At 40.3% G+C, this 144,179-nt stretch overlaps 1 protein-coding gene across 2 annotated transcripts; it reads right to left on the bottom strand.

The window, feature by feature from the left end:
* Positions 1–43,527: 43,527 nt before the first annotated feature.
* Positions 43,528–106,897, bottom strand: LOC126352829 (E3 ubiquitin-protein ligase COP1-like). Of its 2 annotated transcripts, XM_050002717.1 has the most exons (3): positions 106,408–106,873; positions 82,888–83,012; positions 43,528–58,496 (listed from the first exon to the last, which is right to left on the bottom strand). In XM_050002717.1, exon 3 carries the CDS (start codon positions 58,419–58,421, stop codon positions 56,364–56,366), a length of 2,058 nt encoding a protein of 685 aa, XP_049858674.1. In that variant the 5' UTR covers positions 58,422–58,496; positions 82,888–83,012; positions 106,408–106,873; the 3' UTR covers positions 43,528–56,363. The 2 variants fall into 2 exon arrangements, with proteins under 2 accessions (XP_049858674.1, XP_049858673.1); XM_050002716.1 differs by lacking the exon at positions 82,888–83,012 and having other exon boundaries at positions 106,408–106,897.
* Between the last annotated feature and the right edge of the window lie 37,282 nt (positions 106,898–144,179).

Genomic DNA, 144,179 nt, shown 5'->3' with positions numbered 1-144,179 from the left:
TTTTTGTACGAGAGCGATGAAACAAATATACAGATACTCACACCTGATACACAATGTGATGATTTGAAAACACTGATTAGCCATAAATTTAGTGAAACCACTGCTATTACTGGTGATGAACGCAATGTGCTTTATCAAGTACTATCTAAGTCTATACAGGTCTTTACTAAACGACCAGATGTCATTAAAACATGTGTTTATAAAATTGAAGTTAAACCTCACCAAATTTATCACAAAACCTATAATGTACCATTATCTCAAGGGCTGCAGTGTGGCAAGATCTTAAACAGATGTTACAGTGGTAGATCATCGAACCTTCCACATCTCCCCACTGCATTCCATCACTTGTTTCAAGAAAGCTCATGGAAATATTAGAGTGATGTTGGATGCACATGTCATAAATGAAATTATGCTACCTGTACGCACTAAACCAGAAAATTTAGAGGAACAATTACAGAAATTTTTAGATCCTAAGTACTTTTCCACGGTCGACTTGGCAATGGAAATCACTCCTGATTCCAGAAAATATACTGCTTTCATGTTCAGGGGCGAACATATCAATTCAGTGGTCTTCCTTTCGGATTGAACATCAGTTCAGACATATTTATTTCTGCTTTGGATGCTGTGATTGATGACGAGTTAGTTGAGATGGTCATGCATTATGTCGATGATCTTTTGATAGCTACTAAGACTTGGAATGAACATCGTGACATCCTTGAAAATCGTCTGGAGAAATTTGCACAAGCTGGTGTAACAGCTAACCCAAATAAGTGAAAATTTACAAACGTAGACTTTTGCGGACATTGTCACATTCAATACAATTTCTCTGGGTTTCTGACCGCATTGCCAATATATATAAAACTACCGACGTTTTGGTCCCTGTTGCAAGCGACCTTCTTCAAGGTGTTTTTGCTTACTGTTTAGTATATATTGAAAATGCGGTCATAAAACCAGAAACTTTTTATTGAAAGTCAAAATTTGCTTGTAGTGAAATTAAGTATCTTAGACACGTAATTAAGGCAAAGGTATACGCCCTGATCCAGGTAAGGTGGACGCTATTATGGATTTTCCTAGATCTCGCACTAAAAAACAACTCAAGTCATTTCAGGGACTCTGTTCTTTCTTTCGATGTTACCTGTCATAACAAGTATTGAACAGTAAGCATCTCCTAGATCTACTTAAGAAGAATTACGTAAGGGTCTGGTCTGAGCAGTGCCAGCAAGATTTCGATAAATAAAGCTCGCTTTGGCGAACGCAAACATTTCAGATCATTCAGAATTTAGTTTACATTTTTGTATGATGTGTGACCCGTCATGCAGTGGCTTGGGTTGTTGCCTATGTCGAGTAATTAAGAACAGAGAAGAGAAACAGGTAAAAATCATTGGATTTGCATGCCATACTTTAAGTGAATGTGAACATACTTATTCAACCACTGAACTTGAAACTCTTTCTATTGTCTGGCCTGTCAAAAAGTTTAACTATTGTTTGTGTGGTAAACACGCGAAAATTTATACAGATCACCAAGCTCTGACATTTTTGTTACCCTGTAATTTAGTTTATCCTAGATTATCATGCTGGGCTTTATCTCTGCAGAATTACTCATTTGAGACTGTATACATTAAAGGTAAAGACAACATCATTGCTGATGCTTTGTCCTGTCTTCCACAAATTATGGATGATTGTAACACTGATCTTAATAATGTGAACGACTACAGAATACTCCTAATGCAGGATAAATAATAGTACCAAAATTACATTGATTTATGTAGAAATATGGCAGCTTTACAAAAATCTTATCCACACTGGAACAAAGTAAGAACTTTAGTCACAGATCAACCTGACCATCCACTGTTTAGCCGTTATCTTATGTATAATGACATGTTATTCTGTCATCGTCTTGCTGATGGCTCTAACTGGTGTGTATGTATTTCCAAGGACTCGGAACACAACTTAACTTGGCACACACAATTAGTTTGGGGATATTATGGAACGAAGAAGTGCCTTGCAAAACTTAGCACATATTGTTATTTTGCTAATATGAGACGAAAAATTCATACTGTACTTAAAAAATGCATATCTTGTCAGAAATCTAAACCTCAGAACCTGTCTTTAAAGACAGATCTACATTCCATACTACCCAGCAAACCTCTGGAGACTGTAAGTACGGACATAAATGGTCCACATCCAGCAAGTAGAGATGGTGTGAAGTATATTTTAGCATTTTATGACATATTTTCTAAACATCTTAAGCTGTACGCCATAAAATCTGCAACTGCTGACGCAATCATCAGGTGATTCTCACATGACTACATTTCTCACGTAGGAAAACCCAAGAAAATTTTATCTGACCACGCCATGTACTACACAAGGTAGAAGTACCATAAATTCTTAAAGGACAATAGCATTAAGAGCCTCTTTGTCTCAAAGTTTAGTCCACAATCTAATACTCCTGGACGAATTTTCAGAGAACTGAAAAGATTAATGAGGATATATATACCAACACAGCATTCTAATTGGGTAAATTAGATGTCACTATTTGAAGAAGTTCACAACAAGCTGAATATATTTGACAAAACCTATACACCTAATTAGCTTATGTTCAACCGCAAAGAATCAAATGAGTGGAGCGATCCACTGCCAAAGATTTCTCCTCAGCAGCTGTCACATGATGAAAAGATGTGAGAAATACTAATATCACTGATGCAGCATGCTAATGCAAGAAACAGATACTACTCTAGTACTATTAAGTGAAAGCAGGAATTCAAGGTAGGCATGCAAATGCTATTGCCTACTCGCCACAAATCTTATGCACTAAAACGGCGCATCCCAGAGTGACGTCTGCTATACCAAGGTCCATATGATAGTAGTGGGACAAACTTCATTGTGGTGCAGTTTGTTAGTGCAGGTTGCCTACATCAGGGGCAGGTATGTACACAGGGGTAAACCTATTGTTTTCCTTTGTTTGACAGGTACTTCACCTATTGTTCTCCCCTCCCCATCCCCCCATCCTCCAGGAAACCTCGAACCCGCCCCCATGCTACAAGTACACTTAAAGTTCTGGGTTACTGGAATAGCTCCTCTCACTCTAATCAATTTCATTGACTACTTAATTAAATTTATCAATTAATTAACTTCTCACACACTGGTAAATCGCCTCCCTCCCCTTCCCCCACCCAGAAAAAGGCAGGAACTTCAAGTTCCACCAAAAATGGTTCAAATGGCTCTGAGCACTATGGGACTTAACTGCTGAGGTCATCAGCCCCCTAGAACTTAGAACTACTTAAACCTAACTAACCTAAGGACATCACACATATCCCTGCCTGAGGCAGGATTCGAACCTGTGACCGTAGCAGTCACGCGGTTCCAGACTGTAGTGCCTAGAACCGCTCAGCCACACCGGTCAGTCAAGTTCCATCAGGACAATGCAACATACCATGGCTACCTCCACTAACCTAAGTAAATGGGGGGGGGAAGTCCACTTGGGCTACCTCCACTAACCTAAGTCATCTGACCGCCAGCTCTTCCTAGGAATTAGTGCCGCCCGGAATTAGTCGAGCGGTCTAAGGCGCTGCAGTCCTGGACTGTGCGGCTGGTCCCGGCGGAGATTTGAGTCCTCCCTCAGGCATCGGTATGTGTGATTGTCCTTTGGATAGTTTCAGTAAAGTAGTGTGCAAGCTTAGGGACTGATCACCTTAGCAGTTAAGTCCCATAAGCTTTCACACACATTTGAACATAGGAATTGGCTGGGAAAGTACTCAGCCTGTGCTGGATAGGATGAACGTAAGTCTTACTTAACCTATCGTTCTGTTAACTAGTTTTCCATCTCACCCCAGTTCCTTAAACTATTGTACTGCCTTTGATACCAAATTAAGTTATTAGTTATGTCCTCCCACCATTTTCTGGTTCACTTTTCGAATTTCACACGCTTTTGAACGCCGTTTTTACGGCATTCTTCTTTGTCACCCAACCCCTTCACTATTGTACTGTATTTTACATAAAAATTATGCAGATTAACCTAGTATCCTGCACTTAACCTGCTGTTCTGCTCCATGTCACCCACTCATGCACACCCTCCCATTAACCACTATACTGCTAACACCACGTTGATATAAAAAAACCTTGCATACATGTCATAAGCTAGGCTATATACATTTTGAGTCCACGGCAGATGTAAATTGTCATAAGGGTAAAATTCTGAATTGAGGTAGACTTTGGCATTAGTTAACTTGCAGTTGTCAAACATGGTGGAATCATTTGCTTATTGGCTCTTCTATCAGTCTGAAACTCAAGTATGATGGATCCAGGTGTCTCTATCAGCCAAGAGGTTTTAATAGCTCATCTTTATCTGCTTGCAGTTGGTAACACTGGGTACTCGAAAACCTCCCATCAGCAAAATGTCAGTGACAGAAATGTACTGGAGCTCAGGAATTTTAAAAGCTTCAAATGCACCTCGTCAGATACACTGATGTGAGACATTTTCCACATTATCTTGCCGATTGTGATCAAATTCTCCTCTTGAGCTCATTGAATGTGTGATTTATTGTCCATTGCACTCTGCACCAGAATGAGCTCCTGTTTACTGTTCATAATAATCTGTGTCATGACCTCAAAGTACCCCATAAGCATTTTAGAGGTATGCATGTAGTAAATCGCTTGTACTCTGAAACTGTTCTATCCTCTGGATCGTCTATCAACCATCCCAACATCGCTCTGGATATAACGCACAGCGGATCCATCCTCAAACACTATCTTGGGTCTACTATATGTCCTGGGAGCCTTCCACGACACATGGATATACACAGACATACAGAAACAGAGCAAACGCTCTTCAAATGTGTGGGTGACTGCATACAACATGTTTAGTGCTATACTACACCTCCCGATCAGTACATTTGGACTGAACTATATTGGCTACACATACTATTGTTGCCCCTTCAAGTGCATCTTTCTATATATGCCAGCTACTTGTCAGTACCTGGTGTAGTTAGTATTATGGCGGGGTGGGTGAAACATCCTCATCACAAGGACTTTGTTGTTGGTGACTGGTCCTGTGAAGATGCAAAAGAAGACCTGGAGAAGAAGAAGAACAGAATGCTTCTTCCTGACAAAATACGAGCAATTATTTTAGGTCCATCCAATTGCGAGAAGACTAATGTCCTCATGATGCTGGTAACACATGTAGATGGAGTCCGATTTGAACATGTTTGTGTATTCTCAAAAACACTGTTTCAATCCAAGTATCAGCTATTACAGGAGGTACTGTGTAGTGAAGATGGTGTTAAATACACGACATTCGGTGAAAGCAGTGATATCCCTCCACCTGAAAAAGCAAAGACGAACACTGTATTCATATCTGACGATGTTGCTGTGGAAAAGCAAGACCAAATTCGATAATATTTCTGTTTCAGTCGTCGTATAATTGCTGATGTATTTTATCTAAGAATGTATTTTATCTCAGAATCGTGAAATAGTTTGTTAGGGATAATGCAGACCTCATTATAGCCTTAAAACAAGACAATCTGACTTTAAAATACATTTACCAGGCACATGTCGGACACTGAAATATCTTTAAAAGATTTTGTAAAGATATGTGCTGATTGCTGGAATCATTCACAGTGTTGGTTTCTCGTTATTGATAAAACAAGAAAACTGAGTGATGGTAGGTACAGGCGAAACTTTCAAGAGTTTCTGGATATATAGCATGGTAAGACAGGATAGTACATCAGTATACGCTGCACTGTGGGCTAATTCGCCCATATGTCTAGCTCTTGACCAGAGAGAATGAGTGTACACAGACAAAACATTCTCTTGTACATAGATACGAAAATTCAGGCAGTTGTGCATAGAGTTGGTGGTCTGTGCAGGGAACTAGAGATGTATTACCACACTCTTCTGTGAAAGGTGAATGCATTAAATGAGTTAGTTAATGAAGCCGGTAAGAAAGTAGCCAACTTATCTGAAAAGATCGAGGCTATTGAGGGGAAAATAGATGTAGAGTTCCTTGTTGTTGACAAAGGAGAGCCAGCACATAGTAAGAGGAACAAGAAAATGAGTGGATATATAAAGCCTAACGCTGCAGAGATGTTTGATTAGTATACACCGAGATGTCAACAAAGCAGAAAGTGAGTCAAGTGCGGAAAGTAGTTCATGAGAAATTACGGTTGCTGTGGTTAGGGCATATGGATCTACAGTAAACACTAAGAGAGACCTCCAAACAGGGCACTGAATCTCTCCAACAGCTCTCAGCAAATACTTTACCATACAATAACGATCGTGTTGCCATTAATGGATTCATTATCTGTCACACTCCTGGTCAGATAGATAGAACATTCAGCGTTAGCAGGGGAAGACCACACATGTTAGGCATGCACCTATAGCTGTAACCGATGACACAATACAGATTGGTGATAGGTGGTTTGAGAGAACACCTGGCTTAATGAATCTTATTTTTGCTAAGACCTAACAAAAAACCAATAAATTATTCATTTAATGATAGGGAAACGTGCAGTGAAATACTGCACATGACTGATGTACATAAGATCGCGAAAACCCTGAGCAACAATATAAAACCATTGATGGTGGAAACAACAACAGCAGAAGCGGCGATGGTATTGACTTTGAGCATAAAGCAGTGAACAATCGAATTCTTCAATATAGATATTATGATGACACCAACGAGCTAATAGATCGATATGGCTGCTCATGGCATCAGCTGCTACAGGTAATACAGCTCATTCAAATGAGGTTGTTTCAATAATTTCTGAGCTGAGAGAAAGAGGTATCATGAAATAAGTATGGAGACAGTAGTTTGAGAACTGCACAAACCAGCACGCAAAAAATACCCTCATAGGCATGTTAAAGTTTTGGATGACTTATGGCAAGCTGAAATGTATATATGAGGGAATATTCACATGAGAATAATGGATTCAGATATATTTTAATGGTTATTGATACATACTACAAATTTTCTTGGGCATTACCTGTTAAAACAAAAACAGGTAGAAATGTCGCAGATGTTGTTGAGCGTTTGTTATCGACAGTGATGAATCAATGCCCAGACAACCTCCAAACCGATCACAGTGGAGAGTTTTACAATGGTACTTCAACACCGTGATGCAGTGGTGTGGAATATATCACTACTCAACATTGACATGCCTGAAGGCAAGTATTGTGGAGTTTCTGAACAGAACAATAAAAGGTCGAATGTGGATGCGTTTTAACCTTCGCGACTCACACAGATGGAGAGATATCCTCCCGGAAATAATTGCTCATTATAATCAAACCAAACATAGCACAATAAAAATGAGACCAATCGATGTTTGTGATATTGGACTCATGGGTACGGTGTACTATCACATTAAAATGCTGGATCCATGCAGACAGAAATTTAATGTAGGTGATTTGATACGTATCTGAAAACACAAAATGGCATTTGAGAAATCATACCCACTGAACTGATCAACAGAGATAATTACAATTTCAAGGGTGCAAAGAACGAATCCTAGAACTTATAAATTGCAGGCACCTTCTACACCAAGGAGTTGCAGAAAACCTTGGAACCAGGTGTTTTTCTCGTGGAGAGAGTCATAGGATGTTATGGAAATAAAGTACTAGTGAAATGACCTGGTTTTCCTGCTACACAAAACAGTTGGATTGATGGCGAAGATTTGCTATATAAAGTGGGCACACAGTTCACAAGCGCTGCAGTAGCATAACATGCATGCTAGGAGATGCATTAGAGGATGTGGAGGTATTCTAGACAAACGGCCAGTGGAATTACACATCCCTGGGTGTAACTACTGTGGACCTAGGACCAAGCTTCAGAAACACTTGGCACAAGGTGATAAGGGGGTTAATCTGCTCGACGAAGCATGTGTGGAACATGAGACTGCATACGCTGCAAATAAAGATCTATCAAGTCGTCACATTGCAGATAGGATTTTAGCTGATAAGGCTAAGGCGATAAGGGGAAGAAAGGATAATGGTATAGGTGAACGCACTGCAGGATTTGCAGTTGATAAAACCATGTAGGGAAAAATTAAGTTGGGTTTAGGAGTGATGAATTTCAAACGAGTTATGAATGGTGCACGTCGTGCACTAAACAAGAAGGACAAGGGCAGGAAGCAGAGCTGTTTGAAGAACTGTGTCCTGACAGCGATGTATGCACCTAAAAATGCACTGAACCAGAAATATGTGGGAAGAAGAAGAAGAAAAAGAAAAGGATTGGTTAAAGCACATTCAGTTCTACCAATACTCAAAACATTTGGCAGGTTTCTTCCATTTCTCATCCCAGCCCTCAACGCACTCTCGGCGGTAGGTTCCCTCGCTGGTGATGCTGGTGGAAAGGGCTTGGTCTATTCATAAATAAAGAAAAAGCCCATTAGAGGTCCTACCAGATCGACCACTCACAAAACCTGACCTTCTTAAGTTTGTTAGAAACAAATTCAACATACCAAGATTCCGTGAGTGTTTATGCGGGATACATTACTGAAGACTATGTGAAAAACTGGTGGCATTGTGAATTTAAATGTTGCTGGAGGCCCCAGCACCCACTAGGTATCATATGTTATGAAAAATGCTGATACCGTCTACTATTTCGACTCATTTGGTGACCTACAACCACGAGAAGAATTACAACGATACCTCACTCACAAAAGACGTGTGTTCTACAATTATCAGCGCTATCAGGACTTTAATACATATCTCTGTGGACATCTATACATCATGATTCTCTTGACGTTTGCAAAGAAGGAGAAGCATGCTATATAAGGCAGAGCTTTAAGCATTCCTTCATCATTTGAGCTTCAGATGCAATGCCGTACACTTTGATGTTAAAAGAACGATTATCTGTATTGCATGCAAATTATTTCCTGCCAATTGATTTGAGTGTTGGTGAATGAAGTATTGCATTGATTGGACTGGAGACATACAACAGCATCCCAAATATCACTGAGACTGGTAACAAACTGCATCTGAATATTAATGATGAAAAAGATATTGTGGAAATAGAACCTGGTACATACTATATAGACGATTTAAATGAAGTCTTAAAACAATCTGGAAAATGTATTGAACTACGTGCAAACATCAATATACTTAAATCTGAAGTAAGGACTGTAAATGTAACGATTGGTTTTAACCAGAAAGGTTCAATAGCGCGCCTGCTGGGTTTCACAAAAGGGCAGGTTTTGAAGAAGGATCTAAGTAAATTTTACAAGTCAGATCAGACTGTAGACATACTTCCCATCAGCACAATCCGAGTCGAGTGTAACATTGAAACGAACTCCTGTCTCAATGATAGTCTGATTTATACTATTTACTGATTCTTCACATCAGTTGCAGTGGGGTACAAGATTGTTGAGACCCCTGCCAATGCAATATAGCTTCGCCGGCCGTGAATGATGAAATTATGATTTTCACCCATCACCAAGATGCACTCACGCTTCCATACAAGATTTACATATTTCTAGAGCAGTCATTCAAGAAAACAGATGGCAGCTATACAGTCGGATCCAAACTTACACATAACGCTGTAGCATTCCTGTTCCAAGAGATACGCTATGAACTCAATGGGTCTGAGATCGACCGTACATGCACTGTCGGCGTAACATCAACCCTTAAAACATGCATCTCTCAAACTTCCTGCCAAATTAAAACTGTGTGCCGGACTGACACTCGAACTAAGGACTGTTTTGCAACAGGTTTACAGAAGAGCTTCTGTAAAGTTTGGAAGGTAGGAGACGAGGTACTGGCAGAATTGAAGCTGTGAGGACGGGTCGTGAGTCGTCCTTAGGTAGCTCAGATGGTAGAGCACTTGCCCACAAAAGGCAATGGTCCTGAGTTCGAGTCTCAGTCTGGCACACAGTTTTAATTTGCCAGGAAGTTTCATATCAGCGCACACTCCACTGGATAGTGAAAATCTCATCTTGCATATGTCTCTGCATCACCCACAGATTTGCATAGTTTAGAAAATGTGGGATGGCTCATAGACGATCCAGAGGATAGAACAGTTGCAGAGTACAAGCGATTTACTACATGCACACCTCTAATATGCTTATGGGGTACTTTGAAGACATGACACAGATTATTATGAACAGTAAACAGGAGCACAATCTGGTGCGGAGTGCAATGGACAATAAATCATACATTCAATGAGCTCAAGAAGAAATTTGATCACAATCGACAGGTAATATGGAAAATGCCTCACATCAGTGTATCTGACGAGGTGCATTTGAAGCTTTTAAAAGTCCTGAGCTCCAGTACATTTCTGTCACTGACATTTTGCTGATGGGAGGTTTTCGAGTACCCAGTGTTCCCAACTGCAAGCAGACAAACATGGGCTATTAAAACCTCTTGGCTGATAGAGACACCTGGATCCATCATACTTGAGTTTTAGACTGATAGAACAGGTAATGTAGCAAATGATTCCACTGTGTTTGACAACTACAAGTTAACTAATGCCAAAGTCTACCTCAATTCAGAATTCTACCCTTATGGCAATTTACATCTGCAGCGGGAACAAAATGTATATAGTCTAGCTTATGACATGTATGCAAGGTTTTGTGCTTCTTACTATGAAATTGCTGAAGGAGATGGAGGAGAGTATGTATTCAGCCCACGTAAGTTCAAGGAGCTTTCACTGATCATTGTAATAGACTACTCAAAACAGAATGAGATAATTAAGTGTGGACCAACACATGTGCAAATTTAATTTAAATCATCGACAAATTTCCCAGAACACAGCGCCCCTTATGCTCTAGTTCTACATGACCATGTGATCAACTAGTGCCCGCTCACTGGTGTTGTGCAACGAGCTGTATAAAATGAATTGGTGCTGCACCATACCTAGAGCATTTCACAAAGGCGTCTCAAGATGTAAACATCATTGCAGACGCTCAGGGTTTCTATGATGGTGAGCATAGACAGTTCATATTTAAAGATGTTGCGTTTGTAGCATACACACAAGATGCTGGAATAATAGAGACAATCTCAGCAAACATTGCATCACTGAGGTCTTTCAAGTACGTGAAGTGTGCTAAGGCACGGAAGAGTGCAAAGTGCTTAACACATTTCTACCAAGGAATTCACTGGGATGATCCTGGCATACCCTATATAGATATGATGACAGTGCTTAAATTATTCGATCACAAGGATACCATCGTCTACATGAAGAGAAAGGAGAAGATCTCAAGGATGCGTTGAATCTTTATGCTTGCTCCTGTTCAAGACCTGGAATTCTACAGGTTTCATTCTCTCTGTCGACTCAAGAACATGTATGGAAAAAGTGTTGCTGTGTCTGCTTATGAAAATGTAAAATTACTTTTAAGTTAGATCAGAAATATATGAATTTTTACCTCACAATGTCTGTGTTCTTTTTTCTCAACCCTGCTCCTGCTGTGACAGTGTACAGTTTTTTTAACTAAATGCTACATCTGTGATTTTCTTCAAGTACAGGAGATGTAATTTTAGACATCTGCTATATATCTTTGGAGGCGGACATGGTCATGTGCCTCCTGCTCCCATAACGCAATTTCTGCATGATAGGCGTAATTCCATGCAACCATTATATGTATTTTGTTATCTCCCATCTCAAACTTCACCTCCTAATAGCACTCATCTTCAGCAAAAACTAATGTCATTTGAGACAGTGCTCTCACACCGGCAGCAGCAGCAGTCTGATGGGTAAATTCAGTGATGATCGCTAGGAAGAATGCACGCTGTGCTATTTTGGGAAGCACTGTAACGTCTCTTGGCACTGGACGCACACCTCAGCTAAGTGTCATTGCGCCAAAAGTGGCGCCTAGGTGAACACGTATTTCAACAGGAATTTCTTGGGTGTCAAGTACAAATGGGATGCCGCCACCTCATGATTGCGGGTCCCGAAAGGACACCTGTGCATCGCTGGGCAGCTGGCGGCCGCGTCGCCACTTTACAGGGCTGCCGATGGACCTAGACTCCGGCGTCGGAGTCGGGCGTCGAGTTGAGGGATATGTTTTTTTTACTATCAATCTTTTGTTTAAACCATATTCCATCAATTTCACTGACCAATAAGATGCTGAGAATTAAAAAAAAACTAGCCCATATACATGAAGAATATCGATTTAATTAATTTGGATAAATTTTTTATATCAATGTGGTGTTAGTGGTAGAATAGTTAAGGGGAGGGTGTGTGTGAGTGGGTGACGTAGAGCAGAACAGCAGGTTAAGTGCAGAACACTAGGTTAATTTGCACAATTTTATATGTAAAATGCAGTACAATAATTTAAAGGGGTGGGCGACAAAAAAGAATGCAGCAGAAATGGTGTTCAAAAGTATGTGAAATTCGACGAATGTACCAGAAAATGGTGGGAGGATGTAACTAGTTACTTAATTTGATTCAAAGGTGCTACAATTGTTTAAGGAAATGGGGGTGACATGGAAAAGCACTTAACAGAACAATAGGTTAAGTACCTGTCAGTCAAAGAATACCAAAATGTTAAGAACCTGTCAATCAAAAAAGAACAACAGGTTTGCCCCTGAGTGCATTCCTGCCCCTTATGTAGGCAAACTGCACTAACAAAATGCACTGGCGCCCCTGTAGCTCCACTACTGATGTAGAAGCATGTACCACCAGGGAAAAGAAAAGACAGGTATTGCCTACAGAAAAATTAAAGAAACCTTTACAGAAAAGAGAACCATCGTTATGAATATCAAGAGCTCAATTGGAAAATCAGTCCTAAGCAAAAAAGGGAAAGCAGAAAGGTGGAAGGAGTATTAGAAGGTCTATACAAGGGCGATGTAATTGAGGACAATATTATTGAAATAGAAGGGGATGAAATGTAAGATATGACACTGAGAATTTGATGGAGCACTGAAAGACCTAAGTCGAAACAACGCCTCAAGAGTAGACAACATTCCATTAGAACTACTGATAGCCTTGGGAGAGCCAGCCACAACAAAACTCTTCCATCTGGTGAGCAAGATATATGAGATAGGAGAAGACCCTCAGACTTCAAGAAGAATATGATAATTCCAATCCCAAAGAAAGCGAGTGTTGACAGGTGTGAAAATTTCCAAGCTATCAGTTTAATAAGTCATGATTGCAAAATACTAACACGAATTCTTTACAAACAGATGGAAAAATTGATAGAAGCCGACCTTGGGGAAGATCAGTTTGGAATTCGTAGTATGTTGGAACACACAAGGCAATACTGACCCTATAACTTATCTTAGAAGATAGGATAAGGAAAGGCAAACCTACGCATTTGTAGAGTTAGAGAAAGCTTTTGACAATGTTGACTGGAATACTCTCTTTCAAATTCTGAAGGTGGCAGGGGTAAAACGCAGGGAGCGGAGGCTATTTACAATTTGTACAGAAACAAGATGGCAGTTATAAGAGTTGAGGTGCATCAAAGGGAAGCAGTGGTTGAGATGGGAATGAGACAGGATTGTAGCCAATCTCCAATGTTATTCAATCTGTATACTGAGCAAGCAGTAAGGAAAGCAAAAGAAAAATTTGGAGTACTAATTAAAATCCATGGAGAATAAATAAAACTTTGAGGTTTGCCGATGACATTGTAATTCTGTCAGAGACGGTAAAGGTCCTGGAAGAGCAGCTGAACAGAATGGACAGTGTCTAGAAAGGAGGATGTAAGATGTGCATCAACAAAAGCAAAACGAGGATAATGGAATTTTGTAGAGTTAAATCAGGTGATGCTGAGGGAATTAGATTAGGAAATGAGACAGTTAAGGTAGCAAATGAGTTATGATATTTGGGAAGCAAAATAACTGATGATGGTCGAAGTAGAGAGGGTATAAAATGTAGACTGGCTATGGCAAGGAAAGCGTTTCTGAAGAAGAAAATTTTTTTAACATCGTGTATAGATTTAAGTATGAAGCAGTCTTTTTTAAAAGTATTTTTATGGTGTGTAGCCATGTATGGATGTGAAACATGGATGATAATCAGTTAAGACAAGAAGAGAATAGTAGCTTTCGAAATGCAGTGCTACATAAGAATGAAGATAAAATGGATAGATCACTTAACTAATGAGGTGGTACTGAATAGAATCGGGGAGAGGAGGAATTCGTGGCACAAGTTGACTAGAAGAAGGAATCGTTTGGTAGAACACGTTCTGAGGTGTTAAGTGATCACCTGTTTAGTATTGGAGGAAAGCGTGGAGGGTAAAAATGGTAGAGGGAGACCAAGAGGTGAATACACTAAGCAAATTCAGTACATATGTAGCTTGCAGTAGTTACTCGGAGTTGAAGAGGTTTGCACAGGATAGAGTAGCATGGAGAGCTGCATCAAACAAGTCGCTGAACTGAAGACCACAACAATAACATTTCATCATACAAATAAGTTACATTTTACATCATGACAAATAATTTCTGTTATGGAATATGAGGCACGAATCGGTGACTGAGCTCAGAGTACCTGCCTGTCGGGGAAATTTCATCAGTGAGGCAACAGATTTCTTTTCTGAGTACTATGTTTCGCTCCCAGTAAGCGGCGGCTACATTCGCCTGAGACAGGGTAGCCAGGGGTTGCATGAGTGTAGCGAGTTGGGATCTGCATGGAAGGAAGTGCAACCAAGACATGAAAGTGGCGAAGGGCCATACAGTCACAGCCCATCTTTAAGTTGCCTTCACATTGCCCCACCTCAGTGCTGGTTAAATCGCTTTACAGCTTGCTCTGCATTTTGTTAGAAGCCTTGTTTCCATACGGCAGGTGCTATGCTGCGGTGCCCATACTACTTAGTGCGTTAGATGTTTGGGCATCACACCTAAAGCTTGAGTTGTCCAGTGTGCAGTGAGGTCTGTGATTGATGGGTGGACAGTCACTTTTTCCCTTTTTCAAAGCCACCTTTTTGTTTTAGCAGGATGCCTTCATATTCGTACAGCCTGTTTTTCTGTCTTTGTAGTAAAGCAGAGAACGGATCGTCTGTTTTGGGGTCATGTTTGGCGCCAGTTTTGTTGCCATGCCAGGATTGACAATTTTCGAGAGCAATAGGATGGGTGCCTGTGAGGTCGTGGGAAGGATACAAAACTAACTCGATTCTGACAGTCGTAGTGTAAAGTAGTTTTATCTCTTCCATATACATGAAATTATTTGTGCAGAGCTGTGCTCATCCGGACCCCTGGTCAAAAATTATCTTTTACGTGGCTGCGAATTAATGGTGTTCCAGTGTGAAGTACAGCAGATGGAACACTGGGCAGCTGACGACTCTTCGGCTTCTACATCGTCACCATACATCCACTGGCTTCACATCATACACCTACGGTTTTGACAAATGTGACAGTACTGGCAGATTGGGAATTCTGCGCTACATTGCCACCATTTGGTGCCTTGTCGTCATCTGCAGTAGCCGCAGTCAGCGTCTCTCTGCATGCAAAGCCACATATTTTCTATGTGTGGCCAGTCGTCATTTTGAGTTAGGCACGTTCTATGTTAGTATTAATGGCCCTCCACTCACAGTACAGTCGATAGTACGATTGCTGTCGATTATGTCGTGCATTATTAGCAAACCAGCAGCAGTTCTAGCTCATGTTAGTGATTTTTGCACAACCTGTCAAGATCCAAGTCTTACTTTTGTGCTGACGCAAGTAAATCTATTTGTTATAGCTTAGCACATTGTCTTCTTGATTCGTGATCATAACTTCCTTTCCCAGCTCATATATTCTGGAGGAGTTCTGTAGCAGCTCTGTTTATTAGAAATTAGCCACCTTATTATCATATGTACGAAGGCCAAAGTGGATTAGTATTCGGTAATCCTTGGACCACCGTATCAGTGTGCATCCTCTTTAGGATGGTGGAGTCCGCAGCTCGTGGTCTTGCGGTAGCGTTCTCGCTTACCGCGCACGGGGTCCCGGGTTCGATTCCCGCCTCGAGATGACTGGGTGTTGTGCGTCTTTCATCATTACTTCATCCTCATTCACTCGCAAGTCGCCGTAGTGGCGTTAAAGAACTTGTGGAGCGGCGGCCGAACTGCCCCGCGAGGGGTCTCCCGGCCACCAATGCCATACGCTCATTATTATTATTAGGGTGGTGGATATCAAAGCTGTTTCCTTTTTGATAATGACGAATCTAAATCAGTCAGCCCCAAATATGACCCATCACAGGTTAATTTCCAGCTATCACAGCTAGTTTACATTTTCCAATATCTATAACTCATGTGTAGTGTACCATGTAAATCGCTTGCGTCACCTGTAGCTGCGAGTTACCCCTGAAATGTGCTGTAATCATTTATACCATGATGAGGTACTGTACATGTTCTGTACGAACAGGATTGATCGTTACTGAGCTTTCAGAAGTACGATGGAGACCAAATCAGCATGTTGTACATTGAATGTCATACTGTGTGTGACGGGAGTCTTAGGCAGAGAAAGTGAGTTTGTAGGCTCTGCAACATAGTTTAGGCAAGTGTGGACGTATTTGTTGCCATATAACGTCCTAAATGCTATAAAGCCTAATGCTTGGACCTCCGCTTGTTTTCTGCCACTCACATTGTCGCCTAGCAGCTTGGTATTTTCTGTTACAAGTTCAACGCTCTTTAGCGTCACCAGATGATGTTTCCAGACATGAGTTCCTAGCCTACATTTGTTCCCAAAACACTCTGTACAATCCCTTGAAGATTTTTGCACTGTTTTTTTTTTTTCGCCCTGTGTATCATCCAAAATCCAGTTCTGAATTACGGAATTCTCAATGAAAAATCTTATGTACTTTTGAAGCTGATTCTGGAACATACTGTTTCCTTACAATCAACATTTTTCGAAACATGGCTGCAGTGCTGTACTGAGAGGGCTGCGAAATAGACCCTCACCAAAGGCAAAGGCACAGAGGGGATGCTGAAAATGAGAGAAAGAAAAACAAGAAATAAGGCAATTTAAGAAATAACTGGACAATGAACTCGAGTTCTCCTACCACTCATTTCCTATCTTCTGCCTACAGGAAGTCTGTATCTATAAATGGACACTATTGTCACAACGTCACTACATCGAAGGTGGCAAGAAATAATTGCAACATAGCAGGGTGTCTCATGAAATACGCCTGGGAGGGATGCGCGGGCCGCGTGGCGCGTTTACCGGCTGTCGCCTCTGTTTCTGTCGGTTGTCGCTATGCATAGTTCCCGGACACCAATATCTTGCCCGAGTCCCCTGCACTGTGCGACCTAGTGTACTATTGTTGCTAGACGTCATTATTGCAACTGCACCGAGTCCGGGGCTTTCCCTGCTCGTATGTCGCTGGACCCTGTCCTCAGACAGAAACACCGTGCTCGTGTCTTCTATACTGTGCAACTGAGGGTTCAGGTATTTTGTTTTGAGTTTCCTGTCGAGTTTCCATTCGGCATGGTATACACGAAGGATCAATAAGTGCTTCTTGTCTTGAACTACGCATAAACAGAATCGTATCTGGAATGTAGGCTTGAGTTCATACGAAAATTTACCAATGTGCATGTTCCCAGCTTTTCGACGATAAGCAGATTAGTGAAGAAATCTCAAGGGATTGGATCCATGTTGCACAAACGAAGGCTTTGAGATCCTAGTATTATAACCGAAAGTAAATCAGACGAGATAGCAGAGGTCCCGGAAAGAAGTCCGAGAAATTCTCTGCACCATTTGGCATTTTAGTGTGTCAAGAACATCTGCTCACAGAGCTGTGCACAGACTGAAACTGAAACCAAATAAAATAACGATAATGCATCAACTGTGACATTCAGATACTGTTGCTCGACGTCGTTACTGCAAATGGCTGTTATAATCTGTGCACGTTGAGGTAATTGATCCTGAGATGCATTATTTCTGATGAAGCATGCCTTCATTTGTCAGTGCACGTAAATTCTTAGAACAATCGACGCTGGAGCTTCGAAAATTCTCGTGAAATATGCCAACAACCTCTGCATGAAGTTAAAGCAGGAATATCGTGTGCAAGTAGTTCAAGTCGAATTACTGTATCAATCTTTTTCCTTGAAACGATTCGTTCTGACCGGTATGTGAACAATATACTGCATATTTTTGAGAACTAACACCTAAAGAAAAGATGAACGGCTATTTCACGCAGGATAATGCAAGACCATACGTCACCAGTGCTACTATACTTCAATACGAAGTGTTTTTGATGATAGGAAAGTTGACTGGCCTCCTCGTTCTCCATATATAAATATGTGTGGTTTTTGTCATTTGGGAAATTTTAAAAGACAAGGTGTACGCATCCAATCCCCATACGCTTGAAGAGTTGGAAGACAACGTTCGGCTAGTAACTTCCCATATTTCGGCAGCCAAAATTCGTCGAGTGTTTGCTAATGTGTTCAGGAGATGGCAGGTTGCTCTTATCACAAAGGGACATCATTTTGTGCACCTGCTGTAAATGTAGGTAAGGATAAGTTAATCAGATGGCAAGGTTGTTTATGTGTAATTGGGGGAAGCGCGCACGCAGGCGACTACTGGCAGATTATTGTCCGAGATCCGGCGGGTGCGGCTGGTGGCCTCCCGCTCCAGCGCTGGGCGGCTTTCATGAGAGTCCTTGTATTTTATGTGGCAACAGTGTGTTGGTTCATACGACATCTGTGGGTGACAGAGCTCGCTCATGTTAAAAATGGATTTCTAGCTGATACTTCAATGCAGAACTTCGAAGATTGGTGGGTGAATGCTGAAGCAAATAAACTATTTGACTGAAGGCTTCCGATTTTTGTCTATTCCTGGAGACTGAGGACTGGAGCAAGAGGTAATGGCCAAAGAAGCTAACTATAATTTGAGAGGAATAAGTAATTTTGGTCCTCCCAAGTTTTGATTGGAAGTGTAAGATGTATAAATTAAAAACGAATTCAGGAAAGAGCTTTCTGTGGCACATTAATAATATTATAGGAACAATTATGATTCATTTTTTGAATTTACATAACAAAATTATAAAATTTGGAAATATGAATAGAAAAAATACAGAAAGTAGTTTTAGAGGAGGAGGGGAGTGGGGATGGTGGCAAAGACACAATTTTGGCATTTCAGCCAGGGGTGTGGGATCTCACCATAAGGATCTGCATGGTTGCAAGCTGCTCAGATACTGTCACTGCAAGTGGTCACAATTCATATTATGCTGTTGTTACCCACATCCTTCCCCATTCTGTAATATTTGCAACTTCACGTATTATCACGAAAGTAAGTCCAGACCACAGCCCCTTAGCACTTTAAGTGCTGCACACTTAAGTGATGGATGTTTCACCACACAACACAATGTGTTAAGCACGAAGCTCTGCTGTGGGCGCTGGCGCCCATATGGCGTGAGGCACGCGATGGAGCAGGCAACATGTTAAACCAGAACTCTCCGTCCAACACATTCAGCGAAGTCTCTCTCTGGTGCCCCCACCCACTTCCTAACCCTCACTACCTCCACCAAAAATTTCATTTTTCATCATACATCCACATCACACACACTTTCACTCAGCCCATTTTCTGTTCAATCTCTCTTTATGATTTCTTCTCTCATCTTCAACTGCCTCTCTGGTCTTGTTCCAACCATTAGTTTACTACTAGCTCATGCCAATATCTTACTTTCACACTTCCGAATTACTTGCACACCAGTAAATGTTCTCTCATTTTACTCCAGTGTGAGTTACTAGTACCCCTGCTGCCATTAAAAGCATTAGCTGCTTAGTTCTATGACACGGTGCCAGAGCCATTTCGTTATGTCAGTGCTGAAAGCTTATAAAGTGCAGAAGAGCACAGTGACTGTATTTATCCAATACATTCCATTTTTGTTTGTGTGAAAGGGTCTTATTATATCCATGTTTTACACCATGTTTTTTTTCGTACTGTATAGTTCACAATTTGAATAGTTTGTCCCACTTGCAGTACTTTAGTTGTGTAGTTTGATCTGTTGTTGCAATGGTCTCAGTGAAGTCTTCACTGAGTCTGTGTTTGCTTGGGTTAGTTCCTTTTTTCATGTTATATATTTCTTCATAGTAGCAATCGGATAGAGTCTCTGATTGTTGTATGTGGGTGCAAGGGGAACTAACTGTTGATCAGAAACCGTTAGAAACTACACAGTCTTCGAATTACTGCTGTGGACTGCACTGACAATGGGCCACCTGTGGCAAAGAAAGGTTGTCACACATTTGATGCTTCAGGAATCCCTTAGAAGTCCTGATGATACTGAGTGCCAATGGCAGGTTCAGGAATAACAGAGCAAAAGACTAATGTAGACATTGGCCACAAACTATAACCTTACATGCTAGCGACAGATCCACTGCTGAGAGCATACATGAGTCAATATGGAATACTTCATCTGCAGGGCCTGTGACCATTCATCCTTGAAAGTCCAGAGGAGCACAGAGAATGAGGCTGTTTGGGAGATACAACATTAGATGGTAATTCAGCAAAAAAACTGGCATGCCAGGAGAAAAAAAATGGATTCAAACTATTTGATTTAGTTTGCCTAGAGGAGGGAATTAGTGACCACGAGATTGGTAAAAGTTGGAGGTCATTCCCATTTTCAAGCAAGGTTGTGGAACTGATGCAAATAACTACATGCTGATATGGTTGAAGTCAAACTGAAGAATTATTGAACATGTTTCGTCATTACATATATGACCTGTCTGTTGTTGTGTTTGGTCTATCCCTGTAATTGATACCAGTACTGGGGAAACCTATATTCTGGTGCACTCTGCATTTTTGCCAGATGTATCCAATATGGCGATGATGACGTCATGCAAGATGGCGGCCGTGACGTCATTCAAGATGGCGAATTTTGGCGGGAAGATAGGTCAATTGGGCAACCTCCACTAGCCTAAACCCCTCCCCCAGAAAAATGGCAGGAAGTTCAAATTCCAACAGGATAATGCATCACACCACCAGCAATGATGCTAAAATCGTTTTAGGCACTGAAAGCTGGCTAATGCCGCATATAAGCTCAGCTGAAATTTTTGCAAAGAACCTAACGGTGTTCCGAAAGGATAGGGTTAACACGGGTGGTGGTGGCATGTTTGTTGCTGTCAGAAGTAGTTCAACTTCTCACAAAATTGAAGTAGATACTTCCTGTGAATTAGTATGGTTAGAGGTCATTGTTGGCAACCTGAATAAAATAATAATTGGATCCTTTTACCGACCCCCCAATTCAGATGATACAATTGCTGAAAGGTTCAATGAAAATAGAGTTTGATTTCAAACACGTACCCAACTCATATGATAATAGTTGGTGGTGACTTTAATTTACTCTCAATATGTTGGCGAAAATCATGTTTAATTCTGGAGGTACGCATAAAATATCATCCGAAATTGTGCTAAAGATATTCTCTGAAAATTATTTCGAGCAGTTAGTTCTTGAGCCCATGCGAATAGTAAATGGTTGTGAAAACATGCTTGATCTCTTAGCAACAAATAATCCTGAGTTAATAATGAGCATCAAAACCGATTCAGGGATTAGTGAACACAGGGTTGTCGCAGCGAGATAGAATATTATAATCCCCAAATCCTCGAAAAGTAAACAAAAAATATACCTATTTCAAAAAAGCAGATAAAAATTCACTTTACGCCTTCCTGAAAGACAATCTCCACTCATTCCAAATTAATAATAGAAGTGTAGACCAGATGTGACTTAAATTCAAAGAAATAGTATGAGAAGCAATTAAGAGATTTATACCAAATAAATTAAGAAACGATGGAACTGATCCTCCTTCGTACACGAAATGGGTTAGAAAACGGTTGCAGAAACAACGAAACAAACATGACAAACTTAAACAGACGCAAAATCCCCAAGGTTGACGATGTTTTACAGACGCTCGAAATTTGGCGCGGACTCCAATGCGAGATGCCTATAACAGTTTCCACAACCAAACTTTGTCTCGAAACCTGGTAGAAAATCCAAAGAGATTCTGGTCGTATGTGAAGTATGTTAGCAGCAAGAAACAATCAATGCCTTCTCTGTGTGATAGCAATAGAGATACTATGGAAGACAGTGCTGCCATAACAGAGTTACTAAACACAGCCTTCCGAAATGCCTTCACAAAAGAAGACGAAGTAAATATTCCAGAACTCGAATCGAGAACAGTTGTCTACATGAGTAATGTAGAAGGAAATATCCTCGGAGTAGTGAAGAAACTTAAATCACTTTCTAAAAACAAGTCTTCTAGTCCAGACTGTATGACAATTAGGTTCCTTTCGGAGTATGCTGATGTAGTAGCTCCATGCTTAACAATCATATACAACCATTCGCTCGACTAAAGATCTGGACCCAAAGACTGGAAAGTTGCACAGGTCACAAGTAGTAGGAGTAATCAACTAAATTACAGGCCCATATCGTTAACGTCGGTATGCTGCAGGATTTTAGAACATATATTGTGTTAGAACATTATGAATTACCGCGACGAAAACGGTCTATTGACAAACAGTCAACATGGGTTCAGAAAACATCGTTCCTGTGATACATAACTAGCTCTGTATTCACATGAAGTGTTGAGTGCTATTGCCAAGCGATTTCAGATCGATTCCGTATTTCTGGATTTCCGTAAGGTTTTTGACACTGTACCACACATGCAGCTCGTAATGAAATTATCATGCTTATGGAATATCATCTCAGTTATGTGATTAGATTTGTGATTCCCTGTCAGAGAGGTCACAGTTCGTAGTAATTGATGGACAGTCATAGAGTAAAACAGAAGTGATTTCTGGCGTTCCCCAAGGTAGTGTTATAGGCCCTTTATTGTTTCTTATCTATACAGACGATTTGGGAGACAATCTAAGCAGCCATCTTCGGTTGTTTGCAGATGACGCTGTCGTTTATCGACTAATAAAGTCATCAGAAGATCAAAACAAACTGCAAAACGATTTAGAAAAAATATCTGAATGGGGCGAAAAGTAGCAGTTTACCCTAAATAACGAAAAGTGTGAGGTCATCCACATGAGTGCTAAAAGGAACTCGTTAAACTTCGGTTATTCGATAAATCAGTCTAATCTAAAAGCTGTAAATTCAACTAAATACCTAGGTATTACAATTACGAACAACTTAAATTGGAAGAAACACACAGAAAATGTTGTGGAGAAGGCTAACCAAAGACTGCGTTTTATTGGCACGAGCCTTAGAAAATGTAACAGACCTACTAAGGAGACTGCCTACACTACGCTTGTCCTTCCTCTTTTAGAATACTGTGGTGCGGTGTGGGATTCTTACTAGATAGGACTGACGGAATACATCAAAAAGTTCAAAGAAAAGCGGTACGTTTTGTATTATCGCGAAATATGGGAGAGAGTGTCACAAAAATGATACAGGATTTGGGCTAGAAATTATTAAAAGAAAGGCGTTTTTCGTTCCAACAGAATCTCCTCACGAAATTCCAGTCACCAATTTCCTTCTCTGAATGCGAAAATATTCTGTTGACGCCGACCTACATAGAGGTGTTTGTTCTTTCCGTGCGCTATATGAGATTAGAATAACAGAGAATTGTGAAGGTGGTTCGATGAACCCTCTGCCAAGCACTTAAATATGATTTACAGAGTATCCATGTAGATGTAGATGTAGATATCTCTACTGACCTAAGAAAATTGCGTGAAGAACTGTCACTTCTGCTACCTATACTAACTTAAGTCATCCAACCGCCACCTCTTACTAGGAACTGGAGCCAAGTATGAATTTTGGTTGTAAAGAAAGGTCAATTGGGCTATCTCTACTAACCTAAGAAATTGGCGGGAAACAAAGGGTATTTGGACTAACCTAAGTCACCCAACCGCCAGCTCTTACTAGAGAGTGGTGATTAAAGTAATCAGCCTGCACTGGGCTGCTGGAGAGAGGAAGCAGTGTACTTTATTATTTTGGAACAATTTACTTAGGGATGGACTATATTTATCACAGTGATACAGGATACACTCTCTGATATGCCACACAGCATACAGACCTGCAAACTACTTCTAAATAACTCATGTGTAATGCTCTACAGAAGTGCTTGCTAATTGTAAACTGTCAAAATAACGCATTGCACAGCCTACAGACCTGCAAAACACTTGTAAATAATGCAATACATTTATGTCCAGAGAGCCAAACAACTCGTAAATTGTCAGAATAATAATCCATCTAAAAGACTCTGCAAACATGCTTGCTAATTGTCAACTTTCAAAATCATGCACCAGTCTTTATTTAAACAATTAGAGGCCGCACCACCATCCAGTGTGTTTGCCACGAGGTCCAGAGTCCAACTGACCTAGTACAGAGTACCACCACCAGAAGGCGCTGTCGTCCATTCTGTGACATAATCCAAGATGGCAGCCATGATGTCAGCTGATGACGCAAGTACCGTTATCCAAGATGGCGGCAACCAGTGTGTTCACCACAAGGTCTAGACCTAGTACACAGTACCACCACCAGAGAGTGCTATTGTCCGTTCAGTGAGGTAATCCAAGATGGTGGGGGGGGGGGGGAGGATGGTGGGAAATCGACTCTGCCTGTGCTAGACATAAGTTGTTATTCTGCAGGCAGTTCTCTACCACGAGATCTACACTCCAGCTGTCCTACCACCAGAGGATGCTGTCATCCCTCCTGTGATGTAATCCCTGATGGTGCTCTGGAGGGGGGGGGGGGGGAAATTTCGCGAAAATGACTCAGCCAGCACTGGGCTGCAGGAGAGAGTAAGGAAGAAGTGTACTTTATTTATTTTGGAACAATTTAGTTTAGGGAACGATTTGGAGAGATATTATATTTATCACACAAAACACATGCTCTGACATGCTTGGATTCATGCTAATGGCCCACAGATCTGTAAACTACCCCTAAATAACGCTCTGCAGACACGCAAACAACTCCTAACTAACCCAAATAATTTCAGCACAGACATGCAGACTCCTCCTAAATAATGCAGTACACAGATGTGCAGACACGAAATCAACTCATAAACTGTCGAAATAGCCCAAAGCACAGCCTACAGACCTGCTCGCAAAATAATCCAACAGACATGCAATCAGCACACGCAAGCACCGTCCATCACTCCCTGTCCACTAGACCGCACAGGAGGCTACCTGCAGCCCCACAAAGTGATGTGGTCATCAGCTGTCATATGCACTGGTGCCTTCAAACATGAGGTGGCGACATCCCTTTCATACTTGATACCTGAGAAATTCCTCTCGAAATACGTGTTCACCTAGGCAATGTTGATGATGCGACCAGGTGGGAGTACAGGTGCTGTGTGCCATCACAGCTGCAAGCCACTGCTGGAAACAGGTGAAAGTTGCCTCTAGTTTTGGATATACAGTCAGTGCTATACTAATGTCACAGAACTCCGAGGCGCGCTCACGCAGCTCCCGTATGCGGGATACCTCTGGGCATCACATGTCTTTACCATTGATGACAGAGTAGCACAGGGCGCATTGTTCCTAGCACGACATGAGAGACACGTCTAACCAAGCTTAACTGCCCAGCATGACTGACGCAACGCCGTGAAGTGCGCGCATGTAGCTACAAACCTTCACAAGCGCATCTAACAAGGTTCTCCATGTTATAGTGATGTCACAAAACTATGTAAAAAATAAGAACCAAGTCGACTTCGCGGAAATCGTTTAGTATCCCAGAAATAGTTAACACGCGCTTTCTTGATGTCCCAGATTGTATGCACGGATATTCTTGCTCTAAGAGAACCTGTTTACGAAAATAGTGCAGAATAACGTCGAATGCAGTCTTCCTCATGGACCTAATGTGGTACTCCATCCATCACATGTTACCCTTCTTGGTTTCAACACATATGTTGAGGCTTCTATATCCCAGCACAAAGGATGTGAGTGAATCGAGCATTATGATTGGCTCTTATCGAACTTACCCGCTGAATTACTGATGCCACTGGTACCGAAGCACCTTCTGCCTATTTTCCTTCTGCATACGAGACTTTCAGCGCTTGTTTTACGCAGATCGCCATTTTGCACTGGCAATTAAATCTTAAAAACTACCATACATATCATCAAATATGGAAAGACGCTTACTCATTTACATTGCTCTCCCACCGAAGATAGGAGCTCGAAGATTAGAACGTGAAACTGACCTGCAACCCATCCATATATAACTGCGTACCCTACATAATGTCAAATACGGAAAGACTCCTACTCAATTACACTGCTCTTCTACCAAGGACAGGAGCTTGAATATTACTGTATGAAACCGATCACCAACCCAGCAATATATCGCCTCGTACCATGCCGATGTAGTAAACATACAATTCGTATCCTGTGCCAAACAAAATCATCCCTTTTACATCATTTGTACATATACCATAAAGACAGACAGTACCGCATATACTCCTCACAGCACTAGATGTTTTCCTGCAGCTGATGATCACAAGTCATCAACCGCCAATGCACGATCAGAGCACCCTCAGAGAACCAAAGTAGCTCTTAGAGCTGTTCTACAAATTTGGGCTCGTTTGCCCTTGGCCCAAACATGTTATTGTTTCTGCTCTGAACCTGATTCCTTGCTTGCTCACTTTTTTACACACACCTCCAGACTTGAGGATTACAAGGAAACATGTATTTTCTTCGAATGGTTCGCCATAATATTAGGAGGGTAATCCCAAAAGTAAGGTCTCCTATTTTTTTATAAGTACAGAAATCTGTTTATGTGGCAGTTGGTCACACTGTCATGAAGAGTGCTTCACATGCCTTGTGTAAACATGTGCACGCCACACTGAGACGCTCAGTCTTGGCTTGTCAGCCGTTGAGAATGAAGCTCCCAATGGATGTTACCGCCAAGTGCGAATTGCGAGCAGTTATTTGGTTTTTGAACACAAAGGGTACTGCGTCGATTGAAATCCATTGCCAACTGACAGAAGTGTATGGTGAGTCATGCATGGATGTAAAAATGTTTGTAAGTGGTGTAGAGAATTTGCAGCTGGTTGATGATGAACAAAGGAACGGGAGACCATCAATTTATGAGGAGATAGTGTTGAAGGTTGAGCAAAGCATGGGTGGAGATCGGCAGATCACCCTGGATGATCTCTGCACTTTAGTTCCTGAGGTTTCCTGAAGCACCAATCACAGAATTTTAATGGAAACATTGAGCTACGTGAAGGTGTGTGCAAGATGGGTGCCATGCATGCTGACTGCGGACCACATGCGGCAGCGAGTTGATGCTTCCTGCACATTTCTTCACCGCCTTGCAGCCGAACAGGACAACTATCTGAACTCAATTGTCACGAGTGATGTAACCTGGGCGTACCACTTTACACCTGAGACCAAGCAACAGTCACACCAATGGCGGCACCCTTCTTTGCCAAATCAGCGGAATTTCAAACAAACACAGTCTGCTGGTAAAGTCATGACAACTGTTTTTTGGAATCGGAAAGGGGTATTGTTGGTCAACTTTATGTCCACTGGGACCACAATTAACGCTGACATGCATTGTGAGACTCTGAAAAAACTCTAACGGGCAATTCATAACCGGAGAAGAGGAATGTTGAGCAAGGATGTACACATTCTCCATGACAACGCTCGCCCACACATCGCTCGGCAAACCGTTGCTCTCCTGCAATAGTTTCAATGGAATATAATCACCCACCCACCATATAGTCCTGACTTGGCGCCCAGTGACTATTACCTGTTCACTAGGTTAAGAACATTTGGCCGGAAAGCAATTCAGCTCTGATGATGAGGTGAAAGAAAAGGTTCATAATTTCTAAACACTATGATGGCGAGCTGGTATGACATGAGCATACAAAAACTGCCACAGCATCTACAAAAATGCATCGACAGAATTAGTAATTATGTCGAAAAATAGCTAGATGTTCAAGCTGTAAACTGACGTAAACCATTGTAGAAATAAACAGGTCTACGCACTTATAAAAAAAAAAGGAGACTTTACTTTTGGGATTACCCTCGTATACCATTTTCGCTGCACTTCTCGATATCAAGCACTTGGCAGCATCCTACCGATCGCTAGCGCAACATTGTGGCGGCAGCACCGTCCAACGCACGAAGGGCTCAACTACGACACTGCCGGCACAAGTGGGGGCAGCTGTACCGTTACGCAGAATTTCGGCAACGGTGCGTCGCACACCGGACCGCACGGGAACAAAGCAGACGGCCAGTGCGATCTAGTCGACGCGACGCGACAGACGTCTCCCAGTTCTTCCGCCGCGGACCACGTGCGTCGAGTCAACGTCACTCCGCCGTAAATGCGTACACGCGGTCGCCGTTAAAGTGTCTTTCGCTTCTTCGCGGTCGTTACGGCGCCGCCGGTCGCGCCAGAAGCAGAACATTCTGTGACGCGGCCTTTTGTCTCGCTCGGTCCACGCGGTCCCGCCACGGCTCGTCACTGGAGTGTATACCCTCCGGGATTGGTGATCGAGTCGTGCCGCCAGTGCAACGCACCTGTGTGGACGGACATTAGCGAATAATGTTATTTGTCACTTATTGTAACGGTAGGAAAAATAAATGTGTCCTGTCCCGAAACCGCTTTAGTCGTTTATTGCCACAAAGCCTCTGCCTTGAGCATAGTGCGTGGGCGCGGCGATAAAGCCGGTTCACTGCACATGAGTGACTGTAAGCGGAGATACAACACGCTCCCGCTTCAACATAATTCCCAAGATATAGACTGGAAATTATTTCTCTACAAACCCGAAACTTTAGCTAGGTGGGGCGTGCTGTAAACCACTGAGTAACTAGAAACTTGTCATATCTGCAAAGACATTTACTCGGCAACTCGAAACAAATAGAGGAAACTGTTATTTTCACTCTTGAATACCAATGTCGGTGATGTAGTAGATTCCAAATCATCCTTATAATTTACAAGGTCAACTAAAGTGTTTCTCATGTCTAGAGAACCGGCAAATGTGTCTTCCATACACCACAATCGATCTTCTCTCAACTAAATAAAGCCGCGAAATATGCAGAAGCAGTCAACTGAACAAATTACATGGGAGGGAATAACGATCCAGTGCAAACGCACCTCCATATTCAATCTTCATAAATTTCCACGCAATCACGAAAGCTATCCAACACATACTAAGTATTAGTTCGCTATTCGGTCGTCTAGAGAACAACACAGTTAATTCATCTACATTCCTACACTCCCCCAGGCATCTCCAGTCTGACAGCTCCTACCGTTAATGGGAAACGTGTATCACCCACAAACAGGTCACCGGCAATGCAGGCTGAGCACGCACAGGTAGAATGTTTATCCTAAGAAATCGGTCACATATATATTTTACCCCTGGACTTACAACTAAATGTTACGATCACAGTCTCAATTGAATGACGTTCGACAATCAACAAAGTATCGGAAATACACTCTGTTGAGGGCTGTGGCTCTGGGAATAGAAATATCAGTGCCACTCTTATGAATTGACATATTCTTCCCATGCTATTACAGTATTCCACGTCAAATCCATACCTTCCTTACAACTGGGCATAGTCATTTCCTTTGCACATGTCGGAACACACACACATACTTTATAAACCTGATGCTCAAATGCGAACACATCACACACAACCTACTACTAAGTATAACACTTCATCAATAACTGATTGCTGGCGATACGAAATAATACTGAAAGAAAATCAAATGTGGGTGGACATGTCTCATAAGTTTTTCTTGCAAGTGCCACCACCGTGTCTTAGAAAGAGAGACGTAATCAGACAGATGTTAAAAAAAAACTCGATCCCAACAAGTATTGTATGTTACTGTCACAAGCAGTCACGGTTCTACAGGTGCACACAAGTTTGCATGTTAAAAGCTATACTGACTTTATAAATTGAGGTACGACATTACCTCTGAATGAGGTGGTTTTTCTATCCGGACAGATACCGAGACAGTGACCAGCACATGTTACATGTAGCCCATGATGCAACCTTGATATAAAATTGCTGAATCTGCATGTCTGTACTGAAATTATTTGGGTAAGTTAGGAGTTGTTTGTGTGTCTGAAGAGCATTATTTAGGGGTAGTTTACAGCTCTGTGGGCCGTGTAGTGTGACTCCAAGCGTGTCAGAGTGTGTGTTTTGTATCAGTGTGATAATCATTCCCTAAACAAAATTGTTACAATATAAATAAAGTACACTCCTTCCTTACTCTCTCCAGCAGCCCAGTGCCGGCTGAGTCATTTTCGCGCCATTTTCCCCCTCCAGATCACCATCTGGGATTACATCACAGGATGGATGACAGCACCCTCTGGTGGGCAAAATAAAAACTTATGTCTAGAACAGGCAGAGTCGATTTCCCACCATTCCCCCCCCCAAGCCTTACTCAACACACGATAGCATTCTCTGGTGGTGGTACTGTGTACGAGGTCTAGACCTTGCGGTGAACACCACTGTTTGCCGCCATCTTGGATAACAGTACTTGCATCATCAGCTGACGTCATGGCTGCCATCTTGGATTAAATCACGGAATACAGCGCCCTCTGGTAGAGGTGCTGTGTACTACATCAGTTGGAGTCTGGACCTTGTGTCGAACATACTGGATGGTGGTGCTGCCACTAATTGTTTAAATAAAGACTAGTGCATGATTTCGAGAGTTGATGATTAGCAAGCATGTTTGCAGAGTCTTTTAGATGGATTATTATTTTGACCATTTACGATTTGTTTGGCTCTCTGGACATACATTATTTACAAGGTCTGTAGGCTGTGCAATGTGTTATTTTGACAGTTTACAATTAGCAAGCACTTCTGTAGAGCTTTATACATGAGTTATTTAGAAGTAGTTTGATGGTCTGTATGCTGTGTGGCATGTCAGAGGGTGTATTATGTATCACTGTGATAAGTATAGTCCATCCCTAAATAAATTGTTCCAAAATAATTAATGTACACTCCTTCCTATCTACAGCAGCCCACTGCAGGCTGAGTCCTTTCCCCACCAATCTGTAGCAAGACGTGGCGGTCGAATGACAAGTTAGTCCAAATACCCTTTGTTTTCTGCAATTTTCTTAGATTAGTAGAGATAGCCCATTTGACCTTTCTTTACCACCCAAATTCAAACTTGGTGCCAGTTCCTAGGAAGAGGTGGTGGTCGGATGAATTAGGTTAGTGGATGTAGAACAAGTGATCTATCTTCCCACGATTTTTATAGGTTAGTGGAGATAACTATGGTGTCATGCGTTATCCTTTTGGAATTTGAACTTCCCGCCATTTTTCTTGGGGAGGGGTGTTAGGTTAGTGGAGGTTGCCTAATTGATCTATTTTCCCACCAAAATCTACCATCTTGAATGACTCCAAGCCGCCATCTTGGGTGATGTCATGCACTGTTGTCAAGTCTACATGCCATCACTACAATCTTGGATACATCTGGCAACAGTGCAGAGTGCACCATAACATAGGTTGCCCCAATACCACATTGCCTAAGACTGGAAAACATTTTATACCATTTCATACTATTAAAGGTGTTCACCAAATCTATGAATACACTACATGTTATTTTCAAAAACCATGCAGGTGAAAGTGATCAAAATAGAAGATTTGAAATTAATTATAAACAGAATGAGATTTTCACTTTGCTGCAGAGTGTACGCTGATTTGGAACTCCCTGGCAGATTAAAACTGCGTGCCAGACTGAGACTTGAACTCGGGAGTTTTGCCTTTCTCGGGCAAGTGCTCTACCAACTGAGCTACCAACGCATGACTCACGATCCGGCCGCACAGCTTCAATTTCGCCAGTACCTCGTCTCCTACCTTCCAAACTTCACAGAAGCTCTCCTGCAAACCTTGCAGAACTAGCACTCCTGGAAGAAAGGATACTGTGGAGACATGGTTTAGCCACAGCCTGGGGGATGTTTCCAGAATAAGATTTTCACTCTGCAGCGGAGTGTACACTGAAATGAAACTTCCTGTTAGATTAAAACTGTGTGCCGGACCGAGACTCGAACTTGGGACCATTGCCTTTCACGGGCAAGTGCTCTACAAACTGAGCTACTCAAGCACTACTCATGACCCAGCCCTACAGCTTCAATTCTGCCAGTACCTCATCTTCTACCTTTCAAACTTAATTATAAAACAGTCTAGATTGCAAAGACACATTTCTTAAAAGGTAGCTGGTTTAATGATCACATGACCATCTTCACACCTTCAAAACTGTAATATGATACAGGAGCTTAAATTTAGCTATAAAATTACTAAACATAGGCTTACCACTATCAATATTGATGGAAAATGGCTGTACACAGAGAAGGCACCATTGCATTGAGATAGTCGACTGCTGGAGAATGCAGTGCAGCCTCGTCTGCTATCATCATTCAGCAGTTCCTGCCCTGTGTACAGCCACTGACCATTAATATGTACGGGTATATCAATGTTTCGTTATTTTATAGCTGATTTTAAGTTCTTTTTATGTATTGCTCTAATTTATATCCTGTATCAGTTTACAATTTTGAAAGTCAGAAGATTGTGATGGAAACTAGCCACCTTGTAATAAATGTGCCTGTGGGATCTAGATTCTTTTGTAATTTATTTCAAACATTATATGTTACTAGTTTTTCCTAAATCTGTCCTTTGTTATTAACAGCAGTCTAAAAATTATCTATTGGGTGCCTCTGCTTATCCTGAATTCAAACTGGTCCTCTTCTAATATACTTTCAATTTTTCCCTCTGTTCTTTGATACAATTCATGTTAATATTTTTAATGCTACTAGAATGATTTAGAAGTAAGTTTCAAATCTAAATGCAAATGATTTCTTCAGAAAAGTAATACTTACATTCTTTTCCAAATTTGCTGAAACTTTCCCCACTTACATAAACTTTATTCATGAGTTTGTATAGTATTTACTCTGCCCTTAGGCCTGATGCCTGGTGAAGTTGTGTTGGTATTTCCTCAGTTGTCTGAGATCTTTCAAAAGCTTTCTGAAATACAGAAAAGAAACAAATATCTTCTCTGGCATCTTGTCATTATTTTCCATAGGCCCAAGTATGAAAAGTTTCTTCAAGTATTGTCTTCCTTTTTTCCACCTTATTTTCTGCACATATTACTCAGTTACATTTTCCATCTCTAATCATTGTGTTCTTTATTTTGTGCTCCATTACGTGTTTGTTTATTATTCTGTGAGCAGCATTTGTTTCAATTTTGTATCTATCTAGTAACATGATTTTTTCCGATCCATTCCACTTTAGCAAGGTGTATATGTGGACAATAACAAAAAGATCCAGGATTTCCCAGTTAAAAGCACACATTCTCCCAGATGAAAATATCCTACACCCTAGGTGAAAATACACTTACACTGGCTAAAGTAGATTTTTTTCCATTTTAAGTGACAATATAATTTCTCTCTGAGCAGTAAAACATGGTATCAATCATTTGAATGGTAAAGGTTTTATACAAGGGTGTAGAACTTCCCGGCACCTTAGAAAAGAAATCCAGTAAAAAACAACACATTTTGGAAAGATGCATGACGACAATAGCCCACACAGCATATTTTAGTGTTACAAAAGTATTAACAAGATTTATAGGAAATACAGCACGGTAGCTTCCGAAGCACGGAAATCGAGTGTAGTGCGTGATGCACTTTGCCGTTCAAGCAGAACTCATGTCACGTGATTTCGCGAACTAATGACAACAAATTTTCAGAGCATAGAACATGTGATGTAGTCACTCGATGCAACAAAACTATCAAGTAAGGTGAACACAAAACGGGGAAACTCAGTGGTTTAAATTAATGTAAATACAGTATAAGTACAAGAAAAGCTAAGTTTTCATGTAGAATATTGTTCGTCAAAAATGTTTTGCTGTTTTGTTACCTACGGCATGGTTACACAGAACCCTAAGAGCACAGCTTAAATTGCTGCAGCTGAAAATTTCTGACAAGCACAATTATAACTTTCGATGTCGTACACCGAGCATTTCTGGGCAACCTGGCTGAATACATGTTCTTGAGCACTTCGATTTTTCTGTAGAGAAGCCAGTTACGTGTTACACTGCTCAAAAACTCATCTCACACTTTTTTTTTAAGGACAATTATACTTTCTGCCATCATTATTGCATAATTTGTAATCTATAAAAGAACTAAAATAAATATGAAAAACTAATCTTGAACTTGGTCTTCTTTAGGTACGATATTTTAAACACCAACATCAACAAAAGTAAAACAAGGATAATGGAATGTAGTTGAATTCAGTCAGGTGATGCAGAGGGAATTAGATTAGGAAATGAGACACTTAAAGTAGTAAAAGAGTTTTGCTATTTGGGGAGCAAAATAACTGATGATTGTCGCAGTCAGTAAAGAGGATACAAAATGTAGACTGGCAATGGCAAGGAAAGTGTTTCTGAAGAGGAGAAATTTGTTAACATCAAGTATAGATTTCAGTGTCAGGAAGTCGTTTCTGAAAGTATTTGTATGGAGTGTAGCCATGTATGGAAGTGAAACGTGGACGATAAATAGTTAGACAAGAAGAGAATAGAAGCTTTTGAAATGTGGTGCTTTAGAAGAATGCTGAAGATTAGATGGGTAGATCACATAACTAATGAGGAGGTATTGAATAGAATTGGGGAGAAGAGGAGCTTGTGGCACAACTTGACTAGAAGAAGGGACCGGTTGGTAGGACATGTTCTGAGGCATCAAGGGATCACAAATTTAGCATTGGAGGGCAATGTGGTGGGTAAAAACCGTAGAGGGAGATCAAGAGATGAATACACTAAGCAGATTCAGAAGGATGTAGGTTGAAGTAAGTACTGGGAGATGATGAAGCTTGCACAGGATAGAGTAGCTGCATCAAACCAGTCTCAGGACTGAAGACCACAACAACAACATTTTAAACACAAATGTACCAGTAAAATTTTAAATAATGTTATAAATGGCTGGTCTTTTGGGCTCAAAATTTTTCTAAGTGGTTGATCCTCAATGTGTAAAGTTTTGAATAAGAGTCAAAAGCTCCATGATTTAAGAAATTCATTCCACATTTTCACACGGAACATAATTCATCTTGCACAAAAGGAAATTTTCTTTGAAAGTAACGCTTCTCAAAACACCATTCGCAACATTTTTCCATGACCTGTTATAAATGTAAACAGTTGTGGCATCACGCACATCAAAAGCCATTGGTTGTTACGAACTAGCGCCTAGTCATCATCCTAAAGCCTTTCACACATTTTGCTGTGGCAGATGCTGTAGAAGCTTCTGTGTGGACTGTGTTTTGTTGTTGTAAATGGGGCCTTTTTGTTTGCAACTTAAGTTGTATTTTGATGTCATTCTCTCGTTTATGTTTTATTGCTGCAGTATTATTCTGTAGTAGCGAGCCGAAGTACAATTATTTGTTAAAGTATCAGTTCTTAAAAGTGAAAATTACACGGTTTTATCCCAGATGAAAAAGTTCTGGATTTTCCAGTGTGTTTAGCCTGTTGATCTTTTGTATGTTTCTAGATAATTTTGTTTCAGAGTGAGACATATTGTTGCTGTACGCTATCAAAATTTTTGCAGTTTCCTTATTAATTCCAGTATCTAATCTGTTATTCACCGCCATCTCATTTTAAGGCCATTCCACTAGTTCTTGACATCAGTATCTTCAAGCAGTGTTGTTATTTCTTTTGTCACATCATCTTCCAATGTGTTAGGAGTTTTCACTCCTTTGGGTTATTTTAGCTCTCTCTTCAACTTGTTGAATTTCAGCACTTGCACAATCCTCACAGTCCTGCTTCCCTGAATCTTTGTGTGATGAAAATATAGACAATCTGATATCTCCTTTGATCCCGTGGCATCTTCCATGTATATTTGCAACTCATGTGGTTCTCAAATAGTATACCCACAAAGAAAAATTTGTACCCAGTACAATATTATAATACTGCTCCCATCGTGTTTCACTTGCCAAGACCAAACTCCCTGATTATTTTCTGTTCCTTACATTCAATAATGAATGCATTCTAGTCTCCTATCATGATTAAATGCTCAACGGCTTGAACTTCATTCACAAGCTCATACAACCCTTCAGTTTCCCTATCCTCCACGTCTCTGGTTGGCATGTATATATGTCTCAGTGTCCTAAAATTTCAAGTGCCCACTCAATTTAGCAAAGCATTTGACATGGTGCCCCATTGCAGACTGTTAACGAAGGTTTGAGCGTATAGATTAGATTCCTAGGTATGCGTGTAACTGGAAGACTTCCTAAGTAACTGGACCCAGTACATTGTCCCTCATGGTGAGTGTTCATCAGAGAGGAGAGTACAAATGACAGGACCACTCTTAATCTCTAAATCCATAAATGATCTGAAGGACTGAGCGAGTGGCAATCTGTGACTGCTGATGATGCTGTCATGTATGGGAAGGCATTGTCATTGAGTGCCTGTGTGAGGGTACATTATGTCTTAGGCAAAATTTCTAGTTGGTGTGATGAATGACACCTAGCTCTAAATGTAGAAAAATGTAAGTTAATGCAGGTGAGTAGGAAAAATAACCACATAATTTCGAATACAGCATTAGTACTGTGCTGCTTGACACATCATGTTGATTAAATATCTAAATGTAATGTTGAAAAACAATATGAAATGGAATGAGCACATAAGGATTGTAGTACGGAAGGCAAATGGTAGAGTTCAATTTATTGGGAGAAAGTTAGGAAAGTGTGGTTCATCTGTAAAAGAAATCGCTTATGGAACACTAGCGAAACTCATTCTTGAATACTGTTTGAGTGTTTGGAACCCCCTTATGTTGGATTACAGGAAGATATCAAAGCAATTTAAAGGCAGTCGCTGCTAGATTGGTTGCTAGTAAGATCGATTACCACTAAAGAACTATGGAGGTGCTTTGGGAACTCAAATGGGAACCCCTGGAGGGAAGGTGATTTTCTTTTCAAGGAATACTACTGAAGAATTTTAGAGAACTGGCATTTGAAGCTGACTGTAAAGACAGTTGTTTTGCCCGTGTTCTATTAGCGAGTGGAACATGAAAGGGAGTGACTAATAGCGGTACAAAGTACCCTCCGTCATGCACTGGCATGGTGGAGTGCAGAACATGTACATAGATGTAGTGTAGATATTAGGTATCTTCTACCAAGTGGTTCATGACTGAACATCAGAATGAGATATCATACTATTTTACCTCTAGAATGTTTCACTCAAGAGGAAACTGTCATGCCTTTTCAGCAGGCAACTGCCTGTAGTAGAGTAAGAAAATGTGGTTGTCTCCAATTGCTTTCCATTTTGCAACACTGCAGGTTTTTACACTACAGCTAACATCAAAGATGTCATACAAAACTCCTTGATTTCTGCCAACTGCAACTATTGGAGGAATTGCTGCCTTCCTCCACGATGAAGGTTCTCTGCATAGCAACCCCAACAGAGTTGGCTGCTGCTTCCTTTCTCTAATCCATATTGGTGATCTAGTCCCATTCACCTCATAGAGTATTGCAGTCTGCTCTGCAACTCTGACAAAAGGCTCTTGCAAGTTGTTACTACTGGAACTAGTTAGGTCACAGTTTCTCAAGGTGGTGTTACTTCTCCATCATTCCCCCTCTATCCTGATTCATGACAAGCAGAGCCTGGCCTCCCAAAATATCTCAGGTTGGTGGGTTTATATCTTTTTGGAGAACAACAGTCCCTGCACAAACATTATCATATGAAATTCAGATTGCTCTTGTTTGTTCATGAGATTCAGATGGAAGCAGGTTTGTTTGCTTATTTGGTCACAGTTGCGCTAATATACATATATATGAAGTCTTTTCTGAGGATCGAACAGTAGGTCGGCCATGACCTTGCTAAATGATTCATCCGTGCATTTGCCAGAAATGATTTAAGAAAGCGTGCATCAGGATCGCTGGGCAGAGCACATTCTGTCCTCCCAAATATGACATCAGTAGCTTACTGACTGCACAGTCTCATTCAGTTGGCCCCTGTTGTACAATGTCCTTCTGCGTATACACAATTAGCAGAAGATAACTTATAATGTAAAAAATACCTTCACACTCTTTCTTCGCATCTCTCTACACTATCACTGCACACATTATTGACACACATGGATGATTGCAAGACCACAGACTTGCTGCTAAGCTCCTTGCACTCATTTCAGTCTGTCCCGAAAACTGAGTCAGGATCCACCCATGATGAGCGAAATGTTGAGCTCGAAGAATGGCAAGACATTAGTGTCACACACTTTGAATCTAGGTACATAATTTTATTGGAAAAGCATTACATTGTGATCATGTATTGTAATGTGACAGGATGTTACAGTCATTCCCTTTTGTTATTATGCCTTACTCTGAGTTCCCGAAGTAATCTTTAACTGTGTAGCATGCATTACTTCTTAAGTACGTTTTAACTGCTTTTTCAAATATATTTTAGTATAACATTTTGGTCAAATGTTTGAGTGAAGTGGGAATAAGACTCCCAAGAAATCACACAATAGATTTTTGTCCGAATTTTCATTGCCAAACAAAGAGTGGTAAAGGGACAAAGGGGTATAAAATTGACCAGTGTGAGGTTTAGCCCTTTTTTTTGCGGGGTAGGGAGATCTAATTGTTCAGAAGTAATCAGTGTAACATGATGATCATAATGAGGCCAGTGATGGCCACAACAGAGCCTTCAGCCTCACACCATGTACATACTGACGATCTCTGGAGAGCCTCACACCCGATGCTGAAGCCTGGTCTGGTAGTGAAACATCCATCACTATGCATGTGGCAGTCCATGTGTTAGCTATATTGTATTTCATTCTTTCTGAGTAAAACCCAGAAATAAATTTTTTTTTAAAAAATGGTCAAATGTTTTATGAAAGTATTTGTCTACAAATAAGAAATAAAATGGATTAAAGAAACATTTGATGGGTCTTTGAATGATGCTTGAAACTGTGTACAGCAACACTACTCAACAGCAGACTGCATGGTCTACATAATCTACCAGACAAATCTTCTCTAGTTCTCTTTAAAATTCTATGTTAACTCTCAATTGGCACACCATTTGCTGCAAATGATTCTGAGCATCGTTAAAAGGCTTGTCAAATGTTTCTACATCTACATCATACTCTGCAAGCCACCTAATCGTGTGTGGCGGAGGGTACTTTCGGTACCACTATCTCATTCCTCCAACCCTGTTCCACTCGCGAATAGTGTGTGGGAAGAATGATTGTCAGTAATCTTCTGTATTGGCTCTAATTTCTCAAATTTTCTGCTCGTGGTCAATATGCAAGGTGTATGTGGGGGGGGGGGGGGGGGGGGGGGGGGAAGTAGTATGTATTCTCACTCCTCCTGAAAAGTGCTGCCCCGAAAGTCCAGTAGTAAATCTCTCCGTGATGCTCAACATCTCTTTTGTAACGTCTGCCAGAGTTTGTTTAGCATCTCTGTAATGCTCTCTCGCTGGCTAAATGATCCTGTGATGAAATGCGCTACTCTTTGTAGGATCTTCTCTATCAGTCCTACCTTATAGGGATCCCAGATAGATGAACAATGCTCAAGAATCAGATGAACAAGCACCTTATAAGCCACTTGTATCGTGGATGAGTTATATTCCCTTAATATTCTCCCGGTGAATCTGAGTCTTGTGTCTGCTTTTCCCACAATCTGTTCTATATGGTTATTCCACTTAAGGTCGCTCTGAATACTTACGTCTTATATTTTACGGCAGACGCTGTCTCCAGCTGTTTGACACCAATAATGTAGCTGTACAGTGGTGGATTTCTTTTCATACATATGCACAATATGCTACATTTATTTACGTTCAGGGTCAACTGCCAGGGTCTGCACCTTTCATCAATTCTCTGCAGGTCATTCTGCAGATTCTTACTACCTTCTGGCGTTGCTACTTTGGTATAAACAACTGCATGGTCCTATCACACTTCCCTGTGGCACTCCAGACATTACCTTTACATCTGTTGATTTAGTTCTGTTAAGAATGAAGTGTTGAGTTCTATCTGCAAGAAAGTCTTTAATCCAATTGCAGGTCTGCTCTGATCCTCCGTAAGCTCGTATTTTTTTCATTAAACGTCAATGTGGAACGGTGTCAAATACCTTACTGAAATCAAGGAACACAGCATCAGCCTGAGCACCGTTGTCCACTGCACTGTGGATCTCATGGAGGAACGAGTGAGCTGAGTGTCGCAGGATCTCTGTTTGCGGAATCTATGTTGCTTTTTATAGAGGAGCTGTTCATTTTCCAAGAACGTCATAATTCTTGAGCATAAAACATGTTCCATAACTCTACAACAGATTGCTGTCAGCGATATAGATCTATAATTGTGTGGATCATTCTTACGGCCTTTCCTAAAAATGGGAATGACCTGCACTTTTTTTCCAGTTGTTAGGTACCTTTCATTGCTCAAGAGATCTACGATAAATTACTGCTAGAAGGAGTGCAAGTTATTTTGCATAATCTTTATAGAATCTGACAGGTGTATCATCTGGTTCTGAAGCCTATACTAAGTAGTTGTATCCGCTTTTCAATTCTGCGATCAGTTATCTCAATATCTGCCATTTCAACGTTCGCATGACAATTGAAAGGAGGGACAGTGTTACAATCTTCCACAGCGAAATCTATTTCTTACATTTAGACAAATCATTTCACAAAAACTTAATTGTTTCTTAAAAAAATCTCTATTATCTAAAGAACTATTAGTGAAATACATGCTAATGTTTTCTTTGATATGTACAACATAAAGGCAGCGTACTCACTTGGTGCAGTAATACGCAGTTTGTTTTTTCTTTTAACTAGGTTTTTAAGAAAGAGCCCGATTATTATTTTTAGCAATTAATCTTACAGCCTTTTTCACCAGTTTGAAACTTGTATCCCCAAAAAAGAAACTCACAGCTTAAAAAGGAGTAGGAGTATGTTTGTTTTATTTATTCATCAAGTTCTATGGTGCCAAGCAAGCCAAAGGTACTTTGTCATGGAATGAGTCATACATAGTTTGCACAATGCTGATTATAAACAAAGAATTAATTAATAAAACACAAGGAAAAAAGAGTAAAGGAATAAATAACACACTACACAGAAAAATTCTCAAATACTGCGAGGATCCTGTACATAACAGAATTAGTGTGCCAAAGGAAACCATAAACATGGATTTGAATACTTGAGGTTTATCACTCAATTTTTTTCAGTTCTGCTTAAAGCCTATTGAAAATGAAACTTGTTGAATTGTCCTAACTTTCTCATGCAATGCTAAAGGAAGTGTTATCCAAGTGTATGCCATATTTTCATGTAATGTTAACTGTATAAATGTTGCAGTTTCTTCTGAAAGAATCACTTGTGTCAACAATGTATCACATGATGGAATATATGCACAGTGATGGCAGAGTTAAAATTCTCAGACATCTGAACAATGGCTTACATTAAGTTTGCAATCTGACAATCTGATCCGTTTCTGGGAAGACAATATTCTTGTTGAATGCTCACACTTTTCTTCTTTCATGTTTCAGTATCACAAACAATGGAGATCATTGTTGCAAAGAAGATAGCAGCATTCAATTTTTGGACTAGATCTTGGATGTGATACTTTCAGTAAAGTTTTCCATTTATCCCTAGCCATAAGAATTTACCATGGTCGAATCCAGCGACTGACTCATAAGCTTATGACGATAAAATTTCACTTTTACAAGAGTTCCACGTCAGGAACTGACTGCATTGCATTCTGTTACAATTATGCATTAATCTGGTACCTAAAAACCATGTGCTCACGTAACTGACTATCCTATTAGTCTCATTATGAATATTACACTCCATATCTTTTACAATAACACTTATATCACCTGCAAAAAGAAAAATTTTGTGATACCTGTCATATTTAGTGGCAGATAACAGATATACACCAGGAAATGGAATGGCCTCCCAACAGAGCACTTTTTGATGGGAAAGAAGGACTAACAAAATTGATAAAAGTTTGAAGAAATGTATTACAGCTGTCATTCAAGTCATCTATATTTTAAATTTCTTGGCAAATTAGCCCTTCAAGACCGGCTTTAAATTTCTGAATTCCAAGTCGACTCAAAAGTAACTTCCTGCTTGCTACTTTGGGATATGTCTCTGCCTTAAATCCTTTCAATATTACTTTTAATGCGTCATTGTCTAACACTCCATTGCCAATTTTTCTAACACTGCCCATCAACCAGAGAACACTATGGAGATACTGTCTATAATTGTGCTGCTGTTCCCCTGAATTCTAGTTGTACATTACATTGGACAAAAAGGGCTACTTCCTTCTGCAACGAACTCCTTATATAGAAATCTGGTAAGATGTACTCCTTCAAAGGAAGCCTGAATTATTTATTTGCTATGTAAAAGATAATCTGAGATACAAATAATGTCACTGTCAAGATTTATTGGCATTTTATTTACTTTCCCTTTTATTACCCTAATAATTTGAAGAAATAAACTTAATGCACCTTCTGGTCTGCATTCCCCAGTTACTGAACTACCTTCCAACATCAAAGGAACTTTCTTCAAGCAGGGATACCTCCAACCTGACTTAATATTAAAAAAGGTCTTGCCTTCCTACAGGTTGTCATTGAATTTGGCGTTGTGTTGCGTATAAGCTTCATCAACTGTCCCTTCCCAATCTTACTTACATATAGAAAATGTCTAGTTACAGCCAGACCTATGTATACTCTCAACTTGCACCACCAAAATGTGTGCCTTATTAGCAGTCATCTGCACCCTCAAGTCCCATATTGAGTCACCTCACAGCATTGTCAAAGATGGAGCTGATTGTAATGTCAGAACAGCTATGGAAACTAACATTAATGGTCCCAGTTTGAGTAGCAACCCTGTGAGAAACACTCCAGTCTCGACCAAGGCTATTCCCAGTCCCTACTATCATCACTACCTGATCCTCTTTGGTGAAAGGCTTAAACAAAGCCCTTAAGACCTCTGTCACATTACTGGTTTAAAAATGCTGGTCATATGATACTTCTCACCTAAGGACTACAGCACCTGTGGGTGTACACTAAACCCATGGCTGCTGGCTAGCATCAGAATTCTCTTCTTAATTTTCCTAACTTCGGCTCCCTAAGAAAGCAGAGTGTCTGCTGCAGATTCCTGCTCAAACAACAACTGGAGGCTAACCTCAACATGACTGACACATGGCTAGACCTGTGAATAACCTTCATTTGAAGTAATTGGCGTGCATTCTCTCCTAAATAGCCTCACTGCCAATTGCCAGTTCCCACTTCTATCTCTATAACCTCTTGAGCTCCTGTCTAGCCTCCTCTAACTGTACATGAAGAGCACATATTCTCACTTCCTGTTCCACTGTTAATGTACTCATATTATGTATACTCTAGCTCCAGAAGAGCACATCGCTACATTCCCTATTGCTTCTGCACTACACTAATGCCAGTGAAACCACTCCCTACAACTCTGTAACCTATAAAAATTCATGCCCTTCTTACTCATAGTCAATTTTTACAATATCTTCAAACAAATGCAATGAAATAACTTGCACAGTGAGCAACAAAAAGTATATAAATAAGAGCTTGTGATAAAGTAAGGCAGATGGAATTTATAAAGTAAAGCAGGTGGCATTTATAAACTAAGGAGGATGGAATTCACTCTCTTTGAAAAGTTTTGTGCTTTATTTATAATACATTTACCACACACAAAAGTACATAACATCCTGATGCACACACCTCATGAGGAGAAATTTACCAAAATATGAGGAAAAATTACATTTTCTAGCTTGAACACGTTTTTATGCTTTATGCAAACACAATGTAATTTTATTGCATATTCCACACGAGCAGAAAAGACAAAAAATTAGAAGCTTATATTGCTGCTGGAATGGTTGCAACCAGAACATGCAGTGGATTGTTGAATAATAATCCACCTCCCGAATTTTAGACATTACTCCCAGTCTCATTTATCTGGCTGTCAAATTACACAAATTTATCTCAAGAACAGGTAGCATTTTGTATTATGTATTTTCAGTGGACTAAAATTGTTCACACTGCATGTAACATTAAAAGAACAGCAATATGTATTTTCAGTGGACTAAAATTGTTCACACTGCATTTAACATTAAAAGAACAGCAATATGCTTGATCAGAAATACAGAAAACAATATTAATAAAATTGAGATCACTCTGTGTGAGAATACTTAAGACTGAAAAGCAATTCAGAAAATTGGCGTTATAAGAAAATAACTGGTAAATCATATGAAGCAGCATACATTTTGCTTCATTTTTACACCATCAATACATCACCTGCTAGAATGTTTTGTGACTGCTTCTCTAAATCTCCTCTGTTCCAGTTCACACAAAGATGTTTTGAAAACATAGACTCAGTAATTATATTAATATTAAATAAAATTATGATATGTGGTATTTATTCTGCTGCACAGTAATAAATATGCAGATAATTAAATTACAAGAAAATTTTAATAATTGACAAAAGAGACAATTAAATATAAATCTTTTGTTTATCAAAAATGGTTCATTCTGAATTTTTAAACACTGTCATATTTGTATGATGATACATTGACAACACAGTACAGATGAAAAATAGTGCTTTAAACTCTGAATGTCACAACACTGTTTTTAACTAACTTGCTTTTAAAACAATGCAAGGCCCACACAAAATTTTTTGGCCTCAACCTGAGAAGTGTATTCCATGCTGTCTGCAATTATGATCTAGTATGGCACATACATCATTACATCAAGGGTAGGGTTCTGACAGAATATATTGATATAAAGTGCTCACATCATTCTGTTCAAATATTTCATAAAATTTAATAAATATTTTGGCAACATAGCTTGATCCCTTTTAAATTTTTTATTAAATAAATCTATGAACATTATTTCAATAAATATTTATTATACATAACATGTAAATTCTATTCACTATACATGATACATAACCACATCACTGAAAACATCCACCCATTTCTTTTATTCATAGTAAAAATGCTGAAGTCAGTAAAATTCAGTTTACTGGAATGTTTACTTACACAATAATAATAGAAGCAAAAATCTAAATGAGTTTTGAATGAACAAACATCTTACTGAATAATTTTCAATGACTAACTGAAACAAACATGCGGATGGGGAAACAGCAAAAATGAGCATCTGCTCCTCATTCCACTTTGCCAGAAATACAGCCAATATCTACTTACTTGATACAGAATTATGGCAAACTCTCACTAAAATGACTGTATATAATGCTTGTAAAATGCCTGAATACTATATTAAATCAGCACAGTTAGCTCTAGTGTCTTACTTGATATATTTCAAAATAAATTTACAAAATACAGTGGAAATCTGCACCAGTTGCATTCCTGCTACAAATGATGCAGTTCAATGTTCGCAGCAACCTATTAAGGCAACTCGTCAAACAGTATTACATCCTTCCCAATTCTTTTCCTTTATCTTACAGCATTTGTAACATACCTAAGTATTTCTTCTTAATATTTTAAATCAGTATTTTTGTGAGCACTGCTACCTACAGGCCCCACAATAGTTTTTTTGAATGGATGGAGCTTATATTATGACAGAAAACTGTCAATATTAGGTATTTAAGCACCAATCTGCACAGAGTGGATGCACAAAAAGTGCAATGCATGTATATTAACATGTTTAGTTTTACGAAACCTAAACACTATGTCAATGTTTCTTTAATACAGCTACCAACATTCATTTAATCTAAACTACCTAATCATTAAAATCTCAGTAACCTTTCCTACACTAAGCATTTGTAAAACACATTTATACGTCAATCCACACTAATGCTAACACCTATTAACATGTTAATATAAGAGAAGAAATAATAAAGTTAGATGACTGCTCATAATGCTATAATGGAATTACAGTTAAGAACATAAAATGTGAAATACCTCCATACTATCTCATAACTTCTACTCATACATAAAAAGAAGTTGCAGCAGCCCTGCAAATAGATATGAAATTTACATTTGTAAAAAAAAAAGTTTTTGTATATTTAAAATTAAATAATTCATTTTATCTTTCCATTCATGCAACTGATGACAAACATTAATTCTTTTTTCCCATCATAAATGGTGAGGCACCTCACCCCCCCCCCCCCCCCTCCCAAAAAAAAGGTATTCGTTCAATACATTTTCTACTGCCTGCAAAGGACAAAATATTCTTATAAAACAGCATTCCAAAAACATATACATAAAAAATTTTGGCTGTTTTATAATATATTTAAGTCATTTACGTCAATGATACTTCCCACAAATATACTTGTCCTAATACGATAGGTTAATTAAAACAGTTTTATAGGCAGTCTATCAAATGATTACGAATAAGAACACACACACACACACACACACACACACACACACACACACACACACACACACACACACACACAGAGAGAGAGAGAGAGAGAGAGAGAGAGAGAGTGAGTGAGTGTGTGTAGTACTTAGGAGGTGGTGGTGATGGTGGTGGTTAGTGCAGACTATTTAGTTAGCAGTATTATAGAAGGAAATGAAAGAAAGTCAACTTCCACAATGTATAATACTTTTCCAATGATTTTGTGTCTCCAATTTAAATATCTGCATCAAAATCCTCAAGAGAATACATTTCTCATTCTCTTCACAATACCTGATACTCTCACTTTCACAGCTCTTATTCTTAATTTCCAGCTGTAACATGTTCTGAATTATAAAGCTTAACGAGCCAACTGCAACTTAATTTAGTTTTTGAAATCTGGAATTTTAAAGTACATGTGCCCTTAATTACACCTTTCTGTTCTATTTACTATTCATTCTAATTTGTAAGACACACCAACAATGTAGGAAAAGATAAAGGTGACATGTTAAATTGCAGACAGGCACAACTAAAAGACATTTACTCAAAGCTTTCGGGCACAGCCTTTATGAGAAAAAGAGAAACATACATAATTTATTCATGTAAGTAAGCACATCTCAAGCACACACAACTGCCAATTTTGGCAGCTCGGTGCGTGTTTCTGATAAAGGCTGTGGCCAAAAACATTGTGTAAGTGTACTTTTAATTGTGCCTGTCTGCAACTTAATGTGTCATCTTTATGTTAAGTAGCAAATCTATCTTTTCCTACACTACTGATATTCCTATCTATAATTTCCACTGTTGCATTTGCAAGACACATGCTTGTGTCAGTGTAAAAGAAGATTCGTCATATACTCAGCAGTACCAAATGGATCAAACACCTTTGCAAAAATTACCAAGGAATAAATACTTTTTAAAAAAATTACTGCGTGTTATTGATTAAAACAGAAACAGTATGTCAATTATTATCAGCTCAAGTTTTGACACCCTAACAATTACACTATCAGTTCTCACACATAGTAATCAAGGTATTATTATTATTTTTAATCACACAGGCCAACAAAATTCTGTAACAACTTCTATCTTAAGATTAAATACAGTAAAATCAATTTGTTTTGCAGTTGCCTGTCTGATATTAGTTCTTTAGCATGACAGGTGTGTGTTATTTGACACCAATGTCTTCAAGTGCATGGTGATTACTTCTTGGTCATTCCTCCAGTTATCGCTTACTCCATTCCTGAATTTTTTAACCATAACTTATGACATAAAGCAACATAAGATTATTTCATTCAAAGTGGTGCTTCACAGTTGTTAAGTTCATTAAAAGAAAACAATCCTCTGAGAAGCTGCAATAAGACTATATTCCACAACTTGCTTCAATATTATCATCATCTTATGCTCAAATGCTAATAAAACATGTAATAAGTGATAGTCATAGTTGCCCCTAACACACAAATATGACTAGATTACATGTTGTGGTAATACACTGACTATTACTTGCTAACACTATGGAAACTAGTTGTTGACTAGATGAAACCATATTCCAGCCAGTCAGCAGGCCTCTCTTTTTCAAACCAGAAAGTGTATGTACTGCATCAATGCCAATCAGTTTTAAATGTAATTTTTAATGATACACTGCCAGTAGATTTGATGTAGGAACAATGTAGCTTATAGATACTTTACTATATGCAGCTGAATTGAACACTGAAGGATTCTAAGGAATCTTGTAAGATACATAGGACCCTGCAAAACAAGGACTAACTTACAATTAATGGTGCACTAACAAACAATGCATGTAAAAGTTAGTCAAAGTGCATTGCTTTCTTCTTCCTGTACACACATTTTGATACAAATTGTTGCCTTAACAGAACATTTTACCCACTGAAACTTAATGAAAATTGAGAGCAATCTAAGTGTAGTTGATGAGACTGTTAAGTGATCATACATTACTAGCATCAAAAAACATTTTTAAATGCCTAAACTGTCATTTCTCCGAAGGAAAAACATAAATGATTAAAATCATTTAATTCTCTATTTTGAGAATGGTCAGGAAAAAGAGGGCAGGTAAGACTTCAGCAACTCATTGCCTGTTGGATTTTGGAAAAGGATGAGTGTGGCACTGGAGGTTAACTAGGAACATGGTTTTACTGGAAAGAACAGTCTTTTAACTAACATAACAGTCCTCATCCATTTCTTAAAATGCCATATGTACTCCATTTATTTGACTGACCTGCTCGAAGTCTAGATGTGGAGATCTCAAGGATGGTTCACAATGTAGCATAAATGAACTGAGCATTCTCTCGATGTTGACAGTTGACTAGCAAGAGCGAAAACAGTATCTGTTCATGCATTTTAATTGTAAGGAGTCCAGCAAATCATTAAAAAAAAGTTTGTGTACTCTCCACCACCAACTGGCCTCTACATGAGCACATATTATGAAATAATTTTTATTGTCAAGTCATCTAAATGGAGAAATGGAAGAAATACATATCCTATTGAATGTCTTTAAACTACATACATAACCAATTTTATAACTGATTACTTCCTGTACCATATTTTTCCACTGCTTAAATTCAATGACAACAACTATAGTGTTACATGGGTAACTGTGCCCTTGCTCCTACAACAAATGAAAGTTTAAAACTGAGGAATCTATGTGGGCACTACTTTATGTATCTGGGCACAGTCCGATGCCTTAATATTCCTCCCATCAAAGGGAAATAAAATCATGAAAGACACTTACAGCAAAAAAATTCACTGCCAATCAAATGACTTCACCTTAAATATGGCTTCTAACAGGCTAAGGTAGATGACAAAGTCTCAAAAGGTAACATTTCATTGTCTCCCCCCCCCCCCCCCCTCTCTTCCTTTTCTCTTTCCTCTGTTGTATGTAGGTTTCCTGCATCCATGTGACTTAAGTTTGTTAGAGATTTCCATCTGATATAAGTGGTACATTCACATCTGTCACAGAGAACTAGATCATGTAAGGTAACTGGAGCGATAAAAAAAAAAGTACTCACGAAACAGTTGCAGAACACATCAAAGATTATAACTAGGTGAGCTTTTGGAGTCAGTGGCCCCTCCTTCATGCAGAAGGGTTGAAGGGGAAGGAAGAGGTGTGAAGGAAAACGACTGGAGAGCTCTAAGAAAAGGGGTAGATTTCGTGAAAGCTATCCAGAACTACGTGTCAGGTGAGACTTACCGGATGGGATGAGAAGGAAAGACTTGATCAGATAAAATTAGTATAAAAATCAATTCTGGAAGTCCCTTCGGAATTGGAGTGAAGTTAATCACAGAAATTTTAGTTGCCCCACTACTGTTTAGTTTCCTCATGATGCAAGTTCAAGAGATACATTACAAAGTCCAAAGTAGCACCAGCATCTATGGTTGAAAACTGTCTCAATTGCTTATATTTTCCTCTTTTTGCAGAGCACCACTGAACCTTGAAGTTGTACATTCTGTACTTACGAAGTGATAAAACCACCCAATAGTCACATAGTACACATTAAAACTAGTAAAAATTGTCTGTTATGTTGTGGATTACTGCATCTAAGACACTCAATTTCTTTTGTAAATAGGTAGGTCAAGGACATCAGCAAAAAAGCAACACGCATATGGATTAAATTTGGATCACACTCACTCTGATAATATTTTTCATGTAAAGAGAGATGTAATGGAACAGTAGAATTTTGCCAATTGCCAAATTACTGGGTATTTTCAAAACAAAAGTCAGTGTGGCAAACATTTTCCTTTCTACAGTGAAAGCTGTCTTATCGTACCTTTTTCAACACTTGGGAGCTCTGGTCATTTTCATATTGCTATCAACATGGACTAATATATGCACCTCAATGTTACTTATCACAGTTTACACACAAATGTACAAAAGTAACTGCATTGTGATCACTGATTTTATAGTAATTGCCATTACAACATGACCACAAAGTAACTACATATTTATTTTAAATTATAGAAATAGTTTTTATGACTCAAAGAAAGGTTTCCTTATTCAATAAATAAGTATGTTAATTAAATGGATCAGAAAACATAACTCGAGTGTTGTTATACAAATGCATGGCACAAGAATGTGGAATGGTATTGCACAGTATTCTTTTTTCAAAAATAGTTTAGTTCTGCTTTTGAAGAAAAAGCAGTCACCACTCATCTTGCCCACAAAGTAATGGGCAATGAATGAAACATACCAAAGGAAACTAAATAAATATAGTTTTCGGATAACTGTTATTGAAATTTTAACCGCACTGCAATGCAAAATAACATTACAAACTATATCATTATTGATTTCATTATCTGTATTATTTAAAACTCTTACTTGAATCAGTTATTTTAGTTTTATTTCATAAAAGCATTTTAATTGATAGTGATATACGGTATTCACTGCCAAACTTTCCCACTACATAGTGGCACTGCAGCTGGCAACAGGGTTATTCTGAAGAGAAATGCATGGCAGATCTCTTTCAAAGGGACCATCATTGATTTACTCTAAGTAATTGGAGGAAACTACAGAAAACAGATCTGGATAGTTGGACAGGAATGCAACAGATGAAGGTTGGTAACGAGCTCTCCAGCAAGTTTCATAACAAATAAAAGTTTTTAATTATTCCATGCAAATAGAAAATTATGTCAAATGAATGTTACCGCGAGATGGGAAACATTAGGACAAACTGAGTCAAATCTGCAATAGGGATCAGTGGACAATCAGTGCACTGGCAAATGTTCAGCAAATTTTACAAGGCAAATGTTCAGGAAATGGTTACACTGGATATCTCAAGGAATACTTTTTTAAGCAGTGTCTATAGTTAACCTTGCATCATTTGGTCTTCATAGTACTAGAAATAAATAACAAAATATTGAAATCAAATGTCATTTTAAGGAATGCAGTTGCTAATGTACAATGGCACGGCAGAAAAACTGCACAAATTTCTCATAAAAATGCACCTTACAAATAATTATGAAACAAAAAACAGAAGCCTATTTTCATTCAAATACATGTATTTACAAAGTTCATTCACTTCGTCACGATCCCGCACTGGGAAACTTTTCCTATTCACTGAAAGGAACCTATGCAAAGAGACCATCAGACAGCAAGATTTTACATGATGAGGAATATGTAAGTGGAAAATAGAGACTTCAATCTTAGATAATCTTGAATTACATTATGAAAGCCATCACAGAGTACGTAGGACCTAGAGCAGCATTTAAAAAAAAAAAAGGTTAGCCCATTATGCGAACAAAAATGTTTTTATTGATTTTTACGCAATTCAAGCTAACCCAATCTCATAGATTTAAAAATGCAGAGTGTTTAGATTCAACTTAGATACGTCTAACTTCCACAAAACTGATTCTCATTTCAAGTACTATAACAAAACGCTGTAAAGAAAAATGCGATTTTTAGCATTAAAGTGTGGTTTCTTGTAGAATAAATGTTGATGGCACTGTGTGCCAGCTGTGGAACTATGCATTTTACATAAAACTTCATTTTGTAAAAACTGTTTAACTTTTCATTTAAAGAAGAATAATACCATTAGTAGGCTGAAAAAGTCAAAGCAGTAAACTTACATAAAAGACATACACTGTCCGATTACAGAATAGATTTAGATCACTTTGCCACATGATGTGACCCTGAACTCTGCTTGTGAACTTATTTTAAACGTCTGATCTTACCCTAAGCACTACTCAAATTTCCAACAAATTTGCTTTTTCATTTTTCTATCTTCTCTTTGTATATTTTTAAGTTTATTTCCAGTCTTCATCTGCACACTTTCTATTCTTTCTTATGCAATTTCTGCCCATTTGTACCTTTAATAACAGTGCCCTTTAATTCTTAATTTTTAACTGAAACTGTTTTAGCTTTTCAAATATAGTTTGCCGTGTTCCACATTTTGTTTCCATTTACTCGCAGGCTATTTAATCCCACTTGGTTCTAGGTTGTGTGTCTTCCTTTTCTAGGGACTGAAAGCTCTTCCTTTTGTTGTACACTTAGCATTCTCTTTACGGATACTGGTCCCTACATAACTTCTCATTCCTTCTCTTTTCCAGTGTGTACGGAGTGCTGAGCTACATTTATAAGCAGTAAGATTTTTACTTTCATTTTTCTCCCCACTTACACAATTCGCACTTTAATTTCATTGTGAAGTCAATCACAGTCTTGCACTCTCCCAGCTGCAGATTTGCCATTTAACAGAAATACATAATTCAGTTCATACTGTATTATTATTCATTGTGACGAAGAAGAGATGTAAATGAAATGTACACAGAAAGGACAACTTTTCAGTGAGACACGAGTTGTAGCCCAACTGAATCAACTTCATTTGTATGGAATCTAATGATTGAATTTGCCTCTCTGTAACTGAAAGATTTTACCAAAAATTTATATGCTTCTGCATACATTCAAATTAATCATGCTATTCCAACTACAGTATTGAAACATTTTTATTCCATAAAAAAATTAAACCACTTAAATTGCTAAAAAGTACAATGTTTATTTCTTGAAGTTTTCCACAGGATACAATATTCTATCACTTGTTGGGTGTGCATCAGGGATTTTGTTAATTCTTGTTCTGTCATCTCAGCCGACAACCTTTCAGTCGTCCTCAAGGTGGCCGGTTTGTGTAAGAGCTGTTATTCTGTTCTGCCAAAAAAATGGTAAGCATAATAACAGAGCAATGAACTGTCATGAAGTTTCAGGTGAAGCTTTGAGAAACTGCCACTGAAACCTACCTTTTACCAAAAGAAGTGTATGGTGAAGAGTGGTTTGAGTGGTTCAAGCATTTCCAAGATGACCAACAAGACATTGAAGATGACTCACACTTGGGACACCCTTCAACATCAAAACAGATGAAAATATCAAAAAAGTAGGTAATCTGATTTGATCTGACTATTTGATCAATTGCTGAAACTGCAGGAATGACAAAGAATGTGCAATGCAAATTTTACATAACCAATACCAATTTTACATGAGAAAAATGAGTGCTAAACTTGTGTCAAAAATTCTCACAATCAAACAAAAAGAAGCTTGTGAAAAAGTTTAAACTAGCACTTTGAATACCACTGAAAATGACCCTAATTTCTTGGACATAGCAATAACATGTGACAAACCTTTGTTTTTCACTTATAATCCAAAAACAAAGTGCAAATCCATGCATTGGAAGGGCCAAACTTCACAAAAAGCAGAAACAGCTCAAATGAGCAAATCAAGATTCAAAGCAATGATGGTTGTTTTTTTTTCAATACTCATGGAATTGTGTATCTTCACTGGGTTCCTGAAGGTCAAACTATTTATTTCAGTTTCTTGTTCACAACTCTGTGAGAAAATATGACCCGAATAATACATCATGGGTTCTGCATCAAGAGAACATACTGGCTCATAGTGCATTTTCTGTTAAGAGATTTCTAGTGAAGTAAAGCATCGCAGTGTCAGACCACCAACCTTATTCAGCTGACCTAGCACTATGCAACTTCTCTATTACCCAGGGCCAAATCTGCATTAAAGGAATATGATTTCAGTCTGCTGAAGCAAGAGAAAGTAGTATGCTACATCAAAATATTCAGAGAGGAAGGCCTCCAATACTGTTTCCATTAATGGAAAATTCACACAGAGCATTGTAGGGATAGAGGGTTGGAGTATGAGAGGATGGCAATAACTAAATATTTATGTTTTTGGAATAAAATGTTTTATAGCAATAGACCTTTTGTTTTATAGCCACATCTCATACACAAAGTGTTATGTATGATCTATACAAAAGCTTGTAAACCTGAAAATGGCTTTCAATTAAGACACTGAAGATGTTAATATTAGCTAGAGATCAAAATGCACATAAAAAGAGCCAAAATAAATGTAAATACATACAGAATGGAAGTGGGGAGGGTGCAGAGGAAAAATCAATATTTCAGATCTCACTGATGAAGAGGCCATAAAGACAGGATTGCAAGCCTCGGTAAGACACGCATAGAGAAGAAAAAATGTTGTTGTTTCCCAAGGAATCACTCCAGCATGCACCATAATAGAGTCAGAGAGACACCGAGGGCAACCTAACTCAGTATGGGTGGACAATGATTTGAAACCTGATCTTCCAAGATGTGAGTCCGGTGAATTAACCACTGTACGACAAAAATTTCAGAAATGTTTTCATCTATATGAGCAACTGAGAATGTCACACTATTTATGACTATGTTTTAAAATTTTTCAACAGTTATGAATAAATATGCCATTAATTAGAAATTTAAAGATAATATCCAAAGGTATGATGACAATGTTTAAAAATGTGTTGGAGCCAGATATTATGACATACCATGTGTAACTGTGTGGTGGAAATAGTGTCTCTCTTTGATCTGTTTCTGATTCCCCAGCAAACAGAAATGAATACATTCATTTTCTCTCAATTTTCTGTATTTGTATGATGTGTGGTATTCACGCTTACTGAGTGAGAAATAGTTAAACTGATGGTCTACTAAAAAAGATAGATAAGATTGGAAAGCTACTAAATCAATACAAAAATGGGAATTCCTGGGTGGACTAAGACATATCACAGACTTAAGATCACACAATACCGAAGCATGGTAAGTTAAATGATGCATTTATTTTGAAGTAAATATGGGCGAATCATCAAGTCCGAATGCATTATACAGAGTGGAAAGTCGTGAAAGAGTGGTCCCTTAGAGATGAGCTAGGTCACAGTATTCACTTGTGTCATATTGTCTGTTACTCTTAAGATGAGGCAACTGTTCAGCTGGAAGAGTAACTTTGGAAAACACTAAAGAAAATGGAGGACCTTAACCCAAAAGTTTAAATAAATACATAGGATTAAATAAACTCATGTATATTATCCAGATTAGACACAGAAAGTAATGGTGTACACCTTAACTTCTAAATTACAATCTCAGCAAACACATAAAGATAATTGTTTTAACAGTGTGAACCGATGTTGGGGAGAGCTAGATGCAATTACTTTATTTCAAGCAAAATACTGTATACAATAAACATCTAGAAGCCGAAAGTTTGAAACAAATATTTGTGTATTACAGATAAGCTTCCTTATTCCACATACACAGGATGATAAAATCTTACCATTTTGGAAGAGTACAAAAATGTACTAAGATAAGAATTAAGAATGTTGTGCACAACCATTTCATTTATTTCTGCCGAATTACTTTAAAAAACAACATGGCAGAAGTACAGCAATCATGGCACAAATTCTATGACTGAAATAGTATGGTGTAACAATTATTTTGTTGTGTGTGTGTGTGTGTGTGTGTGTGTGTGAGAGAGAGAGAGAGAGAGAGAGAGAGAGAGATTACAACATGAAGTAATTATAAATGAAAACTCATCAAGTCACCTTATCACTTATCTATAAAAACCAATGGTATTTATCTCAAACAATGACATATATTTTAATGCAGAAAAATCTAGATATTCAGAAATACATACATAGCACTACATCTTTTGCATAACTTTTGAAACTGTGATAAATCTGCAAAATAAACATTCCATTAATCATGATAATGCTGAGAGAGAGAGAGAGAGAGAGAGAGAGAGAGAGAGAGAGAGAGAGAGAGAGAGAGAGGGGAGGGGTGGGGAGGGGGCAGGGAGGGGGGGGGGGGGCAAGCATCAGACTTTGCAAGACACTTTAAGGTAACACACAAAATAAACCATGCAAAACACAAAAGTTCTTTGTATCAGGTAGAGGAATTATTGACAACAAATGTGTAATAAAATAAATATATTTCTACAACTCAAAATGCACAAAGAAATAAATACACACTACAACACATAGAACACATTTCAAAGTCTATATTTAAGTTCATATACACCAAACAATACGTTTGATGGATTACATCCAAAATATTATTAGTGAACGCTTGGTAACGAATACAGAGTGTGAAAACTACACAATCAAAAAGTCTCCAACCTCTTGCAAATATCTACATGTACGAAATTACCGGTTTCAGCCGAAACACTAATGCATTAATTAACATGAGGCAAGTTACGCAAAGTACATCAAAATTGAGCAATATGTGTGGGTAGTACACAGAGTACGGGTTTACAGTTGCACCCATCCTAAAAAGTTTGTAAGTACACTGGTTCCTTACTTCGTTTTATGCTGACTAGCAAAATTATATCAAATCGCTGGATTTTACAGTGATCCTCCAAAATGTGACTATGTTAATTTATCCAATAATGGAAGCACCAAAAACACTTGCCCCTGGAAAGGATGAGGTACAACATAATAAACCCTCAGGAACTAAAAGTTGTGTACACCTCACACTAGCTCCAAAATTTTTATGATACCTTGACTGTTTGCAGCAACAACAATATTTGAATGCTGCCTCCAACAAACAGCAGATACAAACTCATTAACATCGTCTTCTTTTCTATCCTTCTCCAAAACACTCTTAACAGCATCAAACTTAAAACTGAACAACTGTTTGGTAAGTCCTTTGTAATAAACATACAAGGCGTTATTTTCAGAACCACAAGCTACATAATCTCCATCGGTTGCTAGACCTACAAAATTCTTTTCATTAATATGACCAACAAATGACCGCAGACAATGTGGATTATTAATATTCCACATCTTCAACTGACTGTCTGTTGATGCAGATACAATCTCTTCCTTGTTGAGAAATTTAACATATGACACAGCTTTGCGATGACCTTTAAAAACTGATAACGGCTCCTTCATATTGCGGAGATCGTAATAATGTACACAATGGTCAGCAGATCCAAATGCTAAATGGCAGGAGCTGCGAGGGTTGAACTTAACACAGCAAACATTAGCTTTTGCTTCAAGGGAAGCTACTGATCGGTCAATGTTTAGTGACCACAGCTTTACTCTTGCATCATCTGATCCTGATGCTATAAGTCGGGTATCGACATCATTGAAGTCTACACTCCAACATCTTTTCTCATGCTCTTGGAAAGTTTTAACACGCTGCCCACTGACAGCATCCCACACAGTAACTGTTCCTTCATAATCACTACTCGCTAGAGTGCTTTTGTGGTATGAATTCCAGCTTACACATGATATTTTTGAATTTGATACCATTTCAACACATGGATAGTGAATATCCACTGTGTCTCTTATGACAGCTCCATAATCAAATACTTTTATTCTTTTTGTGACTCCAGCAATGGCAAAAAACTCATTGTCCTTATCAAATTCAATACTAGACACAATTGTGGAGTTATTAAAGATATCGCTTGAATAATTTAGGGTTGCAAGTGGCCGTAAAGAATTATACCGGGAAAATTTCACTAAATTTTCTCTAAATGCATTCAGACCTTGGCTTTCTGATGATGGCATTGCTGTTCTATCAATGCTACCACCAAATGACTTGTCCATACTGCCTCCAAATGATTTGTCCATACTGCCTCCAAATGATTTGTCCATACTGCCACCAAACATAAGTTCTTTGGCTCTTGAATTGAAATAGCACTGAACAAAATCATCAAAATGGGCATGCATACGTTTCCGGCGCAGTGCCAGACTTGTTGCAGAGCTGTCCAAGTTCTTCTGGCTGCCAGTAAATCCATCAGGACCCATTGCTTCACTCATGCTTTCTTCTTTGCTAAGTTTCCCTGGGCCTTCAGACGACAATTCCTTTTTCAGACCCAATGTGCTGCCTGAAGTTGATGGTTCTTTCTCCAACTTGGGGCATTTGGTGTGGACTTCTTTTAAGATGTTCTCAACTTCTCCTATATCCCGCTTAATAAGAGCAACTTCCCGTGTAAGCTGACTTAACTGCTCTTCCTTCTGCTGCAGTAAATGTGTGAGAAATTCATATAAAAGCTTGTTTTGAGCTGCACATGATTCAGCTTCTAATAAATGTTTTCTCTGTGTCAGCACTTCCAAAATAACATTTACATCTGGCAGTGTTAGGTTCAGTGACTCTGTAGCAACAAAGTCACGTAACCCATCAGGACCTAGAAGGCTTTCACCTGAGGCGTCACGTGTTAAACCAGCCTCTGATGTTCCCATGACTTTTGATTTGTATTTTGAGACCAGCTCATTCAACAAAAAGTTCGGGAACACTTGTTCACGACTGCTAAGAGAAAACCCACATTTTGGGCACCGTCCACAGGATTCAACTGACTTTGATATGCACCTGTAGCAGAAGGTGTGTCCACACCTTGTGATATGCGCCTCCTCAATCAGCTCGAAGCAGACTGGACACAAATAATCACTACTTTTATCCTCAAATGAGCCACCAACACCGTTTAGCACCACTGAATGCTGACGTTTTGTAGGTCGAGAACGCTGTGGAGTTGAAGATGACGATGCACTGCCAATACTTCCAGTACTTTTCCCAGAAGCCATTGGCGACAAATACTCACTGAATTGTCCAGAACGCGTGCACTGACCGCCACCATTTATCAGCAGACAGAATGCACCCTGAAACAGACGAAGTATTCATGATTAATGGAACCTCTCATTATATTGTAATGGGCAAGGAGGGGGAGGGGGGGGGGGGGGAGAGGAGTGCGAGAGGGGGGCAACAAGAATATAATTTTCTGCAAACTGAATTACTAGTTAATTTAAACAAGCACACCACTGAGGCACCACAGAGCAAAAACAAATAGAGTAAGATATTTAAGAGAAGAAAGGAAAAAGATACAAATACCAACTATTGAAGCAACATCCAAGAAAAATGTAGAACTAAGTTTTGCCATAGCTTGTTGTAACACACACTTGAAAATATGCAGATATAGTGGAAGCAAATCCTTTAAGTGGCACAGATGTGATACATAAACATTGATAAAGTACATCACTACACTGCTTGAGAGGCTAGTAAGGGTTGAGACACATTCACATAATTCTGAAATACAGTTTTAGGTGTGTGTACAGAAATAATTCTGTTCTGGTGTACTGTCCGTGTAAGTGAACCAATATTTTGCAAATTTAACTGGCAGCATAACAACATTTAAAAAAAAGTGTCTGCTCTGCTCTATGGCACAAGAGAAATTTTCTTTTGGCTCCTGCTTAGCCAAGTGAAAACTTAAAAACAGTACACAACATATAAAACAGTAACATCAATTTGTATACAGAACTCTCTAAAGCAATACATTAATTCTATAGTTTCCTTTCATTCCATTTTTACTTGTCACTCATGGAAACTTTGTTTTTATCTGTTCCATGAGACATACCTTCACATTACTTATTTATTTATTTATTATTTGTCCCTTAGATCAAATCAGTACAATGGCTTGTACAACTGATACGGGATAAGTCAATACAAATATACAGTTTACAGGAGTCTAAAACAGTAAACAAGAACACAGAAGAATGATTATTTTACATTACCTACAAAATTATGTTACTTAAAGTTACAGATTTATAGAGAATTGTTACATGATGTGACAAAATTGACTAGAACATTCAGCTTTGATACATTATAATGCACTAAGACAATTTTGATTCCAAATATTCCTGGATGGTATAAAAGCATTCTTTTATTAAAAGAGACTTCACTGTCTGTCTGAATTTATTTATTTCTTGGATTTCTTGTATAAAAGTTGGAAGATGATTATATAATTTTATTCCCATACACTTGACACCATCACTGTACAGTTTTGTTGAGTGGGTAAGTATTCTTAGAGAGGTTTTTGATCTTGTGTCATAATCGTGGTAATCCATATTTTTGCTAATTTTGTTGATACTTTTTTTGGTAAAGAATAATAATTCTAGTACGTATTGGCATGGGAGGGGCAAAATATTTAGTTTCTTAAATAATGGTTTACAAGTGTGTCTTTGTTTTTTGAATATAATTGTTCTGACTATCTTCTTCTGCAGTTTGAATATCTTAATTGATTCAGAATTTTGGCCCCAGAAGATGATTCCGTAGCTAAGTACAGAGTGAAAGAGTGCATGGTACATTGTGGTTAGGGTACTTGTGTTAGTGACATTCCTTATTGATCTAATCATGAAGCCTACTTTACTGTTTTGTGCTGGTAACATCAATGTGCCTTTTCCATGTGAGCGTATCAGTAATAGTGACCCCCAAACATTTTATTTCATTTTCAAGTTTAACATTATTTTTTTCCAGTGATATAGTTGGTAGTAATGGATTTCTGTTTTGGGCCGTGTGGAAGATTATTCCAATTGTCTTTTTTGCATTAAGCAGCAGCCTGTTACTTGGAAGCCATCGACTTATTTGATCTGTGGTCCTATCTATATTAGATTGAAGAACTTGTTCGGGTGCAGATATGAGTATAGAGGTGTCATCAGCAAACAAAAGGGTTTTTGTGTCTGGTAGGCTGTGAGGAAGGTCATTTATGTAAAGTAAGAACAGCAAGGGGCCCAGGACGGAGCCTTGGGGAACGCCTTGCTTTATGGTATTCATGGAGGAATGTACAGTGCTAGCTGTACCTGAGAGCTTAGTTTCATTTAATTCGACATACTACTGTCGATCTTCCAGATAGCTTTTAAACCAGTCATAGGCATTTCCTCTTATTCCATAGGAATGCATCTTTTGCAAAAGTATACTATGATTAACCATGTCAAATGCCTTTGTTAGATCTAGGAAGATACCTATGGCTGGGAGTTTTTTGTCCACAAGCTCCAGTGCATGATCTAGAAATTCTTTTATTGCATCAGTTGTAGCTTTCTTACTTTGGAAGCCGAACTGAGCAGGTGACAGGATATTTTCTTTGTCTAGAAAGGACATGATTCTTGTGGCCATTATATATTCAAATACTTTACTAAAAGTTGAAAGCAGTGCAATGGGTCGATAATTACTGGGATCCTCTTTGCTTCCCTTTTTTGTGGACAGGTATAATTTTTGCAATTTTGAGCGCACCAGGAAATACACCATTCAGGAACGAGAAGTTTATTATGTGGGCTAGGGGTTTACTGATAAAGTTACTGCAATTATGAAGAAGGAAGCATGGAATTTGATCTTGTCCAGCAGATGATTTTTTTTTTAATTTTGCTGTGAAGTGTCTTTTTCTATTTCAATTTCAGATGTAGGCCTTAAAAATAGAGTCTCAGAGCATAAGTTTGGTTCTAGTTGGAAGGGACAGCTATTTTTAAGATGGTTAGCTGGGTTTTCTACTGTTTCTGTAAAGCAGTTATTGAATTCCTCTGCTGTTTCTTTCCCACTGGAGACTAATTTTCCATTTATTTTTAAGCTAACATCACTTTGTAGTTGTTTTCCTCTATTAGTATTCATATTAATAAGTTGCCACATGCTTTTGCTCTTATTTGATGACAATTTGAGGCACTTCTCATTCTGTAGCTTTTGGCTGCATTTACTACGTTCCTTAATATCTTTTTATATAGAGTAAAGTATGACTTAAATGCTTCACAACTGCCTAGTTTGGATTTGCGAATGTAAAAAAGTTCTCTTTTTCTTTGTGATGATCTAATGATTCCTGGGGTGATCCAGCTGGAGAGTTTCCTATCTTTGTTGATACATTTTGTTTGTAAGGAAAGTGGCAATTAAAATAATAACAGAAAATACCCAAGAATGATTCATATTTGCTGTCTACAGTTTGAGCCTCACATACATTTTGCCAGTTTTCATTTTGTATATCAAAGAGGAAAGTATGCATATGGGTTTTATTGAAGTTTTTCCTCTGTACAGTGATTTTATTGTGTTCGTAACAGTTATTGTGTTCGTAACTGTTATTTTGCAACCAGACCTGCATAATTAATGCATTGTGGTCTGAAAATCCTAGTTTGACAGAGGATACAGTACAATTTATATTGCTTGCTACTTGATCCAGACAAGTGGTACTGTGATTTGTTATCCTGGTTGGAGTGTTAACCATTAGGTCTAGGTTGTAGTTGTTCATAAAATTTTTAATGCTTAGATGGCTAGAGTTTTCTGAGAGAAAATCTATATTATAGTCACCACATATTAGAACACTATATGATTTTCTATTACAGGTGCTAGATTTTTGTAGAAATTCCCTATGTTACCAGAGGGTGACCTGTAAAGTGCTATTATATAAACATTTAGATCTGTAAGCTCTATACATGACAGTTCTATATCTTTTTCAATACTATACAAATTGCAAATATCAAGAGGTGTAGCAGTAATGTTGTCTTTTACAAATATGCAACTACCTCCACCTTTGTAAGATGTTCTTGAGAAGTGACCTACGAGTTTAAAATTTGGTATCACAACACTTTCTATTTCAAAATACCTCATGAAATATTCATTAATACATAATATCTGTGTATCTGACAGTTCACTTGCACTTGATAACAAAATTTGGTTTTGAGCCCTTGTACATTATGGATGTATACTTTTAGATCAAGAATTTTTTTGTTTAATTTTTTTACACATTGGTGAGGAGGTTCAGACTTTACCTTATTTACTACAATTTGCTGATGGAGTCCTTTGCAAGTTTTATGGTGTATCTTTAACTTGTTTGGTGATGCTAAGTTTTTTCTTTTCTCAGAGGGGGATAGAAAATTACTGTGGTGATAAACACTAAAATGATTCCACCGCGCACTTTCAATGGTGGGACTGAAAAAGTGGAATCAGGATGGATTACAACACTATATGCACCAGGCAGATGGAATGTTCGAAACCTTGTTTGCTACAGTAGTAGTAGTAGTAGTAGTAGTAGTAGTAGAAGAGGGTTTTTGGGCGCACAACAGCAAGGTCTTCAGCGTCCGCTCAGTAACATAGAGAGACGGGTGTCAAGAAAAGACTCAGAACAGTAAGATAAAACAGAACAAAAAACACAGGTAACAAGGTTTGAAAAATGTGTGCCTACCCACACCGAAGCGTGGGACGAAGCACGTCGCCACCAGTAAAATATGGACAACACAGGAAGAAAGCGGGAGGGAGCTAAAACAATATAGCAGATGGAAGTGGCTGGCTGACCACAAGGAAAAAGGGAGGAGTCAGCCACTCTGCAATACACTAAAACCTCCAGCCTAAAAGTTTAGGCCAGAGTCCAGACACATCACAAAACTTTAAAACCCTAGACACACACACTTCATCGTTTGCTAAAACACAAGGCAGATCCCCATCAACTTGTGCTTCTGCCCTTACATAACAGTATAAAATGCAGTTTGTTAAAATGTGGCAGACAGAGATGTTCACACCACAGGCATCACAAAACGGAGGATCCTCCCGCCGTAGTAAAAAGCTATGTGTGAGAGGACAGTGCCCGATCTGAAGACGTGTGAGTGTCACTTCTTCCCACCTGAGTGACCGGCAGGAGGAACGCCAACTGCAATTTATTGGCTGTCACCGCCACCCATTCTTCCTCCCACAACTCCACGCACTTTCTGTGGAGTGCAGAGATGACAGACATCAAGGGAATAGGACACTGAACAACATCCTGTTCTCTACAGGCCTCCTTGGCAGCCCGATCGGCCTGTTCATTGGCCCAAATTCCTACATCACCAAGCACACAGCAGAAGGACACCACCTTGTTTGCTACGATACTATCCTCAAGCATAATGGAAAAAATCTCTTAACAAACAAGATTTTATCCACAGGATACTGTTTCAGGTTTTTCAATCTGTTTTGTTTAGGTTGCGGACATTATACTGGAAACAGTGATCAAAATTGTCAAAGGGTGAGTCCTGAAAATCTGTATTTTCAGCAAATAACTACAAGGAGTTTTAGATGAAATTTGGAAGTCAACTCCCAAATTTACTTGATGCATATATTGGCAGTAAATGTGGTCTGCACATATCCAGTGAAAAGTCTTGATACAGATTAGATTAGATTAGATTAGATCAGATTAGATTAATACTTGTTCCATAGATCATGAATACGACACTTCGTAATGATGTGGAACGTGTCAGGTTAATAAAAGATGTCTGTACAAGAAATTACATTACACAAAATATTGCATGACATTAATGATTAAGTTTTTTTTTTTTTTTTTTTTTTCTTACTTTATATCTAAAAATTCAGCCAATGAGTAGAAGGAGTTGTCATCTAGAAATTCTTTTAATTTATTTTTAAATGTTAGTTGGCTATCTGTCAGGCTTTTGATGCTGTTTGGTAGGTGCCCAAAGACTTTTGTGGCAGCATAATTTACCCCTTTCTGTGCCAAAGTCAGATTTAACCCTGCATAGTGAAGATCATCCTTTCTCCTGGTGTTATAGGTATGCACACTGCTATTACTTTTGAATTGGGTTGGATTATTATCAACAAATTTCATAAGGGAATATATATACTGTGAGGTTACTGTGAGGATCCCTAGATCCTTAAATAGATGTCTGCAGGATGACCGTGGGTGGGCTCCAGCAATTATTCTGATTACACGTTTTTGTGCAATGAATACTTTTCTACTCAACGATGAATTACCCCAGAATATGATGCCATACGAAAGCAGTGAATGAAAGTAGGCATAGTAAGCTAATTTACTGAGATTCTTATCACCAAAATTTGCAATAACCCTAATAGCATACGTAGCTGAACTCAGACGTTTCAGCAGACCATCAATGTGTTGCTTCCAGTTTAACCTCTCATCAATGGACACACCTAAAAATTTTGAAAATTCTACCTTAGCTACAGACTTCTGTTCAAATTCTATATTTATTACTGGAGTTTTGCCATTTACTGTACGGAACTGTATATACTGTGTTTTATCAAAATTTAAAGAGAGTCCGTTTGCTGAGAACCACTTAATAATTTTGTGAAAAACATCATTTACAATTACATCACTTAGTTCTTGGTTTTTGGATGTTATTACTATACTTGTATCATCAGCAAAAAGAACTAACTTTGCATCTTCATCAATGTGGAATGGTAAGTCATTAATGTATATCAAGAACAGTAAAGGACCTAAGACCGAACCCTGTGGGACCCCGTGCTTGATAGCACCCCAGTTTGAGGAATCAGCTGTTTTAACATTACACGAACCACTTATTTCAACTTTCTGCATTCTTCCAGTTAAGTATGAATTAAACCATTTGTGCACTGCCCCACTCAAACCATAATGATTTAGCTTATCTAAAAGAATTCCATGATTTACACAATCAAAGGCCTTTGAGAGATCACAAAAAATACCAATGGGTGATGTCCGGTTATTCAGAGCATTTAATATTTGATCAGTGAAAGCATATATAGCATTTTCTGTTGAAAAGCCTTTCTGAAAACCAAACTGACATTTTGTTAGTACTTTATTTTTACAAATATGGGAGGCTACTCTTGAATACATTACTTTCTCAAAAATTTTTGATAGAGCTGTCAGAAGAGAGATTGGGCGGTAGTTGTTGACATCCGACATATCCCCCTTTTTATGCAATGGTTTTACAATGGCATATTTCAGTCTATCAGGGAAAACACCCTGCTCCAAAGAGCTATTACATACGTGGCTGAGAATTCTACTTATTTGTGGGGAACAAGCTTTAAGTACTTTGCTGGAAATGCCATCAATTCCGTAAGAGCTTTTACTTTTCAGTGAGTTTATTATTTTACTGATTTCAGAGGGAGAGGTTGGTGGAATTACAGCTGTTTCAAACTGTGCAGGTATGGCCTCTTCTATTAATAGCCTTGCCTCTTCTAGTGAAGATCTAGATCCTATTTTCTCCACAACATTTAAAAAATGATTATTCAAAATATTTTCAATTTCTGATTGTTTGTTAGTGCACTTGTCATTCAATTTTATTGCACTAAAGTCTTCCTGTGCTCTTGGTTGCCCTGTTTCCCTTTCAATAATATTCCAAATTGCTTTAATTTTATTATCAGAGTTACTGATCTCAGACATGATACACATGCTTCTGGACTTTTTAATAACTTTTCTTAGTACCGCACAATAGTTTTTATAATATTGAACAATTTCGGGGTCAGTACTCCATCTTGCTGTTAGATACAGTTCTCTTTTGCGGTTGCAAGATATTCTTATTCCTTTAGTTAGCCAAGGTTTTTTATATGTTTTCTTGGAATTATGTTTAACTATTTTCTTGGGAAAACAATTTTCAAATACCCTTAAAAATGTATTGTGAAATAAGTTATATTTCAAGTTTGCATCGGGTTCCTTATACACTTCATCCCAGTCTAGCTGCTGTAGGCTTTCCCTAAAGTTTGCAATATTTATATTGTTAATTGAACGCACTGCTTTGAAAGTCTGATTTATTATACTGCATGGAGCTATGTCATGTACTGTAACAAGCTGTGCACTATGATCTGAAAGACCATTCTCAACAGGATAAGCATTTATGTCCTTAAACTTATCTTGGTCTATAAAAAAGTTATCTATCAATGTACTGCTGTTCTTTGTTATCCGAGTAGGAAAATCAATGACGGAGCTCAAATTGAAAGAACTGAGTAATACTAAAAGGTCATTCTTCCTATTACACTCTTTCAGGGAATCAACATTGAAATCCCCACAAATGATAATTTGCTTCCCCCTGTCTGACAGATAGCACAACAAAGCATCCAAGTTTTCCAGAAATAGCTGGAAATTCCCTGCAGCCTTTGTTGATCTATTACCACATTATTTTGTTTTCTTTGTCCTTCTCCTAGATTCCATTGCCATTGTTAACCCAGAAAGCAACTTGCAACATTATGAACTTACAAGTAATATGTGGAGAGAGAGAGAGAGAGAGAGAGAGAGAGAGAGAGAGAGAGAGAGAATGTACTATACCACTAATCAAATGTGAATGTGCGTGGTATATGACTGGTACATGGACAGTGAATAACAGGAGATGAATTTGATAACAATCATCATCCAACATCTGAAAACTTTATAACAATGACAGGAGGTAATGTTTTCTGGAGTTGATTTGAGGCACCCAAAAGTCATTGAATTATGATCACTTAACATTTTCTTCTGATTTTTCCCTGCAATCCATATTTTGCAGTGTCATAACATAGATCAGGAAAGATGTTAGCATTTCTCATGTAACTCAATGTCTTGATAAACACAACATGAAATAGACTGCAGTTTACACTTGGGTTTGCAAACACAGAACTACTAATTCCGAATTTTAAATTTAATATTTTAATTATTCTCACAGTGTTCATTCATCTATAAGTTTTAATAACTATCTTCAACATACTATCCTATTTACTGTAAAGCAACTTTCCTTGGCTCCATTTGAAGATAGAGGAGTGAAGGAAACAAACTATCTCCACACGATAAAAATTAACAAAGACAAAACTGCACACTGGACAGATTAATAACCAAAATACATTTCACCTTAAATATATGATGAAAAGCCTTCATCACATAGCATTAACTGCATTTACGCAACTTGAGAATAAAACATAGAAAATAGATTATATGGCCAACAACTTAATTATGTATCTAAAGAGCTGCGAATTCACAGAACACTAACTGAAATTAAGCAAGGGTTAATCCAGGATGGAATGTAACAATATTATGAAAAGGAAAGTTGTCACTCAGCATATAGTGGAGACGCCGAGTCAGATAGGCACAACAAAAAGACTATCACAAATACAGCTTTTGACCAGTAAGTCCTTCCTCAAAATTACGTGACAAACACATGCACGCCCTCAGATGCCTGAGACTGCAGTCATTTGTTTATGAGTTGAATTTCTTTATGAGTTGAATTTGTGTGGAGTGTGTATGTGTGTGTTTGTTGTCCAATTTTGACGAAGGCCTTACTGGCCGAAAGTTGTATTTATGAGTGCCTTTTTGTTGTGCTTACCTGCGACTCAGCATCTCCACTATTGGTGAATGGCATCTTTCCTTTTCACAATATTATAACCAAAATTAAAACTGATAAAATGCAGCTAAAAAGTGAAAGTTTAAACTTTGTGTTGTGTATTTTTGTGGATAATGCTGATCATCTCTCAGACCAAATAGAAATTTGGAAAGGAAGTTACAAGTTGAGGAAGATAGAACAAAAACTTTGAGGTTTATAGATGACAATGTAATTCCGTCAGATACGGCAAACGACTTTGAAGAGCATTTGAAGAAAGATCTTATAAGATGAATGTCAACAAAAATGTTGTGTTGTTGTCTTCAGTCCTGAGACTGGTTTGATGCAGCTCTCCATGCTAATCTATCCTGTGCAAGCTCCTTCATCTCCCAGTACCTACTGCAACCTACATCATTCTGCTGAGTGTATTCATCTCAGTCTCCCTCTACGATTTTTACCCTCAATGCTAAATTTGTGATCCGTTGATGCCTCAGGACATGTCCTACCAACCGATCCCTTCTTCTAGTCAAGTTGTGCCACAAACTTCTCTTCTCCCCAATCCTATTTAATACCTCATTAGTTACATGATCTACCCACCTAATCTTCAACATTCTTCTGTAGCACCACACTTCAAAAGCTTCTATTCTCTTCTTGTCCAAACTATTTATTGTCCATGTTTCACTTCCATACATGGCTACACTCTATACAAATACTTTCAGAAATGACTTCCTGACACTTAAATGTATACTCGATGTTAACAAATTTCTCTTCTTCAGAAACGCTTTCCTTATATCCTCTCAACTTCGACCAACATCAGTTATTTTGCTCCCCAAATAGCAAAACTCCTTTACTACTTTAAGTGTATCATTTTCTAGTCTAATTCACTCGACTGAATTCGACTACTTTCCATTATCCTCATTTTGCTTTTGTTGATGTTCATCTTATATCCTCCTTTCAAGACACTGTCCATTCCGTTCAACTGCTCTATCTCTGACAGAATTACAGTGTCATCAGCGAACCTCAAAGTTTTTATTTCTTCTCCCTGGATTTTAATACCGACTCCAAATTTTTCTTTTGTTTCTTTTACTGCTTGCTCATTATACAGATTGAATAACATCGGGGAGAGGCTACAACCCTGTCTCACTCCATTCCCAACCACTGCTTCCCTTTCATGTCCCTCGACTCTTATAACTGCCATCTGGTTTCTGTACAAATTGTAAATAGCCTTTCGCTCCATGTATTTTACCCCTGCCACCGTTAGAATTTGAAGGAGAGTATTCCAGTCAACATTGTCAAAAGCTTTTGCTAAGTCTACAAATGCTAAAAATGTATGTTTGCCTTTCCTTAATCTATTTATCTATAAGAAATAGGGTCAGTATTGCCTCACATGTTCCAACATTTCTACGGAATCCAAACTGATCTTCCCCGAGGTCGGCTTCTATCAGTTTTTTCATTCGTCTGTAAAGAATTCGTGTTAGTATTTTGCAGCTGTGACTTATTAAACTGATAGTTCGGTAATTTTCACATCTGTCAACACCTGCTTTCTTTTTGATTGGAATTATTATATTCTTCATGAAGTCTGAGGGTATTTCGCCTGTCTCATACATCCTGCTCACCAGATGGTAGAGTTTTGTGAGGACTGGCTCTCCCAAGGCGTTCAGTAGTTCTAATGGAATGTTGTCTATTCCGGGGGCCTTGTTTCGACTCAGGTCTTTCAGTGCTCTGTCAAACTCTTCACGCAGTATCATATCTCCCATTTCATCTTCATCTACATCCTCTTCCATTTCCATAATATTGTCCTCAAGTACATCGCCCTTGTATAGACCCTCTATATACTCCTTCCACCTTTCTGCTTTCCCTTCTTTGCTTAGAACTGGGTTTCCATCTGAGCTCTTGATATTCATACAAGTGGCTCTCTTTTCTCCAAAGGTCTCTTTGATTTTCCTGTAGGCTGTATATATCTTACCCCTAGTGAGATAAGACCCTACATCCTTACATTTGGCCTCTAGCCAAACCTGCTTACCCATATTGCACTTCCTGTCGATCTCATTTTTGAGACTTTGTATTCCATTTTGCCTGCTTCATTTACTGCATTTTTATATTTTCTCCTTTCATCAATTAAATTCAATATTTCTTCTGTTACCCAAGGATTTCTACTAGCCCTCGTCTTTTTACCTACTTGATCCTCTGCTGCCTTCACTACTTCATCCCTCAGAGCTACCCATTTGTCTTCTACTGTATTTCTTTCCCCAATTCCTGTCAGTTTTTCCTTTATGCTCTCCCTGAAACTCTGTACAACCTCTGGTTTAGTCAGTTTATCTAGGTCCCATCTCCTTAAATTCCCACCTTGTTGCAATTTCTTCAGTTTTAATCTAAAGTTCATAACCAATAGATTGTTGTCAAGGTCCACATCTGCCCCTGGAAATTTTCTACAATTTTAAACCTGGTTCCTAAATCTCTGTCTTACCATCACAAAATCTATCTGATACCTTTTCGTATCTCCAGGATTCTTTCACGTATACAACCTTCTTTTATGATTCTTGAACCAAGTGTTAGCTATGATTAAGTTATGCTCTGTGCAAAATTCTAACAGACGGCTTCCTCTTTCATTCCTTAGCCCCAATCCATATTCGCCCACTATGTTTCCTTTTCTCCCTTTTCCTACTGTTGAATTCCAGTCACCCACGACTATTAAATTTTCGTCTCCCTTCACTACCTGAATAATTTCTTTTATCTCATCATACATTTCTTCAAATTCTCCATCATCTGTAGAGCTAGTTTGCATATAAAATTGTACTACTGTAGTAGGCATGGGCTTCATGTCTATCTTGGCCACTATAATACGTTCGCTATGCTGTTTGTAGTAGCTTACCCGCACTCCTATTTTTTTATTCATTATTAAACCTACTCCAGTATTACCCCTATTTGGCTTTGTATTTACAGCCCTGTATTCGCCTGACCAAAAGTCTTGTTCCTCCTGCCACCAAACTTCACTAATTCCCACTATATCTAACTTTAACCTATCCAATTACCTTTTTAAATTTTCTAACCTACCTGCCTGATTAAGGGATCTGACATTCCACGCTCCGATCCGTAGAATGCCAGTTTTCTTTCTCCTGATAACAGCGTCCTCTTGAGTAGCCCCCACTCAGAGATCTGAATGGGGGACTATTTTACCTCCGGAATATTTTACCCAAGAGGAAGTCATCATCATCATTTAACCATACAGTAAAGCCGCATGCCCTCCGGAAAAATTATGGCTGTAGTTTCCCCCTTGCTTTCAGCCGTTCGCAGTACCACAACAGCAAAGCCGTTTTGGTTAGTGTTACAAGGCCAGATCAGTCAATCATCCAGACTGTTGCCCCTGCAACTACTGAAAAGGCTGCTGTCCCTCTTCAGGAACCACACATTTGTCGGGCCTCTCAATAGATAACTCTCCGTTGTGGTTGCACCTACGGTACGGATATCTGTATCGTTGAGGCATGCAAGCATCCCCACCAACGGCAAGGTCCATGGCTCATGGGGGGATCAACAAAAATAAAACAAGACAATTCGAAGGTAGTCAAATTAAATCAGCTGATGCTGAAGTAATCAGATTAGGAAATGAGGCAGAGGATATACTATGCAGACTGGCAATAGTTAGGAAAGTATTTATGAAAAAGAGGAATTTGTTAACAACAATTAACAATTCAACTGTCAGTAAGTCTTTTATGGATGAACTGTTATGGAGTGTAACCATGTAGGGAAACGAAACTTGGACAATAGGACAATATGCAGTTCAGGCAAGGACATAATACAAGTTTTTGAAAGTGGTGCTATAGAAAAATGTTAAGATTACACGGTTAGACTGCATAACAAATGTGGCTGTACTGAACTGTGGAAACAAGCAATTTGTGGCACAACTTGACTAAAATAGTGGATTAGACGATAGGATGCATCCTGAGGCATCAAGGAATAGTTCATTTGGTAATGGAAGCAGCAGGTGGAGGGGGGCGGGAGTTAGGGGATAAAAACTGGAGAGGGAGAGAGAGAGAGAGAGAGAGAGAGAGAGAGAGAGAGAGAGAGAGAGAGAGAGTGTGTATTTTTCATCTCCACTATATGGTATATGCGGATGTATATGTGTGTGTGTGTGCGAGTGTATACCTGTCCTTTTTTTCCTTAAGGTAAGTCTTTCTGCTCCCGGGATTGGAATGACTTCTTACCCTCTCTCTTAAAACCCACATCCTTTCGTCTTTCCCTCTCCTTCCCTCTTTCCTGAAGAAGCAACCGTTGGTTGTGAAAGCTTGAATTTTGTGTGTATGTTTGTGTGTCTATCGACCTTCCAGCACTTTTGTTACGTCACATCATCTTTGTTTTTAGATATATTTTTCCCACGTGAAATGTTTCCCTCTATTATGTGAAATACCCTGTAATTGGTTTTTCAAACAATGGAACATCCAGGATGGATATACTGAAGCAGTTAGTGAAAATTTGTACCAAGGCTGTGAATTGAACCCTGGTCTCCTGCTACAAGGCAGGTATGTTAGCCACTAAGCCATCTGGGCACAATGGTTCACACAACTGCATGGATTACCGTGGCATGCCTCTCTCCTTGATCCAAATTCTCACTGCCGCCCCAGTCTACTTTGAATTCATACCATGATATCTGCACGAGATCAGTACAGTCTTTGAAATTGTGTTATTTCATTCACAAAATTATACCAACCCTTCAACAGCTTGCCTTAGGAATCATAGGTGACAATGTGCAAGACACTCTCAAAGGAGGTGTTCATCTTCCACAAAGTGTGTTAACACTAAATGGAAGAGAGATATGAATTACTAATAAGACAAATGTAAGAAATGTGTAAGGATGCAATCTACGTAAATCTTTGTGCACTGTTCTACAGTGTAACAGGGAAAATGATTCTTAGTCATTTTGTGAGGGGGTTGTAGCGTTCTTCTGGGAAGGCAACTTCCCCACGATGAGTGCACCTCACTTTTCAGTTTATGAACAGACTATATCTCTCCAGCATTTCCAATCCAGTCCTTTCAAGTGAGCAGACAAAGTAACTTCGCTGAGTACACATTTATATAAACTAAACTAAAATCCATCCCAACAGGCCTTGGAAGGCCCAACAGTACCGGTATCAACCGCCCGCCATGTCATCCTCAGCCCACAGGTGTCACTGGATGCAGATATGGAGGGACTTGTGTCAGCACACTGCTCTCCTGGTTGTATGTCAGATTACACGACTTGAGCCACTACTTCTCACTTAAGTAGCTCCCCAGTTTGCCTCACATGGGCTGAGAGTACCCTGTTTACCAACAGCACTCGGCAGAACAGATGGTCACCCATGTTACCACTGCGGGAAGACTGTTGGCTACACATTTATATAGTACAGTTATTTTCAGTTTATTACGTTAGTATTTATTTGCAACTGTTAAATAAGCTATTATGTAAAAAAAGACCAACCGCTGGAGCTGTCAACTGTCTACTACACTGAAGAGCCTACCCCAAGTGTAACACAATTTCAGTATTTACTCAACAATTTCGATTTCATCGACTCCACTATCAATGGCTGAAATACTTTTTGCAGCTTAAGTGTATCAAGTTCATCACCCCAGCCTCTACTCTCTCAAAGTCTGAAGAGGTCCAGACGATCAAACTGGTTTCCTCTGTAACAAAAGGTGGAGATGTGCAAGTCTGTGCAGCTCACTCTACAAAGGCTAGCAATTCATGAATTACAGGGATTTATTCAGTCTATCACTAACACAGTAAATGGTGAGTGAAGTGTAGTACTTCAATGGTTATTCATTAATTCACCATTACAACAAGATTACACGGCTTTACAATATACTGTCGACAAAAGACAGCAAGATGCCACTTTTGCCAATCAAATCCCTTTCCTGCCAACACTACATAGGTTACTGACATCACATTTACATATGAAGCACTTCTCAGACAGTTTATAGCAATGTATTTTACATAATAGCTCAGGAGTACTCACACAATTAACAGAAAATAACTCCACTGCATAAAATTAAAATCAGTTGTACTATTTTGTCTACTTCTATAAGAGAACTGGATAGGAAATGTTGGCGAGAGAGAGTCTGTCTGTAAAGTGAAAAAGGAGCAGCACTCATAGTGGAGAAACTTGTCTTTTCCAGAAGAGTACTGCAACTGCTGTACAGAAATAACAAGAGTCAATTTCACCACTAACAGTGTAAAACACCGAGCAGCAATTTACCCAGAATCTGTCTGTTTGCTTTTCTTGTGTATGTATTATTAGCAACTCGTACCTGTTGTATACAATGCAGTCTTAACACACTTTTTGGATGCTAGAACACCCTCTTCCCCCCTCCAACTGAGAGTGTCTGTGCACTGCCTCACCAGTGATTCATAAGATGAGATGCAGAAGAATTGGTATAATATTGTGAAATACCCTGTCCACATCTACATGATTACTTTGCTATTCACAATAAAGTGCATGGCAGAGGGTTCAATGAACCACCTTCAAGCTGTCTCTCTACTGTTCCACCCTTGAACGGCACATGGGAAAACGAGCACTTAAATTTTTCTGTGCGAGCCCTGATTCCTCTTATTCTATCGTGATGATCATTTCTTCCTATGTAGGTGTGTGCCAAGAGAATGTTTCTGCAATCGGAGGAGAAAATTGGTGATTGAAATTTTACGAGAAGATCCCATTGCAGTGAAAATCTCCTTTGTTTTAATGATTGTCACTCCAGTTCACGTATCATGTCTGTGGCACTATATTCCCTATATCACTATAATACAAAACGAGCTGCCCTTGTTTGTACTTTTACAATGTCATCCATCAGTTCCACCTGATGCGGATCCCACACCACACAACAATACTCCAGAATAGGGCGGACAAGCGCGGTGTAAGCAGTCTCTTTTGTAGACCTTTTCACCTTCTAACTGTTCTGCCAATGAATCACAGTCTTTGGTTTGCTGTATCCACAACATTATCTATGTGATCATTCCAATTTAGGTTATTTGTAATTGTAATCCGTAAGTATTTAGTTGAATTTACAGCCTTCAGATTTGTGTGACTTATCACGTAACAGAAATTTAGCAGATTTCTTTTAGTACTCATGTGAATAACTTGACACCTTTTTTTTATTCAGGTTCAATTGTCACTTTTCGCACCATAAGATTTCTTATCTAAATCATTTTGCAATTCATTTTGGTCATCTAATGACTTTACAAGACAGTAAAATCTGCAAACAATCTGAGACGGCTACTCAGATTATCTCCTATGCCATTAATATGGATCAGGAACAATAGAATGCCTGTAACACTTCCTTGGGGAACGCCGAATATTACTTCTGTTTTACTTGATGACTTTCCATCTATTACTACAAACTGTGAACTTTCTGACAGGAAATCATGAATCCAGTCAGACAACTGAGGCGATATTTCATAGGCATGCAGTCTGGTTAGAAGACACTTTTGAGGAGTGGTGTCGAAAGCCTTCTAGAAATCTAAAGATATGGAATCAATCTGACATCCCCTGTCGATAGCGCTCATTACTTCATAAAGAGCTAGTTGTGTTTTGCAAAAACGATATTTTCTGAATCCATGCAGACTGTGTGTCAGTAAATTGTTTTCTTCAAGGTGCTTCATAATGTTCGAAAACAGTATATGTTCCAAAACCCTATTGCAAATTGATGTTAGTGATATGGGCATGTAATTCAGTGGATTGCTCCTACTTCCCTTTTTGGGTATTGGTGTGACTTGAGTAATTTTCCAGTCTTTAGGTACGGATCTTTCTGTGAGCTAGCAGTTGTATATAACTGCTAAATATGGAGCTATTGTATCAGCGTACTCTGAGACGAACCTGACTGGTATGCAATCTGGACCGGAGGCCTTGGCTTTATTAAGTGATTTAAACTGTTTGTTACACCGAGGATATCTACTTCTATGTTTCTCATCTTGGCAGTATTTCGTGATTGGAATACAGGAATATTTACTATGTCTCCTTGGGTGAAGGCGTTTTGGAAAACTGTGTTTAATAACTCTTCTTTAGTGCCCCTGACATCACTGTTGTTATCGCACAGTGAAGATATTCATTGCATCTTGCCACTGGTGTGCTTTGTGTATGACCAGAATTCTTTGGGTTTTCTGCCAGATTTTTGTTGTGGAAATTATTAAAAGCATTTTGCACTGCAGTACGCGCTTTATTTCGAACTACTGGAAAACTTTGCCAGTCTTGGGGATATTGCATTCTTTTAAATTTGGCGTGCTTTTTTCGCTACTTCTGGAACAGCGATATGTCTTGTTATGTGTCAGGGGGATCAGTACCATCACTTATTAATTTTGTGGTATATATATCTCTCAACTTCTGTTGATATTATCTCTCTGAAATCATTCCACAACTTTTCTACGCTTACATGAGCAGATCGGAAGGAGCGAAGACTGTCTCTTAAAAATGCACTATGGGCATTTTTATCAGCTTTTTTAAATAGATATACTTTGTGTTCTAGGTGTTATGTTATTCAGCCTAGCAGCAACTGCCTTTTGGTTGCTAATCCCTGTATTCATGATGATACTCACTATTAGTTCAGAATTATTTGTGGCTAAGAGGTCAAGCATGCTTTCTGAACCATTTACACTTCAAGTGGGCTCATTGAACTACTTGTTCAAAATAATTTACTGAGAATGCATTTAGTACAATTTCGGATGACGTTTTATGCCTGCCACCGGCTTTAAACATTATTGAAATGAAACTCAAGTTTTCATTGAACTGTTCAGCAACTGTATCTTTCAAGTCGGGGCGGGTGTAAGGGGGGGAGTGGGAGGGGGGGTTGATAAAAGCATCAAATTAATAGTTTAGTCCGATTGTCATGTATAACATCCACGCTACCATCCAATGCTAAATTTGCAATCCCTTGAGGCCTCAGAACATGTCCTACCAACCGATCCCTTCTTCTTGTCAAGTTGTGTCACTAACTCCTCTTCTCCCCAATTCTATTCAATACCTCCTCATAAGTAATGTGATCTACTCATCTAATCTTCAGCATTCTTCTGTAGCACCACATTTCGAAAGCTTCTATTCTATTCTTGCCCAAACTTTTATCATCCATGTTTCACTTCCATATAATGCTACACTCCATACAAATACTTTCGGTAACGACCTCCTGACACTTAAATCTATACTCGAAGTTAACAAATTTCTCTTCTTCAGAAATGCTTTCCTTGCCATTGCCAGCCTACTTCAACCGTCATCAGTTAGTAAACTCTTTTACTACTTTAAGTGTCTCATTTCCTAATCTAATTCCTCCAGCATCACCCGACTTAATTCGACTACATTCCATTATCCTCGTTTTGCTTTTATTGATGTTCATCTTATATCCTCCTTTCAAGACACTGTCCATTCCATTCAACTGCTCTTCCAAGTCCTTTACTGCCACTGACAGAATTACGATGTCATCGGTGAACCTCAAAGTTTTTATTTCTTCTCCATGGATTTTAATACGGACTCCGAAATTTTCTTTTGTTTCTTTCACTGCTTGCTCAATATACAGATTGAATAACATCGGGGAGAGGCTACAACCCTGTCTCACTCCATTCCCAACCACTGCTTCCCTTTCATGTCCCTCGACTCTTATAACTGCCATCTGGTTTCTGTACAAATTGTAAATAGCCTTTCGCTCTCTGTATTTTACCCCTGCCACCGTTAGAATTTAAAGGAGAGTATTCCAGTCAACATTGTCAAAAGCTTTTGCTAAGTCTACAAATGCTAAAAATGTAGGTTTGCCTTTCCTTAGTCTATTTTCGAAGGTAAATCTCAGGGTCAGTATTGCCTCACGTGTTCCAACATTTCTACGGAATCCAAACTGATCTTCCCCGAGGTCGGCTTCTACAAGTTTTTCCCTTCGTCTGTGAAGAATTTGTGTTAGTATTTTGTAGCTGTGACTTATTAAACTGATAGTTCGGTAATTTTCACATCTGTCAACACCCGCTTTCTTTGGGATTGGAATTATTATATTCTTCATGAAGTCTGAGGGTATTTCGCCTGTCTCATATATCCTGCTCACCAGATGGTAGAGTTTTGTCAGGACTTGCTCTCCCAAGGCCGTCAGTAGTTCTAATGGAATGTTGTCTACTCCCGGGGCCTTGTTTCAACTTAGGTCTTTCAGTGCTGTCAAACTCTTCACGCAATATCATATCTCCCATTTCATCTTCATCTACATTCTGTTCCACTCCCATAATATTGTCCTTAAGTACATCGCCCTTGTGTAGACCCTCTGTATACTCCTTCTACCTTTCTCTGCTTTCCCTTCTTTGCTTAGAACTGGATTTCCATCTAAGCTCTTCATATTCATACAAGTGGTTCTCTTTTCTCCAAAGGTCTCTTTAATTTTCCTGTAGGCAGTATCTATCTTACCCCTAGTGAGATAAGCCTTTATATCTTGACATTTGTCCTCTAGCCATCTCTGCTTAGCCATTTTGCACTTCCACTCTACCATCTGGTGAGCAAGATGTATGAGACAGGCAGGCGAAATACCCTCAGACATCACGAAGAATATAATAATTCCAATCCCAAAGAAAGCAGGTGTTCACACATGTGAAAATTACCAAACTATCAGTTTAATAAGTCACAGCTGCAAAATAAAGAAAAAAATGTTGTAGTATACAAGTGAAATAATTTCCTTTAGAAAATTATGAATACGTTAACCTCACACAGTTCCCACAGCTTTCCATTATCTTCCACAAGTGATTCAATATATGGATATCAGCAAGGTGATACGAAGCTTTCTTTACTTATTCCAGAGTTTTACCCTCGCTGCACATGTGTGGTGACTATGACAAAGGAAATGACTGTCACTGCCATTAATTAATCAAACAAATGGTATTTTTTTGGCATTTGTTTGTCACGTCCCCTATGCAATTTCACCAGATTTCTCTTTTAGTAAATGTGAATCGAACTGCAAGAGTCTCATATTACATTTCTGAAAAACACCTGAAGTTTGGTATTACTAGAGCTAACAATACCACATCCACAGAAAATGATAATTCATTGTCAATATCAGAAAATCTGTAGACCATTTTGAAAGTTAAGGGGAGTTGGAACACCCTATCCCGACAATGTTAAATTTAGTGACCTGGCTTCCCTGTATTTCATGAACCACTGTAGTCATTGACATGAAACGTTTACAAGACATTAAACTGTACATTCTGAGTTCACTTAACTACAATAATTGCATTTCACCCACTGCTTTTGGAAATACAATTTTTTAATTACATGGTTAAAAATTTTGTGTGCTCTTTTGTATGTTATCCGAAATAATTTTAATTATATGTAACATTATGTTGGTCTTTTAGTTCAGTAGACTCAGGACATATATGTTATTACTGCCTGATAATTTGGGTACGCTAAGTGGCTTCCGAGATTTAGGGAAAAAGCAACAGAAAATGTAAATTTTCATGAACGGCTTGTAAAGTTTCAAAATACTGTAACTCAATATATGCTTATTTTTTTTTTAATTTTTCATCACCTGGAGCACCCTGCATCATACTGTATATCATAATCATGACTTTTTCCAAGTTTTTTCTTCTTTTCTTCTTTCTAGACTCCTTAGTCGTTAGCTGTGCTGCATACTCTGCTTTATCAATGTGAACCTTGTCCATCCATTCAAGTTCTCTGATGCAGTTTTTTTTCCCATATGCTGTAGCACTTTCACCCTACCAATGTTGTCATAATTAAAAGCAATAACAGCATTACTGCCCCCCCCCCTCCCTACTTTAGTGTTTTCATTCCAACAAAAACATTTTTTGGCAAGCGAGTCCATATAAGATTATTGAACAACTCATTAGGATTTTGAGTCTGACCATGCAGACACTTCAGTAATTCAGGATTTGCCAGGTTTTACAATATCCATGACTGCTGCTGGGATGGAATGTTTATGACTGTATGAAGTGTTTGAGTACTGGGCATTGCAGTAAATTGCACCATGGATCAGGTCTAGGAGGGCAAAAGTGGTGTACTGGTTTTTCATCAGCTGACAGTCTGTGGAAGAAGGTAGCCCACATTGCCTGCTTCATTTTCAACAAATCCTCAGTATTATTTCTAATGGCTGTCACATAATACTGCTGTAGTTTATCACTCATCAACTTCTTCAACCTGGTGCCCATCCTCTTCTGGACATGACCAATATTAAACCTTTATAACACAGCAATCCACAGCCTTCTATATAAAAAATTATCAATTTTATTCGATCTTGAAGTAATGCACGTAAAATTTTTAACATTTTCAACTGGTGTAGATTATATTTAAAAAAATAACATAAAATACTTCCCATGTGAGTTTATAAGTGATTATATATAATTCAGAAAATTGCAAGTTTTATAATGAGATGAGAATACAAAAATATGAATTTTTTTTGCCATTCTAACTCCCCTTAATTGAATGTAGAGTATGTATCCATGAAAGTATTCTTGAACTGTGGATTTTCTTGTTACGTATACTCACTTTCTCTTTCCTAAGAGTTACAGACAAGATTTATCACTAAATTAGTGTCATATCCTAATAGCAGTGTACAGAAAGAAGATAAAGGAAGATTGGGGACCAACATCCCATTATTAACACAGTTATTAGAGACAGAGTGCAACCTTGGAATGGCCAAGAAGAGGAAGGAAACTGAGTGAGCCCTCTTTACAGGAGCCATGTTGGCCATCACAGTGAGTGAGGTAGGCCTACCTAAATCTATATGGCAAGGAGGGAATGCCGAGCCTACTCCTCCCATAGGAAATCCACTGTTTTAAGCATGGCACCAAATTGCTCAGTGTGCAGGGGAGAGGACTGACTTATCTGCCACATGTTCTGTAATTAGTCTGATCTTGTCTCAGTGATGTCAATGTAATGACCAATCAGGCAGAAAATGTATTCAGTATTTATCATACAAACTATTTCAGAATATTCTCAGGTAGTATCATGATCTAAAAGTGTGTGTGTAAGATAACCAAGTGCGAAGAGATGTTAACTGAATTAAAGTTCTACTTTAAAAGGATCAGGGTGAAAGCAATCATTTGGTTTGAATGTAATTTTATATATTGAATTAGGCAAAATCTGGGCAGGGTCCACTGACATCAGTAAGCCTGTTAATCAGAGACTGATGAGAACTCCACTGATCACTCACTCAGTATCACCCTGGTGTTGCAAAGCTCAACCACATCTTTCACCTGCTCTTCATTTACACATGTTGAGTTCTGCCGGAAACCCTACCTACAGAACACTCACTATCTGTCTCTGTCTCTGTCTCAGAAATTATCTGAATGTGACAGGATTGGTAGATGTGAAATACATGTACAGAGAAACAAATGATTACAATTACAGAAAAATTGAATGATATATTCAAGAGAAAGAGCTTCACAAATTGAGTAAGTCAATAACGGGGTGGTCTCCTCCTTGACCTTATGCAAGCAGTTGTTTGATTTGGCACTGGAGGGATAGAGTTGTTGGATGTCATTCTGAGGGACATCATGCAAAATTCTGTCCGTTTGGAGCATTAGACTGTGACAATCTCGAGTTGGTTGGACGAACCTGCCCATAATGCTTCAAATGTTCTCAATTGGGGAGAGATATGGTGACCTTTCTGGCCAATGTAGGGTTTGGCAAGCATGACAACAAGCAGTAGAAACTAGCTGTTTGTGGTCAGGCTCTGCCTTGCTGAAATTAAGCCCAAGATTGCTTCCACAAAGGGCAACAAAATGGGGAATAGAATATTGTTAACATATCACTGTGCTGTAACAGTACTGTGAATAACAACCAAAGGGGTCCTGCAATGAAAAGAAATGGCTCATAAGGCCATCACTCTTTGTTGTCAGTCTGTATGGTGGGCGAGAATTGGATTGGTATCCCACCACCGTCTAGGGCATCTCCACACACAACTTTGCTGGTTATCAGGCCTCAATTCCAAGCGGGAGTCATCAGTCTTCAACCCCACTTCTCACTGAGCTCAATGATCTGTAAAGACTTGTCTGAAGATGCGATGGACAGTGGTGGGATACCACTTCTTTTCACAGCAGGACCCCTTCACTTGTCAATCCACGGCACCCTTACAGCACAGCGGTAAGTCGACAATATTCTATGCCCCATTTTGTTGCCCTTCATGGCAAGCCATCCTAGGCTTACATTCAAGCAAGATAAAGTCCACATACATACGACAAGAGTTTCAAATGCTTGTGTTTGTGCTTCCCAAAAACTACCTTGGCCAGCAAGGGAACATTTGCAGCATTCGGGGTAGGGCTCTCCCAGCAGCTCAGGATTTTCAAAATCTAATGCACCAACTGGACAGAATTTTGCAAGATATTCCTCAGAATGACATACAACAACTCTATCCCTCAAAACCAATACAGTCCAGAGGGAGACCACCATATTAATGACTTGCTCTATTTGTGAAGCTCTTTCTCTTGAATAAATCATCCAAATTTTCTGGGTACTTGTCCATCCCTATTCCTATCCTGCTCCAAATTCTGCACCCCATGGGCCATTCCCTTGTGAGTGACCCATGTGTAAGACCTGTTCCACACACCCTACACCCACCACTTTCTACTGCAGTCTAATCATGGGTGCTTCCTACCCTATAAAAGGCAGAGCCAGAAGTGAAAGCGGCCTGTTATATATCAACCGTGCTGAAATTAATGTGCAGCGTTCAATGTGGCTATGACATGTAACCAACTGTCTACTGGCATGATTTGCCACCACCAAATAGTGGCAAACCACAAACTTTACCATCTAACTGCCAAACATGTTATGCACCACACCACAAGAAAGTTCAACAGTTGCTTCACTACACACACCATTTGGATACTCTCTTCCAGCATTACTTTATCTGAACTATGGTGGTGAGAATTCTTTCTACAGTATATCCTATGCTCTCACAATCCCCTTGGCCTAAAACTACATTACCTTGTTTCCTAATGCCTCACCTTCCCCTTCCCCTGCTCTCTTCTGTTGTTCTGTCCCCATTTCTTCCCTGCTTCAGATTGTGTACTGCCTTTTTTCATCACTCTTCCTCCCCCCTCCCCCACCAATGTAGACATTTTCTGTCACCCACCTCCTTTCATTTTCTACTACTTGTTTCAATGCGACACACCTTAGTCACCCGTAGGTGATTGACTGTCTTTCATTTCTTTTACACATCTAGCAATAAAGAATTAGATGTATTAAATAAACTGTACTCTAATACTCACAAACAGACCAAATCATGGGACAATATAGCATCAGTCATAGAAAGCTTTACTAGATAGAGTGACTGGAAGATCTCATCAGAAACAGGACCAAATGACGAGGATAACCAGTGCACGGTGAATAAAGCCTAAAATGAAATGAAAAGAATCAATACATTGCATTTAAGAATTTACAATTTAACATTTTGTCTAATTTCTTTCTTTAAGAATATCTAATCTTTAATCACTGAACATTTCTTGTTCTTCAACAAAAATTATGTCATCAATACATTGTATAGCACTGCTCCTTCCACATACGAGTTCAAGGCCTCAGCCAGGGTGCTGCTTCACTCTCTCATCATCTGGGACAGTTTCCAGCATCTGGTCGAGTCTGTATGGAACATAGGCCTCCCCATCATCTTCCGTCTTGGCACCATCTCTCCGTCTGCACCTTGGTCCAGTCTTCTCCTTTCTTCTGGAACCATTCCTCTACTCCTTTCAGCCATCTGCCTCTCAGTCTCTTCCCGACCAGTTTTATCTCGTGTACCTGAGTATCCTCCTCTCCTCCATTCTCTTAACGTGTCCATACCATCTCAGCCTTGATTTCTCTATCACCTCCTGTAATGGTTCCACCTTTATTAGCTCTCTGATCGTATCATTTCTTAACCTGTATCTTTGTCACTCCAATACTGTTTCTCAAGAATTTCATCTCACTAGCTTGTACTTTGATTTTCTCTCTTCCTTTCATAACCCAGGTTTCTGATGCATATGTCAGGATTGGGACATAGTATGACCAGTATATAACCTTTTTACTGATTTGGGGTACACCCTTGCTCCACATCATGCTTCTGACACTCTTCCGAAATGTTTCTGCTTTTCTCCCCCGCTCGTTTATTTCTCTGTAGTTTTTTCCATCTTCCTGTATCAGACTTCCTACGTAATTGAAACTCTCCACTCTCCTCAATTGTTCCTCTCAACGAAGGAAAATGAGAGACCTAATAATTTGCAATTTTGCATAACGCTCTAACCAACATATCAATATGATTTTAGGTACACATTACGCATGTTACAATACTCTGAGCTTGAAAGTGTCACATTTGTTGTGTCCAAAATTGAATGAACACAAAATGTATAATTATAATGAACAGTCACTAATACTTTTAACACGGTCATATTTTGAGTTAAGATTTTGTAGCCTGAAATGAATATACGAAATTAATATCCTTACAAAATCTACGCATTGTCATTCAAGGTTATAACTGGGGTGCTGCAACATGGTTCCACGTAGTGCAGTGGATGAAATGAATTAACTTAATATTTGTTGTGATGACGGTAACCGTATTACCATTTTTAATATTTTTTTTCCTTATGTTGAAGTACCAGTGTCAGGTACATAGGAAAACAAAGGGAAGACAAAATAATTTCAGGGATAAGAAAAAAAATGAAAAGGGAAACTAGCTGATAGAATTTTGGACAGACCAACAATTTCACACTTGGTTTACGAATTGTGAACAAATGTTGTATGTCTGGAAAATAACAGGAAACAGTAGAAGGTTTAAAATAATTACATAAAGGTAAAAACATTTATTTTGAAACTATATTTTAAATTGTAAAATATTTCCAGTTGAAAATGGGGATTCTGGCCACAATTTACTGGTTATGAGCTGCAGATTAACACTGAAGGAACTGAAGAAATTAAATTAATAGGAGTTGGATATGTTAAAAATTGAAGGTTATAGAAAATAGGAAAGCTGGCATTAAGGCTACAACTTAATGAAATAGGGAAGAGAAATACAACAGAAGAATGGTTAGCTTCGAGGTGTAAAACAGTACTAAGGGGCCCGGAAAGGAGGTGGAACAGGGAAAACTCCCAAGCCCGGAGAGAAGCTCCCGGATGCAGACGGCAATTGTACAACCCGACCAGGGCCGACGTGCTGGGAGACGGATGACCGATTGCGGGAACAGAAAACAATAATTTGGATGCCCTGGCAAGCTAAAAACATGGGCAGCATAAGCGGCCAGTAAATGTTGGTGCCTTAATAGCAGTGGAGGGACACCTGCTCCAAATGTATGCTGTCCACAGGGCTGGTCTGGAAGGCACCAGTGGCAAGTCGTATCCCGCTGTATAGTATTGGGTCCAGCACCCGCAACACAGATGGGGATACTGAGCCATAAAAGCCAGACTCCCATAATCCAGATGGGACTGTATTAACGCCTGGTAGAGCTGTAAGAGGGTAGTTTGGTCGGCGCCCCAGCTAGTGTGGCTCAAGCATCGCAGAGCATTTAGATGCCACCAACACGTCTGTTTAAGCTGCCGAATATGAGGCAGCCAAGTCAACCGGGCATCAAAAACTACACCCAAAAACCTATGTGTCTCCACCACAGCAAGAAGTACGCCGTCAAGATAAAGCCGCGGCTCCGGGTGAACAGTGCATCGCTGGCAGAAAAGCATAACGTAGGTCTTGGCTGCCGAAAACTGGAACCCATGAGCTACAGCCCAAGACTGCGCCTTACGGATAGTGCTCTGTAGCTGACGTTCAGCAGCTGCAATGCCAATAGAGCTATAGTAAAGACAGAAGTCGTCAGCATACAGGGAAGCAAAGACAGAATTTCCCACCGCTGCAGCGAGCTCGTTTCTTGCAATTAAAAACGGGCAGACACTGAGGACAGATCCCTGTGGTACCCCATTCTCCTGGACTCGGGAGGAACTATGGGAGGCCGCGACTTGCATGAAAAAGGTACGATACGACAGAAAATTTCAGATAAAGATCGACAGAGGGCCCCGAAGACCCCATCCATGAAGCGTAGAAAGTATGTGCTGATGCCATGTGGTATCGTACGCCTTCCGCATGTCGAAAAAGAAAGCGGCCAGGTGCTAACGGCGGGCAAAGGCAGTACGGATGGCCGACTCCAGGCTCACCAGGTTGTCGGCGGCAGAGCGGCCTTTACGGAACCCACCCTGAGACGGAGCCAGAAGGCCACGAGACTCCAGTACCCAATTCAAGCGCCGGCTCACCATCAGTTCAAGCAACTTGCAAAGAACGTTGGTGAGGCTAATGGGATGGTAGCTGTCCACCTCCAAAGGGTTCTTGCCACGTTTCAGAATGGGGATAACAATTCTTTCCCGCCATTGCGACGGAAACTCACCCTCAACCCAGAGACTGTTGTAAAGGTCGAGGAGCCGTCGCTGGCAGCCCATTGAAAGGCGTTTCAGCATCTGACAGTGGATGCGATCTGGGTCAGGAGCGGTATCAGGGCAAGTGGCTAGGGCACTGCGAAATTCCCACTCAGTGAATGGAACATTGCATGATTCTGGATGGTGGGTGCGAAACAAAAGGCTCCGATGTTCCATCCGCTCTTTAATGGAGCGGAAGGCCATGGGGTAATTCGCAGAAGCGAAACTCAGAGCAAAATGCTCTACCAAGCGATTTGCAATGATGTCAGAGTCAGTACAGACTGCTCCATTCAGTGAGAGCACTGGGACGCTGACAGGGGTTCGATAGCCATAGAGGCGTCGAATCTTGGCCCGGACCTGTGATGGAGAGACATGGAGGCCACTGGTTGAAACATACCGCTCCCAGCACTCCTGCTTACGTCAGCAGATAAGGTGGCGAGCCCGCGCACACAGCCACTTGAAGGCGACGAGGTGTTCTATGGAGGGATGTCACTTGTGATGCTGGAGCGCCCGCCGGTGATCTTTAATCGCTTCAGCGATCTCAGGCGACTACCAAGGCACAGTCCTGCGCCGAGGGGACGCAGAAGAATGGGGAATGGCAGATTCTGCGGCAGTAACGATGCTGGTGGTGACTGAGTGAACCACCACATCAATGTCGTCATTAGAGAGGGGTTCAATAGCGGCAATGGAGGAGAACAAGTCCCAGTCAGCGTTATTCATAGCCCATCTGCTGGGGCGCCAAGAAGAGTGATGGAGTGGTAGTGACAGAAAGATTGGAAAGTGGTCACTACCACACAGGTTGTCATGCACACTCCATTGGACAGACGGTAAGAGGCTAGGGCTGTAGATCGAAAGGTCAATGGCGGAGTATGTGCCATGCGCCACACTGAAGTGTGTGAAGGCACCATCATTTAAAATCGAGAGATAGAGCTGCGCCAATAAATGCTCAACGGTGGTGCCTCGACCTGTTGCCACTGACCCACCCCACAGAGGGTTATGGACGTTGAAGTCACCCAATAACAAGAAAGGTGGCGGCAATTGGGCTATCATCGCAGCCAGGACATGCTGCGCGTCTTCACCATTCGGTGGCAGGTAAAGGCTGCAGGCGGTAACAGCCTGTGGTGTCCACACCCGAACAGGACAGTCTCTAAAGCTGTTTGTAGAGGAACAGACTCGCTGTGAAGAGAGTTAAGGACAGATATGCAGACGCCACCAGACACTCTTCCATAAGCTGCCCGGTTCTTATAATAACTCTGATAGTCACGGAGGGCGGGTGTTCGCATTGCTGGAAACCAAGTTTCCTGAAGCGCAATGCAGAAGAAAGGGGGAAGGCTGATAAGTTGTCAGAGCTCAGCTAAATGGTGGAAGAAATCACTGCAGTTCCACTGGAGAAAGATATTGTCCCTGTCTGAGAAAGGTGTGACGGGACTGGGAAGGCAGATTACGCCACTGGGTCACCTGCTGCCACCGATTGAGCACCTGTGCTAGTGCTATCCAAGGTGTCTGAAGGACCAACGAGATCGATGTCTTCAGCGGACGCCAGAATCTCCACCTCATCCTCAGACGCAGAGTTGGAAGGTTGCGGTGGGACAGGAGCCAGTCTCAGCGACGGACGACGATCGTGAGGCACTACGACCAGTGACTGGTGGTTGCTTCAAAAATTTGCGGGTATCCAGTTTGGCACTGGGCAAAGCCTGGGATGGGAGGGGCCCAAGGGACCCCTTCCTGGCGAGAGTAGCTGAAGAAGTTTCACGCTTCTCCGGTTGGGAAGGGGAACTAATGTCCCAGATGGTTGGGGTGGTGTTGCTCCTGAAGTGGATGGAGCAGGAGCAACAGAGGGGGAAGTGCCCCCCACAACCAAGGGGGCTGGTGCATTCTGACATAGCTGAGAGGCAACAATACGTGACGACATGGGAGAGGATCGTACCGGTGTTGCAGCAGCGGAAAAGTTGATGGCATTGGCACAAGATGTAGCCGCTCATATTTCCACCAAGCCTCTGGGTAGGTCAGGCAGTCCAGGGTCTTATATTCCGTTATCTTCCTTTCTTTCTGGAATATCCTACAGTCCGGCGATCAGGGGGAATGGTGTTCTCCGCAGTTAACACAGATAGGAGGCGGGGCACATGGAGTATTGGGATGCGAAGGACGTCCACAATCTTGAAAGGTGATGCCAGAAGTACAGCGAGATGATGTGAGCCCGAACTTCCAGCATTTAAAACACCGTATCGGAGGAGGGATATATGGCTTCACATCACAACAGTAAACCATCACCTTAACCTTTTTGGGTAAAACATCACCCTCGAAGGCCAAGATGAAGGTACCGGTGGCGACCTGATTATCCCTCGGACCCAGATGGGCGCGCGCGGACGAAGTGAACACCTCGTCATTCTAGGTTGGCGCGTAGTTCATCGTCGGACTGCAGAAGAAGATCCCTGTGGAATATAATACCCCGGACCATGTTGAGACTCTTATGGGGCGTGATGCTAACTGAAACATCCCCCAACATGTCACAAGCGAGCAACCTCCGTGACAGGGCAGAGGATGCCGTTTTGATGAGTACTGACCCAGAGAGCACTTTGGACAAGCCCTCCACCTCCCCGAACTTGTCCTCTAAATGCTCCACAAAAAACTGAGGCTTGGTTGGCATAAAAGATTCACCATCAACCCGCGTACCGACAAGGTACCGGGGTGAATAATCTCCACTGCTGTCTATAGCCATGCGTTCCTCCCACGGAGGGAAATGATCTTGGATTGTATTGCTTGCCGTTGAGGTTCGACCTCGATCGCTGGTGGAGGCCCACCAGCGAGAGATGATGTACCACGCTTCATTGTGGGTCATCCGCCCTGATGCCACCCACTCCGACCAGGGGCTCTCCCCACGGGCGCCACCCAGGTGCAGCAAAGACCACCTGGTAGGATGGCCTTTGCTGGGAGTCCCAATGCCCCAGATGGATAGGCATCTACCCCTCGGCATACGTGGGAAGGTAGCAGCTCAGGCATCAGCAGTGCGATCCCTGTGTAGTCTGGGGTCTACCACCAAGAGGGTACATGACGACCCCACCACAACGGACTGGATACTGTGCTAGATGTCGGGTCTCGAATATCCATGTACATCATGAGGGCAAAGATGGAAGTGCAAAATGGAGGGAATGTATGCTACCCGGAACACACTGCAGCATGACAATATCAGGTGTGCCAAATCTTAGGGCAAGATGGATATATAATGCACCACGTAAGGCGTCCTTCCCAAAAGGTACACACTAACAGAAAAATTTGAAATGGAGTGGTCAAACCCCTTAGGGGACCACATCACACTGAAGGCCAAAACAGTTTAGACTCCTTTTAGTCGCCTCTTACGACAGGCAGGAATACTGTGGGCCTATTCTTACCCCTGAACCCACAGGGGGGGGGGGGGGGGGGGGGGGGGTTGATGTGTGGTCCTATGCCATCTCACTCCTGCACAGAGCCGCTCACGTGCCACAGACCGATGATCTCAAATCATGTCACCTCAAATCTGACTGTGAGATTCAAAGTAAATGTGCTGCGACCCACATCAGGTTATGACAATACTTCTTAATTTGTAGAATAAAAAAAAAAAAAATTATCTTCTATTTGACGGGTGGCATTTTGGTACCAATTTTTTTTTATTGTGAATACTGACACTTTCATGTACTCACTAACTAAAAATAAAAATGTTATTTTTATTAAAATTATGATTCAGTATGTGTAATCTAACATTTCCATTTTATAATAAAACATAACTAAAAGTGAAAGAAGCTGCTGCTAGTGAGATTTGAACCAGATATTTACGTTACACACTCAGTTGATAAGATAAAAATTTTTGATAGTTAACAGCACTCATAAATGTTCCAATTTTCAGAGGCAATTATTTCGAGGTTTTTTTATGTCCAGGCAGTGACTTTCAAATCCTGTAAGTGTGAAGAAAATCCATGAGAACTTGTCCTTATGAACAGTCTCAAAGTTCCAAAACAGGGTAACAATCCCAGTTCCCAAGAAGGCAGATGCCAACAGATGTGAATATTGACAAACAATGGTTGCAAAATATTACCAAGAATTGTTTACTGAAGAATGGAAGGACTAGTAGAAGGGTCCGGAAGGAACACCAATCTGTGGTCCAGAAAAACGTACGAACACAGAAGGCAATACTGAGTTTATGGTTTACCTTAGAAAATAGGTTAAAGAAAGGCAAACCTACATTCAAAAATACTTATTTAGTGAAAGAATTTGACAAAGTTGACTAGAATACACTCTTTGAAATTCTGAAGGCAGCAGAGATATCGTACAGAGACTATAAGGTTATCTACAACTTGAACATAAACCAGACTACAGTCATAAAAGTTTAAAGACATGAAAGTGAAGCAGTACTGGAGAAAGGAATTAGACAGGATTGTAGCCTATCCATTACTCTATTCAATCTGTATATTGAGCTAGTAGTAAAGGAAACCAAGGAGAAATTTGGGAAAGGGATTAAAGTTCAGGGAGAAGAAAGAAAAACTTTAAACTTCATGCAAGACATTCTAATTGCAATACAGATAGCAACAGGTCTTTGAAGATTCTGTTTAGAATATTTCTGTTTAGAATGGATGTCTTGAATACTGATTTCAATATTAACATCTAGAAAAGTAAAACAAGGATATGGAATGTAGTAGATTTGAATCAGGTGATGCTGAAGGAAGTAGATTACTTAATGAGGCTAGTAGTGAGAAAGTTTTGTTATCTGAGCAGTAAAATAATTTAAGGCTGAAGTGAATAGGATTAAAAAAGAACATGGTCTGGCCATAAATAAACAAATAAATAAAAGGCTGAAAAAAGAGGAATATGTTAAAATCAATATAAAATTATGGCTTAGGAAGCCATTTTCTGGAAGTATTTGCCTGGATTGTAACCCTATATGGATGTGGAATATATACAATAAACATAACATCAACAGAACAGAAGCTTTGAAATGTAGTGCTGCTGAAGACTGCTTAAGAATATATTGGTTTATCTAATGAAGAGGTACTGAATCAAATCAGGAGAAAAGAAACGTTTGTCACAACTTGACAACAAGGAGACAACTTAATAGGTCGCATCTTGAGACAAATATTTCACGACTGTCATATTTAGCACTGTCTCCCGCATATACGAAACACAAAGTTTGGTTGGGTCTTTACCCTTTCACCATGACTAACAATTTGTTTTAAATGTGAAGGAAAAGTAGGAAGAAACAGGAAACTGAATAGAACAATGGTGAAAGTATAATTAGATTTATTGTACTCCCTCAGTGAAGGCAATAAAATAATGGAATAAAGATTCCCATTACATTAGGCATACAATAACTAAGCATCACACAGGTAACAGCATTGTATTTTCAATTTTTTTTAGTTCCGGACAACCACAAGCGTACTTTCACTGGGTAACCAGAGAGTATGTACCTGTACGATCTCAATGTTAGAATTCTGAATCTGTGTTATGAACAATATAAGGAAAACATAGATTGCTACTCACTTTAAAGATGCAGGAGAAGGCAGTTGTGTGTATGAGTAAACCTGAATATATGTGTATGTGTGTGTGTGTGTGTGTGTGTGTGTGTGTGTGTCCCTTTTCTGAAGAAAGCTTTTACCAAAAGCTAATGTGTCTTTCTGTTGCTCCTGTCTGCAACTCAACATTTCTTCTTTACATCGAGCAGCAAGCTATCTTTTCTTTACATTTCTCATATTCCGATCTGTAGTTTCTGTTGTATGAATCTGTGCTATTATTGGAGTTATTTTTCTTTTTATTTCATCACACCTGCAATGTGTAGCACATCAAACACGTTTTTGTTAACTTTTACTTCTGTGATGTGAACATATGATATCAGTAAGGCAACTGGAAAATACAAAGGGCAGTGTACTTATGTTGCATGCTTTGAAGAGAATAAAACATTTTTCAAGCATCATGCATGACCTAAATTTTATTAAAATCCCATTAAATAAGCAAAAATTTCTGTACACACACAATATTGCAACAACAGTTTTTGTCTGTAAAGTATTAACCCTCTCTTACAGCAATTTGCAAATAGTTTTTAGTAGGGGAAATCGCACATTTAATTACTAAAAAGAGAATGAAGAATTATACTATTGCTACTTTCTTGCAGTGAGCCATGAAAACTTTTTTATATATAAATTCGAAAGAGAAAAGTAAAACAGAACAGTGAAAAGCATGTAATCAGTTAAAAACTGTCTACTTACCAAACAGTATTTTGAAACATAATGTATAAACTTTTAATATTAAAGTTAATATCATATGCACAAAATACTTTAACAGAGAAGAAAATCATTTATTTACAAACAGTCAAAATGAAATAATATGGCAAAGGCCTACACAAATATAAAAGGAGTACAATATCATGCACACAGTTGATTACTCACTAGGAGCTAAGATGGTTAAAAAAAAAAAAAAAAAAAAAAAAAAAAAAAAAAAAAAAAAAAAAGTGTGTGTATATGTCTATCAGAATCCTAGACCAAGACAAAAGGAATTTACATCCATACAGGGACCTCACTGTTTGTGGCACAGTGCACTTTGTCTGTCATTCTTCTCTTACTTGTCCCATTCACAAATGATGTCCAGGAAAAATTAACTGTCGAAAAGCCTCATTGATTAATTGTGATCCTGATTTGGTCATGACAGTTATTTCACACTATTTAAGTGGAAGTACTATATTGTGGAATGCTTTCTAAGAATTTAACAGTAAACCTCTGTGATGCACATGTCCTGTTTTGGACTGTCTGCCATTCGAGTTTGATAACGATTTCCATTACATTAACAACTACTGAATGAATCTGCATGAAACATCACTCTTGTTTGGATCTTCTCTCTCATCTACCTTAATACTAGCTGGTAAGTAACACACTAATGTGTGATACTTAAGAATTGGCCAAACACTCTAATATTGAGTCTTCCCTGAGATTTATCATGCAATATATTACATTTGTTTAAAGCTTTCTGGCAGATTAAAACTGTGCACTGAACACTGACTCAAATCGGGGATCTTTGTCTTTTGTGGACAAATTTTCTACTAACAAAGGTATCCAAATATGACTCACAATCTGTCCTCATACCTCTACTTCCACCATTACCTCTACTCCTATCTTCCAAGCTTCACAGAAGTTCTACTGGACGCCTTGCGAAGATACATAAAAGAAATGGCTTAGCCACAGTCTAGAGGATTTTTTTCCAAAAATACTTTTTCACTCTGCAGCCATGTGATACATTTGTTTATTCTGCACGACAACAGATAATTCCTGCAACAGGTGTCTAATGCCTGCAGGTATTTCTGGCTGTAATTTTCTGGTGTTGCAAGTTCCCTATTTCAACAGCATCAGCAAACCAACTTATGATGCTACCAATCTTGTCCTCAAGATCATTTCTATATGCTGAGAACAGTAATGGCACGATAACACTTCCTTTGCAAAGAGTTACCTTTACATCTAAGGACTTCACCACATTAATATCTTGTTATGTTTATTGTATTAGGAAGACCAGCATCTGATCATAAAGATGGTTAGATATTTTTGTAATATGTATTTTGTTCACTAGGCAACGGTGTGGAACAGTATCGAAAATCTTCTGAAATTAAGGAATGCTGTTTCAAACTAGGTGCCTTTATCCACTGCTTTTTGTGCCTCTTGGATGGACAGTGCAAGCTAAGATCATCTTCTGCATATAATAATTTCGATTTCCAAACAGGCCTCCATATACGAGCATAAAAATTTGTTCCAAAATTTTACAAAGCAATATAGACCAATAATTTTGTGCTTCTGTCCAACAGCCATTCTTGGTAATGTGACTTGCACCTTCTTTAAATTGCTTATAATTCTTTGCTACTACAGTAATTCATACTCAATTGCTGCTAGAAGGGGATGGAGTTCTTTCAAATAATCTGCATAGTATCATAACGGAAACCCTTCTAGGAATTTTAGTCTATTTTTTATTCCATTCCTGCAATATCTGCCATTTCAGCATTTCCGTGATGATTGAAGAAGAGGTGTTGCTGCATACACTTCCTCAGTGAAACAATTTCAGAAAAGAGAACTCAGTATTTCAACTTCCTCTGTGCTTTTCTCAAGTTACGTGCTCTTAAGCGACTATATAGAGGATTTAGGTCTGTTTACTAACTCTTCACACTTTTTCATCACTTTGATACCACTGATCAAACAGATCACTCACTGTATTGAATTCCTAATGCCAGTTCAGTTTTTGTTACAAAGTGTAACGAAGCTATCTTTGCTTTCAGCATCAACTTTCTCACACAGCTATTGAACAATAATAGCAGGTCCTTATCATGCTTCTTAAACTTGCTTGGCACATGTCTATGTCTGAAGAGCACTGTACAATGCTCTTTAGCCTACGTGCTGACACTCCACATTTGCATCTTCGGAGATGAATGTTTGGCATTTAATAATCAAACAGCATACAATCTGTATCTTGTTGCTTAGTAAAGTCTTTGTAACACTGGTGATCACTGCCAGAAGTCTTATGATCACTGATATCCTCCACTACATTAACTGAACCCGTTAGTCATTAGGAGATACAACATATTATCTTCACAAATTGGTTCTCAAACTGCTCAACGTAAAATTCAGCTAAAATAATCAGCAAAACTTCCTTTCAAATTAATGGGAGACGGAAGGCAAATGGGCTTCAAAAATTCAATCTTTAGATTTTAGCATATTTGAAATGCCTGGTCTTTCCTGAGTGAAACAGTTTTTGTTTTATATAAATACAATTTTTTTTCATGAGATATGATGGTTTTCCTCACACACTGTGCAATCTGGGGACGGTGATAGCAAAGCTTATGATGGGTATGTGCAGAACAACCTTATGGTCCTAATGTCAAAATATCTAAATGAGAGTGCATTGGGCATGTCCAGGAGAGAATGGTGTCCAGGTCGAGAAGATTATTGAAAGAAAAGTAAAAAATAGTATTGAAAGATGGTAAGAAGATAGGTGGTAAAGGTCACCTGACAAATATTGAAATAGATAGATTACAGAATAATTATGGCTTGGCCACAGAACATGAAAAAAGCTGTATGGGCTATCTTTTTCCATAAGCTTTCCTCAAATGAAAATCCAGTGCACGGTCTTTGCCCGAATGATCCTGACACTTGGTGCAAGTACAGGAGAAGAGCCAGGTATGATCACAAACACTCTTTACCTGCATCAGTAATGAATGAAATTAAATCCATATAGAGACCTTTATAAAGATACGTTGTTGAACAAATGTCTTCATGGGAAAATCCAAATTTTAAATGAATGTGTGAATTCTGCCATTTGGAACCGGTTACCGAAAATTGCATTTGTTCAGCTTACAACCTTGAAATTAGGTGTTTATGATGCTATTTTATGCTTCAGTGATGGTGTAATTAGAAAACTGGATGTTTTGGAATTATTGGGCATAAAATCTAGTGGAAATACTGCTAAATCATTGGTGCAAAAACAGATAAAGTGGGAATCCACAAAGCAGATATGGTTACATTAAAAAGCACAAAAGAAGCCAGACAGAAAAAGAAGAGGGACCAAGAGAAGAAAAGATCAGTATGATTCAGATGATGCTCACTATGGCGCAGGAAAATATTAGCGCTAAGTAATTCTCATTAATAACTATACTATAATTGCAATATTAAACTTTAAATGAATTTTTCTCAAAACTACATTTTGTTTACTTTCAGGTACCATTATTTGATAAACTAATGAGGTTAGAAACATGAAATTTAGTTAATTTGTACTGCAGATGGTGATAAGTTATTGCAAGTACATTGAGAACCACCAAACAATCAGAAACTGTTTTATAATAATTAATGTAAAAAAGTTAAATTTTACAAGTGAAAGAATAAATTTTTTTCTTCAAAACCATAATAGGAGGTATGTTAAATTAACTTAAATTGAGGGAAACATTCCACGTGGGAAAAATATACCTAAAAATAAAGATGATGTGACTTACCAAACGAAAGCGCTGGCAGGTCGATAGACACACAAACAAACACAAACACACACACAAAATTCAAGCTATCACAACTAACGGTCGCTTTGTCAGGAAAGAGGGAAAGAGAGGGAAAGACGAAAAGGTGTGGGTTTTAAGGGAGAGGGTAAGGAGTCATTCCAATCCCGGGAGCAGAAAGATTTCCCTTAGGGGGAGGAAAAAAGGACAAGTATACACACACACACACACACACACACACACACATTCAAAGGCAAAGAGTATGGGCAGAGATGTCAGTCAAGGCGGAAGTGCAAAGGCAAAGATGTTGTTGAATGACAGGTGAGGTATGAGTGGCGGCAACTTGAAATTAGCGGAGACTGAGGCCGGGTGGATAACGGGAAGAGAGGATATATTGAAGGGCAAGTTCCCATCTCCGGAGTTCGGATAGGTTGGTGTTAGTGGGAAGTATCCAGATAACCTGGATGGTGGAACACTGTGCCAAGATGTGCTGGCCGTGCACCAAGGCATGTTTAGCCACAGGGTGATCCTCATTACCAACGAACACTGTCTACCGGTGTCCATTCATGCAAATGAACAGTTTGTTGCTGGTCATTCCCACATAGAATGTGTCACAGTGTAGGCAGGTCAGTTGGTAAGTCACGTGGGTGCTTTCTTGGACTATATCAGACTCTGAATGTGGCTCTCCAGCAGGGATACAACTTCCTCAAATCCTGCCCTGAAATGAGTTCATCCTTCATGAAATCCTCCCCACTCCACCAAGAGTGTCTTTCCGCCGTCCACCTAACCTTCGTAACCTCTTAGTTCATCCCTATGAAATCCCCAAACCACGTTCCCTACTCTCTGGCTCCTACCCTTGTAACCGCCCCCGGAGTAAAACCTGTTCCATGCACCCTCCGACCACGACTTACTCCAGTCCTGTAACCCGGAAAGTGTACACGATCAAAGGCAGAGCCACGTGTGAAAGCACCCACGTGATTTACCAGCTGACCTGCCTACACTGTGAAGTATTCTATGTGGGAATGACCAGCAACAAACAGTCCATTCGCATGAATGGACACAGGCAGACAGTGTTCGTTGGTAATGAGGATCACCCTGTGGCTACACATGCCTTGGTGAACGGCCAGCACATCTTGGCACTGTGTTACACCGTCCAGGTTGTATGGTTACTTCCCACTAACACCAACCTATCCGAACTCCGGAGATGGAAACTTGCCCTTCAATATATCCTCTTTTCCCGTTATCCACCCGGCCTCAATCTCCGCTAATTTCAAGTTGTCACCACTCATACCTCACCTGTCATTCAACAACATCTTTGCCTCTGCACTTCCGCCTCGACTGACATCTCTGCCCAAACTCTTTGCCTTTGAATATGTGTGTGTGTGTGTGTGTGTGTGTTGTGTGTGTGTGTGTGCGCGCGCGCGCGCGCGCGCGCACGCAAGTGTATACCCGTCCTTTTTTCCCCCTAATGTAAGTTTTTCCGCTCCCGGGATTGGAATAACTCCTTACCCTCTCCCTTAAAACCCTCATCCTTTCGTCTTTCCCTCTCCTTCCCTCTTTCCTGACGAAGCAACCGTTAGTTGCGAAAGCTTGAATTTTGTGTGTCTATCGACCTACCAGCGCTTTCATTTGGTAAGTCACATCATCTTTATATATACATCTCTCTCTCTCTCTCTCTCTCTCTCTCTCTCTCTCTCTCTCTCTCTCTGTGTGTGTGTGTGTGTGTGTGTGTGTGTGTGTGTGTGTGTGTGTGTGTGTGTAGTAAAAATTTCATTGTTTTATCACTTATAGTTCTTTTGAAAAGTGCACCTATTCAAAGGGTAAAATAGCATTGGCAGAATAGAGATACAAATTGCCTTCTGTCTCCTGTTGAAACTACCTGCCAGACCAGGACTTGAACCTAGCATCTTTCCCTTCCATTGGCTAATGCACTACAGAATGCGCTCTCATAGCTTTACTTCTGACTGTACTTCATTGCCTACCTTCCAAACTTCATAGAACTTCTACTGTATACCTTGTGAGACTAGCATTCCTGGATGAAAGAGTACTGCGTAGACATTAACAGTCAGTAGCAGAATGTGTGCTAATTTGAAACCTTCTGGTAGATTAAAACTGTGAGCCAAACTGGAGCCCAAACCTGCAACCTCGGTAAAGACCAATCAATCACATAGTTTTAATTTACATCTACATCCATACTCTGCAAACCCATTCCAATATGGTGGATGGAAAGAACAATTGTCTGAATGCCTCTGTGAGTGCTATAATTATTCTTATCTTGCCTTCATGATCCTATGTGAACAATGCATAAGGGGTTGTAGTATATTCCTAGATTCATTTAGAGCCAGTCCTCGAAACTTTGTTACTAGACATTCTTGGGGTAGTCCATGTCTGTCTTCTAGTATGCAAGTTCAGTTTCTTCAGCACCTTTACAATATTCTCCCCTGGGCCAAACAAATCTGTAATCTTTTGTGCTGCTCTTCTATGTATATGTTCAATATTCCCCATTAGTTCTATCTGGTGTGGGTGCCACACACTTCAGCAATATTCTAGACTAGGTCACACGAGTCATTTGTAAGTGATCTCCTTTGAAGACTGATTGTACTTGCCCAGTATTCTACCAATAAACTAAAGTCTTCGGCCTGATTTACTCACAAATGAGCCTATGTGACATCCCACTTCATATCCCGCCAATCTTTGCACTACTTTGAAATCTTATCAAGATCTGACTGAATATTTATGCTACTTCTTTGAGACTGTAGCTTACTGCATTGTACAGTAAATAACTGTGCCATCTGCAAAAAGTCTGAGGTTACTATTAATATTGTTGGCAAGGTCATTAATATACAACACGAACAGCAAGGGACCCAACACACTTCTCTGGGACACACCTGAACTTACTTCTAATCTCTGATGCTGACTCTCCATCCAAGCTAACATTCTGTATCCTCCCTTCCAAAAGTCCTCACTTGAGTCACAAATTTCATTTGACCGAACTTTTGACAATAAGTGTGGATGTGGTACTGAGTCAAATGCTTTTCAGAAATTAAGAAATACTTAATCTGACACTACATTTATACAAAGGGCACACTGGGTTTCACATGACCAATATTTTCAGAATCCATGATGGTTGGTATTGAGGAGGACATTCTGATCAAGATAACTCATTATGTTTGAGCTCAGAATATGTTTTAAGATTTTAAAACAAATCAATGTCAACAATACTGAACACCAGTTTTTGGATCACTTCTACTACATATGTAGGCATGTGTGACCTGTGCTTTCTTCCAACTTCTGGGTAAGACTTTTTGCACGAAGTATAACACCACTAATACAGATTTCACTCATTTTTCTGATTTTACCTTGTAGTTTAAGTTTCCATGGTGAAAAGCACATTAAATATGGCTATGCTACAGATCAATTTGGTACCGCACCTTTAATTTGGCATGCACTTTTGTAGGTTTTGCAAACTCGCAATCAAATTATCACCTTCCAACGTAACCTAGACCTTGGGCTACAGATCGATGTGTCACTACAACGAAGATTTCAACTGTATCGGGGATTCAGGATCACATACTAACCCAATTAGCATAATATCATACATATTCCTTTTCCTGCATCTATCAGAAGCGCACAAATATATAGCTACTGACTCAAAAAAATCTTCTCCAATTACAACAGTGCCATCAGAAAATTTATGTGACATTCTCCAAGCTTTTTGGGAAGTGTTCTGCCACTACTGTTCCTGAAGCAAATGGTCTATGAAAGCATTCAACTATCGTATTTTACCATCTGATTGTCGTCTCATTTCTATTACCTCTCATCTGGCCTCAGTGCCAGCCTTATTAGATGTGATAGAAGTTCTTCCAGGCTATTACAGTGCCACAAATCTGACGTCAGCCTACAGTTCCAATATACAGGGTGATTCAAAAAGAATACCACAACTTTAGGAATTTAAAACTCTGCAACGACAAAAGGCAGAGCTAAGCACTATCTGTTGGCGAATTAAGGGAGCTATAAAGTTTCATTTAGTTGTACATTTGTTCACTTGAGGTGCTGTTGACTAGGCATCAGCGTCAGTTGATGCTAAGATGGCGACCGCTCAACAGAAAGCTTTTTGTGTTACGAGTACGGCAGAAGTGAATCGACGACAGTTGTTCAGCGTGCATTTCGAACAAAGTATGGTGTTAAACCTCCTGATAGTTGGTGTATTAAACGTTGGTATAAACAGTTTACAGAGAATGGGTGTTTGTGCAAAGGGAAAAGTTCTGGACGGCGGAGAACGCGTGATGACAATGTAGCACGCATCCAGCAAGCATTTGTTCGCAGCCCAGGAAAATTGACTCGCAGAGCTAGCAGAGAGCTGCAAATTCCACAATCAACTGTATGGAGAGTCCTACGAAAAACTTTAGTTATTAAACCTTATCATCCTAAATTGGTTCAAGCACTGTCTGCAGCTGATAAGATTAAAAGAATCGATTTCTGTGATTTTACCCATCTCAAATGGAAACAGATGAATCTTTTGTTTCAAAGATTGTGTTTAGTGATGAAGCAACTTTCCACACTAACGGGAAAGTCCACCATCACAATGCCTGTATATGGGGCACTGAGAATCCGCGGGAAACAACTCAGTATGAACGTGACTCGCCTAAGGTGAAGTTTCCTGTGCCATTTCAGCCAATAAAGTTTTTGGTCCCTTTTTCTTCGAAGATGCTACTGTAACTGGACTACAGTTTCTGGTCATGTCAGAGAATTGGCTGTTCCCTCAGCTCGAACAAGAAGCACAACAATTCATATTTCAGCAGGATGGAGTGCCACCACATTGGCACTTATCTGTCCGTAACTACCTGAACGTCAACTACCCGAGGCGATGGATCGGCCGCCAGGCAGTCCGCGACAGAGCACTTCATCACTGGCCTCCAAGAAGTCCTGATCTTACCCCCTGCAATTTTTTCTTATGGTGGTATGTTAAGGATATGGTGTTTCGGCCACCTCTCCCAGCCACCATTGATGATTTGAAACGAGAAATAACAGCAGCTATCCAAACTGTTACGCCTGATATGCTACAGAGAGTGTGGAACGAGTTGGAGTATCGGGTTGATATTGCTCAAGTGTCTGGAGGGGGGTCATATTGAACATCTCTGAACTTGTTTTTGAGTAAAAAAAAAAAAAAAAAAAAAAAAAAAAAAAAAAAAAAAAAAAAAAAAAACCTTTTTAAACACTCTCTGTAATGATGTATAACAGAAGGTTATATTATGTTTCTTTCATTAAATACACATTTTTAAAGTTGTGGTATTCTTTTTGAATCACCCTGTATATTCAGATGGGAATTTACGATTTGCCTCCTATTCACATCCAGTGCCAGCCAGCTTTCTGTCAGTACTACATTACAATTACCACAATTAATGAAAAGGACTATTTACGGAAACTTAAAATGAATTCTCCTTAAGTTAACCCCTGCTTTGAAGGAACGGATGTACACCTGACAACTTGAAGTAGCCAATTTATTCCTCTTTCCATAAACAGCAAGTAATCATCATTGGGCCCATAGGGGGGAATTCTCTAATCTAAAAACATGAGAATGCCACATGTAGGGTCTACTGGGCTACCAAATTAACCATGGCCTGCGTGTAACGCATGCCTCGCCTACAAAGCTGGTATCCAGTAGTGAAGATGATGAAATTGGCATCATATTTTATCAATATTTTAAGCCCTCCAACTGGCTCTAAACCTAACAAGACCATAATCAACTCTGCAAATCATGAGCTGTGCTTCACCCGTCATACAATGCTTGAAGTCTTCATGAAACTAGCCAATCATCTTCAGGAAGTAAGGATGGCGTTCAAACGACACAACTAGTTTGAGTTACAGAGTTACAGTTTGCAGCAGGTTGCACACAGTACACTCACCAGAAGCCAGCAGTGGCACACAGTGGTCACCATTCTCAACTTGCAAACTCAAAATTTGATGTCATGAGTTGGAGGTAGCATAGGAATCTAAGAATGAAATTCTTGTTTAGTGTTCAAATAACAGAACAAAAGAAATATATTGGTCCAAGACAAGAACTAAGGACAAGAACATGGTAACAACATTAAACATGCACATACATGTGGGCTTGAGGTGCGGGCAAAAGGCAAAACTATTTGACTTTAAGGTTTTTTTTAACAATATGTATGTATAGTTTGAGTCAATCTGCTGGGTAATTATTTCTCCATTTCCATTCACTTCATACTCGTTTGACCAGTTGATCAACTCCAGCCCATTACTAAAGCCAGCAAATGGAAAATATACTGCCAGACCTCCTACAAATTTAGACTCCTTCGCACCTCACATTACTCTCAAGCCAGGTGCTGGTGGAGCTTCCCAACCCCCATTGTCCTTCAGCTGCAACATGTCTTGGTTTCTACTGTCTCTAAAGAGAGCAATATGTAGGGTTTTGAATCATAATCTGTGTTATTTTGTTGTTTGTAAACTTGGCACAACTGTTCCAGATGTGGCATTTATCAATGAGGTATTGCTCATTTCTGTTATTATTACATTGAAAATGTATAAGCAAGGTTAACAATTTTTAAAAAAGAACTCCTCCACTTGTGCTTTTTCCTAATAATCTGCTGTCTAAAGAAACTGATAGGCAAGGGATGAATCACATGCAAAGAAATATTTATCTGCATAAATGGAAAACAGGAAATTCAACAAACACACAACTGGCATGCACCAGCTTGTATATCAAAATCAAAGGAGAAGACTTGCTTCTGCTTCAAAAGAAGTGATACAAATCCTAAGACCATCAGGGACTACTTTCATAAATCATGAAGATTCAAAAAAGGCTATAAAAATACATTAAATGGCCAAATTTTTAATGAGATGTAGACCATGCCAAAACAGGGAAGATCAAGCTACAAAATAACAAATATGAGCAACATTGACCTTTCCACACATAAGGAGTGTAAATCATTCAGACCTGCACTGCAGAAACAAACAGACTGACATGCCATTGACATTAAGGAAACTAACACTATCTGCTTTCACTTTCCAGGCACGACTTTAGCCATCTGAGTATTTTACAATTAATGCTTCACAGAATCTGCACGGATGGAGGTAAGATAGCAAGGCCATAGCATTCTGATTTTCGGGTAACATATGACTAATGCATTTGACAAATAGTGTCAAAATAAACTGAATATAATGATAAAGTATTCTAAATACAACTGAAATATACTTGCAGGGACATAAAGAACCAAGATGATAACCAGTAGAGCTATATTAACACCACTAGTCTCATCAACTTAACAGCTGCTTCACTCCCTCGCTTTAAATGCACGCAGTCTCTAACACACAAATGTTCCTTTTACTCATTAGTATCCCACACGAACATAGTGAAGCAAAACCTAATATCACATGATTTAGACATTCATATAACAATGAATATTTTTGACTGCCTAATCTGTCATCACAGTTATCAACAATTCATTTTTAAAAAGGTGTCACAGCAAAAGTGTTGGGTCAGAAGTTTACTTAAAGGGTGAAAGCAGATTATGTGCCTCCTTGTTTTCTGCTTCTCTTTCAAATGGCTTACACAAAGTTTGCTGCTTCTAGATGGGCTCCCACACAAACCTCTGGTTGGAAGACTGGAGTGCCTTCTCATACTTTTTTTGCTCATGGCCTAGCATATAAATTTCTGTGAGAGTTAGATGATCCTGCCAGTGTCTTTGTTACAGTTGGTATACATACTGCAATCACTGGAACATACAATGCCTATTACCAAATGCAAAATCAATATTACTCCAGATAAATAGCAAGGAGAAAAGAATAAAAGACATTTATTCTAGGGTTTTGCAAGGATATGGAAAATAGTATATTGCATTCTTTGAATTCATGTGAATACTACTGCATTTTGCTGGCACTAAGTACATAAATATAGCCCACAATTGTGAGTAATAAGTTACAATTACTCTGCAAAGCCTTGCAAATATTAATAAAATTCACGAATACTGTGTTTTGTGAAACACATTTATGAGGAAAAATAAATCATAAAATCGCTAAATTACTAAGGGCATTACAGAAATGTTACACATTAAAACTAATTGCTCAAAATAAAGCCATAGTATGTCCAACTAATGGCACCAACATCTAGGTTCCCTCTCATATACACCACATTCAGTGATGGTTTTGTTTCAATGTGCTCTGTGCCAACACAGTATGAATAATATAAATTAGACAGCACATGAAAACACTACACATAGCCAAAGTCACACATCACATGTAAAAGCCTATAACACAGGTTTCAGTTAACTTTACACAATAACATCTTTTACCAGATACATGGCTGTGCTTGCAGCAACAGAAAATCTATGACGAGCTTACTGGTACTTTCATGACATCTCCAAAGTAGCAGCAAATGATGTTACATGACTTTGCTTTTATACCTAATGAATATTATGTCTACAGCAAATATATCAGAGATACATTTATTAGTTTTCTGAAATAAGTAACATGTAGCAGAATCCAAAGGGCAATTGAAAGGAGGATGTGGAGATGCCTACCAAGAACAAAAGTGGTGGTGGATGAGATACATGACCAGAAGAGACTCACAAGCAATATGCAGTACTGAACAAATATACTATCAGTACTTTTTTATGAAACTGTATGTAAGGAAGGTTAAGAATCAACATATTTTATTTGAAGAAATTATAACATTTCATGATCCAGTACAGTATAAAGTACCACCTATTAAATTACACAGCTACGCAATCAGAGCAAGGAATATCTGAGATGACCCTGCACATCATGCAAGTGACATTCTCTCTCAATACAAAACTTTGCTTACAAGGACTAAATAGTGGCAAAACATTTTCCTCCTCTTCTGTAATACATTGTGAGTATCAAATACTACTATTTTCCATCTAACTGTACACCACTAAGAACAATATGTTCCTCTAACATTCCGCTTAAATTTGTGACAACTAAACAAACCGTTGCACCATATGCCCATTCAATTACAAAGAAACTAATCTTCAGGTACCACAATGGGAGCAAGACACAAGGGGTGAAATAATTAATAGTTTCTAAAAACTGCAAGGCTCAAAACTAGTTTGGTATTTATAGCAAACTCAAGTCTTGGATTTTCCTCCCAAAACTAATGTCACACATCAATATTTTTTTTTCCTTGGAGTAGATATGACCTTATAATAACTATCCTTACATTTTGTTGCCACATAGGTAAATTTGCAATGATGTCTTGGCATGGATACTTAACACCATTTCAGCACAAACACAATAACTTCAACATTGCACCCACCTACTTTAATGAGAAAAGTGAACAACCTTGTAATCATAAGCACGAGCTTTTCACAAACACTTTCTGAAAAGTAGAAAGTGGGAACACGATGGAAAACAGTAGCAAATTGGACTACTAAATTTCCAAATTTAACGATATTTTTTGAGAGCTAGTTTCCTAATACTCTGCAAGAAGACTTGCTCATTCTCTTTAGTTCCTAAGATTGTCTTTTTTTCCCCAATTGTATCTTATCTCTTTATTAAACTCTAGCAAACAGACTATCAGTAATGATGTGGAGACTCATTGTGATATTGTCCAGTTGCTGCAAATTTGTAGGTCACTACTGACATAGTATATATAAAGATGCATTGGCATCACGCTTCTAATGCTTAACAGTTTCAATAATACGATGAAAAAGCAATTTACGAAGTAGAATCAATGTAGTGTTCATAATATCAGATAATGTAGTCCTTCGATGTCGTAAAAAAAAAAAAAAAAAAAAAAAAACAAACTTGGGTTACAGGCCACGAGAGAATTGCGAATGAACTCTTTAAGCACAATCCCTATATACTGGTTACCTTTTAATTTAGTTACTTTAATGTTGTTTAACATGTTTGATATAGGCCCAAGAGAATGTGCTCCATCGTAAGTGCTTTGTTAACATGGGAACGTGAAGGCAGTAACATTTTGTATGACAATATTGTAAAAGTGCAAAATTATTTCAATCAATGCTTGTACGGATAGCAATGATTACAACGGGTACACACTAAACAACACACTATAACCATCATACTACTCAATTGTGACTTTTCTTTGGCTAACCACTGCCAAGATTTTGTAAACATTAAATAACCGGTATTTCCCGCACTTGGGCACGCCTTTCATATAGTTCCTTCACCCTTCACATACATCTCGAACACAAACAGAAAGATTTGGTGATAATGATATCGAGACCTGCAATGTTAAGGAATCGTCCCGTCTGTCTACCTACATTATTCTACTAAGTACTCTTTAATCATCTGTCAACTGTGTACAGTACCGCGAGTTATAGCTAATAACCCAATTTATGGTGTCCTCCTAGGATGAACTTCCTTCTCATTAAAATTAAAAACTTACTTTGATGGTTTTCCTTGATATGTTTCTGTTCTAAATTCCCGAAAAAACTGTGATTTAACACTAAACGGTCGTCCCGACCGTCTCTTAATGTATGCAGGTACATGCATTGTACACTTTATTGGTTCAGAGCTGGAGTTCATCAATATTTCACTTTGCTGCTGTAAGTTCTGAGCACCGATTGTCAGACGGCACTCTACAAAAACTTTCATCACTACTATCACACTGTAGTCACATATCACTCGGACAGGATGCCATGTTAAATAATGGATTCGCCCCTCAGATAGTAAGATTGGACATATCTTTGACAACGTCAAAAGGACCGACAATAGTCCTAAATTGGACTGTTTCAAAGAGTGGCAGTTTGAATTAACGCAGTACCATCAGTACACAGAAACTATATTATTTCTTTCCTAAGTACTATGTTTAGGAGAACATAAACTGGAACTTCGCAGACATTGCACATTATGTTCGATTAGTCGAGGCTACAATCGATATGAATATTAATTACTGTCACCATTTACCACAAAACGGACAGTAGAGTTTATATCTTAATTTAGTGATTAAAAAAAATTCTACGATTTTAATATATATTATTTTACCACTCTCCGAAACTCATTTGCACTTAACCGTTAAAATTGTTATTTTTGTTCTAAGCTCCAAAACGACCACTATTGATTACCGCAAGTAATCGGATCATCATCCAATAACCAGTGAAGTGCTGTGGCAGAGCTAAATTGAGTAACGAGGAGGCGGGAAAGCTATTTATACTTTGCAGTTTTGACCTAGAAACTATACGCGTAATGATGTAATAATTTTTGGTGTGTTTACTCTAGGCTGAGGTAGAAAATAACAAAAAGTTTCGTCTTAACAATAATGAACAAGTCATGATTTTCGTTATATCACCGTACCAGTCCTCTGGAATAAATGGCTTACTCTCTTGTCTCTACAGAAACGCCAATTGGTTATTAATCGCTACTTGACGTTGTATGAACGCTTGAGGTGTACACTTCAATAAGTTATCAATTTACTTGCCGCTTCAAATTCAAATAAAATTATTGAATTTGTCAACATTGGCATCAAAAAGAGGCACATTGAACGCGGAAGTAGAACTGAGAAATTCTAATTTATTTTTTTGGTGATTCTATTTAAGTAACGGGACAGCCAATGAGAAAAACCAATTACGCAGAACTAATTAAAATCGTGCAATGATGTGCTGTATGTAATTTATGCCTTCTTTAGTTGCAGTAAGAATGTTTTCATTTGATATGTGTTGTCACCGTATAAATATAACGTATATTTTTACATTGTTCCCAAATTAAAAGACTCCGATTCTTTTCATATCTGCTATGATAGCAGACGACCGACGTGAATGCCATTGTTAACAGCACTGCAGCATCTCTCCGCGGCTCTTGACTATATCCGTTGGATCCTAGACGACTGAAAGATCTTTGCCTGGTCAGACGAGTTCCGATTTCATCTAGTAAGAGCTGATGGTAGGGTTCGAGTGTGGCGCAGACCCCACGAAGCCACTTGCTGACAACTTGTGTATACAATTTGACAGCAGGTCATTGTGCAAACTGGTAGTGCCCCCATAGTGGTGTGGGCTGCAATCACATGGAATGGACTGGGTCCTCTGATCCAACTGAGCCAATCACTGACTAGAAATGGTTATGTTCGACTAGCTGAAGAATTGTTATGGATGACAATGCCCCAGTCACGAGGCAGCAATTGTTTGCGATTGTTTTGAAGAACGTTCTGGACAATTTGAGCGAATGATTTGGCCACCAACATCACTTGACATGAATCCCATCGAACATTTATGCGACTTAGTAGAAAGGTCAGTTCGTGCACAAAATTCTGCACCGGCAGCAATTTCGCAATTATGGACGACTATAGGGGCAGCATGGCTCAATATTTCTGCTGGAACCTTTCAACGATGTGTTGAATTCATGCCATGTCAAATTGCTGCAGTGTGCCGAGCAAAAGGAGGTCCGACACGACATTAGGAGGTATCCAATGACTTTTGTCACCTCAGTGTAAGATGCAATGTAGGTATTGCACGCTAAGATTTTACAAATTATGTTGTAGATAGTAGAATTTTTAATATTAATGCCATCACTTCTTCTGAAGAGTTGAATCTTTGTTATTAGTTTTCTAAATGTGGCTTTCACGTAAAACCATAGCCTAGTTCTGCTTTATTAATTTTATGCCAAACAGAACGAGGAACGTAACAGAACAGAAAAACAAAGAGCAGCAACGGGAAACTTACTCGCTTCAACACGCGAAATGAGCGGATCTTTACGACAGTGACGTAATGAGCAAAACGGAGAAAAATCTCGGTTCTGCGCATTCACATTGCCCTGCCCCTCGCCCTCAATGCTTCTGTGTCTACTGCAACTAATTCGGGAAGCAAGAAACATTAGTTTTTTACTTCCTGTCGATGACCTTTACATTTGGAAACGGAGCACGTGCTAGGAGAGATACGGTAGAAAAAGATGTATCCGGATATTCACCTTAAACATAGGCAGATCTTTTCCTCTTATGGCATTCTTTACAACACAGTGAAAGCTCAGAAAAGGACTTCATTCCTCCGCATAAGATGTCCCACAAGAGACTGCAACTTACCTCATACAATGAGATTTATAAGTAGAAACATATTTCATAGTTACTAGCAGAACCGAAATAATAGTTCTTCCTAACTCACTTTCTTTGAAGTAAATTCATCCGCGCTCGTTAGCACGCCATTTCCAGGATTCGGGGTGGGAGACACGCCCCGGATGGAATCCGCCCGGCGCATTAACGACGATGACAAGTGTGGCGGCCAGCCTGGATATGGTTTTTAGATGCTTTTCGATATCCGACTTGGCGAATGACGGGATGGAACCAAAGAGATAGAGAATGGGTGGTACCCACGCCTTACCTCAGTTATTGACAGCGCACGGAATAGGTTTTTGATCCGGCGATAGTTTTATTCGTCTCTTAATTACCGCGAAGACATCTGCGAATGCAGATACTAAAAAGATTTGAAATCAACCGATAATATACTTTAATGCTACTACAATTCCCTTCAGACTTCATTGTTTACCAACAGTCGGACCGATTAAATAGATGAGTGTGCAAACCGGCCGATTATTTAGTTCTTTTTTAACTTGATAGTCTTCTGTATATACTGTGAGGCGGTGAAGGGCGCTGATAACAGGTGAACTGATTGAAACTTTGATAGAAGAGATCGAGAAACGATTAGCTTTGTATAAAACGAATGTAAAGAAATCCTCAGGTTTAAATATAAATGAAAATCTATGGTTGAAAGTTTGTGAAGCAATTGTTCCAGAACGAAGTTTAAGTGATAGCCAAGCAAAAACAAAGTAAGATATGTACTTGGACGCATTTGTTTTATTTTGTGTTTTATATGAATATTTATGTAACGACATATTATTGCACTGGATTGAAACAGAGCCTTTAATGAAGTCTTAGCTCTTGTGAATCTAACTGAGGTGCTGCTTCACTGACAAGAAGCGGCTCTGCTTACGATAACTGACAATGGGCGGGAGAGCGGCGTGATGATCATATGCCCATCCATATCCGTATCCAATGACGCCTATCGGATGAAGTGACACGGTGATCGGTCGATACCGTTAGGTCTTCCGAGGCCTGTTCGGACGCAGTTGTGGTGAAGTAAAAAATGACAGTAAGTATGGTACATTAGATTATATTAGTTTTTCGTTCCATAGATCCGTGCTGAGGAGATCCTCGTGGATGTGGAACATGTCATTTTTTTAAGCTGAAATACCAATACTAATAGTATGAATGTATACAATACAACATTTGTTTCTGTTAAAAAAATTCGCCAGTGGAGTAGAAGGAGTTAGCCACTAGTAAGTCTTTCAGGCTCCTTTTAAATTGATCTTTATTTGTAACTAAATTTTTCATGTTTGCTGGCAAATTATTGAAGATGAGTGTTCCTGAGTAGTGGACCCCTTTTTGAACTAAAGTAAGTCCCTGTGCAGATCATTTTTGTTCCTGGTATTGTGTGTATGAACTGAGATGTTTGTTGGAAAAAGAGATATATTATTTAGGACAAATTTCATTAAGGAGTAAATATACTGAGAGGCAGTAGTTAGTATACCCAGTTCTTTGAAGAGGTTTCTACAGGACGTCCGTAAATTTACTCCACAAATAATACGTATTACACACTTTTGGACTCGGAAAACTTTTATTTGACTTGAAGAGTTACCCCAAAATATTATACCATATGACATTATGGAATGAAATTAGGCAAAGTATGCAAGCTTTGTCATTTTTATGTCGCCTATGTCGAATTGTAAATACAGATTTGTTAAGGTGTTTCTGCAGTTCTGTGGTGTGCTCCTCCCAAGTGAATTTATTATAAAGTTATAATCCCAGGAATTCAAGACTGTCAACCTCTCCTATCTGCTCTTCTTCATACATTATGCATATGCTGGGTGGAAACCCCTTACAGGTTCTAATTGCATGTAGTGAGTCTTTTCGAAGATTAATGTCAGTGAGTTGGCTTTAAACCATTTATTAATATCCATGAAAATATCATTAGCAGATCTTTCTTGAACTACATTCGGCATACTATTTATTGCAATACTTGTGTCATCTGCAAACAAAACGAACTCTGCTTTTGGCAGTGTAACTGATGAGAGATCACTAATGTACACAAGAAAAAGCAATGGCCCTAAGATGGATCCTTGTGGGACACCACATGCAATTTCGTCCCATTCTGATGATGACTGATGACTTGATTCACTAGTCCCTTGCACTGACACCCTTTGTTTCCTTTTAGCGAGGTATGACTTGAATCATTTTGCAGCACTGCCCGTGACACCATAGAATTCTATTTTATTTAAAAGGATGTTGTGGTTCACACAATCAAATGCCTTTGACAAATCACAGGAAATACCTGCTGCTTGTAATTTGTTATTTAATGAATTAAGTACATTTTCACTATAGGTGTAAATAGCCTTCTCGATATCAGAACCCTTCAGAAATCCAAACTGTCTTCTTGATAATGTTATTTGTGGTCAGATGGTTGAGAAGCTGCCTGTACATTACTTTTTCTAAAATTTTTGACAATGCTGGCAAAAGTGAAATCGGTCTGTTTGATGGCATCTCTTTATCCCCTTTCTTGAATAGAGGCTTAACATCTGCATATTTTAGCCAGTCAGGAAATGTCCCCAGTTATAATTGACTGGTTAAACAAGAAACTTAGAATTGTACTAAACTCACAAGAACATGCCTTAATTAACTTTGTCGATATTTCATCGTAGCCACTAGAATGCTGTGGTTTTAAAGATTTTATAATGGAAGTTATTTCTTTTGGTGAAGTGAGTGACATATTCATGTAGCTGAAGATATTTGTAAAAGCTAGTTTCTGATATTCAGGGCATTATTTACTGATCCTGACAATCCAATTCTATCAGTAATGGATATAAAGTACTTGTTAAATAGATTTGTCACACTATGCCCATCGCCTACTAATGTGTCATCTACTCTTAATGCTATTTGCTCCTGTTCCTTTCTCATTCTATCAGTCTCCTCTTTCACTATATCCCATATTGTATTTATTTTGTTCCCTGACATTGCTATCTTCTTCTTGTAGTGCATTTGTTTAGATGTCTGAATTACTTTTTTTTAATATTTTGCAGTATTCTTTGTATTTAGCTAAATCATCAGCATTGGAGCTACTCTTGGTCGACAGATACATTTTCCTTTTTGTCTTACAGGAAATCTTTATTCCTTGTGTAATCCATGATTTTATTATAGACTTATGTTTAATTTGAGTAACTTTTAGAGGAAAACAGTTTTCAAACATGGTACTGACATTGTTCATGAATGTGTTATATTTTTCATTCATGTCATGAACACTGTAAACATCTTTCCAGTTAGTCGTGTGTCAGCTGGTTGCCAGTGTTCAGTTACTTACTCAACTGTTCGTTATTACAGTCCCCGTGTTCCATGTTTGGTACTGAAGTAAGGGTGGTTCTGTATTTTTAGAACTCCATTCTTATCACTAATTTATTTATTAATTTGTAGATTCAAGACAGTAAACATTTGGTGCGCTGCTAGTTGCCATGAAAGTCAAGCTTCTGCTTCCACAAGTCGTTTTAATGGAAAACTTTTTTAAATGGAGCAGAAACGCATGAAATATCAAAAGGATAATAGCGATTCCAGGCAGCAATGCCTTTGTGGGAAGAGTCTTCAGTAAAGTTAATCATTTATGGTCTGATACTAGAAATACATCGAGTGCCAATATGGTAACAACTGAATTACGCAGTAGCTGTAATTTGAAGATTACTATTTAAAAAACCTGTTCAATGCTCAACTAGAAATAGCACATATAAATTTTACTGTTTACTAAGTATTCTATGTGTTCACCCTAGGCGCAGCAAATCCTTTTGCCAGACTATGTTCGGTTATGTTTTCAATTTAATCTGGCAACCCTAGTTGTCAGTCATATTATACCTTCGACTGTTTTAATTAACTGTTTTAATTAACTATGTTTTAATTAACTATGTTTTAATTAACTATGAAATTATCCACAGGGTACTCGTAGAATATATTTGCGTATTTCAACTCACCTTTCATTCCTACGTAATTCTTTAGGTTGATCAAGGTTTAATAATGGTTTAATAATGCGACACTAACATTACCAAATCGAAATTAAGAAGCCGGCCCCATGAAGGTACAGGATACAGACAGCTTAAAGACAAAAAAGGAAAAAAATAAGGTCCCTTCTACTTCCAATGTTCTCATTAAAAAACTACTAACTGCTTTTTGACATGTGTCAAGATGCATAAACAGCTGTATGTTTTCATCTTCAAAAACATTATGCACGCAGAATATGTGTATTCTAATGGTATGGAAGCAGGAATTAATTTTCAGACATTAGGTGATGAACGATTGTAGTCTACATCAATAATGACCTGTAGAGACCAATGGCATGTGTACGTTTGAAATTACTTGGTCGACTGTTGCAACTATGATGGAAGGTCTGCGAACAAGGACATTTATTTCCTAGACATCAACTTAACAGGTACGAAACAGTAACCACAGACTTAAAATTTAATGGTGAGAATCCTTTACTGACACATTAACCCCATCATCTTCTCTACATCCAGCACCTTACACACTTGAAGTATTCCACGACATTATCCACCTGTTTCCTTTATATCCCCAAGCTCCAAGACGACTACGATGAGTAACTCAAAACAATAAAAACAAGAGCTACAAATAATGAATTTAAAATACATCTACATACATACTCCGGAAGCCATCGTACGGTGCTTGGCGGAGGGTACCCTGTACCACAACTAATCGTTTCCTTTCCTGTTCCACTAGCAGATAGAGCAAGGGAAAATGGACTGTCTGTATGCCTCCGTATGCGCCCTAATTTCTCGTATCTTATCTTCGTGGCCCCTACGCGAAATATATGTTGGCAGCAATATGATCGTTCTGCAGTCAGCTTCAAATGACCGTTCTCTAAACTTTCTCAGTGGTGTTCTTCGAAATGAATGTCTTTTTACCTCCAGGGCTTCCCATAAGAGCTCCCTTACCCAATTCGTAACACTTGCATGCTGATCGAACCTAGCAATAACAAATCTAGCTGCTCCCCTCTGAATTTCCTCGCCGTCTTCTTTCAGTCCGACCTGGTGCGGATCCCAAACACGCCATTCGGGCAGTACTCAAGAACAGGCCGCACTAGCGTCCTACATGCGGCCTCCTTTACAGATGAACCACACTTTCCTAAAATTCTCCCAATAAACCGAAGTCGACCATTCACCTTCCCTACCACAATCCTCACATGCTCGTTCCATTCATATGGCTTCGCACTGTTGCGCCCAGATATTTAAACGAAGTGACTGTGTCAAAAAGGACACCAATAATGCTAAATCCGAACATTAAAGGGTTTGTTTTTCCTACTGATCCGAATTAAGTTACATTTTTCCACATTAAGAGCCAGATGCCATTCACTGCACGAACTAGAAATTTTGTGAAGGCCATTTTTTTATCAAACAACAGTCATATAACTTCGACACCTTCCTGTACACCACAGAATCATCAGTGAACAACCGCAGATTGCTACCCACCCTGTCTGCCAGATCATTTATGAGTAAATGGGTTCTGTTAATGAAAAAATCTTCGAGACAGTCACACACCTGAGAGCCTATTTCTTATGCACATACTTCGTAGCAGTCTGTAGTGGAGTAACATGTCGAATGCTTTTCGAAAATCTAGAAATATCGAATCTGCCTGTTGCCCTTCATCCATGCCAGTATATTATGAGAAAAGAGCAAGCCGAGTTTCACATGAGCGATGCTTTCTAAAGCCGTACTGATTCGTTCTCTACGAAATTTATTATATTCGAACAAAGAATATGCTTCTGAATCATGCAGCAAACCAACGATAGGGTAAGCAAAATTTTAAAGGGAAAGGATTTCTCTGTTTTTCTTTTTTTTTAACTTTTTTAACGTCCCAAAGACATTATGTAGATGCTTCTTCAACTCTAAGGTCAAACTACCAGTTATAATGAAAAGTGGGGTTTATCAGTTGTGTCAGTCGTGCTATATGGGACAGACTGGGTGGTCAATCAACACTAAGTATAATAGCCAGGGGACCACTGCTGCCTGCACATAGAGCCGCCATGACTGGTGGGTCGTTAGACGCCAGGCGTCGCCTGCTGAAGCCAAAGACACGCCGCTGTGCACATCGAGGCCTTAATAAAATTGGCGGACGACAACAACATATGTATTTTATTTTTGTGCTGCTAGATACCTTTTATTAAAGGAGAGACATTAGATCTCCATCCTTTTTAATTTTTTTTATACAAAGAGAGGTGTTTTTAATTTTGATTAAGGAGAAAAGTTTTTAGGCCCAAAGAAGACACCTGAAATATAGAGGTAAAATATTACGTTCTTTTCAAGAGAGAAAACTTTAAGTTCTTTTATTTGCTAACAACTTACTACCTTCTAAGAAGTATGACTTTGTTTGCATTCTCCTACAGCTTTAGTTTCTTATCACCAAGAAAAGCCAATATGTGCAGAAAACATTACAATTTTGCTAAAGTTTATTAGAATTTCTTTCACAAAAAGCTATTATGAATGGCGATGAAGCCCCGGCAATTAAGGCACAAAAAAAGAAGCAAGATATAAAAAAATGCTTACGGCACGGTGGTTATAAGGGAGCAAAGCAGGAGTTGTGAGTTCGAGTCTCATCTGGGCATAGTTTATCTCGTTGCAGCTGATATCTCAAAGCATACCGACGACGAGAAAAAGAAGAAAGATAAAATGTAAAGAAAAAGTGGTCTAAAGCGATAGTTTTAGGCACCAGTCTCCTACCGTTGCCACATCTGCTGTCTCGTTTTATGCTGAAGCGGTGTGTTCTGGTACGGAAGGCCACAGCCCATGTAACGCGGCCTAGACCAGGACCTTTATGCAAAAAAAAAAAAAAAAAAAAATGGGAGAGATGAAATCTTTTGCAGTAGTCTCAATCTTATGTACTTTTTAACATACCGAGGCCCCGAAGCTCCGAGCTGTGGAACCAAGGTTATGACGTCATCAATACAGTCGCCGTAAGAACTTCCACATTACTTTTTAAATGGCTATAAAGTGCTACAGAATTAATATAAATAGGTCGTTTTTCACCAAATTACAGAAGACTAGCTAAAAATGTTTATGTAACAATATCTTACATTTATCTAACATTTGTTCTGAGTTATATTCTCCAAAAATGAGAAAAGTCATTTTTTCATCCTTTTTTGAAGTTTCCCTAAGAGCAGCTACGTAAGTATGCAACACAATGACAGTGTTGTTTTCATTAGTTATGTAACACACTCTAAGAGCTGTAAAACAATACTAATATGTTTCTTGTCCGCCCGCCGTCCCATTAATAATAAGAGAGGTTCTTAATTTTTTTACCCTATGGTGTGATTATTCACTAGTCAGACTGCACATTAGAATTTTAAGGAGACATTTTTTAAAATCTTGCTCAAGACTTGCAAGTACATGTGATTTTCTCAAAGGATAGCGAAACGTCTGTTTTTCTAAACTTGGCACACATTTAAAGTATACTTTCACAAAAATAAATCAATTCTGCCTACATAGCATAAAGCGCTACTTTACATTAAAAAATACGTGAATGACAGCGATGCATTCTTTTGTATGTACGTACATATTTTTGTCTTACCAGATTTTCTGCCTGATCAAAGGTGAGATGTGAACTATTTTGACAAAAAGTGACCTTTACTGAAAATATTATTTTCTCATTGAATGACCTAAGAATTGTGAAACGTAACCGGCAATAATTAATGCATCATGCAAAAAAATTAGCAAAGAGTACACTGAACAGCAATATGTAGTGGCACAAACGATTATGCTTTTTACACTATGAATAGCTGAATGTCTTCACAAATTTGCTGATAAAATATGAATCACATATTAAACATCTGAATCATCTTTGTCGGTAACAGATAACGGAGACATCTGCACAGAAGGTTCCTCATCATTCTTCTCGTCATAGAAATGGGGCTTATTGGCGTTGCTACATCCACTACCACTGCAATATCCATATAAAACAAAAAGTTTTAAACTCACAGCACGACAACGACAATTTTGTTCACATCCAGTTTCATACTTGCAGGATATTAACTTTAAAATGAAGTCGGAAGCGGAGGCGTTTGACATAAAACTGGCTACAGAGATCCATTTTTGATCCTTCATTGATGCACCTGAAGATAAACACTTTTTGAATGTTCTCTTGTTGCCTCAGATGTTGGGAGAAGTTGAGCAGTGTCCGTCTGAGAGGTGATAGGACGTGTTGCCACTGCTTTTAGGAAGCGCTAAAATGGATGAGTATTTAAAGACTTTGTTCCTTTAGGATCACTATACAGTGCCAATAGAAACTGCTCGCCGCTTCTGTTACTTCTTGAGCATTTGGATTGGGGTTATTGGGTACTGAAGTAATTTGTCGTAGATTAGAACGTGTTTGGAGAAGACGGGAAGCCTTTTTCTTCCCTTGGCCGAGCAAAGACGACGTCGTGTCACATCCGAATACAGCATGCAGAAACTGCATTTCTTGGTATAAGTCTCCAAGTGCGAATTGGAGAGAGGTAATATGGCAAATCCGTGAAGGGAATTTTCCCACAGATGACTTCTGGGAGTAAATGGGCACATTACCAGGAGAAAATGAAATTAGGACGAATAAATCGACATCTGTGCCGGTCACCACAGTTACCTTCTCTTCTGTCATTTCCGTTGCTGTTCCTGTAGTTAAGTATCAGCATCAGCCAGTGCCTGCCGCGTCAGATATGCACTGGCTTGCTCAGGCGATTCCTTAAACCAGCAGTAAATTGTTCCTTATTTCCAGAATTGTTGAGAAACTTTTCTTGGCCCAACACGCACATCATATTCTTTGTGAATCTGATATCAAGTGCCTGACGTTTTGCCTGACGTCGCGTGCGCTCTTCACTTTTTGTGCTGGTGCTGGCCATGGAAAACCGTCAAAGACGATGTTTTTCACATAGAATTTGAAGTATCTTGGAAAGAAGTTTTACAGACAGTAGTTAGCTTGTAGAATTTTAATGTTGTGTAATTATTATTTCGTGTGTGAGCATTTAACTTGACTACCTCAGTGAATTAATCTGAACGTTAAACTTGGTTAAGAGAATAATTTTGAAAGAATATTCAGTGATTTATAAACTGTGATGGATAATTATTTCATGGTATTAACTAGAGCTGCATATAAAATGTTCATGCCTCAGCAACAAGACGTGCAACAGCCTTCAGCTGTTTGCGCCGAAGTAGAGGCCACAGAGAGCAATTCTGAGACTGTTGCGGATAGCGGTAGCAATGTAGAAACCGCCACTTGTTAAGACAATGTTCGTACGACACCAGATCAAATTGTTGAGGATTGTGCAGTAGCTATCCCTCTTAGCAGAAGGGCAAACCGAATCACAGGTTAAATATCAAGACACAGGAAATAAGAGAACAGGCAAAAAGAACCGAACAAAATCTCATTGCTCAAATTGAGTAAGTCCGTCAGCAATGTCAAGAAACTACCAGTAAACTAAAGGCGGAAATAACCGAATATGTATCTGTCAAGATAGATACGATACAAAAACAAGTAGAAATTGTTCCTCAATTAATACAACACAAGAGGACATGCAGTGTGCCGTAGTTATGATACCTGAAATAATAGAATCACAAGAAAATCTAAAGAAGCAGTTCGTCGAAGTCAAGGAAAACCAGACGGGTGTTGAACATAGAATCAATGTACTTACCGGGAAATTTTTCAGAAATAACATTAGAACAGCAGAATTTTTCTTCTGAAAAGATCGAAGAAACAGTGAAAGTAGCTTTGCAGTCGATTTCTGATAGTTCCGAAGATAATTTCTTTAACAAAGGGTTGAAGGAAGTCCCTGACCAACTTGGTGACGAAATTTAGCGTTGGAAGGAAAATATAGAAAGATCGTTAAATCTCTCGCAGGAGGATTTGGAAACCGCGTGAAGCAAGAAACATAATTCTCAATCTATACGTGACATTCCGTCAACGTCAAGGTCAGACGTAGAGAGAAGTATAACGTCACAGGTTAGAGTTGATCTACCAGATTGTCACCGTGAAGATTTTGAACAGCATGACTTTTGGAATCGTAGTGCGGTAGAAGAAAAAATGTTTAAACAAAGACAATTCCAAATCTTTAATCCTGATAAAAGGAATGTTCATCCTGTAGTTTTCATTAAAGGTCAGACGTAGAGAGAAGTATAACGTCACAGGATAGAGTTGATCTACCAGATTGTCACCGTGAAGATTTTGAACAGCATGATTTTTGGAATCGTAGTGCGGTAGAAGAAAAAATGTTTAAACAAAGACAATTCCAAATCTTTAATCCTGATAAAAGGAATGTTCATCCTGTAGTTTTCATTAGAAGCTTTAGAGGTTCATTTCCACGATCTTGGACAGAATGGCAAAAGATTAGTTTTGTGTCAGGATATATTCAAGAATCAGGAGCATTGTTGGCTTCTGAGCAAATATCGTCCTGTGAAGTATATAAAGAATTTGAGCAGGCTTTTCTATCAAAATACTGGTTTGCTGGAATATAAGAAAGACTAAGGCATGAAGTGTTATATCCTGAGCCTTTCTGGTTCTCTAGAGGATCCCTAAAGAAATATTTTGAGAAATAGATTAACAAATCATTGTACTGGGACGTACCAATTCCTTTACCTGACATACTCAGAATACTTAAATCCAGATTACCCATGAATCTAATGAATCAGATTTTGCACATAAATGATAAGGACTTAAACTCGTTTATGACCACTCTTGATCACATTGATTTTATTGAGGAGGACGATCAAAGGTCAAGAGAAATGTTCCATCAAATAAGACCGATTGAAGCAAATCCGAGCTACACCAGGGACGGAAATGGCAATAATAGCAACAGTAATAATAATCACGACCAACCATCGTATCTGCGAAGACTTAGAAACGGTTTAAATGGAAACAACAACTATTATTAAAATGGAAATTTCAGTAACAGTGCCGCGAGGGGCAGTTCAGGAACAACAGAAATGTTAATAGATTTAATCCTATGTATGGGAATGCAAGACAGTTCTACCAACAGCCGCAGAATAATAACAATAACTACACGAACCAATCGAGGCAATACCGACCAAATTCACCTCAACAGACAGAATGGAATCACGACTCACCACAACAGCCGATCATTACTGAAATAATTGACAATACAAATAGCAATCGTAATGCAAATCAGTCAAATTAATCGTGACCCTATCGTGATCCGGAGGAGCGGTCAGGGGATTTGTTACGGGCGAGTCAGTAAAAGTACAAATGTTACGATATAATGACGGTGGGCTATTAACTAAAGAGTTGACGAAGGATTTAACAATGTGTCAGAATGAAAGATCGAGTGTTCCTGTATCGAAGGTATTTGTCGAAATAGAGGAGAATCCAACGAATGTAATACTAGACACCGCCGCTTCCGCCAATATCATCTCAGGCGATCTTTTTAAGAGAATTGTGAAGAAGACGAAGGTACCAATTTTACCGGTAGAAAACTGTAAAATTATCGGAGCTTTAGGAACATGCACTCCTAATGTCAAAGTACAAACCCAATTGGAGATGAAGATGGGAAATGTAGCAATAAGATGCACGTTCCTTGTAGTAGAGAAGTTGTTAGTGGATTGTATTCTTGGTATTGGGAGTATGCGAGAGTACGATTGTAAGATTGATTTTTCGGAAGGGAAAGTTAAATTTAGAATAAATGGAGGAGAGATAGCACTGGATTTAAATAGAAAGGAGGCGGTGTATAAGAAGTATTGATGCGGTGTCACCATTCAATTAATTGATACTGCAAACGGTCTTTGGAAAGATTTTTCAAATAATTCGAACAGAATGAAGACCTTAATCAAACATCAATATTTAAAGCCAGTGAATCAAATCAGCTTACTGTAGAACAAAGGCAGCAGGTTCATCATCTGTTAGAGGCTTATGAAGAGATTTTTGTTGAGAAACCGGGAATTATCAAAGGGTATATTTGCCATCTGCAAATAAAGTCACATCAAACTTACTTTCACACGAACTACCCGATGCCCTGGCGATTAAAACAATTTGTTCAAAAGGAGATAAATAAAATGCTAAAATGGGACCTGATTGAGCCATCAACGCGTCCATATTGTTCCCCATTGTTAGTCGTTCCAAAACCTGGAGGCAACGTAAGATTAGTTCTTGATGCGAGAGAAATCAATAAAATAATAGTACCTGTAAGAACCCATCCGGAAAACATTGATGAGTTAATTCAAAATTTTCAAGATGTTTTGTACTCGACTAGTGTCCATCTGAGAAGTTCTTATTGGCAAGTCCCCATGAATAAAGAATCTAGGAAATATATGGCATTCATCTATGCAGGTAGAAGTTACTAATTTAAAGTTGTCCCGTTCGGACTCAATATCAGTGCCGGAATATTCATTTCAACGTAGGATTTTTTGTTGAAAATATATTTTCCAATAATGTTCATGAGAGAATGACAAAGATTCTGCTAGTGGATGCTGAGCTAAAGGAGCATACATCACCATTAATGCTGTTTAGTTGCAGGTAGATCTGCAGATCAAATAACAATAGTAACAAAGATTAAAATTTTTCAGATATTTGTACTGGAAGAATATAATTTTATGTGTATTCAATGTCACATGCCTATATTTTATAATTTTCCTCATGTATGAACTTAAATTTTATCCATAATTTCGTACTTTAATACAAAATTCGGACAGATTCAGTGCCTCACTTCCTCCTGAACTATATCAAATCGAAGATTAGAGTAAGAACATTTTTGGGAGGAATACATTCGGTAAGTGCTACAGCAAAATTAAATTAACACAGTTAATTTTGCAATACTTTGGACGATCTGCAGTTGTGATTCTGAACAACTTCAAAATTGAGGACGACAATAAAATTCGCGATTTTCAGGACTGATGGGTATTCCAGTCTAATACAGGTGGAAGAATAAATGAATCAATTCCGACTTTGAATTCAACGATGAAATATGGACTTCAGTACCTTACTCCACTCTCTTCCAGGGATTTATTCAGTCAGAATCTTTTCTCATTCCACTTTAAACCTGTTCCATGTTCAGGTCCCTGACCATCTGTTCCTGAGACCAGCTTGCTGTTTCTACGGCACATTACCAGCTTCTGTCCTGTACTGCGATTCATCGTCTGTCCTCCATACCGCCTCCACAAAATACTGTACGTCGCCTACCCGCTGTCTGTACCCATTGTTCCTGTTTCATCGGCTCCACTACGAGATCTCCGACTACACCGTCGAAAGAAGAAATTAAAAAAAAATTTGGAAACACAGTTGTAAAGATTTTTTTTGGCTATAAGGCACTTTTCAATCTACCTCATCTATCAAGTTTTTATACATTTCAAAATCACTTTGTTTAAGCTTTCCTATAGTCTTTAATACCTGAACTGGGGTCTATTCTTCCGGGTTTTCCAGGGTTTCCCTGTGAAGGCCAGCTCCCAGGAGTAGACCTTTTCCGCTATCATACTGATTTATATCTTCCTTGGTTATGTACGCGGGATGCGGATATACCCCGGTATATGTAAAAGTCACAGCCTAGGTATTCTGGTAACATGCAGTCTTAACGTGTTACCCATAAACTTTATGATAAATTTCTAAAAAAACTAATCTTCCAAACATTTCTTTTTTGAATAAACGAGCCAACAAAATTTACGGCTAGCTCGCAAAGTGTATTACCATCAACTTTGCTCGGTGCGAGGGGCAATTGTAATATCTCTTTATATTCTTCTAATTATCCCTGCACAATTCTATGAGTGAACTAAGTTTCCTACTTGACCATCTATACACTCGCAGAATCGATGCGCAAAGTAGCACAGTACTATTACTATTCCATGAGCGCATAATTACTCTTTGTAATATTCTCTCTGGTGTATGTTGGGAAGACTTCTAGGATCTTCTCCATGGCGAATAGCCGCACTGAATAATAGTAATTTTGCTATCGAGATTACTGGAAGAAGCAGATTGGAAATATATTATACGCTAATCAAGAGAATATATACTGAGTATTTACATCAAAGGTCTGTAAAGAATTTTACTATATATGTATTCTCTAATTGGAAATTTGCACTGATGTGTCGTTTCGTTGGTAATCAGAAGAGAACTTCCGATGAAATGGAAACGAACCTGCAATTATTAGATCCAAGAGCTCCATTATTTCGTCGGATAATTAAACTCTATCGAAGCAAACTTTCCGCTTGATCTGAGGTTTCCCGACTGACTACGCAACGCAAGAAAACCAAGACATTTTATTTACACAGGACTGCACATCGCTTCGAATCATCGAGACTGCGGACAAGGAGAGTCATCGTCCGATTCTGATTAAATGAGTAAAGCTTAATTATAACTTTCTTGAGCGATTGTGATGACTATGATATGGCTGCTTATGAATGAGATCATTAATAAAATACTAATACTAAATTTCCTCCTCACCAGCAACCCGTATAAACACAATAAAATTAAAATTATACCACAACTTTCCTACTTTTACATGATAAGGTCGGAAGGAATGAAGACTGTCTCTTAGAAAAATGTTAAGAGCACTTTTTCAGCTTTTTTGAAATAGATATAGTTTGTGTTTCTTTTTGATGGTTGTAGGTGTTACAATATTCAGCCTAGCAGCAACTTCCTTGTGATCGCTAATCCCTGTATTCGTCACGATACTCACTATTTGTTCAGGGTTATTTGTTGCTATTGCTTATTTGTTGCTTTCGCAACCATTTACGCTTCGAGTGCGCTCATGAATTAATTGTTCAAAATAATTTTCTGAGAATTTTGGATGACGTTTTATGCCTGCCGCCAGCTTTAAACGTATAATTTTTCCAACATATCGAGGGTAGATTGAAGTCACCACCGACTGTAATTGTATGAGTGGGGTACCTATTTGAAATGAAACTCAAGTTTTCTTTCAACTGTTCAGCAACGGTATCTTCTAAGTCGACGGGTCGGTAAAAGGATCTTATTAATAGTTTAGTCCGATTATCAGGCATAAACTCTACTCATACTACTTCGCAGGAACTACCTATTTCAATTTCACTACAAGGCAGACTACTCCTGACAGCAATAAATACTCCACCACCAACTGTATTTAATCTATCCTTTCTGATCTGTTAGATCGTTTGAAAAAATTTCAGCTAAACTTATTTCCGGCTTTAGCCAGCTTTCTGTACCTATAACTATTTGAGCTTCAGTGGTTCTATTTGGTCTTGAAGCTCTCGTTCTTTCCCAACACAGCTACAATTTACAACTACAATACCGATCGTTTCTACAACTACCTCAGTGTGTTTTACGTGCTCCCTTTTAGACGGACGCCATTTCTGTGGTTCCCTGAGACCCTCCAACCTAAAAAGCCGCCCAGTCCCTCCCACATAGCCCCCAGTACCCGTGTAGCCGGGTGGACTCCTAACGTATTAAGCGGAACCCGGAAACCCACCACCCGATGGCGCAGGTCGAGGAATCTGCTGCCTACACGGTCACAGAACCGCCTGAGCCCCTGATTCAGACCGTCCACTCGGCTCTGCACCAAAGAACCACTGTCGGTTCTATCGATGATGCTGCTAATAGTGAGCTCCGCCTTAATCTCGGAAGCAAGACTGGCAGTCTATACCACATGAAAATGAACTTTTTTTACTTCACTTAGAAATGCTGCTGATGGTTCATTTTCTGATCTATTGATACACATGCCAAAAATGGCTCTGAGCACTATGGGACTTAACATCTGTGGTCACCAGTCCCCTAGAACTTAGAACTACTTAAACCTAACTAACCTAAGGACAGCACACACATCCATACCCGAGGCAGGATTCGAACCTGCGACCGTAGCAGTCGCGCGGAATACACATGCCCTTCTGGACAGTTTCTGTTGGTGTAGTACACATTGTCTTGTCCATAGCGTGGAATGTTCCAAACCTGTCGATTGTCCGTACATTACAGTACGCGTTATCAAAAACAAACTATTCAGAGAATTTTGATGAACATTTGGTGGGTCTTGCAGTAAAGCTGATGCTTCGTAGCAACGGAATTCTTTGTAAGATGCAGAAATATCCATATTATGAAGCATATCTACAAGATGGCGAGACGCAACATGACTGTATACGTATACGGCCAATCCTACTTGTATGGATGAAAGGTAAGATCTCGGTCTGGCGCAGGGCGTACTAACATGGCAAATGACATCGACTTTGCCTTTCACAGTATTTTTCTCACTATAATGTCTCTTGGAAATATCAGAAATAAAAGTGTTGAGTGTTTCTGGGATCATTTCCGTGCTATTCAGGAACGTCGTAACTACGGATGGCCGGCCGCGGTGGTCTCGCGGTTCTAGGCGCTCAGTCCGGAACCGCGCGACTGCTACGGTCGCAGGTTCGAATCCTGCCTTGGGCATGGATGTGTGTGATGTCCTTAGGTCAGTTAGGTTTAAATAGTTCATAGTTCTAGGGGACTGATGACCATAGATGTTAAGTCCCATAGTGCTCAGAGCCATATGAACTACGGGTGGGTATGTATCAGTCTGTTGTATCATGGATCGTACCTCCTTCACGATGTCAGCTGCTGTTTTCACTATTCTCATACGTTCTCCTACGGCATCGTCCTCTCTTTTGTGTACCAAGCATTTGTGAAAATACTGCGACCAGTACTTCGGAGACGCACAATTTTAGGCATTTTTCCTAGCACGTTAGTGATGATAATGTTACTTCCAAAATTATCCTGAAGCTTTTTTCGCAGCGTTGCCTCTGAGAATATTTCACTTCTTGATGCTAGGTAATCATTGGAGTATTTCATTCAAAGAGTGTTGGCATTCGTTACAGTTATCCAACAAAGAAAAAATTTCTGATGAGCTTCAGCCATTTCTTAAACCTCTAGCCCTCTTTTCTTCCAAGATGAGAGCATTTTGAGAAACATATTGTAGCAGCTGTTGTGGTATCTAGCTTCAGCAGAAACTAAATCAATAACGGTTTCCACTCGAAATGTCACATTTCGACCCCACTCACCATTAAGAGATATAGCAACACTGATCCATAAAGAGCAAAGAGCCTATTTTCAAACTTCATAAATATTTCGGCTGTCCAGAGGCAAATTTTTTATCAAATTTTATATCACACTCCTCTCCACAGACGAGGCAATGCTGTTTGGAGTCAAAGGTAGAGACACTGGATCTCAACTTTGGAATTTTTGAAGGAGAGTGTTGAATGAAAGCCGAAAACTGCTCGGACGTGTGTAGTTCCCGCGGCAGCTCACATGTACGCAGACTGCTGCAGCACCTTCCAGTTTTTCGTGTAACCTGACTTTACGTGGAAGACTGCTTTTCACTAGAGTGTCGATGCAACGAGTAACATTTACTGTCTCCTCTTGTGACAGCAAGGTCTTCCTGCAAGTAAGGCATAACTCTTCCATCTCCACAATACAAAAGAAACGTGCTTTATTTTAATTAATGCACCAACCTGCATTCGAAGTATATATAGAAACATACCAACACAAATAAATTTGCAGTTGAATCTTGGTTTATCAGCTTGTAAATCTTAAAATAAAATTCGCAATAATACAATACTGTGGACATTTTAAAGGTCTTGGATGCCAAAATGTTTTGTTTGTCTCGTAAATGCACACAACGAATAGAAAAATCCGAAGTGGTAGTTTCAGTATCAAGTGTAACCTCCTTGCGCTCACATATGTTTGTTACATGGAGCATTCTAGCTCCACCTGACAGGTACAGATATGATACTTTAGTGGTTACGGAACTACGGAGAGCCCAGGTTCGAAACCTGGTCACGGCACGAAAACATCTCTTGATGCTGTTTCCTTAACTACGACAGTTACAGGCAAGTGGCGTCGCTACCATACGGCGGGCACGGCATTTTCATGTTGTGGATGGCCTAAAGAGACGCTTCCAGTGGGAGAGCAGTGAAAATACATGGCACGGTGATTGCCAAGATACTTCCATTTCGAAGTGATCTTTGTAGTACAAAGGAAACGTTTTGCCGCTGCTGCTCCAACGGTAACGTGGCCGAGCGGTCTAAGGCGCTGGTTTCAGGCGTGTCGGGCGGTGTTTACGTGTGCTTCGCGGTCGGCGGCGGTTCGTCGCGGTGCCTGTTTCTTCGCTGCTGTAGTCAGCTGAACTGTAATTCACAATGTGTTGTGGTTAGCAAGAGAGCCAACACCGTATTACTAAAGGAGGCCGAAATGCACGCGTCTCAGCTCACTCAGGCTGGCGTTAGGTCTGGAACATGACAAGGGAATTAGAATTGAGAAAAACGGACGTAGCAGGTGGAATACTTAACTTTAATCCATTAATGAAGAACTTCGCTCGTGACAGTACATGATTCACTGGGTTGCGCAGTTGGAGGTGAGCCGCCAGCAGTGGTGGATGTGGGGAGAGAGATGGCGGAGTTTAGAAATTTGTAAGAATGGATGTCATGAACTGCTATATATATTATGACTATTAAGGTAAATACATTGTTTGTTCTTTATTAAAATCTTTCATTTGCTAACTGTGCCTATCAGTAGTTGGCCGGGTGCGAGGGCTGTTTACTGCTCCGTGCAGCTCGCCCGGCGGGCCGGTTAACCTGACACACCGCTGGCGAAGTTTCAAATGATTCCTGAGCAAAGTCAAGTGTGTCCTGCCGATCCAATATGTCCATCACTTGTTGAAGGGAGGGATTGACTAGTTTCAAAATCTGTTCCCTTACACGAACATCAGAAACGTTCTGTGCAAATGCATCACGTACCATAGTATCTGAATAAGGGAGTCCACATTGACACTCAAAAGCACAATCTCTAGTAAGGCCTTGCAAGGTTGCAACCCACTCCCGATTAGTCTGACCTGCCGTACGTTTTGTACGAAAGAAGGTATACCTTTTCGCAACTACATTGACGTATTCTTTGAAATATGCATCTAATGCAGACAAAATTTCTTCGTAGGACACAGTTGCTACGTCGCGTCGGGGAAATAATGTGACTATCACACGGTACGTAGTCACGCCGACCGACGACAACAAAAAAAGGCTGCCGCTCGTTACCTTGAATTCTGTAGGCGGCGAGATGGAATCCAAATTGGCGTGACCACTCCGTCCAGCTTTCCAGTGCAGCATCAAAAGGTCGAAAAGTTGGTGCAACAACGTGTTGTGGCCGCGTTAGCGGTGAAGCGGCTGCTGCCACATCGTTTTGCATCACACGTTGAGCCTGGAAGAGCTGTCCAAGGGCATCCAGCAAGGCCTGCGTCTGTGCTGATTCTGTAAGCGATAAAATTCGGACAGTACATGTGGAGATTGTGGCGAAGCCATTACACAAGTAAATGAGGGCAATTTAGATAAGAACACTTTTAAATTCGTCGCCAATGTTGTGGTTGGCAGGAGAGCCAAACCGTATTACTAAAGGAGGCCGAAATGCACACGTCTCAGCTCATGCAGGCTGGCGTGAGGTCTGGAATATGACAAGGGAATTAGAATTGAGAAAAACGGACGTAGCAGGTGGAATACTTAACTTTAATCCATTAATGAAGAACTTCGCTCGTGACAATACATGATTCACAATATCAGTGGTAACTGAATATGGCGCCTTGCTAGGTCGTAGCAAATAACGTAGCTGAAGGCTATGCTAACTATCGTCTCGGCAAATGAGAGCGTATTTTGTCAGTGAACGATCGCTAGCAAAGTCGGCTGTACAACTGGGGCGAGTGCTAGGAAGTATCTCTAGACCTGCCGTGTGGCGTCGCTCGGTCTGCAATCATTGATAGTGGCGACACGCGGGTCCGACGTATACTAACGGACCGCGACCGTTTTAAAGGCTACCACCTAGCAAGTGTGGTGTCTGGCGGTGACACCACACAGTGGAGTCTGAAGACCGCGAAAATAACATACAGTGCGAGTTTGATAGAACCGTAACCCGACCGTCTGCTTTTGAAATTCATTCGTGGATGAAGAACGATTTGAAAATTCCTGAAAGTGATGTGCTAGGCTTGCAATTGGACGCGTTCCTGAACTCTTTGATTGTAAAATTGAAATGTCCGGAACTGTGTGATACCCTCGTTAGTGAAAACGGTGGCGTGGTAGATATCGAAACAGACGACAGAGGGATAGAGAAACAATTAAAATCGCTCAAAAGAGGAAAGGCCGCTGGTCCTGATGGGATACCAGTTCGATTTTACACAGAGTACGCGAAGGAACTTGCCCCCCTTCTTGCAGCGGTGTACCGTAGGTCTCTAGAAGAGCGAAGCGTTCCAAAGGATTGGAAAAGGGCACAGGTCATCCCCGTTTTCAAGAAGGGACGTCGAACAGATGTGCAGAACTATAGACCTATATCTCTAACGTCGATCAGTTGTAGAATTTTGGAACATGTATTATGTTCGAGTATAATGTCTTTTCTGGAGACTAGAAATCTACACTGTAGGAATCAGCATGGGTTTCGAAAAAGACGGTCGTGTGAAACCCAGCTCGCGCTATTCGTCCACGAGACTCAGAGGGCCTTAGACACGGGTTCACAGGTAGATGCCGTGTTTCTTGACTTCCGCAAGGCGTTTGACACAGTTCCCCACAGTCGTTTAATGAACAAAGTAAGAGCATACGGACTGTCAGATCAATTGTGTGATTGGATTGACGAGTTCCTAGATAACAGAACGCAGCATGTTATTCTCAATGGAGAGAAGTCTTCCGAAGTAAGAGTGATTTCAGGTGTGCCGCAGGGGAGTGTCATAGGACCGTTGCTATTCACAATATACATAAATGACCTGGTGGATGACATCGGAAGTTCACTGAGGCTTTTTGCAGATGATGCTGTGGTGTATCGAGAGGTTGCAACAATGGAAAACTGTACTGAAATGCAGGAGGATCTGCAGCGAATTGACGCATGGTGCACGGAATGGCAATTGAATCTCAATGTAGACAAGTGTAATGTGATGCGAATACATAGAGAGGTAGGTCCCTTATCATTTAGCTACAAAATAGCAGGTCAGCAACTGGAAGCAGCTAATTCCATAAATTATCTGGGAGTACGCATTAGGAGTGAGTTAAAATGGAATGATCATATAAAGTTGATCGTCGGTAAAGCAGATGCCAGACTGAGATTCATTGGAAGAATCCTAAGGAAATGCAATCCGACAACAAAGGAAGTAGGTTACAGTACGCTTGTTCGCCCACTGCTTGAATACTGCTCAGCAGTGTGGGATCCGCACCAGATAGGGTTGATAGAAGAGATAGAGAAGATACAACGGAGAGCAGCGCGCTTCGTTACAGGATCATTTAGTAATCGCGAAAGCGTTACGGAGATGATGGATAAACTCCAGTGGAAGACTTTGCAGGAGAGACGCTCAGTAGCTCGGTACAGGCTTTTGTTAAAGCTCCGAGAACATACCTTCACCGAAGAATCTAGCAGTATATTGCTCCCTCCTACGTATATCTCGCGAAGAGACCATGAGGATAAAATCAGAGAGATTAGAGCCCACACAGAAGCATACCGACAATCATTCTTTCCACGTACAATACGAGACTGGAATAGAAGGGAGAACCGATAGAGGTACTCAGGGTACCCTCCGCCACACACCGTCAGGTGGCTTGCGGAGTATGGATGTAGATGTACGAAAGTTCAAACACTGTGATGGGACTCTTAGTAATGTTACTCTGTCGAATGCTTATTTTGGTATCCGAAATGTTAGAGTATTCAATCTTCCGTTTGAAACCCGAAATGAGACAATAGCACGTAGCCTTATGGCACAGTTTTGTCGATTACGAAAGAAAAGTGGTCATCCGCTTATATCTATCAAGTTGAGAACGGTATCTGTAGAGTCAAAATGATTGTGAGGAAGCACGTTCCTTCGTTTTTGGTTATGGCCGGCCACCGGGCTTTTATTTCATACAGTGGTCAGCCATAAACCTGTTACTATTGTAATGCCACAGACCATTTTCGGCAAAATTATCCTCGGCGTCGGCGCCCTGTGCAGCTGCCGCCCCGTGAGCAAGATGACGACGCGTCGTAGGCGGCCATGTTGTTAGGTGTTCCCCGTTCCCCGGCACGCTCCGCGGGTACCGAAACGCCGTTAGCTGATGCGGTAGGGATGGATACCGATGCCACAGCAACCGGTATTGATTCTGTTCAAGACATGTCCGTTCCCGTAGCTACTGTAGTGCTTCCGCCTCCGGCTGTGCCTGCAGTTCCGGAGCGAATCGAATCGGAACCCGTGCCCCCAGGGGCTCAGCATTCATTTGCTGGGTACGGGCTTGGCGACCCCAGGGTTCCTGTGCTGGGGACTGGCAAGCGCCGCCAGTCCCCTGTCACCGTAAGCTCTGGGCATGCTTCAACGACCACCGTGCGGTGCGGCGGTGGAATGTTGTGTGTCTCAGGGAATGGGGACCTTGGCTTGGCCGCCCGGATCGCGAGGATGGAATAAACCTCTATAAACAACCCCTCAATCTCAAGGTGTGCTGCGAGCCGATGAGATGCATGGCTGTTGAGGTGAAACAGTCGTTAGCGGGCAACCTCTGGGGAACCTGCCGCACCTCAGTTGTATAAGGCTTACCTAGGCACGCGGGGCTCTGTCTAGATGGACTCTTAGTTCCCTAGCTGCTCGTGGGACCGAGATGGAACCCTCGAACTTTTCTTCTTCTCCTTCCAGTGGAAAGGGTGGGCCGCTGGTAGGTTCTAACACCCAATCTAACAAGAGGACTCGTGTAGCCAGTCCTCCTGATTCAGGTAGTCGTAACAGAAAGCATGCTGCTTCGCCGAATGTGTTTCTTGTAATTAAAAGAAAAGATGGGAGTTTCGCAACATTTTCACCATTTCATATCCAGAAGGGCTTAGAAGGTATTGCTGGCAATCTAAAATCTGTCAAGCGCATGCGAAATGGCACCTTGTTGGTTGAAACATCTAGCTTCCAGCAAGCCCAGAACCTTCAGATGGCACAATTTCTTGGGGAGTTTGCGATAGAGACTGAATTTCACAACACCTTGAACTACAGCAAGGGTGTTGTGACTTGCAGAGATCTCGTTGACATTCCCCAAGACGAACTGAAGGCTGAATGGTCCTGGCAAGGAATTGTCGACGTGCAACACGCTATGAAACGGGTGGATGGTACTCTCGTAAAGATTGACTCGTTTATCCTTACATTTAACACCACCAAATTGCCAGAGCATGTGAAGGCCGGTTTCCTTCGTCTCAGTGTACGGCCTTATTACCCCAACCCCATGCGGTGTTTTAAATGCCAACACTTTGGACACACTACTCTCGGCTGTAGAGGGGAAGCCACTTGCGGAATTGTGGTAAAGCCACCCATGAGGGAGTTGGTTGCTCCTCTCCTCCCAAGTGTGTCAACTGCTCTGGGGATCACCCTGTGTGGAGTAGGGACTGCCGAGTTTTCCTTGAGGAACGGAAGATCCAGGAACTTAAAACTACAAAACGCCTCTCATATGGTGTCGTTTGGAGGCATCCCTGGTTCAGGACAGCAGCTATTGTTAAACGGCTATGTTTAGCGGAAATCCTCCGGATGGCTTCCCATACTTTTGTGGAACAAGTGGAACGGTTGATGGAGTCCAGGAACGCCTGCCATGACCTTTTCTTGCTCTCTTTTTTTATGACATGGCGTGCCCTGGCTCTCCCGATTCGAAGGGCAGTAAAATTGAACGCTGTTGGACGGTATTTAAATCGGCGAAGAGCCGCATGCCTGTCCCGGATGGCTGAACGGCACTCTTCTGTCCACCAAGGCACAAGGCGCCGCTTAAGAGTGCCAGAAGACTGTGGTATGGACAGGTCAGCAGCATGATGGATCACAAGCGTGATGTGATCCACATATTCTTGGATGCTATTGTGGTGGTCAAAGACAGCCAACCGAGTGAACAGTGGCCAGTTAGCCCTGCCAATTATCCACGATGGTGGCCGCTGCTCCAGCAATGCACCATCCAGGAGATGAATGCAGATAGGGAAATGATCGCAGGAATGAAGGTCGTCAATGATCTCCCAGTGAACAGAGTCGATGAGGGTTGGAGAGCAGAAAGATAGGTCAATGGCTGAGAATGACCCTGTAGCAGGAGAGGAATGAGTCGGAGTACCTGTGTTGAGGATGCACAACACTTGAGATGTTATGAGGCTCTCCAAAATTCGACCTCGAGCGCAAAGAGAAGTGGAGCCCCACAGGACATGATGGCCATTGAAGTCTCCCAGGAGGAGAAATGGGTGGGGTAGTTGGTCGATAAGATCTGTCAGAGCGTCTAAGGTCATTGCATCCAGAGGGGGTAAATAAAGGGAGCAAACGGTAAGGCTCCAAGGTGAATGAATTTCAACTGCAACTGCATGCAGGTCAGTATCCAGGGGGAGAGCAGAGAAGTGGTGGTTATTATTGACAAACACAGCGACTCCGCCTTTCGCCCTTTCTCCAGTCAGGTCATCTTTGCGATATGACGTATAGCCCCTTAGGACAGAAGCATCAGATGGTTTGAAATGCGTTTCCTGTCAACACAAGCACAGGGGGCGTTGCCGTGCTAGGAGGTGCAATTCCTCCACATCTGCCCGGAAACCATTCATGTTCCACTGTATAATGGGAGCCATATATCAGGGTGGGAATACCTTCATTCTCACTTTCTGTCGGGGAGGAGAGCCCACAACAGACGGAGGCTCAGTTTTGGGGCGAGATGAGTGCCCCAGTCTGACATCAACCTCCATCGCCTCTGAAGAGGAGTCGAGAGAGACATCAGTGAGAATGACAACCACATCAGCAGACTGTAGAACGTCGGTCTCCTTTAGCAGGCGAGTCTTCACCTTTGTCTTTGGCTTCGATTTTCTGGCCTGAGGCGGCATTGGTGCCAAAACCTCTTAAGCAGTAGGGGGTGTAAGCAGCCCTGGCAGTGCACAAGACTGGAGCCGGGAAGGGCAAGAAGTTCCATGACGTCAGCTACCAAGGCCTGGTCAGAAGGCCAAGCAGCAGCAGGCTTCACAGGAGCGCCAGCAGCACACGTACATTGACAAACGCAGGTGCTAGTGCTGACAGTAGCAACCTCCGTTTGTGTAGCGGCATCAGATTTCAACACTGGCTGTTTGAGAACGGAAGAAAAGGAAGCAACGAACGTGGGCGGCTGCATGGACTTGTACATTTTCTTCGCCCCACCATACAACTGCATCAATGGGGCTTTCGTGGCCGCCTCCCGATTTTCATTCGGTCTTTCCTGTCTCGACGGTTTTTTCGGACCAGCGTTGGTAACACACTGTCTGATCGCTTTGAGCAAGAGAATGGTGTCCCCCAGGGCAGCGTATTAAGCGTTACCCTCTTTGCCATAGCCATCAACAGCATAACGTCTACAGGAAGGAGTCCAGTACAGTGCTCCTTATTTGTGGACGACTTTGCTGTTTTCTGTTCCTCCTCCAATGTTGCAGCCATGAGCCGTCAGTTGCAGCAATGAGAGGAGTGGGCTGCAAAGGCGGGTTTTCGGTTCTCTGCCGATAAGTGTGTTTGTGTTCATTTTAATCGTTCTCGTCATCTTTTTACTTTGCCTGCCTTGCATATGGGGGATACTGTTCTACATTTTAGAGACACAGTGCGGTTTCTGGGCCTAATTTTTGACTCAAGGTTGTCATGGCTGCCACACCTACGTGAACCCTGAAGGCACTCAACATCCTCAAGTGCCTCAGCCACAGGGCTTGGGGAGCAGACAGGGCGCGTCTCCTTCAGTTTTACCGAGCTTTCATGCGTTCACGGTTGGACTATGGCTGCACAGTTAATGGATCAGTGAGGCCTTCTTATTTGCAGATCCTTGACGCTGTTCACCATGCTGTGATTCGACTGGCCACAGGTGCTTATCGGACAAGCCCCATACCCAACCTCTGTGCTGGGGCTGGGGAACCGCCACTTACCATCTGGCGGCAGCTCCTGCTGGTGCGCCAGGCTTGTAAGTTTCTTGCAGCTCCCAACTCGCCTGCTCACTATCTTGTTGCCCATCCACCTCTGGACCGCCTTTTTTCCCGCCGTCCCCGGGCTACGTTGCAGTTTGGGATACGTGTGCAACATGTGCTAGAGTACCTCGGTGTGGAGTCTGTACAACCCCAAATCCAGGGTTTTAACCGCCTGCCACCCTGGTTACTGAAGGGGCCTGGAGTGATTTTAGATTTATTGCAGTACAAGAGAGATTGCACTCCTTCCACCGTTCTTAATGCAGCACTTTCTGCAATTTTATCTGAGCACCATGATTATGTAGCTGCTCTTACAGATGGGTTGAAACAAGGGTATTCTGTTGGTTGCTCAGTTGTTATTCCAGATCGTGTCTTCAAGGTCCGCCTGCCTCAGACTTTCGCTGTCATTGATGCAGAATTGTCTGCGATCTTGTGGGCACTGGAGCACATGAGACATTCTTCCTCTCTTAAATTTCTTGTCTGTTCCGATTCACTCAGTGCCCTTCACTTATTGCAACGTTTGTATCCGGCAGACAAAACTGTCCAAACCATCCAGGTTGCCCTCCTCCGACTACAGCGACTGGGGAAGGTTCTAGCTTTCTGCTGGGTTTCGGGCCATGTCCACATTGCTGGGAATGAAAGGGCAGATCTCGCAAACAAGGAGGCGTGTCTCGCCCCACACGTATCTTAGTGTGCTATCCCCTTGCACGCACTCACCTCGCTGTTGAGCTCACGGGTTATGCGTCGGTGGGAGGATGAGTGGCTGGAAGTGACTGACAATAAGCTCCGTATAGTCAACACCACAACGCGTGTGTGGTGTACTTCCTTTCAGCCCCATCGACAGGACGAGGTTCTCCTCACTCGGCTTCGAATAGACCACAGACCCATGATGCATGGCTACCTGCTCCAGCGAGAGGACCCTCCAATGTGTGGTGCTTGCGGCGTCCAGGTCACTGTGCGCCACGTTTTATTGGATTGCGTTTTATCTTCTGACCAGCGAGCCACAGCTGACTTGCCAGTGGACCTGCCATCTCTTTTACACAACACTCGGACGAATGTGGCTAAAGATTTAAAGTTCTGTGCCATGTCAAATGATTTTACAAAGATTTTAGGGAGAGGATTTTAATATGCTCACTGTGTGACAAGCTCGCCCATATTTTATGTAAGTGGCCAGCCAATAACAACTTCCTGTGATATTCTTGTAGCTATGTTTCCCCTTTCCTTAGGTTTTACTTTGTTATGTAGCATATTCCATCTTTTCCTGCTTTCTTTTGTGTGTGCTTTAGTTTTCTTAGGTCTGTCCACGTTCGTTCCTTTTAATGTGTGTCAGGGCGCTGATGACCTCGATGCTGAGCGCCCATAAGCCCCAACACACCACCACCAAACTGCTTGGCAGAGCACTTTGCTCTGAATTCCGCTTCTGTCAACTATGCCTTGGGCTTCCGCTCCATTAAAGAGCGGATAGAACGTCGGAGTCTTTCTTTTTGCATCCACCATCCTGTATTGTACAATGTTCCATTCAGTGAGTGGGAATTTCGCAGTGCCCTCGCCGCTTGTCCTGATACCGCTCCTGGGCCAGATAGCATCCACTCTCAGATGCTGAAACACCTTTCAGTGGACTGCCAGCGACGCCTCCTCGACCTTTACAACCGCATTTGGGTCGAGGGTGAGTTTCCGTCGCAATGGCGGGAAAGTCTTGTTGTCCCCATTCCGAAACCAGGGAAGAACCCTTTGGAGGTGGAGAGCTACCGTCCCATTAGCCTCACCAAAGTTCTTTGCAAGTTGCTTGAACGGATGTTGAGCCGGCGCTCGAATTGGGTACTGGAGTCTCGGGGCCTTCTGGCTCTGTCTCTGGGTGGGTTCCGTAAAGGCCGCTCCGCCACAGACAATCTGCTGAGCCTGAAGTCGGCCATCCGCACTGCCTTTGCCCGCCGTCAGCATCTGATCGCTGTCTTTTTCGACATGCGGAAGGCGTATGATACGACATAGCGTCATCACAACCTTTCTACGCTTCATGGATGGGGTTCTAAACATTCATGGTGGTGTCTGTTTGTACTATATTGTGTCTCCCTACCACTTTCGCGCAACGACGCTCTGAGCGTGTTTTTTAGGGAATTAACTAGTTTGAACCTGGGACCTGTTGCTGGTAAGGAGACGCCAGACCACACATGACATGTAGAATTCAGAAGAGTTCAGTGAGACTAGCGATGATATAACCAAATACTAAATGATCTCAGCGTCAGCTCCACTGCACTCCCTGTAAAAGAATCTTAATACTAACTAAATTTAGTGGAAAGGGTTCAAGGCTTTCCTATTTTTAGTTAGCTGGTAAAATAACGTCGAAAAAGCAGTTAAGTTTACCATTGATAATTTTAATCTACTCACAAAACATCGTTTATAAATTGCACTATTGATAAAAGGAAATGTTTTAATACAGGATGGTAAAAACCAACTGCGTTCAACAAAAATGTGAACGAATATTCCCTGAATGGGTTTCCAAGTTCTACAATCGATCGAAGGATGACCTATGCCATATCACATCTATAATCTAGGTTTAATTTAAGTTTCACAAAAGAGAAAACTATCAAAATGGTCTACAGTGACCCTCAATTATCTTTAATTACTTATTTAACTTGTCGTAAATTACAGTGGCTGATGTGTCTTCTCAATAACTATATAAAAGAAAAATCATCGCGTTTCAGATTTTTACTTCAAGTGGCAAATGTGAACACCATGAGTTTTAATTAACGATCGACTCCAGTATTACTCTAAACAGGGGTGTAACAGATGAGTCTCCTGCAGTTCTGAGTAAAGCCTTATGCGCTCAAAAATGCGGCATCGTGTGCGTTCATTACCTTGTCGGTGTTTAGGCAGCGTCAGGGCGACAGCGGCCGGCGCACCAGCCGTCCAGCTCGCCGTCTCGGAACCAACTCTCGTCTAACTTCTCCTTACTACAATTTACCGAAGTTAGTTTAAAAAAAACTATCTGGCTATGTTTCCATCTGACCAATCAGGGTCTCAATGTTAACCTTAAGCTCCGCCTAATAAAATTCTGTCTATCCAATGAGAAACGTCATACTTTTCGTTGTGGGGCAATGTTTTTAAAGTTTGCAACGTAACAGAGACGCTAAAAAAGTCTCACGCTAAAACCTGCAGCTAGTGTGGTCCTTTTAGCGTTATCGTAAGATCTATACTGCTCTTCTGGAGGGCTCTATCTTTTAACATGGGCTGGAGGATTGTCCTAATGTAACAGACACGCGAAAAAGTCTCACGCTAAAACTTGCGGGTGGTAGTAGCCCTTTTTGTGTTATCGTAAGATCTATACTGCTTTTCTGGAGGGCTCTAGCTTTTAACATGGGCTGGGGGTTGTCCTTGACATACCTGAGATGCGAAACAGTCTCACGCTAAAACGTGTGGGTTGTATAGTCGTACAGGTAGGCTCGCAGTGTGGTTGCCCAACCCCTCCCTTATCTAGCTTAACACGTTTCTGCTCTCGGCTTCTGTCGGCGTTTCGCCCCTCGGAACTGCGTCTGCCTCACGGTGGGAAGGTACGACATGCATTTAGGCATTCTTGTGTTAGTATGTGGTATTCCATTTGCTCACTCGGTACTCGTATTACTTTGGTTAATTTAATGTCACGATTTATTCGGAGCTATGTGACATACTACTGGATTTGCTTATCATGTCAGGGTTTTCATGTAAGGTGTTGGATTTGCCTGACACCTTACAGGGTCTTCGGGGCCCTCTGCCGATCTATATCCGCAATTTTCTGTCGTATCGTACCTTCCGCGTGCACGTCGCGGCCTCATATAGTTCCTCCCAAGTCCAGGAGAACGGTGTGCCACAGGGTTCTGCTCTAAGTGTCTGTCTGTTTTAATAGCCATTAACGGGCTCGCTGCGGCAGTGGGAAATTCTGTCTCTGCTTCCCTGTATGCTGACGACTTCTGCCTTTACTACAGCTCTATTGGCATTACAGCTGCTGAACGTCAGCTACAGGTCGCAATCCGCAGTCTTGGGCATTAGCGCATGGTATTCAGTTTTCGGCAGCCAAGACCTGCGTTATGCATTTCTGCCGGCGACGCACTGTTCACGCGGAGCCGTAGCTTTATCTTGATGGCGAGCTTCTTCCAGTGGTAGAGTCAAATAGGTTTTTGGAGGTGGTTTTTGATGCCCGGTTGACTTGGCTGCCTCATATTCGGCAGCTTAAACAGGCGTGTTGGCGGCATCTAAATGCAATGCAATGCTTGAGCCACACTGGGTGGGGCGCCGACCGATCTACTCTCCTACGGCCTTACCAGGCGTTAATCCAGTCCCGTCTGTACTATGGGAGTCTGGATTATGGCTCAGCATCCCCATCTGCGTTGCGGTTGCTGGACCCAATCCTCCACAGCGGGATACGCCTTGTCACTGGTGCCTTCCGCACCAGCCCTGTGGACAGTATACTTGTGGAGGCAGGTGTCCCTCCACTGCAGTTACGACGCCAACAATTCCTTGCTGCCTATGCTGCCCATAATGAGATTTTCACTCTGCAGCGGAGTGTGCGCTGATATGAAACTTCCTGGCAGATTAAAACTGTGTGCCCGACCGAGACTCGAACTCGGGACCTTTGCCTTTCGCGGGCAAGTGCTCTACCAACTGAGCTACCGAAGCACGACTCACGTCCGGTACTCACAGCTTTACTTCTGCCAGTATCCGTCTCCTACCTTCCAAACTTTACAGAAGCTCTTCTGCGAACCTTGCAGAACTAGCACTCCTGAAAGAAAGGATATTGCGGAGACATGGCTTAGCCACAGCCTGGGGGATGTTTCCAGAATGAGATTTTCACTCTGCAGCGGAGTGTGCGCTGATATGAAACTTCCTGGCAGATTAAAACTGTGTGCCCGACCGAGACTCGAACTCGGGACCTTTGCCTTTCGCGGGCAAGTGCTCTACCAACTGAGCTACCGAAGCACGACTCACGTCCGGTACTCACAGCTTTACTCCTGCCAGTATCCGTCTCCTACCTTCCAAACTTTACAGAAGCTCTTCTGCGAACCTTGCAGAACTAGCACTCCTGAAAGAAAGGATATTGCGGAGACATGGCTTAGCCACAGCCTGGGGGATGTTTCCAGAATGAGATTTTCACTCTGCAGCGGAGTGTGCGCGCCGCAGCTCCGCCAGTTACGTCGATCTCGGGTATGGAAGTTCAATGTGCGCACATTTTTGCCCATTTTAGTGCCGTGTTTAAACGTAGCGACCACGATAGGGCAGCCGCACATGTACTCATGTGTGAAATGCGGAACCTGCTTACGCGATGCACTCAGATCATCTGTTAGAAATAAGTCCCCAGGACCTGACGGAATTCCTTTAGAATTCTACCTCGAATTCTGGGATGCCTTAGAACCTATCCTCACAAAGATCACAAATGAATTGTTGAGTGGCCTTCCATGTACGGCAGAGTTCCTAGAGGGTATTGTCGTTCTTCTCCCTGAGACCGGTGGGGCTGACAGAGATGAAAAATCCGCCCTATCACGCTGTTGAACAGTGACTACAAGCATTTTAGCAAATGCGTCGCAACCCGGCTGCACACTGTGATGCGAAAAATCATTAGCCCTTTCCAGATGTGCGCTGTGACAGGGAGGGGTATCCTTGCTGCTGTGAGCACGTATAGGGACGTCGTGGCTCATACTGCTGCCACACGGACTCCAGGGGCGATTCTATCGATTGATTTTAAGAAGGCATTTGATAGGATTAACCACAATTTCCTCTTTGCCTTGTTAGGTCACATCGGCTTTCATATGAACTTTGTCTCCGCCCTTAAATGTGTCCTAACGGGAGCGTCTTCTCGCATTCTGATAAATGGCACCCTTTCGGCTCCCTTTAAGATTGCAAGGTCTGTGCGGCAAGGGTGTCCCCTCTCTATGTCCCTCTTTGTTATCGCTCTTGACCCCCTCCTCCGCCGAATTGGGCGCACTGTCAGTGGGATCGATGTAGACGGTGTATGGGCGTCGTGCGTTGCGTACGCCGACAATGTCGGCGTCTTCATACGACAAGAAAAGGACATCCGTTTAGTTAAACCTCTTTTCAGTCTTTTTGCCCAGGCTACAGGTGCGGAACTGAACCTGCATAAAACGGCGCTACTCCCAATAGGTGCTTGTCGCAACTATGCCGCCGATTCATGGTACACCATAGCTGCCTCCCACATGTTGCTCGGCATTCACTTCTTTGCTTGCCCCATAAAGATGGCCGCCCATAACTGGCGCCGTATTTCGACGACTGTCAGGGGTCTCATGGTCCGTCACGCCACCAGGCAATTACATCTTCTACAGCGTATCGAGTTGATCAATATTCACATTCTGGCTAAAGCGTGGTATGTGGCTCAAGTGCTCAACGTCCCACCTCCGTTGGCACGCACGATCAGCAAAGCAGCACACTGGCTGCTGTGGCGTGGTCATATTTTCAAGGTGAAACTTACCACATGTACCCAGCCTCCGTCTCGCGGGGGAATAGGTCTCGTAGATGTCAGAAAGAAATGTTCTGCCCTGCTTATTAACCGTATTTCCACCATTGTAGAGAACAGCCCTCACAGTACGTCTGCCCTCTTCCGCGCCCATGAGCCCGTTTCTGACAGTGCACCGATCAATGTCTCACGGATACATTACAAGCTTGCTGTGTTCAGCGAGTTTTTCTTGTCCCGAAGTTATCATGTTTCACTAGCTCGCGACCGGAGGACGCGGTCTGGAACTTCTTTGTATCGTGAGATGGTCGGTTTGCCACCACCGAATACCTTACTACGTTAATATCCCCACAAGAACTGGGATCTTGTTTGGCAAAACGTCAGCAACAAGTTATTACCGCCGGAAGTGCGAAGCACGTGGTATACGGTCATCACTCGCACCGTGACCACCAACGATCGACTGGCGACTATCCACCTAATTCCATCCTCTAAATATGAGTACTGTGACGAACGGGGTACACTCGAGCATCGGTTTCTTTGCAGAACCACACGAGATGTGTGGGCTATTTCCTGCGACATGCTCGCACTCATTAACAGGTCTAACAAACGATCGTTTTCCCCGCTAACGGCCGTCATTCCCGACATTAAACCATTTCCGCAATCAAAGCGAAATGCTACAGTGTGGATTTTAGGACACACCACCTACACTATCTTTGCCAAAAATATTAGTGATCCAGTCGACTACTTATTTTATCTCTGGGAGTGCCATCAAACGCTCCGGAGGACAGCCTCATATCAGAGGTGTTTTCAGCGCTTTTTGCACATCCCCATTGAACAGCAATTTCGGAAAGTCTTCAATATGGCACCGACTGTTCTCCAACCTTAATGACGACGTAGATCATGGTCTTGAATTGTGAACAGCTGTAATAGCGTGTTAACGTCACGAAAGACTTCGGACATAGACCTCTGAAGAAGAAACTAGTAACACAATTGAAATGAAGAATAATGGACTACGGAATTACTTTCATTTCTTCCTTTTTCTTTGATTATTTTCATAATTTTCCTTTTCCTTTCTTTGAGATTGGGTCACATTTTCGTTTATTCGAGTGAGCATTTTATTCCCTTTCGAGGGCTTAGTCTTCCTTTTCTTTCATTTGGTATTTCGCTTTTTTCTTTCCTACGGAGATCGCTTCCTTTGAATTCTGTGTTGCCAATTTTGCTCGCTCCTTTCCGTGAAGACAGCACATTCCAACTAATTCCACTCTCTTCACACTCTGTTCCCAAAGAGGTGTATGGTTTTAGTTGCCAAATTATGTGCCATTTCATTTTTTACCATTATTTAGAAACAGAGTTTGATTATTTTTTCTCTCAGGTTCGTTGCTTCAATTTTATGTCCTGGCAGAGTTGAGGGCTTCTATGTTCTTCGTCTGTTGTTTGCCACTGCACTTCTTGTCGTTCTCTTCCTGCGGGAAACGCGGAATTTATTTAGTTTTGGGGCGGTGTTCTCATTTACTTTGTAGTCACAAATTTTATTTATTTATTTTTTTTTTTTAATTTTTATTTCTAAGGCCAACAGGCCCCAATGTTAAGTACCACACTATTCATCATGCAAGTCGGCAATTAATAAAACAACAAAAAAAAAACACAAAAAATATTTATATTTAACAATATTTCTAAAAAAATTAAATACAAGACAAAAAAACAAATAAAACAAAAAACAGTTACCTTCAACACACTTAGGCGGCGACTAGGTGACAGGTATGGGGGAGACATTGTGGCCAGGCCTCGGAACATTCGACCCCTGCCCTCCTTGCCTCTGCCTGCCTGCTGCTCTCGTTGCGTCTTTCATTGCCGAAAAACAAAATGTAAGGTAACTAAAATAAAAAAATAAGAATAAAAATAAAAAAAGTCCTGCCGACTGCGAAAATTTTCTCGCTCTCAGAAGATGGACGTTCAGCTGCACCCTAACAGTTGGGTATCTACTAAACACGTGGGTCGCCAGCAGTGTTCAGTGTTTCTTGGCTGCAAAGTGCAGCGCTACAGTCGCTCCCAGAAGCCACACCTCATCTCCTTGTCTCACTGCCGTCCACCAGGTGTCAGTGCAAGTGTCCCCTCTCTAGGCAGTGCACATGTGTCCAGTTTAGCTTGCAGACGGTGACGTGTAGCAATTTATGGGCTAACGCAAGTCAAATGTTTTAGCGTGTATTTCTGCTAGATACTGCCTCTCACATAGTGGAGAGGCTCACTCCTTCTTGTGTCTCGTTCTCTGCACACGAGTTGCACGTGGCATCGATATAGCAAAGGTTTTCTAGCGACAGCGAAGTCAACTATATTAAAAATAAAAGTCCTACCGACTGCGAAAGTTTTCTCGTTCTCAAAGGATGGACGTCCAGCTGCATCACAGCGGTTGCGTCACTGCTAAACACGTGTGTCGCCTGCAATGTGCAGTGTTATTTGGCTGCAGAGTGCAGCGCAACAGTCGCACCCAGAAGCCACAGCTCATCTCCCAGCCGTCCACCATGTGTCACTGCAAGTGTCGCCTCCTTGGGCAGTGCAGATGTGTCCGTTTTAGCTTGCAGACGATGACGTGTAGCAGTTTATTATCGAATGCAAGCCGAATGTTTTACCGTGAGTATCTGAAAGATACTACCTCTCATACGGTGGAGAGGCGCACACCTCGCTGGTTCTCGTTCTCTGCACAAGAGTTGCAGCTGGCATCGATATAGCACCGTTTTTTCTAGCGTCAGCGTGGCGTCATGTGAAGTCAGTGAAGTCAATATTACATGAGTCGAGTCGTCTTGCTTGCTTGTTGTGGTGATGGAGGTAGAACAAGTGTGTGTGGTGCTTCGGCTGCTCG

The sequence above is a fragment of the Schistocerca gregaria genome, chromosome 1 (assembly GCF_023897955.1).
Source record: "Schistocerca gregaria isolate iqSchGreg1 chromosome 1, iqSchGreg1.2, whole genome shotgun sequence".
NCBI lineage: Eukaryota > Metazoa > Arthropoda > Insecta > Orthoptera > Acrididae > Schistocerca > Schistocerca gregaria.
This window is presented reverse-complemented; position numbering and strand designations above follow the sequence as displayed.

Excerpts from the sequence above, each read along its gene's own strand:
- LOC126352829 (XM_050002716.1), bottom strand. The coding sequence starts at position 58,421 with ATGGCTTCTGGGAAAAGTACTGGAAGTATTGGCAGTGCATCGTCATCT.